The 144,179-nt window shown below is 39.0% G+C and overlaps 11 non-coding genes and 1 pseudogene across 11 annotated transcripts; 4 read left to right on the forward strand and 8 right to left on the reverse strand.

The window, feature by feature from the left end:
• Positions 1–1,912: 1,912 nt before the first annotated feature.
• On the reverse strand, positions 1,913–1,985 carry TRNAK-UUU (transfer RNA lysine (anticodon UUU)). The gene has a single exon. It is a non-coding gene; the product is annotated as a tRNA-Lys (tRNA).
• Positions 1,986–14,462: 12,477 nt separating this feature from the next.
• TRNAA-AGC (transfer RNA alanine (anticodon AGC)) lies at positions 14,463–14,534 on the reverse strand. Its single transcript has one exon. It is a non-coding gene; the product is annotated as a tRNA-Ala (tRNA).
• A 14,691-nt stretch (positions 14,535–29,225) lies between these two features.
• TRNAT-AGU (transfer RNA threonine (anticodon AGU)) lies at positions 29,226–29,299 on the forward strand. The gene has a single exon. It is a non-coding gene; the product is annotated as a tRNA-Thr (tRNA).
• A 988-nt stretch (positions 29,300–30,287) lies between these two features.
• Positions 30,288–30,360, reverse strand: TRNAF-GAA (transfer RNA phenylalanine (anticodon GAA)). The gene has a single exon. It is a non-coding gene; the product is annotated as a tRNA-Phe (tRNA).
• A 14,335-nt stretch (positions 30,361–44,695) lies between these two features.
• On the reverse strand, positions 44,696–44,767 carry TRNAA-AGC (transfer RNA alanine (anticodon AGC)). Its single transcript has one exon. It is a non-coding gene; the product is annotated as a tRNA-Ala (tRNA).
• An 11,221-nt stretch (positions 44,768–55,988) lies between these two features.
• TRNAK-UUU (transfer RNA lysine (anticodon UUU)) lies at positions 55,989–56,061 on the forward strand. Its single transcript has one exon. It is a non-coding gene; the product is annotated as a tRNA-Lys (tRNA).
• A 12,153-nt stretch (positions 56,062–68,214) lies between these two features.
• Positions 68,215–68,286, reverse strand: TRNAA-UGC (transfer RNA alanine (anticodon UGC)). Its single transcript has one exon. It is a non-coding gene; the product is annotated as a tRNA-Ala (tRNA).
• Positions 68,287–71,739: 3,453 nt separating this feature from the next.
• On the reverse strand, positions 71,740–71,812 carry TRNAF-GAA (transfer RNA phenylalanine (anticodon GAA)). Its single transcript has one exon. It is a non-coding gene; the product is annotated as a tRNA-Phe (tRNA).
• A 14,075-nt stretch (positions 71,813–85,887) lies between these two features.
• On the reverse strand, positions 85,888–85,959 carry TRNAA-AGC (transfer RNA alanine (anticodon AGC)). Its single transcript has one exon. It is a non-coding gene; the product is annotated as a tRNA-Ala (tRNA).
• Positions 85,960–119,892: 33,933 nt separating this feature from the next.
• Positions 119,893–119,964, reverse strand: TRNAA-AGC (transfer RNA alanine (anticodon AGC)). Its single transcript has one exon. It is a non-coding gene; the product is annotated as a tRNA-Ala (tRNA).
• A 6,069-nt stretch (positions 119,965–126,033) lies between these two features.
• On the forward strand, positions 126,034–126,106 carry TRNAR-CCG (transfer RNA arginine (anticodon CCG)). Its single transcript has one exon. It is a non-coding gene; the product is annotated as a tRNA-Arg (tRNA).
• A 7,440-nt stretch (positions 126,107–133,546) lies between these two features.
• Positions 133,547–134,037, forward strand: LOC134378955 (ubiquitin/ISG15-conjugating enzyme E2 L6-like; annotated as a pseudogene).
• The last annotated feature ends 10,142 nt before the right edge of the window (positions 134,038–144,179 follow it).

Genomic DNA, 144,179 nt, shown 5'->3' on the forward strand with positions numbered 1-144,179 from the left:
ATGTCCTAAATGAAAAGGCATCATATTCCTCAGTTCCAGCCCCTTCATGATTGCTCTGTTTCTTCTGGTCATTTTCTTAAATTCCAAATTGCAGTAATAATAGGAGCTACTTGATTTAATTTCTGGAAATTGACCTATGATATGATAGCAGAAATTTGTCTAAGATGCTAAATGGAAAGCTAGAACATCATTAAACAAATAATCTTTGCATGCCTACAATAGGCCTAGACTGAAAAGACTTATGTAAAATCTATGGGAAAAAGCTAATAATATATTTATTCTCTGTAAAATTGAACTCTGTGTCTCTGGCATCTAACACAACCCCTGAAATAAAAGGGAACCATTAAATTGTGTGTGTGTGAGAGAGTATAGTACAATGTTATGAGAGAAGAACTCAAGATTTGCAATCCTATAAGCTAGGTTTGTAATTTAATGCCGTTTAAAAGTTGGTGACATAGGGCAAATTTTGGAACACATTTCATTACTCTTTCATATCTGTTAAATAGAGCCATGTAAAAGGGTTTTTATAATATCAAAAGATATCATGTATAGTATGTGCGATGACATTCCAACGCACTCAAATGGTATTCCAACATGCCTTTTCTGGGACTTCTTACAGAACAACACTCAGCTGGCTTCTATTTTCCTACAGGACATAGATAGATGGGTTACACATATGCTTCATAGTTTTGAGGGTTTTCTGGATACTGTACATTGGGCATGGTTATGTTCTGTCTTCTGAGTGAAATGTGTTCCTCAGAAAATTCTGTAATTTAAGAGTTAATCCTACAGCCTTCCATTGAATAGATGTTTCAATAATGCTGTGCAAGAAAGACTGAAGCTTGCCACAAAAATTCATGAAATAATTTCTGAGGTATAACTGGAGGCAAACAGGAAAACAAAAAATCCTCCATATTAGGAATACGTGTCCCCTTGCACTCCAGTCACAATGCAGAATAATGATTTACCAGGGCCACTGGACATCATTCTAGTTGTGCTTTACACTAAGACACAGAGCCAAGTTAAAACCAGCCCTGTCCCTTCACCTCACACATAGATGCCTGCACACCGTTGGGTGTGACACCACTTTAATTCTCTCCCTCCGTGAGAACAGTCACTACTCTGTTTTCAATTCTCACATTCCAGCAGTCTGATGAGCCTCTCAGACCAACTAAGGGACAAGTTTTGCCAGGTAAATGGGGTCCTCCCAAGTTCAAAAACTACTTCATGGAATTTCTGTGTACATGAAAAAGTGACTCATATAGGCAGAGGAGGGCAAACCTCACCTAGATTTCAAAGCATTTCCTTGGACTCTTAAGGAAGTTTCAGAAATGCTGTCCAGAATAAATCCAGAGCCAAGATCACTCTAGCTTATCAAAAGGTTTTCCAGGAATACCATTAATGAGTTCTCAATCTTCAAATCATAATGAACCATTTTCAGTTCTCACTTTACCTACTGTCTCTTTTCTCTGTAGCTACATAATTAACAAGAATCCCAGTAAGAGATTCCCGCAGAATTGTAGTCTCAGAGCTATGAGACAGTGTTTGCCAAATACCTTCACAAGACTGCATCTTAAATTTGTAGGCGTTTAAAATTAATCACGTCCAAACCCAAGCTTCTCCTCACTCTGGCCCCATCTAACACCCACGAAGCAAAAGGAAAACAACCTACCAGCAAGCAGAAGAGCATTCTTTTCCTGTAGCTTGGTAACAAATACTACCATCTACACCAGCGAAGAAACAGAACTTCTTTTTATATACCTCCAAAGTAATGAATCAAACATTCCCAGTTTATCCTTCAGTGACTACTTTTCAGCTTATCACCTTAACCTCAAATGCTCCGAAAGAAGAAAGCTGAATTTAAAGCCCTTTTGGGCCTGTAAAAGTAACCGAGGGAAAAAGCTGATTTTTACGCCCGAACAGGGACTTGAACCCTGGACCCTCAGATTAAAAGTCTGATGCTCTACCGACTGAGCTATCCGGGCTCCTGAGGACAAAGTGCCCTGATAGCCTAGTAAAGGCAAATACATTCGGTTATTCTGAACCTTGTTTTTCATTCATTCCCAGGCAACGTGTTAAAAATCAATCGCTTGCACACGTACCTCACATACTCAAGCCAAAAAGCAGTCGGTGGATCCCACTTGTACACTCACCAACCTCCTCCTCCCACCACAACCATTTGGATTCACTGTGGCTCTTTCAAAAGCCACCAATACTGCACCTCAAACAAAAGCCCAATCACACGGTGCGCTCTGGAGAGCTCACCTAGGGGAACAGCCCAAAGACACTCTCAAAACGGTTAAAAGGAGTGGAATCTTCCTACAGGCCACGGTTTTCGACTCACTTCCTTTAAAACACACAGGACTCCAATATCTGCTCCTACCTAGAGGACGCAGAGGCAAAGACACGCGGAGCTTCGACGCGTCCTACTTACTCATCCATCCAAATCCCGTACGTGCTTGAAGATCCACTGTCACGCCCCGCTCTCTCCGCGTTGCCAGCCCCGCGCTTGCTTCAGCGCTCTCCCCCGTCGCCCGTCTCCTCTCCCTTCAGCCCCGGCCCGCTCTGCCTCCGGGAACTCCGTTCATCCGTCCAGGTTCCGGGTTCTTGACTTTCTAGGCCAGGGGTTCCCAGACCTGCCAGATTTTGAATCTGAGGAGCTTTTTAAACGATATAGATTACTTACTGTCCGGTCGAGCTTAGACTGTGCTGTGGGGTCTTCGTCCAAAACTCATATCTGGGTTGACTATCACGCAAAATGGTGGCAGAAATCGGAAAGCGCCAGCCCTTTGCGCCTCGTCGTCGGGTAAGGTCTGAGACTCCAGCACTGCAAAGTGTCAGTCATTTCCTAGATCGTGCCCGTCGCACACGTCTTCTCCCTTGCTCTCTCCTCGGTCCGCGAGAATTCCGTCTGAAAGAGGCTGTGCACCCGACAGAAGCATTCTCCTTTCTCCTTACCCCGCCTACTGTCTTTCAAATCAGACCTTCGACGACGCAAAAAGCAGCTGCGGGGTCCGGTCCTGTTGCTACCATAGGTTTGCTCGACACACACTGTCGCTGTGCGTTTCGTGCCAGGTTTGGGGAATCCTTTCCGCTTCTGTCTTATCTCCTTCTCAAGGGTCTGAATCTCCCCAGGCAGCATTTAACTTGTCTTCTTTGAATCTTTCTGCTTTACCCGTGTCGTCTTTTAGGGAGCTTTGCAGGCAGAGGAGGAAGTTAGGAGAAAGGGGGCATGTGAAGACGTAAGAATATGCCCGCTTCCCGGACTATTCCTGGTGATGGGATGGACGTTCCCGCCAGAGAGTCTGCTGTAGAGCAGACCTTGGAGAGGGCTGACAGGAGTAGGGAGGTCCCGAAGCAGGAACAATGAATCCCAGAGTCCAAAATCAGACTCAGGACAAGCCGTTCTTTTTTGCTTTCCAGAAATACATATTAATGATTCCTAGTTCCCCAATTTTAATGAATCCTTTTCAGTCTTCATGCTACTCTCACTTCAGGGGCTTCTCCCCCGTAGTCACAGGAAAATCCAAATCTCCAGATGCAATATCTCTGCAGAATTCCAGACCTAGGCAGACAGTGCTTAGCAGACATCTTTATGAAGTTGTTTCGTAGACCTTTCAAATCCATCGCGTTCAAACTGTGCCAAAACAGTGAAATCCATCGCGTTCAAACTGTGCCAAAACAGTGATTGTGGCAGACACTTGCTGCTTTTCCTTTAGTAGCCGAAGGTTTTCTGTCTTCTCTTTCTATCTAGACCTAAATTTCCAAAGTCAACTTTTCAGGGTCTCTTCTTTGTACCCCCCTTCCAGCCTCCCGCCCCCAAAGCATTTTCTGTTCCGGGGATTAGGCGCAGTAGAGTTGCAGAGTACCAGCTGTGACGATGTGGGAAACCCGTGGTACCACGGAGACTGACCAGAGAAGGAGTGACAAACCCAAAGGTCCAAGCTGAAGCCACTTGAGGCATGATGGCCATACCAGGACTAGGGGTGGGGCTTGCAGGCCCCAGGTATTAGCTATTTCATTTCCCTGGGATGTGTCCAGAATTTCCAGGATGTGGGTTCTTTCAGGGATGACAGAGGCCAGAATCCCATTGCTCTTTGGAGACTTTTTATCTCTCATAAATCAAGGCACTGTTCACTGCCTTGATTTACCTGAGGCCATATGGGGGCTCCATGTTTCATCCAGTAAAGTTATGAGGTGTAAGAGGGAAAAGAAGCATCAGTGCTTGTGGAATAGAAAACACCAAGCGCAAATTTTTGTTTTCTGCAGGTTCTACAGGAGTCAAGGAAATGAAAATCAAAGAGGAGGACAACTAATTCCTCAAAAAGGAATTTGAAAGCAGTCTTAAGTTGGCATCTGCCCTGAAACTCACACTGCTTTGTAAAAGCGTGTCTCACCTGGGAGATTCCAAAAGTAACACCCACGGACAGTCTGATGCTTTAGGTGGTTATAGTCCTTCCTGGATAAACAGAGCATCCTGGGCTCTGGTGTCTGTGGAGTCACCTTTTTCATTTTCCTCTGTGAGTGGCTGACTCCTATCCTCTCCAGCTCTCCAAGCCTTTGAGAGACTAAACAGAGATCCTATTGTTTATTTCTACACACAAAACAAGCTTTACTCTCTTTTGTAAAATGCAGTTTTTACAGCTTTTCTACACCTTTGAAACACAAAATAGCATCCAAAAGGGAACAAAAATGAAACCGATTTTGTTACATCCATCTAATGTAGGACGATGCTTAGAAACAAAGCAGTTCTATAAATTTTACTAGCTCCTTGTTTATACCGCCAGGGTTTGTTTTAGGAAACACAAGAAACTTAGGGATCTATCTTTTCTTACGTTTCCTTCCTCATCCTCCCCCCCCCCACACACACTGACCCTTTGACTGCATCTATCTCGGGGATGTTTGGTATGCTGTCAACTCATGTATGTATTCCACTTTATAGTCTTACAGTTCTAAAAACAAGAAACTTGTTTTCCATTGGGCAAATGTAAAAATGTAAAAGGGAAGGAACTTTAATTCATTGCTCTAATACTCTTGTGGTTTTATTTCATCTTAGGTGTGTATGTGTGCAGGGTTTGGTGTTTCCTATCACATGGCGTGGGAAAATTTGCAATGAAAGTCAATTTACTATTAACCAAAATAACTGCGCTGCCAAAACCTGACATCCGGAAAAAACCTTTAAGACTTTAACTTAACCCCCTTCCAAATTGAACTATTCCTGCCAGCTGGTAACATTCGGCCCTCAAACTTCCAATTTTGTTTTCAGTGTTCACGTTGACAGTTTCTCCTTTTTTAGGCCCTGAGGTTTGTATTATCCAGTGATCTCCCAACCGCTCACCCCAAAAGATCTGGGATCTGCTTCTTCCACGTCAGTCTCTTGGGTTCAGTGTTCGATCGTGCTGGATGAACCGGCAGAGGGGGATGAGAAGGTAGGGGCAAGGTAGTCAGTAGAAGATTTTCTCTTGCCTGTTAAATGACTCAGATCTGACTGAGCAGATCTGACTTCTCAGAAAACAGCACAGGAAAAGAAAATTTCCACTGGCTGTTTCCTTTTCCTTTCATTCTTTGTCCATTCTTTCCTGTCCTGCTCTGGCCTGACAGGGATCTCAACGATCTAGGTGTTATAACATCGTGCTCTAACCAGCTGAACTAATTTGAACCCCAGGCCTAATTTGATCGGACCAACTATGGTTGCAGACTTCTTGCTTCAGAAGTAGGAGATCCAAGTGGAGATGATTCCTTTTCTTCTCTTCCTTTTGCTAAGTCCTATGGAATAGAAGTGGGAGAACACTAAAGGCAATCCATTGGACTTCCTTTTCCTGTGAAAAAACACAGGGAAAACACGAGGAAGGGTAGGTATGAAGAGAGCGTTGGCAAGGGTTTTAGCGGAGGAGCGGGGGATTGAACCAGGGACCTCGTGCATGCAAAGCACAATCTTGACCACTGAGCTACACCACCAACTGGTGTATGTCTTTTCCCTTGCACTCACTGAATTCTTTCTCAGCTTAGTGTATAGGGCCAATGATCTGCATATTGATGTCAAAGCCTTAGGCGGCTTCTTTATCCAAGAACTTCCATATAATATTCACAAAAGTATTTCAGGCAGGTTCTCATTTAAAGACTTAAAATACTGAACAAGAGTGTTTGGAGCATTTCAGATTCTTAGATTTTCAGATCAGAATGCTCAACCTATTCTATTCTCCTTAATGACTGTACCAATTTGTGTTCTCAGTAACAATGTAGAAAACAATGTAGAAAAGTGTTCCCTTTTCTCCACATCTTCGCCAACACTTATCTTTTGTCTTTTTGATAATAGCCATTCTAATAGGTGTGAGGCGATACCTCATTGTGGTTTTGTTTGCATTTTCCTTTTCCTTAGAGATGTTGGACATTTTTTCATACATCTGCGGGCCATTTGAATGTCTTTTTTTGAGAAATGTCTATCAGGTCCTTTGCTCACTTTTTAACTAGGCTATTTGTTTTCTTGCTATTGAGTTGAGTTCTTTATATATTTTGGGTATTAACCCCTTATCAGATGTATGATTTGCAAATACTTTCCCCCATTCCATAGGTTGCCTTTTTACTCTTTTGATCATTTCTTCACTGTGCAGAACTTTTGTAGTTTGATGTTATCCCATTTATCTATTTTTGTTTTTATTGCCTGTGCTTTTGAGGTCATATCCAAAAAAAATCATTGCCAAATCCAATGTCACAGAGCTTTTCCCCATGTTTTCTTCAAGTAGGCTTACAATGTCAAGTCTTGCATTTAAGTCCCTAATTCATTTTGAATTGATTTTTATATATGATGTGAGAAAAGGGTCTAATTTCATTCTTCTGCATGTGAATATCCAGTTATTCCAACACCTTTTATTGAAGAGACCATCCTCTCTTGGTATCTCTTTCAAAAATCAATAGACTGTAAATGAGTGGATTTCTTTCTAAGCTCTCTATTTTATTCTGTTCTCTATTCTGTCAATGTGTCTCTTTTTATGACAATACCATGCTTCAGCTTTGTTCTTTTTCTCAAGATTGCTGTGGCTATTCAGTGTCTCTTGTGGTTTCACACAGATTTCTATGAAAAATGTCTCATTGGAATTTTTTTTTCTTTTTTCCTGACCAGTAAGGGGATTGCGACTCTTGGCTCGGTGTGGTCTGCACCATGCTCAGCCAGTTAGCACACTGGCCATCCCTATACAGGATCCGAAGACGCGGCCTTGGTGCTAACAGTGCCACACTCTCCCAAGTGAGCCACGGGGCCGGCCCCATTGGAACTTTGATAGAGATTACATTGAATCTGTAGATCATTTTGGATAGCATGGACATTTTAATAATATGAATGCTTCCAATTCATGAACATAGGATTTTTTTTTCATTTGTGTCTTTTTCAATTTCTTTCATCAATGTTTTATAGTTTTCAGTTTACAGATATTTCCTGTTTGATTAAATTTATTCCTAAATATTTGTTGTTGTTGTTGTTGCTATTTTAAATTGCATATTTTTCTTGGATTCTTTTTTGAATAGTTTGTTGTTTGTACATAAAAATGCTGCTGATTTTTGTATGTTGATTTGGTATCCTGCAGCTTTATTGAATTTGTTTACTAGTCCTAACAGTTTTTTGATGGAGAGTTTGGGGTTTTCTCTATATAAGATCAGGTCATCTGCAAATGGGAACAATCTAACTTCTTTCTTTCCTATTTGGATGCCTTTTATTTCTTTCTCTTGCCTAATTGCTCTGTCTAGGACTTCCAGTAATATGTTGAATAGAAGTGGTAAGAGTGGGCATTCTTGTCTTGTTCCTGACCTTAAAGGAAAATTATTCAACTTTTCACCACTAAGTATAATGTTTGCCATAGGGTTGTCACATATGGCTTTTATTGTGTTGAGATATATTCCTTCTGTGCTTACTTTTTCGTTACCATGAGAAGATGTCAAATTTTGCCAAATGCTTTTTCTGCATCTTTTAATCATACAGTTCTTGTCCTCCATTCTGTTAATATGGTATACCATATCCATTGATTTGCATATGTTTGAACCATCCTTGCATCCAGGGGTAAATCCTACTTGATCACGGTGAACAATCCTTTTAATGTGCTGTTCCATTAGTTTGCTAATATTTTGCTGAGGATCTTTGAATCTATTTTTATTAGGGATACTGGCATGTAATTTTTTTCTTGTAGGGTCCTTGTCTGGCTTTTGTATCAGGTTAATGCTGGCCTCATAAAATGACTTTGGAAGTATTCCCTTCTTTTTAATTTTTGGAAGAGTTTGAATAGGATTGCCATTAGTTCTTTTTTAAATGTTTGGTAGAATTCAGCAGTAAAGCCATCAGGTCTTGGGCTTTTCTTTGGTGGGAGACTTTTTATTGCTGATATAATCTTCTCTTATTAATTATTGATTTGTTCAGATTTGCTGTTTCTTCATGATTCAGCCCTGGTAAGTTGTATATGTCTAGAAATTTATCCATTTCTTCTAGATCATCCAATTTGTTGGTGTATAATTTTTCATACTAGTCTCATGATACTTTGCATTTCTGTGGTATCAGTTGAAATATCTCCTATTTCATTTCTGATTGTTTTTATCTGAGTCTCCTCTATCTTTTCTTAGTTCGTGTATCTAAAGGTTAGTCAATTTTGTTTATCTTTTCAAAAAATAAACTCAGTTTTTATCTTTTCTGTTGCTACCAGTTTCTATTTCATTTATTTCTGCTCTGATCTTTATTTCTTTCCTTCTACTAACCTTATTATTTCCTTCCTTTTACTAACTTCCTTCTACTAGCTTAGTTTTTTCTTCTGATTCTGGTTCCTTCAGGTGTAACATTAAGTTAAGACTTATTTGTGACCTAGCTTATGCTCTAACCTGGGGAATGTTTTATATGCACTTGAGAAAAATGTGTATTCTACTGTTGTGGGCTGTATTGAAGTCTCCAACAAATATTGTAAAACTGCCTACATCTCCCTTTAGATCTATCAATTTATGCCTCATTTATTTTGATGGTCTGTTATTAGGTGATGCAATGTTCTGCATAGGTCTCTTAGGTCCATATGGTCTAAGGTGTAGTTTAAGTCTCATGGTTTCTTATTGATTTTCTGTCTGGATGATCTGTTCATTGCCCATAGCAAGGTATTGAAGTCCCCTACTATTATTGTATTGCAGTTTATCTCTCTCTTCAGATCTATTAATATTTGGTTTATATATTTAGGTGCTCCAATGTTGGGTGCACATATATTTATAACTGTTTTATTCTCTCAATGAATTAACTCCTTTATCATTATATGATGTTCTTTTTTTGTCTTTTGTGACAGTTTTTGACTTAAAGTCAATTTTATCTGATATAAGTATAGCTACCCCTGCTCTCTTTTGGTTTCCATTTGTGTGGAAAATCTCTTTTCATCTGTCCACTTTCATTCTGTGTGTGTCCTTTAAAGTGAAATAACCCAAAACTATGTATGATCAATTATGATTCAATAAAAGAAAGAAAGAAAGAAAGTTAAATGAGTTTCTTGTAGGCAGCATATACTCATATCTTTTCTTTTTATTGTTCATTCAGCCACTCTGGTTTTTCATTTATTTATTTATATTTTTGTTTATTTCTTTATTTACTTTTGTGGCTGACTGGTCCTTGATCTGAACCCATGACATGGTGTTACAGGGTTGTGCTCTATCCAGCTAAGATAACCAGCCAGCCCTACTCTATGTTATTTGATTGGAAAATTTAATCCGTTTACATTCAAGGTAATTATTGACAGATAAGCACTTACTATGCTATTTTGTTGCTATTTTGTTTGTAGATCTTCTGTTCTTTTATTCCTCTCCTGCTGTCTTTGTGATTAGACAATTTTCTGTAATGGTATACTTTGATTTCTTACTTTTTGTCTTTTGTGTATCTACTACAGGTAGAACATTATATATTAACAAAAGGTACAGTATAGCAAGAAAAGACAATTATAAACATTTATACACCTAATAAAAGACCATCAAAGTATATAAAGCAAAAATTGACAGAATTAAAGGGAAAAATAGACAGCTCTACAATAGTAGTTGGATACCTTAATACCCCATTCTCAATAATAAATAGAACAACTAGACAGGAAATACATAAGGAAGTATAAATGTGAATAGCACAATAAACCAACCAATCAAACAGACATATACAGAGCACTCTATACAACAGAGCAAACATTCTTTTCAAGTACACATGGAACATTTTTCAGGATAGACCATGAGTTAGGCCACAAATTAAGTCTCAATAGATTTATAAAGATAGATTTCACACAAATTATCTTCTCTGACTACAACAGGAATGACATCTAAAATCAATAACAGAAGAAAAACTAGAATTTTCACAAATTTGTGGGATTAAACAATGCACTCAAACAATAATGCATCTAAGAAGAAATCACAATGAGAAAATACTTGAAAATAAATTTAAACTGCAATGCCAAAATTTATGGGATGTAGCAAAGCAGTTTTAAGAGGAAAATGTATAGCTATAAATGTTTGCATGAAAAAGAAAAGGATTCCAAATCAACAACCTAACTTTATACCTTAAGGAACTAGAAAAAGAAAAACAAACTAAACCCAAATATAGCAGAATGGAAGAAACAATAAACATTAGAACAGAGATAAATGAAATAGAGAATAGAAAAATAATAGAGAAAATCAATGAAACCAAAAGTTGATTCTTGGAAAAGATCAACAAAATTAACAAACCTTTAGCTAGATGGGCAAAGAAAAAAAAAGGAAAAAGAAAAAAAGAGAGAAAAGACTCAAGTTAGAATGAAATGGGGATGTGATTATTGATTCTACAGAAGTAAAAAAGATTAAAAGGGAGTACTGTCAGCAATTGCATTCTAACAAATTAAAAAACCTAGATGAAATGGGCAAATTTCTAAAAACACAAACCAATCAATACTAAACTGTGAAGAAATAGAAAATCTGAATAGACCTATAACTAAATCATAAGGAGATTGAATCAGTAATAAAATGTCTCCCATCAAAGAAAACCCGTAAACCAGATAGCTTCATCAATGAATTCTAACAAACTTTTAAAGAAAAACTAACACCAATCCTTCTCAAACGTTTCCAAAAATTTGAAGAAGATGGTACATGCCCTAACTCCTTCTACAAGGCCAGCATTAACCTCATATCAAAGCCAGACAAAAGAATATCGATGCCAAAATTCTCAATTAAATAATAACAAACCAAATTCAGCAGTATATTAGAAGGATTATAGACCATGATCAAGTGAAATTTATTCTTGGAATGCAGAGATGATTCAGCATATTAAAATTGATCAATGTAATATATCACATTAACAGAATTAAGGAAAAAATGCACATGATCATTTCAATTGGTGCATAAAAAGCATTTGGCTAAATTCAACACCCTTATAGATAAAAACTCTCAACAAATTAGATATGGAAAGAATGTACCTCAACACAGTAAAAGCCTTGGATGACAAGTCCACAGCTAACATCACACTCAATGGTGAAAAGTGTAAAGATTTTTCTCTAAAATCAGGAACACGAATGCTCACTCTCACCACTTCTATTCAACATAGTAACTGGAAGTCCTAGTCATAGCAATTAGGCAAGAAAAAGAAAAAGAAGAAAAGGTGTCCAAATTGGAAAGGAAGAAATAAAATTATCTTTTTGCAGATGATATGATTTTATATGTAGAAAACCTTAAAAGTTCTACCAAAAAAAAAAAAAAAAAAAACCTGTTAAAGCTGATAAACAAATTCAGCAAAATAGCAGGATACAAAGTCAACACACAAAACTCTGTTGCATTTTTATAAACTAACAGTGATCAATCGAAAAGGAAATTAAGAAAACAATTCCATCTATAATAGCATCAAAAAGGATAAAATACTTAGGTATGAACCAAAGAAGTGAAAGCTTTATTAAATGAAAATTATAAAACATTTCTGAAAGAAATTAATGAAGATATAAATAAACAGAAAGACATTGCATATTCATGGAATGGAAGACTTAATACTGTTGAGATATCAGTACTACCCAAGGCAACCTATAGATTTAATGCAATCCCTATCAAAATCTCAATGTCATTTTTTGAAGAAATGGAAAAACCTGTTCTAAAGTTCATATGGAATCTCAAGAGACCCTGAATACCCAAAACAATCCTTAAAAAGAAGAAAGAAGTTAGAGGACTCACACTTCCTGATTTCAAAACTTACTACAAAAATACAGTACTGAAAATAGTGTGATACTGGCATTAAGACAGGCATATAGACCAATGGAATAGAATATAGAGAGTGCTCAAAGAAACCTTCCACACGTACAGTCAAATGATTTCCAACAAGAGTGCCAAGACCATTCAATCGAAAATACAGTCTTTTCAACAAATTGTTCTGGTAAAACTGGATATATCCACATGCAGAAGAATAAAGTTGGACCCTTACCTAACACCACACAACAAAATAAATAACTAAAAAGATATCTATGATCTAAATGTAAAGCCTAAAACTATAAAACCTTTAGAAGAAAGCATAAAGCAAAAGTTTCACAACATTGAATTTGGCAATGATTTTTTTGGATATTTCACCAAAGGTACTGGCAATAAAAGAAAAAATAGACAAATTGAATTTCATAAAAAATTTTAAACTTTGTGCATCAAAAGATATCAAGAGTAACAGGGCAACCCACAAAATGGGAGGAAATATTTGCAAATCTTATATCTGATAAGGGATTAATATCCAGGATATATAAAGAACTCCTAAAACCAACAACAATTTTTAAAAAGCAATTCAAAAATAGGCAAAGGATTTGAACAGACATTCTTCAAAAAAGAAATACAAATATCCAATAAGCAAGCCCTTGAAAAGATGTTCAACATCACTAATCATAAGGAAAATGTAAATCATAACTACAGTTAGGTACCACCTCACAACCTTTATGATGGCTATTATAAAAAAATAGCAAATAATAAGTGTTGGTAAGGATGTGGAGATTGGAACCCTTGTACACTGTTGTTAAGAATGTAAAATGGTGCAGTCACTGTGGAAACAGTATGGATGTTTCTCAAAAAATTAGTAATAAAATTACTATATGATACAGCAATTCCATTTCTGGGTATATGTACAAAAGAATTTAAAGCAAGGTCCTGAAGACATATCCGTACACCCATGTACCACAGCAGCATTATTCACAACAGCTAAAATGTGGAAGCAACACAAATGTCCATTGATGGATAAATGGATAAGCAAAGCGTGATATATACATACAAAGGAACATTATTCGGCCTTTAAAAGCAAGGAAATTCTGCAATATGCTACAACATGGATGAACCTTGAAGACATTATTCTAAGTGAAATAAGACAAAAAGAAAAATATTGTATGATTGTACTTATATGAAGTACTTAGAGTAGTCAAGTTACAGAGACAGAAAGTAGAACAGTGGTTGCCAGTGGCAGCGGGAGGAGAGAATGGGAAATTATTGTTTAATGGATGTAGAGTTTCAGTTTTGCAAGATAAAGAGTTTTGGAGATGAACGGTGGTGATGTTTGCACAACAATATGAATGTACTTAATGCCACCAAACTGTACACTTAAAAATGGTTAAGATAGTCAATTTTATGATATGTGTATTTTACCACAATTTCAAAAATTGTGTGTGTGGGGGGGTAGGAATAATTAAATGTATGTTGTGGGGAAGCCAGGAATAACCGAGGGTATTGCATTCTGTCTCTCTCTGCATCAGTGCTTAGATTAGTGCCTTTGGGAAGTGGATGCAAGGTGTTTGTGTACTTCTGCAAATGACCTGCAAGCCAATTATTCATTCTGACAAAAATAGATGACCTTTTATAGGGAAAACTGGAAACTGAACGGAGACCTTTAGTTTGTCCACCAAAAACTCTCCCAACTGAGCTTCCTGAGCACACCAGAGCATTTCTACAAGTAATTTTCTCAACTGTCCAGTTTGGATGCTTCAAGGATGCTTGAGAGAAGTTGTTCCCCATGTTGTGCCCACCCACTCCCTCATCTAGAAAGAGCTGGGATCACAGCTTTCCATGACTGGACTGGTGACTGAAATGACCTTTTTCATGTCAAGAGTAAGTGAATGGATGTGGAAGGATAGAGAAGAGCAGGGGGAAAGAAGGAGGAGGAGGAGAGGGAGTAGGAGAGGAATTCTTTGTCCTTCTCGGCCTGTTCTGTGTATTGACATCGGCATAACTTGGGGGGGGCGATTCTAAAGGAGATTGAGGGCTTGCTTTCTTTCTCCCCCACCCACTTCCCGTTGGTCTTTTTCCTTTATTTTCACAGCTGAATATTTAGCACTAATTCATTTCAATTGCACGGATCTTAATTCCTCTCAACCTGGATGCTTCGACACCGTAGTAATACTTAGAGAAAGGAGAGAACAGCCTATTCGCTTTGTCGTGCTGAAGCAGCCAAATTGGAAGGAGTCAAACCCAGAGAATTTAAAAGCAACGCTGAAGAAACGTGGAGGTGCCGGGGATTGAACCCGGGGCCTCGTGCATGCTAAGCACGCGCTCTACCACTGAGCTACACCCCCTTCCATGCAAAGCTCAAACACCCTGTATAATTGGTTACCACCATTGTCTGCAGGCGTTCCAAGCTTTAAGCTAAATGTTACAGTCTATCCCGTTTAATTTTGCGTTTCTGAAACCCTCAAGTTGCCTTCTGAAATGAATGAGTTCATTAACGTTACCAGGATCGGACCCTCCAAGGACCGCTGCTGACGAACTTCCCGAGCCCCAGGTGCTGTCCGCCGCCGAGGGGAGTCTCAGGATGGAATACTCTCTGAAGCGTCACCCTCGTTCCTTTCTGTCTGCAGTGCTCCCGGAAAAAGATAAAAGGTAGTGCCGAGGAAAACAAAAACCAGCACCAGGAGAGCTGCTCAGGATATCTAGTTCCAGGTGGAGAGAGAAGACCAAAGTGGAATTAACTCACAGTATCAGCGTGAAATGAAGAGCCAAGAGTGCGTCAGTCACAGCTTCGTCAACCGCCATGCCCGGCATCCTGGTCAGGACACGGGGACGCGGCGTTGTGAGGACGCCAGGGACTCAGGCCGGGAAACAGGACTAGGAAAGGCGCTTCCGTCGACAGAGCGCCTCTTTGGTACAGAATCCGTTCCACAGTGAAGCGAACACAGAGGAAGCAAAAGAAACGAATTCACCTTTAAAAGACTTTCTTTACAAGACTTCCCTACGCCCGGGCAGGTCCTCAAACCCTGTCTGTTCCTGGGGCACAGAAACCAGACGATTCTCACCTTTATTGAACACGTGTGCCAAGTCAACCCAGGCACGTGCTTTGGAAACAATGTGGCGAGGGGGCAGGGATGCATATAATCTTAAAACTTCCCAGATGATTCTGCAAATCAGCAAGGTCCGGTTACTACTAGACTAACGTAGACAGATGAAGACGAGGAAAGCAGCAGAGAGCATCACGACGCGAGAGCGGGAGAGGAAGCAGCGAAGAGAGAGCAAGAGAACGAGGAGGTGACAACAAGAGGGTTTGGGCATGGGACTTTACACACCGAAAGGATTGGGGTAGGGAAGTACTTGAATAAGGACGTACCCCAGCTCCCCATCTTCCCTGCGTGTTCACCAGGTAGAAGTCTCCATTCTTCTAAGCGAAGTAGGCTGAAACGTAGGTCCCACAAACGTAGGTCCCAATTCGTCTTTTTCGTGCCAGGTTACCGTCGTTTGAGAGCTCCTCGTTGCTCTTTTTCTCGCTGGAGAAACAGTCTGAGCCTTTTGCTGGGTGTTCGTAAGGTTGAAATTTTGTTTTCAGTGCAATAGCTGCTTGAATCCGCAGTTTTACAAAGTCCAGCAGGAAAGCCACGTCCGGACACTTTCTTTACTGCTTGTCTCAACGAGAGTCTGAAGAGCAAGAATTTAAACAGAAAAAGTTTGGTTTGCAACAGCACTGCAGAACCGCACTATGTAATTAAACTGTACGAGTCCTAGTCTCATACAGATTAGTTAACGGGATGAGGGGACAGACGGCATTGAGAGAACAATGCAGCTGACACATAATTTAGATTTCAGGGTTTGGGAGAATGAAAGAGGAAAGGATGCTTTTTAGATTTCCCAGTCTTTTTCTTGTGTAGATGAGATGGTTTTCACCAAGCTACAGAAAGAGGAGCAGACTTTTTTGCTTGTGGTTCATAGGCTGTTATATTTTTCCTTTTGGAGGATTGGATGAGAACATAAGAAAGAGAATGCATTTGGGTTTGAACTTGGTAAATTTATGATGCCTGCAAATTTCAGATGCAACTTTGAGATGATGTCTAATAAACATGGTGATCCAAGAGATGACAGATTGAAGAAAATATTTATCTGAAGATTTAGCCAATTGTGTGGTTATGGCAGAGAGGGCCCCTGGACAGTAGGCGGAGAGAGAACTGGAAAGGGTCCATTGTGACTTGAAGAGAAGGAACTCATCAATGGTATTTTTTAAAAAACAAAGGGATAAGCTTTTCCACCTAAAGTAGAAAACTCTGAGATTCATACTTGTGGTGACTTAAAAAGAAACTGAGGCCAAATACATATAGCAAGGATTTATTGAGCCAATATTATGATTGCAATTGGAGAGACTCATAGTTCAGGTCACCCTGCGAAATGCACTTTGAAGAGGGCCAGCAGGGCTTAGCATTTTAGAATCACAAGAAGGGGAAAGGATCAAAGAAGACAGAGAGGACAGCCCTGCCTAATTACACTATCAGGTTTTCTATTGGTTATACATAACATATAGATTTGGGATTGTTATTACTTTACATCCTACGTGGGACCTAGGGTAAAGGAGACAAGAAATATTCTAGGTTATTTTATGGCTTTCTGGTGCTGTTAAGTCTGCTTCAAAGTAAAAATGGTCTTATGATAAAATTTTCTAAGACAGGTTGAACATGACTACTGACTTATCCCAGTTCTCACAAGGCATTATAATTTAGCTGACCTCATCAGAGCACTTTTGTTTTGTCCTGTTTTGTTTGTTATCACTTGTTAACATTAAGTTACAAGAACTTCCTTGGAAGACCCAAGTAAAACCAATTTCAAGTTACCAGCTTCCAGATGAGGTGATTTTTATCTATTCTGTGTTCCCTCTGCCCTTTTAGAGGCTTTTCCTCATTCGCAGAAATCCCATGGAGTCATTATTGAAGTAGAACTTTGTACTTTAAGGCCTGGCATTAACTTCTTTCACACCTGGCCTAGAAAAAGTCTTATCAGCCAGATTAGAAAGTGAGGATAAGGAAGAGGAAAGCAATAGGTCTCAAGGAAAGCATTAGACAAATGTCACACTCAACGGTGTATGTCAGGGATCAGCAAATTTATGCTGTAAAGAGCCAGAGAGTAAATATCTTAACTTTGATTGCCATAGGTCTCTCTTTCAATACTTGGTTCTCTTGTTGTAGCAGGAAAGCCACCACAGACAGTACAAAAGTGCAAGAGTGTAACTGTGTTTATGGACACTGAAATTTGAATATCATATAGTTTTTACATGTCATGAGATTTTATTCTTCTTTCAATTTTTTCCGTCAACTGTTTAAAAATGAAAAAAATTATCTTCAGTTGGTAGACCTGCAAAAAATAGGCAGCAAATGAGATTTGGTCTGCAAGCCATAGTTTACTGACCCCTGCTTTAAAGAATCTTTTAAAATCTGACTTAAAATGAAGACAAATTTTATAAGAAAATTCTGATTTTATTATTCATTTATTCATTTATTCATTCATTCATTCATTTATTTATGGGTTTTAAACAGAGTTGCATTTTAATCACCAAGCTAAAGAGATAGCAAGAAAACAGTGACATTATCACTTGAAGTTTGTCTCAGTCTACTGTTCCCCACCTAATCCGACACCCTTAAATCAATTCCAGCAGAAAGTCAAAGATATTCATGGATCAACCTCCAAAGCACACCAAGGAAAGTGCTAACACCGGACAGAGAGAACCACAATGGCATTGCTGTGCTTTTTAGTGGAAGTAGAATATTTTATTTAAACTTTTGAGATAACAAAACTGTACAGAACTGGGAAACCTTGTAAAATTTTTGTTTTGGTAACATGATTCACTCTATAAACTTTATACGTGTGGCACACTGTAAGGTTTAAAGAATAAAATAAGCAAGAGAACTCCATAATGCACTTTAAATAAGAAACACTGCATTATAACTTTTACAAGCACAAGGTTCCTTAAGTTTTAAGCAAGTTTAGTTAACTCTCATCACTCATGAAGTCTTCAAGTAGGCCAGCTTATAAACAAACAAGCAGCACAGTACAAGTGACTCTTACTTAATACATGGTTCTTAGGATAAATATGTTTATACTTTGACTGAACAGTCACATGGATATTATAAAGATGGTGATTATATAACACTACTTGGTGAAATTTCTTGCCTTCCTTTATGATTTCTTCAGTCTTTTTCTTAGTAAACAAAAGATTTTCTAAAAGGTCTGAATCTTCTAAGTATAGCTCATCTCCTGGTAAAAGCTCGACCGTCCCATCAGCAGTTAATAATGTGCACATTGATTAAAGTCCTAAGTTAAACCTTCTAAACTTGTCATAAGGGTTCTAGAGGTCACGTGTTAGTTCGTGCCTTCAGGAGGTGCCAGGTAGTGGAAAAGGGAAAAAGCCAGAGGAGAGGGGACTTTGATGTAGATCAGACTCCTTTGAAGAGGAGAACGAAAGAAAGGGGGTTGGATGTGCAGAATCTGGTTGCTAGGCCAGTGGTGAGTCCTATAGCCAAAGGCACCGGTTGGAACAGTCTAGCAAGAATGGATCTGCCTTTAGTATCCTTTTGCTGAGAGCAGCTTGTGAAAAGCGTAGCTCAGTGCCAAAATGGTGACAGATTCAGAGGGCAGGAACTGGGAGCATTTGCCAATTAAGCTCCCTGCAGTGGGAGATATGAGTGGCGCATTTCTATGGCCGCCACAGGTCAGATACATTTTTGTTTTCTCTCCACAAAAAAATATTTAGGTCGTTTAGTTCCGTTTAACTAAATTACACTATAATGGCAGATATGTTTTAAAAGGTTCTCCATCCTCTTTTATATTCCAGGCTAAACTGCAAATTATTTTTGCTTCTGTTACAGTTCTTTCTTTTCTGTTGTCTGAATAAAAAAATTTAATTGTCACCTCTGTGACCTTTAACATCAGAAGTGATGCTATTGCTCTGTAATGTATCAGATTGAATATAATTACCAATATCTATAATTGACTTAAAGGTCTTGAACTGATATTAAACATGGCTACATTTGTTACTGAGAAAATTTCAGAATAGAACAAACTTCATAAAGATTAATAAATATATAAATACATATTTAAACACATATATGAAGTTTCTTAAGATGTCCAACTGATAAGCTTATGAATAATAAAAAGAAAAAACTAATAGTTTAGTAAAAATTGATTGCTAAATAGTCTGCTTTTAACAAAAAGGAAAAGAATATTCTTTGTCTTCTGTAAAGAACAGAACCTCCTCATCTCACAGATTTAATTCTTTGAGAGGTTATTCCTGCTTTAACCTTTTTTCTTGATTTATTTTGAAGAGAATTTCTCATTAAATTTTTTTAAAACTATATTTCCTAATAATTACTTCCTGCTGTATCTAATTTAAATATTATTACTCCAATTGTTTTATAGATGATTTTAATATTTTTATTTTAGATACCTTTTGGGGGGGATTAATTTTCAATTAGGATATAAAAGTGTTCAGCAACAATCATGTTCCTCAGTGAATGGTGCCAGGACAAAGAAACATACAGTTGGAAATGCAGGGCACTTCCTCTACTTCTCTCTTTATAGCTATTCATGTTTGAGTTTCTTGTAAAATGTCTGTTGCTGAAAAACATGTAAGTTGCCAGCAGCATAGAAACCCCATGCTCCCTTTCTCCACATTGCCATACTTGTTGCTGGAACACTGATGGTAAGCTCTTTGAAATGCCCCCAAAACAAAATCCCACATCTGTGTATGACTTGGCAGCTTCCCTCTTTTGAAACCCATGAGCTTCTTCTTCACTGGTATGACTAATGCCAACTTGGAGTCCTGAGGATCTGCTGTCTTCTTCTAATCTTAACATCTTATGTGACCACAGTATGATTATCAAACCTAGGAAAGCATCAATGGGTATACGAGGAGGCAGAGGAACAGAGCATTTTCTGACTGATTTTTCTACTGGTCTCTTCCCTCCACCTCAATCCTCACACTAACTGCATTGTTTTCATCCAACAATGCAGACTGATGGCAGTCGGTACCAACCCTTTCTAGGTGACTGGGTGGGTGGACATTGAACAAAAGAACAACGGCTTTCAATGAACTATCATTCTGTCAAAAATGATAGATGAAAAAACTAAGGCAAGTCTGTTTTAAATGAATTAGATAGGCTACACATGCTGAAATATTTTATACTATCCAATTTTCTGTATTTCCTCACTCATCCCATTTTACTTCTTTTTAAATATATCAGTGAAATCTTTTCTGCAAATATCAGTTATCATCAAACAGAGGACACCTTATGGAGAAGCAAATTTGTCCCAATAATATCCTTTATTGCATTTTTTCCAAATCCAGGACCACTTCATGGTGACACAAGTAATTGTCTTACCTCTTCAGTCTCCTTGAATTTGGAACAGTTTCTCAGCCTTTCTTTGTCTCTCAGGACATTAACATTTTTTGAAGAGTGTATGATGGTTAATTTGCATAATGTGTTTCAATTTTCATTTGACTGATGTTTCCTCCTGATTAGATTCAGATGATGCATTTGGGGCCAGAATGCTACAGAAGAGATGCTGCGCCCTCATCGAGAGGAGCATGATGTCAATATTTGCAGTATGATAATGTTAATTTGATCATTTTGGGTAAGATATTTCCTGCTGCTCTTCATGGTCAAGTTAACAGCTTCATAAGAAATCTGTGGGGAAACACTTTGAGACTACAAAAATGTTTTGTTCCTCATTAAATTTTCACCCATAGCTTTGGCATTGATTGATGAATACTGCCTGAATCAATCATTACATGATAGTGGAAAACGATGACTCTGTCATTCTTTCCACTCTTATGAGTTGGCATACTGCTGTAAGGAGAACTTTATTTTCTTTCTCTTTTCCTTTTTTCTTCTTTCTTTCATTTTTCTTTTTTATCAGTATGGACTCAAATATTCTTATTTTACTCAATAGATTATATTCATTTATTGTTCAATATTCCTTTTAATGATCAGTGTTTCCAAGATCTGCCTGGTACGTCTTGTGTTCTTTTGAGCATGCCATCATCTTTGGAGCACTTTCTTACATTCTGGCACAGAAAGATGCTCTAGGCTCCTCTTGTACTTTCCCTGCCTGGCCAGTCTTTCTCAGGACAGCAAATTCACCCAGTAGGCTTGATTCCTTTTAGTAGGGATCCATATTAAGAAACCAAGATACAGGGCTAGTTCTGCTCATTACTGCAAGGTTGTCATTGTTTCTGGGCTCTTTTGGCAGAGAGAGCTTAGTCAGGACTATTCTTTGCTTCCTCTATTAAAGTTTTGTGTAGCCCTTCTCTCTTAGTGGGCAACTGGATTCTAGCTGCAACATATTTACACATTTGCTTAATCCTTAAAATACACACAAAAAAAGTCATACTTGCTGCACTCAGCACTACAAAAGTAGCACAATAAGTAGAATTCAAGATTCGTTTGCAGTTCTTTTGTGTCTAGAATGTAGATATAAGGTCAAAGTACTGTGTAAAACGTTTCCTTGGGCTAATTCTCTTTTTTCTATTCAGTGTTATATTATTCATTTGAAATAATTTTATTTTTTTATTTGTATTTAAGTTTAGAGTACTTTTCCTCTATTTTTGTTAATTTGATTTTTAAATTTGACTATATAAAGCATTAACATGATTCCAAGGGACAGAACTATACAGAGGTGTCACTCGAGAGAAAATTTCAAGTTGCAGGATATTATTATATCTTGGTAAGCTCAGGTGGAGAAATGGAAGCACCTTTCAGGCACCTTCTCAGGAGCCATCTTTGGGATTGGTTGACAAAAGTGGATAGATCCTAGGAACAGTGCCCTTCTGTCTAGCGTTAAGTTATGCTTCTCTTTATGTAGCTCTGAGATAGAATGCAATCTAGGGATTTCAGGAATAACAGAGTAGTGTGTAAGGGGTTTTTGTATACTAAATTTCAGGTCCTCAAAACACACAGGTAGATAAAAAGATGCCATTAAAATGTTCACAAAGGAGAGGGGTGTAATTCAGTGGTAGAGCCTGTGTTTAGCATGCATGAAGCCCCAGGTTCGATACCCATCACCTCCAGCTAGAAAGCTCTCCTTCATAAAATTCAGTTGGATGAGGAATTCGGGCTCCCCTGAGGGGAGAGGCTAAATGTCAAAAATACTTTGTTGGTTCCCCACTAAATGTCAGCAGTGTTTTCCTATCAAATTTCTTAATTATGTTGGGATTCAAGGAGATAATCAATACATGTTTTCTCAGTTGTTACTTTTCATGTGCTATAGTCTTTAATATTTTATTTTATTTAAATTGACAACATTGTATGTATATGTCATGAACAATATAAAATTGTGAAATATGTGTACAATGTAGAATGGCAAAATAGAGCTAATTAGCATATGCATTACCTTACATAATTACCATTTTTGTGGTAACAACACAAAATCTACTCTAGCTTTTTTCAAGGATACAGCACACTGCTTTTAACTATAGTCATCATATTGTACAATAGATCTCTTGAATTTATTCCTTCTATCTAAGTGAAATTTTGTATTGTTTGGCCAACATCCTGATGCCCACCAACCCTTCTCAAAGTTATTTGTTGACATTTTTGTTATCTACCCACTCTTCCAGCCACTCTGAGAAATCACTGTTGTGTTGGCTAAAAGTCTTGTATTCCACAAAACTAAGTAGTGGGAAAAACTAGAGCTCTGAGAGCAGGAAAATCAACTTGACTTGTTGGTTGTTTTAGACAATCTTCACTTCATCTTTTCTACAACTCAAACAAGCATCAAGAATTAGTTCAAAAGGATTTGTTCCTAGATTTGGGTTAAAGTTTAAAATTAGGAGGCTGGAGCAGTTGAAAAAGTCAACCTGATCTACTACTTGGAAAAATGCAGTGTTCCTCCTGTAGGATGAAGAACAGAGGATTGATCAGTAAAAAAGGACTGGCTACATAATTTGTCCTGCCGAGGGCCCTGGGAACTGTTAGTCACAGACCCATGAAGTTGGCCCTGATGACAGGTACAGGAGAGGTCATCCCCACCAAAAAAGCAAGCCACTTTCTGGTTTCCTTGCCTGCTCCTAAAAGATAGAGTAGATATTCAACAATGCCAGTTTTAAGCTGAGGAAGCAGAAGATGCTTATTTATCACAAAGACTTGCTGCTCTGTCCTGTGCTGTTTGGATTCTGAAATGAAAGAAGTAACAAGGATGCAGGAAAACATCCTCCTACTTGTCCTGACTCAGACTCTGGGTATGGTTGGGAGAACTCCACCTCTTGAAAAGGCTGAAAAAGAAAAGAAAAAGAAAGAAAGAAAAACAAAAAATAAATGGAGCAGGAGTCCTAAGCATTTATGGAACCACCAAAGGAGGGCACAGACATAGCTAACGAATGAGCCAAACAGAAACTTACTTGGTTGCAGCTTCATTTTTATTTTAAAAACATTTTTTCGCAAAGAAATTCTGTTGTGATGAGAAATGTCATTTTTAATTTTCTATTCTTTTTTCTGACAGCTGCTTTCATGTAAATTGGGAATATTGTGACGAGTGCTCAGTTCCGTTAATGTTCACGTACGTTGAATTCTTTTAGCAAAATTATGGCGTCATTGGGTTCCATTTCTCAGCGTCTTTGGAGATTATGAAAGACGAAAGAATTTTACAAGAAGAGAAAACTAAGAAACCCCATGAAATTTTTTCTTTCGTTTTCTTAATTTTCTGAGCTGAGTCTGGGCAGGATGTGAAAGAGCAGAAAGGGTTTTCATTGAATGAATCCCTGTCACCTCTCTTCTGTCTCTCTCCTCCGTCTATCCACCACCAGAAACTGGATGCAACAGCATAGGTGGAACACAACAGATTCCAAGTCTTTCTGAGTAGGTAAGTACATGGGACATTTAGCAATACTTAAGAAATTGGAAACCTAAAAACGAAAGTCGAAAACAGAGGAAATATTGTAAGAGAAACGGAAGAGCAATATGATCTCGTTTGGCCGAAATAGCTCAGTCAGGAGAGCGATAGACTGAAGATCAAATGGTCACTGGTTCGAGCCTGGGTTTCTGCACGGCGAGTCCTTCGGTCGACCTTAAAAGCGAGGTGCTGCCCTGTGAACCGGGAATACTGTGATGACTGTTTCGTCTGGCCAAGTCCATGCACGTTTCACCTAGTGTTAGCGTATGTTGTATCCACCTTAGCAGAAATAATAGCTTCACTGCATAATAAATCTGTAATTCAATAACAACTTATTAGTAATAAAACACACTTGTTTTGAAATGCACTGATGATTAAAAAATGTTATGGTACAAAGATGGGCGTGACACCGAAAAGCTGGTGGAACTGCGATTTGTAGTGTGCACAGCAGGAGTGCGGAGGGAATAAAGCACCACATACCATCTCTACCTCATGCACACTGTCGTTGTAACCCTAAAGCAGCCACAGATAAATGAGTGAGCTGTGTTCGAATAAAACTTTACATACGGACATTGAAATTTGAATTTATGAATTTCACGTGTCACGAAATACTATCCATCTTTCAATCTTTTAAAATGTAAAAACCTGTGCTTCAGCATGGCGCATACTAAATTAGGAATGATACAGAGATTTGCCTAACACCTATGCAAGGATGACACAAATTCATGAAGCCTTCCACTTAAATACTAAAACAACCATTTTTAGCCCTTGCTTGTAAGCAATAGTAAAACCAACTAGGATACCGGATACCGTCGCAAATATCAGAATTTTAAGGGTAATCAGGGTTTTCAGTAGCCCTCCACGCCTGCCTGAACAGGGACTCGAACCTTTGTTCCATTGATTTATAGCTTGAACGCTTACCAACTGAGCTACGCGGACTTACTGGTTCAGTAACCGCACATATATTCCACTAATTCGTTTGTAGCTCTTGTTGTAGTCTGTAAATCCCCTTTGAAATTTCAATGCAAAGAAAATCCCATTAAAAGAGATGTATGTAATCGCTAACTGTCAAGAATGCTCTGTTTTCCTCCCTCCTCTCTTTTCTTCCATCTGTTTAGGCGTCCAGAATGAAGGCTGTAATGTCCCGTAAACAAAACAGAACAAAACGAAAGTCACTGAGGGTATTAGTTCCTTATTCATCACTCATTTCCCTGCCTTTTCAAAATTGTGCAAGTCTAGGAACTACTTGAATCACTCCCAGTGATGGTCTCCTAAGGGTGAAAGAAGAGCTGGTGGCACTTGCTTTCTGTAACAGATCCACGATCTAAACATTAAGTCAACTGCCTTAGAAAACCTGAAGTATTTGTACTGCTAATATCTGAAAGCAAGCCAGTGTGTCAACTAATTATAGTCAAACTAGATTTACTTACATTGCAATGAACCCTTGAGAAACTGAACTTCTAAAGCAAAAAGCCTGTATACCACTACCACTCTTCTGATAACTGCTCTGCATAGAAAATTAGGACACTCTGACATTGTGAATTTCTGCAGCTTAAAGGATAAGATATCCAGTTATGAATCCAAAGGTTAAAAGTTCAAGTCCCTTTAGCAGATTTCCCTTTTGACTACTATTTTAAATTTGGCCAAGTGATAGGAGCTGCAATGACTATATTGAAGGGACATGGTAAAGATCAAAGGAGATCATGCATGGAAATGCACTACCAAAACTCCAGACCATGGTATAAAAATCTGTTTTCCAGTAATCCAAACTCCAAATAAGAAAGACACGACTGTTACCTCAACTGTAAACTGGTAGAGAGGAATAGAAATTCTATAAATATTCCAAGGAAGTATCAGAGTCATAATGGCAACTGCAAGAATCTCAGGATTCAAGAGTTACAGGCTCACTCACTTGTTTACCAAAAATACACATTAGTGAGCTCTTAGTCTCTCAATCCTTACTGCCCTCTTCAGTCCTCACTATACCAATACTCCAGGGGTCCTCTTCTTTAGCCATATGAAACATCACCAGTTCCAGAATCAGGTATCAGATGGCTTAGCATACATTTTAACTATACTGTCCCTTAGGCATCTTTATCATACTCAAAGCCAGTTCATCTCCCTTTTCTAGCCCTAGCAAAAATTCCCAGTGTGCACATCACCAGGCCAAAAATCCCACTCCTTCCTCTTGTGCTTTACAGGTACCTTGGAAGTTGGCACTGCCATGTACAGAAGCCAAGTTACCATTACCTGGTGGCCTTCCTATGTGCATTGCTCCCTCTTCCTCCACTTCAAACTAATAAGTTTCCAATTCTATCTCCATAAATTTTCTGACTTTCCAGTCAGTCTCCTCCTCTTCATCTTTAAAACTACTCTTGGGTTTATTCTCAGGGCCATTGTAAGGACCTCCTTAGGTTAGGGGTCTCCCATGTGTGGCTTCCTCTCTTATGCTAGGACATACTAGGCTACATAATTAGTTGTGATTAATTTTATGATAGCTTTGGCTTCCCCCACTCACAGTTCTGCACTTTAGACTCTATTGAGCCAAGAGTAGAATTACACAGAGTAGAAAACCCCACTGCAATTGCCCAGAAGAGTTCATTCCAGAGAACATTGGCTTTTAATAGGCTTCTGTCTATAAGTTGAAAATGTGATGGTGGATGGGAGGTATTCTGAGCCCAGAACAGATTTGAAAGTTGAACGCTCAAATTCAAAATCTGATCCTCTATGCCCTGAGATAAACAGACACAGGGATCCAGCATCTCCCAAGGATCTACTCAAGGAAAATAGTCTTTACTGTCTGCCTTTCTCATCCTTTGCTTTGCTTTCCACCCACAAGTCCATAAAAATCAGCAGCTCCCACCTATAGTAGCAATAGTCAGACTGAGAGCTGCTGGCTGATCTTGCTTTTTTTTTTTTTTTTTTACATGCAACACTGTTTCTACCACAAATGCAGGAGGAGGCTTTCCTGCAGCTCTTTCGAAGCCACCAAGACCAATGACAAACATTGCAAAACAAACAAAGCAAAAAACCCCCAAAAAACACCTAAATCACAGGAGGACCCTTCAAAGTGCTCAGCCAGTCTATTCACAATGGAATGATCAGAAAGACACTTCCAACTCCAGGAAAGTGTTGGGAGAAACAGCCAGATTTTGCATGTGGTGGAGGGAGGAAGAGGGGAGAGAAAGGCTTTCAGTCAACTTCCTGTTGGAGTGAAAGGGTCTTCTTACCACTTCCTTAAAGGAACTGCAGGAGAAATGGGGAGCTTGGACATTCAAATGCTACATGTTTTCAAAGTCACAGGCCCAAGCTGTCTTTCCTCCTGCTCCTTCTCCTCCACAGCAGCCACCTCTGTCCCTCAGCCCCTGCTGCATACCTTTCCTCAAGACCCCAGGCATCATTCTGCTCACCCCTCTCCCCCCGTGCCAACGTCCCTTCCAGGTGAGGTTCGCCAGCACATTATCTTGCTCATTTCCACTCAATTTCACTCTACTTTCTGGACTGGTGTTTCCCTAACCTGGCCGACCATCAGAATCACCTGGGGAGGACTTTAAATTTTAAAGCTTCTTGCCCTTCCCTCCGTACTTGAACTTATTCCGGAATTGTGTGGTAGACCCAGGAATCTCTATGTTTATAAAGTTCTCAAGCCATTCCCCAGGTTTAAGCACTTCTGACATTTGCCTACAACATTTATGTGCCTTTTTCTCTCTACCTGGGGAGGTTTCTTGTGGCTGAATTTGCTACTCACCGTAACACCTTGTTAATATATTTTTAAATTTATTTAAAATAAATAAGTATAGTTTAATATATTGATATACTTTAATATGTATTTTTTCAGTGGCATCCCCAGCACCAGCTGTGTCCTCATGGGCTGGGAGGAGGCTGACCTGTGCTGCAGAGGGACTGGGGACCCGGTATGAGTTATTTCTGTCTGCAGGAACATAGGGACCTCGCACCGGCAAGAGAGGTCTGAATGAAACCTTAGGGTAAGGCAGAAGATAAAATGACTTAGAATTACCTTAAAAGGTAATAAATAAATAAATTTAACCCGGGACCGAGTTTCCTGACAGGCCAAAATTTGGGTAAAGGCAAAACGCGTCTACTTTGAGCCTCAGCGGTGGGTAGGATTGGGGAAACCGTCCAGTTGTACGAAGGGCCTGACAGAAGGTTGATTGGGTTCTCAGATAGTGGCCCGACCCACGTGTCATGCTGCTGCTGCTCTCGTCCCGCAGAAGCCTCCTTAAACAGTCACAGTGGGAGTCCCAGGGGAGGGCCTCCTCTTGTCTCCGTTCTTACTCTTGGTCGTTTTCAGCACCACGTCTCAGAATTCCCGCTGCCAGTTTCGCGCCCGCCTTGTTGGGACCAAAGGTTTTGAGCAGTGATAGCCCTGCCGCTCTTCGTCCGGCTCCTGGCGGTTTCGTGTTCCCTCTCCATCCGGATCGACGCGAGTATTTCCAGAGACAGCTCTTGAGGTCGTCCCTCCCTTTGAAGCTCCGCGCGGCATTTCCCGCCGCGCCTGTGACGACCGGGAGCAGTGAGGACAGGGATCCCGTGGAACCGCGTGGGAAGCGCCCGCCGCGCGGGCCTCTCGCGGGGAAGGAGCGACCGACCCAGACGCCGCCGTGAAGCCCGTGGGCTCTCGCCGCCCAGCGTCAGGCGCCGGCACCGAGACGTGGAGGTAAATCCGGCCACCAGTGGACGAGCTGGCGAGTTTGAGGCCCCCACGGTTTGGCGAGGCCCCTGGAGAAAACGGTCCACTCAGAGTATTGCTTCTCCCTTGCAGACTGCCGTGGCCAATGTCCCAATGCTCTCGAAGGGAATCCGCTCATAGCCCCTTCCCCCTCTATCTTCTTCGAAGTTTTCCGTCCGCTGGAGTTTTCCGGAGGCGCTCGAGGGGCTCCAAACTAAGTACGGAGGGGTCACGAAGAGCAAGAGAAAAGGCTGACGTGTCGGCGCTTGGGTCAAAGCTGCTATTCACCATCGGGGGCTTCTGAGCCCAGTCAAAACCCGGGGCAACGAAGTCCAAGAAAGGAATAACTTTGATTTGTTTTTTAATTAAAAAGGAAATTCTGAAATACACCAGAAATACAAAAGTATTCTCAGATAACGGGATATCAGAAGGTCTGTGCGTGGGCTCCGTGGCTTAGTTGGCTAAAGCGCCTGTCTAGTAAACAGGAGATCCTGGGTTCGAATCCCAGCGGGGCCTTAACCGAGGGTCCTTCTCTTGCTCTTAAAATACGATTTTTGCCCGTTTTTTCTACCATCGGCCCCCCTCCATCTTGTACTTTTGGACATAACGTCCAGGATTTGAATTTTCTTTGGAAACAAAACGGAACTGTTTTTGGTTCATCTACCCAACGCAGAGAAAGAGCAGAACTGTGATTACAGTATACGTGTGTGTGTGTGTGTGTGTGTGTGTATGAGGGTGTGTGTGTGTATGTGCGTGTGTGTGTCTGTGTGTGTCTTTGTGTTTGAAATACAAACCGCATCTTCCATTCGGATTTTCCGTTCAGTATTATATCAGATATTCCAATCCTGATTTCATTTAAAGAGTAAAGAACAACTAATTGAAGTTCAAGGAGGAAATATAGACGGTGGGTGTGGCTTTTAATACGATACTCGTCAGTGCTCTTGAGATTACTCAACTTTAGGTATGTGGGGTCTTGGATGTCTTCCATCCAAGAAATTGGTGAAAGCATATTATAAATGTAGATTTAATATTGATCAAGGCCGGCTACATAACGTACGGGTCCAGTGCAAAATGAATATACGGGGTCCCTTATTCACAAGCAGGGGAAGGGTACCATCAAAGATACTAAAATATAAAGGTTTTTTCCTTTCTTTCTTGATCTCTCTCTCTCTATGCCTGTCATGGTATTTTTTATTTGCTATTTTCATTCTAATTTAGAAAAATTTAAATTGTAAATTATCGGCATGAATGTTATAGTTCATCTTTATTTTGCACAACATCAAAATTCACGAGCCATCGTGATCGCTGTATGTATACGAAGCAAGGAAAGCCAGACACGCACACTTGCATTGCGTTTATATCCCTTGCTCATGTGCCATGCTCCGTTGTTCCATCAAATATCAATCACAAAACACAAATTTAAATATTAAGACTGTAATGCAATTTCGTAAATGGCGGGATTGCCGGGGTCGCTAACTCTTAAAGTTGACTAAAGAACTTGCTCTGCCGAAACCCGGGGTTGAACCAGGGACCTTTAGATCTTCAGTCTAACGCTCTCCCAACTGAGCTATTTCGGCCACGTAAAATGGGCTATCACTTCCACGTTTTCAACTTCCGGTTTTAAAAGGTTTCAGATTTCTAAAACAAATCTTAATTATAGGTTTCCGATTTCTTAAATGTTGCTAAATGTCCAATGTGCTTACTCTCCCAGAAAGGCTTGACCTCACTGCGCCCGCGTATGCTGGTTGCATCCAATTCCTGGCACTGTGGGATGAACAGGCGGACGTGGCAGACAGAAGAGAGATGACAGAGATTCACTGGAGAAGCTTGCTGCTCCTCCACGTCCTGACGGTTGACTAAGAACCAGCTCAGAAAGTGAAGAAAACTAAAGGAAAAATTTCATGGGGTTCCTTATTTTTCTCTTCTTTTAGTTCTTTTGTATTTCATAATATTTAAAGACTGTGAACTGAACCTCAAGGTTAATTTCTGCCAGTGTGGTCAGGTTTCTGTCTCCTGGTGATGATTTTGAGTGAGCTGTTTCCTTTTTTTCTTTCTGGCTGTGATACAGAGATCGAACACTGGACCTTAGTGTCATCAGCACTACGTTTGTTTCCTTTCTTTTATCCTCTGTCATCTACTCTTTTGCCATAGTTGCCGTAGTCTTTTGCCCTGGGTGGTGCAGAAGTGGATGGAGTACAAATGCGGTAGAACTAAAGGGAGTCCGTTATATCATTTATGCAAGTAGGCAAAGTGTGAGAAAAGGAGGAGTGGCTGTTGGTGAGTAGCTGAAGAACAGGTTCCAGAAAGTGAAACCGCACGTGTTTTAAGTATGCATTCTACCACTGACATCACTCTCCTGACAGCCAAGCTCTCTTGAATATACCTCCTGAAATGTTCGTGTTAGTATCTCTAGTTTTCAAAACCTAATAGTTGGTAGGAGAAAGTCTACTGAGATAAATCCCACTATTTTTGAAATCACTAAACTGGATCCTGTCTCATCGCTATACTAAGAGAAGGGTTACTGAATTGTGTAACAAATAACAATGTATCTGCTCCTAGGACATTCCCAATCCAACCTGCAAAGTGTACACAATTGCTGAAATACATTTATATTATACCTTTTTACTTGTACATAATAAATCTAGGGTGAATAATTTTCTCTCTTTTGAATTGACAGGGTTTTGTTTTCTTTTGTTTCCCACATTGTGGAATTTGTTATGGAACATTGTCACAATTGCTTTTGAGCTAATTAAAATGTGGAGCATAAAATTACAGCTAATTATTTGCAGTATCCGCTTTTTATTAAGAGCTGAAACAAATCTTAATTGTGGATCAGAAGCTGATTGGGAAATCCAAAGATCATTTTGGGGGTTTTGTTTTTGTTTACTTAAATAGAGGAAATTTATTGTCTCACAGTTCTGGAGGCTAGAAGTCTGAAATCAAGGTGTCCGCAGTTTTGGTTTCTTATAAGGCCCCTCTCCTTGGCTAGCAAATGGCCACTTTCTCCCTGTGTTTTCACATGGGCTTCCCTCTATGTGTGTCTGTGTCCTAATCTCCTCATTTTATAAGAAACCCAGTCTTACTGGTTTAGGGCCTCATTTAATTAAACTTGATTTTAAGTTGATTACCTCTGTAAAGACCCTATCTCCAAATAAGGTCACATTTTAAGGTACATGGGGTTAGGACTCCAACATATCTTTTGGAGGGGAAGGTGGGCACATTTCAACCCATAGCAGGTTCACTAATAAAAATTAAAGCAAAGAAAAATTAGTCTTGTTTTGATGGTATATAAGAAATGAAATACATACACAGTGAACTTGGAATTAAAAAAAAATTCAGTGCTGTTAATTTTTTGTATGTTAATTTTACTTCAATAAAGGTTAAAATAAAGGTTAGAGTTAAAAGGTAAGGAGAAATAGATCATTTTAATGTAAGAAATATCCTTTAAAAATTTTTAATTCAGAGTTAGGTCCTGAATTTGGGAAAGACAGAATCAAAAGGTACTGCCAAAGTACACTTTTTATTACATTGGTACATCAGTATATTAAATGTTGTGTTAGTCCTTTTTTTTTTTTTTCTTTTTCTTTTTTGGTGGCTGGTTGACACAGGGATCTGAACCCTTGACCTTACTATTTTAACACTGCGGCCTAACCAACTGAGCTAAACTGGTCAGCCATAGTCCATTTTCTGTTGTTTATAAGAGAATATCTGAAACTGTGTAATTTATAAGAAAACAATCCATTTCTAACAATTTCAGAGGCTGGGAAGTATGTGGTCCAGGGGGCACATCTGGTGAACATCTGGTGAGAGCCTTTTTCTGGGTGGAAACTCTCTACAGGGTCCTGTGGCAACGCAGATGATCACTTGGTGAAGATGGCAAGAACTCTTTCATGTGCCCTCCATATAAAGCCACCAGTCCATGTCCATGACAACTATCCATGAGGGCACAGTCCTCAAGATCCAATCACCTCTTAAAGGCCCCACCCTTCATATACCATTATCAGATTTTCCACCCTCTTTAACACTGTTACAATGGGGATCAAGTTTCCAACACATGAGCTTTGGGGAGACCTTTAACCCACAGTAGATGTCTAAAGTAAGAAAAACTAAGCTATAAAATTATTGGGAATATAGAAATAGCACACTAAAGTCTGAGAAGTTCAGTTCCCTTTTTCTTCAGAAAATTCTTATGTTTTCTTATTTTTATTTTTATGTAGTTCTTTATAGTCCCTGTAGCCAAATCAGTAAAGGAATTCTATTGACTATAAAATACTTTATAGCCTAATTTATTAATTTCTTTTCTAGTGATAAGAAAAGTTCAGGAAATGTGTTTCCTTGGAAAATATTTCACATTCATACAACTCAAGATTTTTTAAAAAATTTTCTGAGTAAGTTAAGAAACTCAGAAGTTTTCATCTCCCTCCTTCCACCTTGATATTACATTTGTCTATATAAGACAGATAACCCCTGCACATGTCCCAATAACCAATAAATAAACATATGCTCCTTTCAATCTCCAATTTTTTCCAAGAGGAATAGAGAAAAGGGAAGGAAAAAAATATGAAAAGAAGGTAAATAAAGATAAATACAGAAAGAGTTAAGGCCATTTTAAAAGGTTAACTAGCTTCCCTGTGCTAGGGGTAGAAAAGACTTTTTTCCCTCAATTTACCACAACTTGGTGGAAACAATGCAAGTAAGGAGACAATAGAGGAACATCTTTAAACTACTGAAGGAAACAATTCAGCCTATTGAAATCCACACAAAGAAATGTGGATCTACACAAACAAATGAAGAGCACTGGAACTAGTAATGATGTAGAAAATATAAGGCATTTTTTATTGTTGTTATTTTGTTTTGTTTTGCTATTATTTAAGTCTGTTTAAAAGATAATTGCTTAAAGTACAAATAATAATAATGTATTGTGGGGTTATAACATATGGAGAAGCAAAATGTTTGCAACAGTAGCACAAGCACTGGGAGAGGAAAAATGGAGGTATAGTGTTGTAAAGTCCTCATACTATACATGAAGTAATATAATATCACTCGAAGCTAGAGTGTGATCATTTTTAAAAATGTGTACTACAAAACCTAAAGCATCTACTAAAACAGGATCATAGACCTAAATGTAAAACATAAAACTATAAAACTTCTAGAAGAAAACATAAGAGAAAATCTTTGTGACCCTGAGTTAGGCTAAGATTTTGTAGATATGACAATGAAAGCATAAAATAAGAAAACATGGACCTCATCAAATTTTTTAAAAATTTTGCTCTGTGCAGAACATGGTTAAGAGAATAAATAGATAAGGCACAGACTGGGAGACAATTTTTACAAAGCATATAACTGATAAAGGATTTGCATCTAGAATATATAAAGAACCCTCAAAAGTCAACAATAAGAAAACCTAATTTAAAAATAGGCAAAATATTTGAGCAGACACTTCACCAAAGACGTAAGAATGGCAAAAAATCACATAAAAGATGTTCAGCATTGTGAGTCATTAAGGAAATACAAATTAAGACCATAATAATACAACACTGCGCAGCATTTAGAGTGGCTAATGTTTCAAAAGACTAACCATACCACGTGTTGGCAAAAATGCAGAGGAAATGGAACCTTCATACCCCGCTGCTGGTGGTAATGCAAAACAATACAACTTTTTTTTTTTTTTTTTGAAAACAGTTTGGTATTTTCTTAAAATGTTAAATATATACAACTATAGGATCCAATCATTCAACACCTAAGTGTTTAACCAGGGAAAAAGGAACAATATGTCCGTAAAAAGATTTATTTTTTTTTGAAAACAGTTTGGTATTTTCTTAAAATGTTAAATATATACAACTATAGGATCCAATCATTCAACACCTAAGTGTTTAACCAGGGAAAAAGGAACAATATGTCCATAAAAAGATTTACACAAAAATGTTCATATCACTTTCTTTGTAATAGCCAATAACTGACAACAGCCCAAATGTCTATCAACAGGTGAATGGATAAACACATTGTGGTATATCCATACCATGGAATATAATTTAGCATAAAATGGAATGAACAATTGATGCAGGCAACATGGGTGAATCTCAAAATAATTATGATGAATAAAAGAAGCAAGACAAAAAGAATAAATACTATATGATTCCATTTATACAGAACTCTAGAAAATGGAAACTAATCTACCTATAGTGACAGGAAGTAGAGATAACTGGCTGCTTCAGGATGGAGAGGCAGGGAGGAGTGGGAAGGGAGTTGAACCCAGTGATACTCCCTCCCTCCCTTTCTCCCCCCCCTTCATCTTTCTCTTTTTTCTGGACATGCCATCTGTAGGATGAAGACATTTCTCAAGATATGGAATTGAGGGAAACAATTTTGAAAATAAGACAATGATTTTCATTTTGTACATAAGCTATCAAGGTTCTTCCTTGATTTTCAGGGAAAGGTACTCTGTACTTTTTGCTGGTGAGAACAGCAATTTGGTCTACAATTCAGTTACCCTCAGAGCGTAGCTGCCAAAAAAGAAAGAAAAAAAAAGAAAAAAAAGAAAAGAAATTTCCAGTTCAGAAATTGTAGAAATAGAGAGGTTAATAGAAAGAACTTTCTACTGAAGGAAGGAAGGAAGGAAGGAAGGAAGGAAGGAAGGAAGGAAGGAAGGAAGGAAGGAAAAAGAAAGAAAAAAGAAAAATAGCTTTCCACATAATACAGAAAATGGATGTCATATTTTCTAATATATCACAAAAACAAAGCTATTGCTTGGGGTGTAGCTCAGGGGTAGAGCTCATGCTTTATATGTATGAGGTCCTTAATTAGATATCCTGCACCTCCATGGGTGTTTTACTTTTCTGATTCCCCAACATGTTTTACATGACTCATACTTTCAGTAACAAGAAATCGGCTTCCCTACTTTTCCACCTTTAGTTACTTTTCTTTTCCTGCTCACATGGAAAGTAAACACAATTGCTGTGATAGCAGAAGAAAGATATGAGAGAAGAAATGGAAAAAAACAACAATAACAACAACAAACATCATGAATGCCATTAAATAAACCAGCTTTTTCACCTGGACTACTTACAATCCTATAATACTGTTTAAGAGACTGAAAGGAAGAGAAAAAAATAAGAAACCCATATACAATTTCTTTAGTCATAATAGTTAATCCTAAAGACACTAGCAATGGGAAAAATTAGGATGCCATGAGCAGCATTGCAACCATCCCTGGAAAAACAATTTGGACTACAAATTGAATGCTTTGTCAGCACCACGCCCAGCCAGTGAGCGAACCGGCCATCCCTATATGGAATCCGAACCCGGGGCCTTGGTATTATCAGCACCACACTCTCCCGAGTATGTGATAGCACGGGCCGGCCCCAAATTGAATGCTTTGGACACAACTATTCATGAACCTTTATCACCTACCTGAAAAATAACATGAATTCAAACAAGGGCCTGAATAAGGAAAGCCCCATTCACCAACCTGCTTTAATTTTGGAGACAAAGTGATCTTCATCCCCTGTAAAGGAGAACACTTGACCTTCAGATAAATTCAAGTGATGAAGAGGTCTTGGTTTCTAAGAAGTCAACCACCTTCTTGTTTTATTCCTTCTCTTGCATGGTATCTGAAAAAGTGGGGAAGCAGTTGCTACCAGGTGTGGGCTGTGGAGGCAGGAGATCTTTCTTTTTAGTAAATCAGCCACCTAGGATGGCAATAATCAGTGTAATTGCTTTGCTTCAGGGGGTTATTGTGCCTCATCTCTTCTATCTCAACAATATTTTTGGTAGAATTGAGGACAACCACCCTTGGTTGTTCTGTGGATAAAATCACAAGCATTCTAGAAGGTGCAGTGTTCCAGCTAAAACACCTAAAACAAACACCTCACAAGATATGTCAGTATACTGGGCACTCAATTTTAACTTCAAACATGGAAATAATTACACTCTATGCTAGGCAGTGGGAACTCTCATATTATACCATACCCACCCTGACATACACTGGATGATTCAGCCTTCTGGTTGAAAACGAAAGCATTAAAACCTGTATAAATGGTAACAAAAGACTTTTTAGGAACCAAGCCAAGATTGTACTCTAAAAGGAAACTTACCTTTTTGAAAATAAATAGTTCCTCTCCCTTCTTGGGGCACAAATCCATCATTCCTTGAAGATTCACAGCATTCAATTATATCATCCTCTCCTGCTTTTCCTCTCCCTCTTTACTTGCATTTTCTGTTGACATCTACCCAAACTTCATTGCTGAATTTAGCTCCTGGCTCAGTAATCTCCACACCAAGTCCAGTTATTATTATCAGTAATCTAGATGAAAGTCACAGTGCAGATCCAAGTCACTTCTTTTCATTTCAGTTCTTTACTTCTAAGTAGTAGAGATTTCAGAGGCTTTTTATTTCTTTTTGAATATTGTTGAAACTTGCTCCAATTTTTATATGGCTCTTGAATAAGTAGTATCTTCAAAGCAAGAAACAGAAAGTTTCTGACTCTATTATACGGTTTTCATCATTGTATTGTCAGCAAGAGCATTAGGCATGAATTAGTCACATGGTCTAATGGATAAGTCTCCTGATTGTCAACCCAAAACATTAAAGACTTAATTAAAGTTCCTTAGTGGTCACTCCTTTTTTTTTTTTTTGGTTTGTTTCTTGTACCTTTCTAACCCAGGTTGTGAAAATAGTAGAAGCGGTTATCCTTTGAGGGCCGATGGAATTGATGCTATTTCCTTTCATATATGGCCTAAGAGATCTTGGAGTTTCTGCTTTTGCTTCTCTTGGCACACCCCTCCTGGAAGCTTCCATGTAATAAGTCCAACTACTATGTGATCATCATGCTATGAAAAAACCCAGGTTGGATTGTGAAGAGAGAAAAGACAAGAGAAAGCCACATAGAGTAGCACTGATGCACTAAACACAGGAGTGAAGCCTTCTTGGGTCTTTTAGCCCAACCCAGCTACCAGCTAAACCCAGAACAGTGAACCATCCCAACTGACATCTGGGGAGCACAAGAAATGCCCAGTCAGGCCATGCCCAAATTTTTGACCCAAGGAATTTTGAGCACATGAAATGAATGTGTTTTTTTAAATCACTTGATTTTGGGTAGTTTGATATATGGCAGTGGATAACTAGATCAGTCATAGATTGGCAAAGGGAGGGCAAAGAAGAGATAATAACCTCACCAGGAAGCTGATGGTAGGAAATGGGACTTTCATAGGTCTTCTAAGGCACTTTTAGAATCATAACAATAAAAAGCATAAATCTAAAAAGAAAAAGAGTAAGATCAGACTAGGAGCAATCTCATGTCTTTGTTTTCCACAAATACCAATAATAAATTCCTTGTATTTTAGTCTTAATGGATAGTTATAAGTCCTCACTCTGTTCTTTGGAGGCCCTCTCCTCCTAGCCACATGAATGTCTAAAATTCAGGTTCAGAGATGTCTACAGAATTTCAAACTCAAGTTATAATGTGCTTAGGCTATCTTGTAGGCATTTAAAATATGTCATATTTAAACACAAACTCAACTTTTTCCCTTTATTTCTTCACCTTATGCTCCCAAAGCAAAAATAAACAAATAACAAAAAATAAATTAACAAACTAGTAACAAAAAATAAATAAAAAAATTTCCACTTATCCTCATGTATTCACTAGTTTTGTGAAAGGCAGCACCATCTGCATACCTGCAGACCTTTCTAAGGCAAACAGGAGCCCAAATCCTGTGTCATTCTACCTTGTTCCATCAAGTTTTTCCCTTGCCTTTCATCGTTAAATTCACTGTTTTATACATCTAGCTGATTCTTGAAAGAGCCTCCAAATTTGCCTTTCTGCCTAGAGTGGGATAGAGTAAAAAATCACTGACTTGTCTGCATTTATGTCCTTCTCATTCTATCGTAAGCCTAGATTTGCCTCTTCAGTGTCCTGCTTTTCAGAAGCCAGTTGAGCCAACAGCAGTATGAGAGAAGTGGAGGCACACACTAAATGCTTTGAAGACCTAGAAGATAAAGTCAGGTTCCAATTGGCTTCTGGATAGAAGTTGGAAATACGTAGGCGGACAGGAAAAATGATCCTTCAACAGGACTTGAAATTTAACTCTTAAATCTCAAATTAAAAGATTGAACTTCCACCAACTGAGCTACGGGTGTTTCCTAAAATCTAGTCACGCTGAATGAATATATTTGGTTTCTCTAACTCAGCACTGTCCAATAGAAATAGAATGCGGGCCACATACACAATTTAAAATTTTCTGGTGGCCACATTTTAGAAATCAAAAAAAGTAGAGGTGAAATTAATTTTAATAACACATTTTGTTTAAACCAATATACCTAAAATATCATATCAACATGTTATTTCACAAGTAATAGACTTTAAACTGGGAGGCTTTTCAGAACCATCAGAAAATAAAACTAAAAGCAAAAGTGATAGTTTATATAAGATCCTAACCTGCTTTCACGGTTGGGGGTGTAGCTCAGTGGTAAAGCGCCTGCTTCGCATGTACGAAGTCGCGGTTCGACCCCTGGCTCCTCTACCTACTTGTGTGGCTTCCTTCCGTGTCTTTATTTGCACATTCTGGCACGTTTCTCCCAGGCTTAATTAAGGAAGCCAGAGCCCAACGAGTTACCTTTAACACCATGCCATTTCACTTTGTGACCGTTAGTGCCCGCCAAGACACGGTTGATCACAGAAAGAAGAAAGAGAGAAAACGAACCCACGCATCAGGATCGCCTCGCCTGGAGGCACGAAGTCTGCGACCACATCAAGGGACGCGTTCACCTTGGGTTCCATTTGGCAATGTCACCGAAGAGCAAGGCAGAAAAAGAACGGAAGTAAGAAAAGACAAGCAGCTCCTGAAAAATTTTCTTGTATCTCCTTAGTTTTTTGCGCAGTGGGTGGTCTAAGTGGGAGGAGCAGAAACCCTCCCACTGGTTTTCTTACGCCTCTGTCCTTGTGGCTCCCGCCCCCGCCGCCTATAACTGGATGTAAGCGACGAAGCAGCTGAGCATAATGTCCCGAGGTTTTCTGGGTGAGTGAGTGTGTGGACGTTGGCCAAGTATAAGGTGGCACTTAGCGAAGCCTTTGCCACGCGAACGTTTAGAACACAGCTTGGAAGACGCCCGTTCGCCGGAATGGCTCCCAGCTTATCGCGAGAGACCTGCCAACGGATTTTAACGCTTAGATCTTGGGTTTGGGCAGCAGTTATTTTCAGTCCTTATTAAATCGACTTTCACAGGAAAGGTACGCAAAATGTGCAATATAAGACACGCACCAACTCCCCACTATCCTCCAAACCAAAAAATCTAGCTGAAATAAGGTGGCAAACAGTAGATTTAAATTCCTTAGTTTCTACATTTCCTCGCTGAACTTCAGTCTTTTGTTCTTAAATCTTTAAATGAATAAATAATGCTTCACATATCACCGCACTGAAGGTCCCAAAGGCGGGTGTGGACAAAGGTGTTTGGGTGGGGAATAAGAATAGATATTAGTTGCTTGTATTCCTAGAAAAGCAAAAACACTTGTTCATGAGTCAGTAATAACTACGATATACCATTGCTCTGCACTTCGTTTTCTGCACAAGTCGTGTGTTGGGTGAATGTACCAAAATCAGTTCCATTTTTCATTGACAAGGTCTTCACATGCCACCTTTTGTATTAGGAAGGGGTGTTTTAAAATGTGAAGTAGAAATTTAAAAGGTGGAGTTAAATATCCATCGTTTGGAGAAGCTAAAAGCATAGTCCTCCTAGTTCCTCAAGAGAAAACAGGGATCAGTCACAAAATTAGCTTCCTCTGGGACTCAAACCCAGGACAGACGCTTTAACCAGCCTTAGCACGAAGCCCCCGACCGGGGCCATCTCTGGGCTACCCACCCCGACAGGTATATTGTGGCTGCGCTGCTGTTTAAATTATTTCTGGGTAAAGACTAAGTGAATAAACTTTCTTTTTGACTCTCACTCCCTTGACTCCTGATTGGGACACAGAGTGGCCAAAGCACTAAAAACAGTTTGGACCGTCTATCATTCTGCCAAACACGGATTCTCAGGGTATCCTTTTCCTCTTTTTTGTTTTTGGTGACTGCGCTCAGCCAGTGAGCAAACCGGCCACCCCTCTATAGGATCCGAACCCGCGGCGGGAGCGCTGCTGTGCTCCCAGCCCCGCACTCTCCCGAGTGAGCCGCGGGTCGACCCTCCTCTTGCTCTTTATAACCGCAGTGAGGCCTGATACCTCCTCCGGGAATCTCTGCGGCGGCTATCAGAAGCCAAGAGAAGGAGCTGGCTGGTTGCGCGGTAGGTGAGAGTGCAGACCTATAACACTTAAGGCTCAGGGTTCAGATCCCAGGGCCAGAGCAACGGGGAACACAGAAGCAACGGAACACTGGCCACTGTACCCCGCGAGGGATTCCACATTTTGTCCACCCTTTTTCAGGAAAGGGAATAGCTAAACCCTCGGACATGCACGACCAACATGAACTCAAATGATTTCTGGTTGGAACTTCGGAAGTGTTTCTCTTCCTGCCGTTAGTTTCCGCAATATCGCAGATTTCCCACACTATACACTCGGATCCTCTGCGTTTGGCTGTCAGCCTAATGAGAAATGCTAGGAGGAGGGTGCAAAGAAGCAGAACCCGAAAATTTAGATCCAAATGGAAGGAGAAAACAGGTCCCAAATGAAAAACATAAATGTATGCTGTTAAAGACAGGCACTGCTCTAGCAAACTCTCCGTCCAGCATCATGGGAAACCCGGCAGTGACTTTGTCTCGGGTGCTCTGCAGAGTTCCCGATGCCCACACAAAAACACGAAGGAGGCATTTCGGAGGCTAAGCAAAAACTGCAGAGCGAATTAGATTTGCGTAACAACCTCCTGATTCCTGCCCCCATACTCCTGAACAGCTTCTCAAACATTAGCCAAAGAGGTGAAAATAGACACTGCCCTCCTGTTGCTAAAATTTGGATTGTCTATATATGTTCAAATACCAGTTTTAAGGGGTAATCCTAAATCATTGTGTCTTCTTTTCAAATTTTCGTTCTAATGTTTTTCTTATCAGTGTGAAATCTGTATGTTCCTGAATATCGGAATAAATTATATATCAACTCCTCGGTTCTTCCCCAGCTCTAGTCGTCGCCCATTCTCACCCTCGAATAACTGAGTGAAACTGACTTGGCGCTGGAAAGTCGCTAAGATGGGCGCTTGGAGGCGAGATGACTGGAGGGGGGGGTTCTTTTTTTATTGAAACATAATTGATTATACATATTTGTAGGGTACAGAGTTGAATATCAATACCTGTGCACAGTGTGTAATGATCAAATCGGGATAATATCATATTTATCATTACAAAAAGTAATTATTCTTCGTGTCCATTAACCAATTTCTCGCTAACCTCCTCCTCCTCCCCCTTTCCCACCTCTAGGAACAGCACTTCTGTTCTCTCCTTCTGGAATTTCAACGTATTGTGATTATTCTTTCTTTTCTTTTCTCTTTTCTTCTTTCTTTCTTCATTCATTCATTCATTCATTCATTTTTCAGCTCCCACCTATGAGTGAAAATATGCAGTATTTCTCTTTCTGTGCCTGGCTTATTTCACTCAACATAATTCTCTCCATGCTCATCCATGCTACTGCGAATAGCAGAATTTTTCTTTTTTTCTTTTTAATGGCTGACTAGTATTACATTGTGTATATATACCACATTTTCCTTAACCAGTCATCAATTGATGGATGTTTACATTGGTTCCATATCTTCACTATTGCAAACAGAGCTGTGGGAATGCAGGTATCCCTTCCACGTGATGATTTATATTCCTTTGGGTATATACCAAGTAGTAGGATTGCTGGGTCATATAGTAGTTCTATCCATAAGTTGTTCGAGAAACCTCCGTACTGTTTTTTTATTTTTTCCATAATGGTTGTACTAATTTACAGTCCCACCATAAGTGTATAAGAGTTCCTCTTTCTCCACATCCTCGTGTTTGTTATTCTCTGTCTTTTTGATAATAGCTAGTTTAACTGGGATGAGATGATATCTCAATGTAGTTTGGATTTGCATTTCCTTGATGATTAATTAGTGATGATGAGCATTTTTTCATACACCTGTTGGCCATTTGTATGTCTTCTTTTGAGAAACATCTATTCAGGTCTTTTGCCCGTTTTTTTAATCAGTTTTTTTTGTTTGTTTGTTTGTTTTTTGCTGTTAAGTTGTTTGAGTGTCTTGTATTTTCTCGATTTTAATCCCGTGTAATGCATAGTTCGTAAATATTTTCTCCCATTCTGCAGGTTGTCTTTTCACTCAGTTGATTGTTTCCTTTACCGTGCAGAAGCTTTTTACTGTGATATAATCCCATTTCTTTATTTTTTCTTCATTGCCTGTGCTTTTGAGGTCTTAGTCATAAAGTCATTGTCCACTTCTACATTCTGAAGTGCATCCCCTATGTTTTCTTCTAGGACTTTTATCTTTTCAGGTCTTATATTTAAGTCTTTAATCCATTTTGAGTTGATTTTGGTATATGGCGAGAGGTACAGGACTAGTTTCATTCTTCTACACATGGATATCCAGATCCCCCAGCACCATTTGTTGAAGAGACTGTCCTTTCACGTATGTTTCTGGTGCCTTTGGAGATGACATTTAAAAGTAACGTTGTGCATAACATAGTCAGGCAGAAGTGACCCTCCAATATAGAGTTAAGAAATTTTAGACTGGTTACACTGCAGAAATTGGCACACACACACACACACAAAAGGACAAAATAATTCAAAAGGTTTTAGATTGCAGTAGTTCCGGAATCTGGAGAACAGCCTGCAAACTTTGTATGTGGGACTATACCCATTCCCACCTTACAACTCCTGAGTGAACCGAGAATCACCGGATGGGGGGAAGGATGGGGATCTATATTATCAAAAGCCTCCCCCAGATGACTTTCTTTGTGATCCAGGTTAGAGAACGCTAACCTAGAAAGTGGAGCGGCAGGAACTGGAGGGAGCTGAGCTGCTGGAGAAAAATTAGCCAGAAGGAAGAGATGGGATGGGATGAAGCGGGGTAGGGGAGGGTGAAGGTGCAGGTGATACAATAGGTGGTGAAGAAAAAGAAGCAGGAGATAGAGGGGGGCAGGTGATTGCCGGGGAGCAACTAGAAGAGGAGAGAGCGAAAGAAAGCTTGGAGCTAAGTCTTTACCGATGCGCAGTTTGGATGGGCCCGAGGGTGCGTGCGTTGCTTATGCTCTTCTTTGGACGAAGGAAACCAGAAGGCCTCTTTTTCCTAAGGGAAGTGGACTAAGGAGACAATAACCCTTTTTGCCCAAGACTGACACGGCTTTGAGAGCGACTACCTGCTCTTTCCATCTCTGGAAATAATTTTCTGAACTGTGCATGTGGAAGCTTCCGAGTTCCTTAAGAAACGTCTTGCCCTTAAACAGCATACGAAACACTCCCTCACCGAGAGGAAGCCGGGGTCACACTGCTCCACGACTGGCGACTGGACCTACCTTTTGTCGCCCGACCAAGATTCTGTGTGGTGGAAGCGGATGGGGACGGGGAGCGTGGGGGAGGAGAAGGTCTAAAGGAATTTTTCAAAGGACTTTTTTTCTCTTCTCTTTCTGTCGTTTTCTTTCCTGCTTTTTAATAATAATCAGAAATGGCAGCAAAGGAAAACGGGTCTTCTATGGCTGGCATGCTCGTTGTTACTGTCAGGAGATCCTGAGCAAGCAGCTTTTTTGATTTTAGTAAAGGACTCTATCGTGCTGAAGTAGTAAGTTGAGAGGCCCAAAGAGTGTCAAGACCCATAGTTCAAATGAATAAGTACCAAATGGGTTGCCTTCTCAGTGAGTAGGAAAAACACAAGTTTGGGTATGCACAAAGAAAAAGATGAGAAAAGTCTGAAACAAAATGGTCGATATTTAACTGTAGGGGAAGGGGGAGCCTCGTGAGCAAAGCAAGAGTGGAGGTGCTGGGGATTGAACCCAGGACCTCGTACATGCTAAGCACGCGCTCTACCACTGAGCTACACCCCCGCTGCTGGCTGGGGTCCCAAACTCGCCCATACACTACTACTTTACTGTCTAAAGTCGTTTGGAGCTCTAACTAATGGCAGGTTATAAGTCCAAATGCTCAATATCTGTTTGCAAAACCTCTAAAGCGGATCTTGTCTTGAAGCTGTGCCAGGAGGAGGAATGCATTCTGGACGGAAAGGCCCTTGGATCCTCCCACAGTCGTCGTCTTTTTCAAGGACTGCTCTTAGCCCTCTCACTGTCTTTGTGTCAGTTCTTGCCCATCTAGAGAAAGGGTCCTAGGATTGAGTTGTCTGGTATGTCTTCAGATTCTGCCTCCTTAAAAATGCTTTCTCTGCCTACGAAGCTGGAAACAACAACAACATAAAAAGTAGTGCGGAATACAAAGACGAGTCCTGTGAGTGTTGCAGAGAAAATGTAGATCCAGTTGCGGGGATAAGACAAGAGATTAATACACAAAAATTAACTAAAAATTGATTGAAGACAAATTTTAGACCCGAAACGGTAAAACTTCTGGAAGAAAATGTAGGGGGAAAGCTTCTTGACATTGGTCTAGGTGATGATTGCTTGGGTATGACTCCAAAGCACAGGCAACAAAAGCGAAAATAGATAAGTGGGACTACATCAAACCAAAAAGCTGATGCGTGGAAAAGGCAATCAACGGAATGGGAGAAAATATTTGCAAACCATTTATCTGATAAGAGGTTAACATCCAAAATATGTAAGAAACAGCTACAACTCAATAGCCAAAACCCCAAATAACCCAATTTAAAAATGGGCAAAAGAATTGAATAGACATTTCTCCAAAAAAGGCATACAAATAGCCACCATGTATGTGAAAAGGTGCTCAACATCACTAATCATCAGAGAAGTGCAAATAAAAACCACAGTGAGACATCACTTCTCTCACGCCTATCAGGATGGTTATTATATTTTAGAAAGAGATAACTGTTAGTGAGAATGTAGAGAAACCCTTGTACACCGTCGGTGAGAAAGTAAAATGATGCAACCACTAATGGAAAACAGAATGGAGGTTCCTCAAAAAATAAAAGACAGAACTACCATATTGTATTAGTCCATTTCTGTTGCTTATGACAAAATACCTGAAACTAGATGATTTTCAAAGAAAACAAAATTTATTGCTTACAGTTTCTGAGGCTGGGAAGTCCAAAGTCCATCTGGTGGAGAGGCCAGTGACCCAGGAGTCTCACATTGCCAGATGGTGGAAGCAGAGAAAGCAGAAAGACAGAATTTCCTCTCTCCTCTTTTGAAGACTTCAGAACCACACCCCTGAACATCAATTTTAATCCATTCAGTACAGCATGGTCCTACAATCTAATCACCTCTTTAAGGCTCCACCTTTCAATTACCATAATAGGATTTCCCACCCTCTCAAAAGTCACAGTGGGGACCAAGTTTCTAATACATAAAACTTGGGGGACACAATTCAAGCTGCAGTGAGTTTTGGTGGGACACAATTCAATCCATTATAGATATGGTCCAGCAGTCCTACTTCTAAGTATTTATCCAAAAAGAAATTGAAATTAGGAACTCAAAGAGATACCCACACTCCCATGTTCAGTGCAATGTTATTCACAATAACCAAGATATGGAAACAACCTAAATGTCCACCGTTATTTGAATGGACAAAGAAAATGTGATATATACATACAATGAAATATTATGCAGCCTTTAAAAAGAAGGAAATCCTATCATTTGCAGCAACCTGGACAAACCTGGAAGACATTACGCTAAGTAAAATAAGCCAATCACGGAAGGACAATAGTGCATGATTCCTAAATATATAAGATATCTGAAATGGTCAAACTTACAGGAGCAGAGAATAGAATGGTGGTTGCCTAGGTCTGGGGTGGGGGAATAGGAAGTTGCTGTTAAATGGGTATAAAGTTTCAGTTAGGCCAAATGAATAAGTTCTAGAGATCTGCTGTACAACATATCACCTATAGTTAATAATTGGTAATGTGCATGAACAGATTTATTGAAAGGATAGATTTCATGTTGAAATGTTCTTAATACACACACATAAGAGAGACACAAAAAACCTTTTGGAGCTGATGAATGTGTTTATTACCTTGATTGTGATGATAGTGTCATACATGTATGCTTATGTCCAAACTCATCAAATTGTGTACATTTAACATGTGCAGGGTTTTTATTGTATATCTATTACACTTCAACGAAGTCGTTAAAAATTGCTGAAAACCAACTGACTAAACGAAAACAAGAGATTAATCAATTCACAATACTTCACCATAAAAAGCGACAAGTGTCTCGGGCAGTTTTGCACCCTCTTGCAAGCTCTTACGTCCAACAGCTGCATTGGGAAATGTGGCAGCAGCTTTGTCTCGGCGACGCTGTAGCTCTGGTTTCGAACACAATACAAACGAAACGAGGCGGAAGACAGACGACAGAAAAGAAAGGTGGACGTTCCTGTTGTATAGCTTCTCTTTCAGAGCAGATTATTTGCACAACAAGGAAAGCACAAGACAAGCTGGGCACAACCTGAGAAACAAATTCTGTCTTTGTAAACCATCCCTACTCCTGGACAAGTCTGCAAATTTCATCAGTCCTCGAGGAGCAGAAAGTAGACACTTCCCACCTTTAGCCAGAATCTGATGTGACTGTTAAACCAGATACAAATTTGGGAGAAAATCTTAAATCTTCTGGTGGGGTTGGGGTGGGGTCGGAGGAGATTTTTATTCCTATGCCAGAAAGGCAAGTGGCTGGTAACGACTGAGCTGAGGAGGGACGCAAGTCAGGGGTTGGAGAACGAAGAATGGCCCAGATCTGGGCGGGGAGAGAGGTGGAGCTGAGTGGAGGAGAGAAGAGCAGCGGAAGAGGTGAAGGACAGAAGAGGAATAGCGTTTGGAGATGGGTCTCTAAGGACAGACAGGATACAGACAGGCGCGAAGGAAGGACGTGACAAGCGCCGCACCTCCACCACGCTTTCCGCAGGCCCTCGGGAGGACAGCGGCTCCCTCTTCGTCGGTAAGTGGTTTCAGAGCGTATGTCCCACAGCAGGGTCAGGCTGGTATTGCCCAAGGTCTTGTGGCTCTGAAAGGCTCGCTGCGCTTTCTGTCGCAGGAAACAGGCTGAGCGTTTTCAGGGGCGTGTGGTTGAGTATTTGTGGAGCAGTAGCCGGTGGTGTTGGGGGGTTGGGAAAGGCGAGGTGGTACGGATTCCCATGTGGAAGCAGCGTTGAGCTTAGAAGCAGAATTCGCCTGAGGCTTTGTGCTTAGATATTTCAGATACTGACAGCAACTGATTTTTTTTTTTTTTTAAGCGTGTTTGGGCTTAAAATACAAGAGAAAGAATGAGGAAGAAAGGTTAAGCAGTGACTGAAGGTTTTTGGTTTGCATAGATACCCACGAAAACCATCCTACTCCTAGACAGCTCAATTGGAAGTGCGTCAGGCCCTTAGTCTGGAGATCTCAGATTCACAGTCCTGTTCTGGTGTAGATACTTTCCGTTTTCCCATACTTTTTGATTTATACGCGAAAGGCTACTGACCCAGCTTTCTCCTGGAGCAGTCCGCGAAATATTCGCAGTACGTTTTGCTACTTACACGTTCTCTTGTTCCAGTGACGTGCAACCACCACCACTACCTAGTTCCAAAACATTTTCATCACTCCAAAATAAAACCCTGTACCCGTTAAGTAGTTACTTCCCAATCCCCTCTCCCTTACTGTCCCTGGCAACCATCAATCTGCATTCTCTATACAGGGATTTATGTATTCTGGATATGTCATATAGAAAGAATGATAAAATATGAGGCTCTTATAGGTTCATTGTGTCCTCCCAAAATTTAAGTGTTTAAGTCCTAATCTCCAGGACCTTAGAATGTAACCTCATTTGGAAATACGGTAATTGCAGGTATAATTAGTTAAGACGTGGTCATTAGAGTGGATCTAACCCAGCACGATAGGTCTTTATAAAAAGGGGAAACATGGACAACGAGACACACATACAAGGAGAACACTATGCAAACATGAAGATGGCCATCTGAGCCAAGGAGAAAGAGCAGGAACAAATCTTTTCCAGAAGGAACAAACACTGCTAACACCTGGATTTGAGACTTCTGGCTTCCAGAACTGTGAGACAATAAATTTCTGTTTGAGCCATCCAGGTATTGGTACTTTATGGCAGTCTTAACAAACTAATAACAGTGACCCTTGTGAGTGACCATGTTCCATTTAGTATAATATTTTCAAGGTTCATCCATATTGTAGCATGTATCAGTAATTCATTCTTTCTTATGGCTGCATAATATTTCATTGTATGTATATTCCACAATTTGTTTATCTGTTCATTTATTGATGTACATTTGGGTTGTTTCTACCTTTTGGCTGTTGCAAGGAGAGCTGCTACCAATATTTGCATACAAGGATCTGTATCAGTACCTGTTTTCAATTCTTTGGGGTATACATCCAGGAGTAAACTGCTAAGTCATGTAGTAATTCTGTGCTTAGCTATTTGAGGAACTGCTGAACTGTTTTCCACATGGCTGAACCATTTAACATTCCCATCAGCAATAGACAAGAATTCCAATTTCTCCACATCCTCACCAACACTTGTTATTTTCTTTTTGTTTGTAATATCCATCTTAATGGGTGTGAAATGGTATTTCATTGTGATTTTGACTTTCACTTCACTAATTAATGATGTTGGGCATCTTTTCATGGGCTGGTTGGCCAATCATATATCTTCTTTGGAGAAATGGCTATTCAAGAAATTTGGTCATTTTAAAAATTGAGTTGTTTTGAGATTTTTGTTGTTTGTTGAGTTGTGAGAGTTCTTTTATATGTTCTGGATACTAGATCTTTACCAGATATATGTTTGCACATATTTTCTCTCATTGTTGTGTTGTCTTTTCATCTTTAATGCACAAAAGTTTTTAATTTTAATGAGATCCAATTTTTTAATTTTTTTTTTTGTTTATGCTTTTGGTGTCATATTTTAGAATTCATTGCCAAATCCAAGGTCATGAAAATTAATCCCTATGTTATCTTCTTAGAGTTTTTTAATTATAGCTCTTATATTGGGGTCATTGATGCATTCTAGGATAATTTTTGTGTGTGGTGTGAGAGAGGAGTCGAATTTTATTTTATTGTCTTGTTTTTTAAATTTATTATTTTTATTTTTATTTTTTTAACATTCTAAGATGTTGTGGTGTGGTTGGGGGAGGGGGAGAGGAAAAGGAGAAGAAGATAGGGTTGGAGGAGGAGGAAGGAGGATGGGTGCATGGTGATGCCAGTGGCACCCTCCCCCCACCGATTCCAGCAGGGGATCCTGGGGTGCTTCCAGCAGCAGCGTGGTGGTTGTAGCTGGGCTGGATGCAAACGTGGTGGGGGGTGGGGCAATTTTATTCTTTTGCATGTGGGTGTCCAGTTGTCCCAGCACCACTTGTTGAAGAGACTAATCTTTCCCCACTGGAAGATCTTGGTACTTTTTTCAAAAATCAATTGGCCATAAATGTAAGGGTTTACTTCTGTACTCTCAGTTCTGTTCCACTGATTTCCATGTTTGTCCTTATTCCAGTACAACAGAGTCTTCCTTATTGTAGCTTTGCAGTAAGTTTTTTTCTACTCCATTGGTCTAGATGTCTGTCTTTATGCCAGAACCACACCGTTTTGGTTACTGTGTCTTTATAAGTTTTGAAATCTGGAAGTTGGAGACCTTGAACTTTGTTTTTCTTGAAAAAGAAAAACAAATAGCTTGGTTGTTCAGAGCCCCTTGAAATTCCATATAAATTTGGGAGTCAGCTTTTCCATTTCTGAAAATAAAAAGCCATTAGAATTTTGATAGGGATTGCTTTGAATTTGCAGATTTCTTTGGGTAGTGTTACCATTTTAACAATATTAAGTCTCTCAATCTATGAATATGGAATGTATTTCTATTATTTGTGTCTTCTTTACTTTCTTTCAGCAATGTTTTGTAGTTTTCAGTGTACAAGCATTTCACTCCCTTGGTTAAATTTTTCATGGGTATATTCTAAATGGAATCTTTTTTTTAAACTTTTTTTTTTTTATTGTTCATTGCTGGTATATAGAAAAACAACTGATTTTTTTGTGTTTATCCTGTACCCTGCAACTTAGCTGAATTCATTTATTATCTCTGGTGGGGGTTTTTTGTGGGATTATTTGGGATTATCTAGATCTATGATCATATTATCTGTAAGTAGAAATAGTGTGACTTCTTCCTTTCCATTGTGGATGCCTTTTTTTCTTGCCTAATTGCTCTGGCTAGAATTTCTACTACAATATTGAATAGTGGTGGTAAAGCAGGCATCCCTGTCTTGATTGTGGTCTTAGAAGAAAACTTTTCAGTCTTTCATCACTGAGTATGATGCTAGCTGTAGATTTTTCATAAATGTCCTTTATCATGTTAAAAAAAAGTTTTCTTCTATTCCTACTTTTCTGAGTGTTTTATCATGAAAGAATGTTGAATTTTGTCAAATCCTTTTCTGCATCAATTTAGCTAATCATTTTTCCTTTTCATTGTATTAATATGATGTATGATTGATTTTCTTGTATGAGAGCACCATTTGCATTCCTGAAATAAATCCCACCTGGTCATAGTGGATGATTTCTTAATTCAGTTTGCTAGTATATTGTTGAAATTTTTTGCACTGATATTCATAAATGACATTGGGCTATAGTTATCTTTTCTTGTGATATCTTTGTCTGGCTTTGGGTATAAAGTTAATGATGGCCCTATAGAATGAATTAGGAAGTGTTCCTTCCTCTTCTGTTTTTTAGAAAGAGTTTAAGATTGTTAATTTTTCTTTAGTGTTTTGTAGAATTCACTAGTAAAACCATCCTGGTCTTTTCCTTGTTGGGAGGTTTTTTATTACTTATTCAGTCTCTCTACTTGTTATAGGTTTGTTTAGTTCTTCTAGTAATGTTAAATATGGAAGGGGGAAACTACCAGCAGCTTTGGCCTGAGCTTTTCAAATATTGGTGCCCTTAGCTCATAATACAAGGCAAATAATAGAACAGTTAGAAAACAACCAACTTGTTAGCCCTGAATAAATTCCCAGAGAAAGTTGGATCCCACAGCCCAGATAGTTTAGTTAATAAGCATCAAACTGTCATTGTGAGGGTCTAGACCTCAAGTGTCTGTTCAAGTATATTTCTAACTAACAGAAACTGGTTGAAACCAAACTTTCTCCAGAGAAATCCTTTAGGTCATTTGCAGTGGGCTTTTCTACATTTTACATCCTTTTTTGGCCACCACATACCAATTCTGGAGCAAGACTGTGAGACAGAAGAAACAAGGTTACTAACAACTATTTATGCATTAGTATTTTAGTACTGTTACTTAGTGATTAGATGTCAACGACAAAGTGCAAGTTTCCTGTCCGGTAGAAGCCAAAATTTGAAGAATTCCTAACTCAACTGTTCGTAACAAGGAACGAGCGACCACGAGAGGACTCGAACCTTCAATTTTCTGATCCGGAATCAGACGCTTTACCCATTAGGACACGCAGCCAGACGGGAGAGCTTCCTCAAACATGAAAGCTGATGTGTAGAGGGAAACAGAGGCTTCTGTTTTCAAACTTTTACATTCGCAATTTGAGGAAGATTCGACAAAGGTTAAAAAAAAAAAAAAAGGAATAAAACTCCATCTGAAATTTCTTTCTTTCCTTTTTTTTTTTTTTTTTTTTCTTTTGCGGTTTTAGAACTTTGACAATAAGCAGTTAGTTCTCACCCACACTGACTGCAAATTTTTGAGAGTGGTAACAGTACGTGGGTAACCAAAGTATAGAACTTGTCTGGTGACTCTTCACCGTCCTTATGTTTTCTGGACAATCGCACACGGATACAGCATGGGGCAGGCCTTATTCCTTCGGCCCAGACAGCTTTGTGGAGCCTGGTATCAATGAGCACATCTGGAGTCCCCATGTCCTTCATGGCAAATTTCCGGATCTCTCTGAGCGCCCGAGGGGCACGTTTCCTGACGCCCACTCCCCGGATTCCCTGTGAACGCCGGTGGTGTGTTCTCCGGTCATCACCTCGTTCACGGCCGAATGGCTCTTCTCGCCACCTTCTTTGCAGGAGCCAGCCTGCTGGGCCCAAGTTGGGACACGACAGCTTACGGAGAGGAAGCATCAGACTTTTCTGATTCGATATCCTCCGTCTCAAAGATACAATGGCGCTTCCTCCAGGGAGAAAGTCTGTAGGCCCCAACAAGAGCTCCTCCTTGTCGAAAATGCCACACGTGTTTTGCCTCCAGGTCGTTTGCTCTTAAGTTCGCCTTCGGATTGATCCACAAAATGTTTTTTTGTGACCCACCTTCCGCGCAACTGTTCCCCATATATTGGTAAAGTAGGAAAGATGACAAGTCTACAAATTTCTAACGTAAACCAATTGCAAATTCTCTCAGTTTTTCGCATCCTCTTGGTTTCTTGGAAGTGTCGAATTACTTTAGAAGAAACAAACAATATTTCTCTTTTTCCCATGCCCAGTGGCGTCTTCCTTCCCCAGAGAAATTAGTCTTTCCCTCACCATCACATCTCTCCGTTTGTTCCCGGATACCCTGTACAGTATTTTCTCCAGGTTTAAGTAAAATCTCAAGAACTGTTTTAGGTCATATTCTGAATGGTATATCCCACGATAGGCTAATTCATCAAGATAATTATCCCTTTTTAAGATCACTGGAGGCTAGTGCTGGGGCCTGGGCTAAATGTGTCTGGTTAGACCAAGGAAATGACTTCTGGTGTTTCCCATAAAACTGATTTAGTTAAATCCCTTTCTTTCTCAAAAAGGGTTCTATGAAAAGCATTAGATTGAATAGTGGCCCCTGGTTTGATCACGTTTGGGGAAGCTATAGGCTCTAGGCAGTGCAAATTGCACACCATGTCGGGCATGATGCCCTGCCAGGACGCATGTTCCAACAGACTCTCAAGCTCATTCATGTCTTTTCAGATTGTTCTTAGTTCCGATTCCACACCTCCTCACTAGTGGATTTTATGCCCCCCAAATATCAGACCAAGACCCCAAAAGCTATCAAGTTTAAATAAACGATTTTTTGTTGTTGTTCATTCTATGGGAGGAAAAGTTTACTGGCAGACATAGGTGGCAGTTAGTAAGGTTGGCAGACTGAGAAAAACCATCAAAATGTTTTTCTTTCTGAGAATGGTATGACACGACAGGAAGGATTAGCACAGAAATTTGAAAGAATAATAACAAATAGCTATTAAATAGCACATAAACTTTTTTTATACTGATAATTCCATTGCCCTCAAAGCTGTTCAATGCTTTCTCTGGTGCCTCCTTTTTGATTTTTATCTGATGTGCTCCAGACAGGATTTCTATTCTTTTTGGGGGGCGGGGGCAGGCAGGGGAGGGTGTCTAGCTGGTAAGGGGATCCAAACCCGTGACTTTGTGTCATAAGGCTTCCCTCTAACCAGCTGAAATAACCGGCCAACCGCCCAGAGGTAAGATTTGATGTAAATGTTTAAATATTTTGAGGAAAATATTTTCTGAGGAATCCAAGGAATATTTGAAAGCATGACATTCCTATTCTACCTATATCAGTCTGTTTAGATGTTTCCCTTGAGGAAATGGATGGAAGATGCTGTCTGTAGTCAGAGGTTTCTGTAATTGAGCTTTGAAATCATAATACTTATTTATTTATGTATTTACTTACTTTTGCTAAGCCAGACAACCTAGAAAGCTCTGGATCAAACTGGGGGATATTTTAGACCTCCAGACAAAGAATCTTCCAATTTAGCTATTTCAGCCACTCTACAAAAATCCATAATGCATGACCCTAATAATTTTCTAAAGTTTGGAATTTGGAAAGCACAGCATTTCCTGTGAGGTGTGATCTGGTGTGTGATGAGCATTCACACAGAAAGAACTCAGATCTTCAGCCCTCTTGCCTGGACTTGTTGGAGGGGGTATGCGGGGGCTACAGTGGTAGACAGAGGTAAAGAAAAATCAGGGGGACAGATTTTCTACTCAACCTGTCACCTATTTGCTCTCTGATATAAGCATAGCTGAGAAAGTAGGGATAGGAAATTATTTGTGGTCCTCTTTTTTGTTGTTGTATCTTTTTCTTTCTTCTTCTTCTTTTTTTCTTTTTGTCCTTTTTCTTTCTTGCTCTTCAGTAACACTGTATTAGAACCAAAGGAGCATGTGCTGGTTTACATGAGTGGGTGTATCTGTTGCCTCCAGTTGGAGAGGTCCTCGGTAAAGTATATCTTTGTTATTTCACTGAATCTAATATTCCCTGTGCTAGCATGGTCACCTTAGGGTACCAAGGCCCATGGAATCAAAATGGTTGATTACTAAAAGCAACACTTTTTCTTTAGATGTGAGCAGCAAACGGATCATAAAGACATGAAGGAAGAAGGGAAGAAAAGGAAAAGAAGGTGAATGAGGAGGGAGAGGAGGAGGAGAAGGAGAAAGAAAATGAAAGGAATGGGCATGATCAAGCATGAAGATGCAGAAAATTAAACCCAGGCCCCTTTGCTGCCCATCGCCCCGGACACTCAGCTATTAAGAAAACGTCCGTGATTAAGTATCGCCTTTGTCTTTGGGTGTTTGGAGAACAAATAGTTGGCAGAATAGAGTTTGCTGTGTTTAATATCACTATTTCTAAAACCTTTAGACTGAGACAACACAGGAAAAGTGGCACCGAGTGGGAGACCGACAGACCGTTCCGCATGGCTTTCTCCCTCCGGTCAGCCAGCTCTGAGGTCCGCTTGCGGAGGGAACGCCTGGGCGGCAGCTCAATCCACCCACAGAGAGGGGCCCACAGCGAAGGTTCTCTTGCTTCTTCAAACGCTACTTCGTTCAACTCTCTTCTCCTCTGCCTACAAAGGCTGCAAGAAAGGCGTCGTACAGGATAATACAGAGGGATACGAACAAAAGCGTGAGTGTTGCCTCGAGAAGTTCAGGTGCAGGTACTTGGCAAAAATAAAACCCTCTGTGTCCAGCAATGTGGTCTGAAACCCAGTAGTGCGGTCCGAAAACCGGCCGTGTTTCGTCTAGGAGGCGCTGCATCTCTGGTTCTGAAAACCACAGAGGAAGACCAAGAGAGAAGGAAAGCAAATATTTCTGGCAATGATCTCTCTCAGACAGAATCCTCTTTGCAACGAGAATTCAAAGGATGTGATCTGCAAACTAAAACATGAAACATAAAACGAATTGGCCAAATGTAAGAACCTTGATTAGTGGAGTTATTTGGTACGAGAGCCTGGATAGCTCAGTCGGCAGAGCATCAGACTTTTAATCTGAGGGTCCAGGGTTCAAGTCCCTGTTCAGGCGGACGTATTGCTTTATCTTACCCTCAATAATTTTCACTGATAAAATGTACAAGAGGCTTCAGAGAGTTGTTTATATGTACAGTAATGGATGGAAACTTCCTTTACTTTATGCGTTGCAGGCCTGGAATGATCTACATGATGAACTTGCCGACCCTAGGGGATAACCTTGTGACGTTTTTCAAACAGCAGTTTGGAACTCTGTAGAGACTGCTGACCTGAAGATTTACATTTTTATGTGGTTTTTAGAGGAGCATCTCCTTCATCAGCGGTCTGAAAATAAAATTAATTAAAACTTCTAAGCTCTAAAAACAAAGAAACAAATCTTGAAAGCAGCAAGAGAGATACACACCTTACCTATACAGAAAAATAATCTGAATGGCGGTGGATATCTCATTAGAATCCGCAGAACTCAGAAAGAGTGGCACAACATTTTCCAAGTGCGGCAAGAAAAAAATTGTCAATCCAGTGTACTGTATCCAGAGTAAAATGTCCTTCAGAATTGAAGGAGAAATCAAGACACTCTCAGAATAAAGAAAACTAAGAGAATTTACTGCAAGCAAAACTACCGTAAAATGAACAGCTCAAGTTCTCTAGACAGAAAGGAAATGATAAAAGAAGGAATCTTGGACATTAGGAAGGAAGAAAGAACATGGTAAGCAAAAAATATGGGCAAAGACAATAAACTTTTCTTCTCCTCTTGAACTTTCTAGATTACATTTGACAGTTGAAGCAAAGTGTAAAACACTGATGTGTTTCTAAATATATGTAGGAGAAATATTAAAGACAATTGTATTACAAATGAGAGAAGGTAAAATGACAAAAATGGCAGTAAGATTGATACACTTCACTTAAACTAGTATGTGGTGACACCAGTACACTATGATAACTTAAATATATATAATTAATACCTAGATGAACCACTAAAAGGTCTATACAAAGAGATCATCTACAAAAAATACTATATAGATAAATAACAATGGAATCTTAAAAATGTACAAATAGTCCTAAAAAGGCAAGAAAAAGAAAACAGAAAAAATGGCAATAACACAGAACAAATAGAAAACAAAAAATTAAATGCCAGACTTAAGCCCTAGCATAATAATTACGTTAAATGTAAATGATCTCAATATACCAATTAAAACACAGAGATTATGTGTGGATTAGAAAATATAACCCAACTATACACTGTCTACAAGAAAGTCTTCAAATATAACTATATAGACAGGTAGAAATTTAGAGAATAAAAAATACATACTAAGTAAACATTAATCAAAAGAAAGCAGGATGACTGTATGAATACTGTATAAAGTAAACTTGAGAACAAAGAAAATTAACAGAAAGTCTACCAAAAAGGTATAGCAATCTTAAATGTGTGAACCAAACAACAGAGCTACAAAACATGTGAAGAAAAAAGTGATAGAATTGAAAAGAGAAATAGACACAATAATAATCCACAATTTCTTTTTTTTTTTCTTTTCTGACCGGTAAGGGAGGATCGCAACCCTTGGGTAGGGTGTGGTCTACACCACGCTCTACCAGAGAGCACACCAGCCATCCCTATGTAGGATCTGAACCCATGGCCTCAGTGCTCCCAGTGCCACACTCTCCCCAGTGAGCCACGGAGCCAGCCCATGATCCACAATTATAGTTGGAAACTTCAACTCCTCTCTTATAATAATTGATAGAACTAAAGAGAAAATCAGCAAGATGTAGAGGAACTAAAAAACATCATTAGCCAACAGAATCCAATCAGCATTTATAGAGTAGTCCACCCAAAGAAGAGAGTATACACATTTATTTCAAGTCCACACAGAACATAGACCAAGATAGAACATATCGTGGGTCATAAAACAAACCTCAACAAATTTAAAAGAATTGGCTCATATGGGTATGATCTCTCATCACAATATAATCAAACTGAAAATTAGTCACATAAAAATAAAAGGAAATGTCCAAACACTTGTAAACTAAACAACACGTGAGACAAACAGAAAGCCTTAATGGATATCAAAAAATAAATTCACTTTAATAAAAATGAAAGTATAATATAGCAAAATTTCTGAGACACACTAAAACAGCACGGAAAGGGAAATTTATAGTGCTAAGTGCATAAATTAGAAAAGAAAAAAATCTCAAATCAGTCTTCCAATCTCTCATTTAAAGAACGTAGGAGGGAAAAAAGCAAAATAAACCCAAAGCAAATAGAAGAAAATAAAGAATAAAAATAAGAGCAGAAACCAATGAAAATGAATACAAAAAATAGAGCGGAAAAAAGCTAGTTCTTTTTTAAAAATCAGTAAAATAAGAACTCTAGCAAGACTGACCAAAAAAGAGAGAGATGATGTAAATTACCAATATCAGGAATGAAAAGAAGATATCACTATAGACTCTGCAGACATCAAAAGGATAGTAAGAAAATACTATGAATTGCTCTACACACATAAATTTGACAACTTAGATGAGATGAACTAATTCCTTGAAAAACACAAACTGATACAACTTACCCAACATGAAATATATTTTTATAGCCCTGTGACTATTAAGAGAATTGAATTTGTAATTTTAAAACTCAATAAAAAGAAAAGAAAAGAAAAAGAAAGAAAAACCTCCAGGTCCAGGGAAGTTTCACTGGAGAATTCTAAGACATGTTTAAAAAATTAACACCAACTCATCAACTTTACACAATCTGTTTCAGAAAATAAAAGAGGAGGGAACACATCTCAATTTATTTATGAAGCTTGTATTATTTTGATAGCAAAGCCAAAGAAAGACAGTACAAAAAAAAAAAAAAAAAAAAAGAATGTAGATGCAAAAATACTGAACAAAATATTATCAAATGGAATACCACAGTATATAAAAAGAATTATAAAACATGACCAAGTGGGGTTAATTCCAGGGGTATAAGCTTGGGTAAATATTTTAAGGTCAATCACTGTAATGCACCATATTAATAGGCTAAAGAATAAAATCACATGATTATATCAAAGTAGAAAAAGCATTTGTCAAAATTCAACTCCTATTTAGTATAAAAACTCTCAGAAACATAGGAATAGAGAGGAACAGCTAACATTATACTTCATGGTGCAAGACAGTGGTTTCCACCTAAGACAGGGAACAAGAACAGGTTATGCACTCTCACTGCTCTTATCGAGCCTAGTCCTGAAAGTTCTACCCAGTGCAATGAAGCAAGAAAAGGAAATAAAAACATACGGATAGGAAAGGAAAAAATAAAACTTCTCTATTTGCTAATGATATAATCAACTACATTAGCATGGAAAACTGATGAAATCTACCAGGGTGAGGGGACCCCTAAAACTAAAAATTTAGTTCAGCGAGGTCCCAGGATAAAAGAAAAATGTACAAAAATAAAGTATATTTCTGTATACTGGCAATAAACATGCTGACGGTGAAATTTAAAATACAATATCATATATAACCTCTGACAAAAAAGAAATACTTAGATATAAATATAACAAAGCATGTACAATACATGTATGCTGAAAACTACACAATGTACACAATGCTGATGAAAGAAGTCAAAGAAAACATAAATAAATGGAGAAATATACTGTGTTTGCAATTTGCAAGACTGAACATGGTAAAGGTGTCAATTCTTCCCACAATGCTGTATAGGTTTAATAAAATTCTTATCAAAATCCCAGCAAGATTTTTTGTAAATACAGACAAGATTATTCTAAAACTTATATAGAACGTCAAAAAAATTGGAATAGCTAAAACAATCATTAAGAATAAGAATATAGGACCAACGTCAAGAGTTCAGATCCCCTTACCAGACAGCAGCCAAAAAAAAAAAAAAAAAAAAAAAGAATATATGGGGAGGAATCCATTTACCTGATTTCAAGACTACTAAATAAGTACAGTAAATGAGACCATGTGGTATTGGCAGAGAAGTAGGCACATAAATTAATAGAGCAGAATACAGAAATAAACCTACACAAATATTCCCACTTGTTTTGACAAAATTGCGAAAGTAATTCCATGGAGAAAAATAAATTTTTCACCAAATTGTGCTTGAGCAATTGGATATCTGTAGGCAAAGATAAATAAATAAATAAAAAGAATCTCAAGCTAAGTCTGACACCTTACACAAAAATTAACTCAAAATGGACCGTGGATATAAATGTAAAACCATCAAACTTTTAGAAAAAAAAATGGAAGAAATCTTTGGGATGCAGGGTTACACAAAGAGTTTTTAGAATTGTCACCAAGGGCTGGCTGGTTAGCCCAGTTGGTTTAAAGGGTGGTGCTGATAACCCTGAGGTCCAGGGTTTGATCTCTCTACCAGCCAGCCACCAGGAAAAAAAAAAAAAAAAAAGGAGCAGAAGAAAGAAAGAAGAATTGACACTGAGACATGATCCAGAGAGCCTGTGGAACCTGATTCTCCTCCTTTTTCTCTCTCCTGCTGCCTCAGTTGCCTTGGGTGATAGTGACCAAATAGAAATAAGATAGCACTAAAGGCAACTCATTGGGACATGTTTTTACTTTCCTATGTGATCAAGAAATGAGGAAGAAAGAAAGAAAAACAGGAAGGAAGGAAACTGTGGAAGAGCTGAGCCAGAGTTCCTTGAGAAGTAGGTTTGAGCAGTGAACCAGAGAAAAGTAAAAACTAAAGGCATGGAGAGCTGAACCTAGGGCCTCAAACGTGCAAAACACGAAATCTACCACTGTCAAATAAAAACAAATCCAGACAAATAAGGAAAGACAGTATTCAAAAGAAAGACTATTGCAATAGGGAGAATACCCCAATTTCAGAAATCTGAAAGTATCTCAAAATCAAATAGGAAAGTCTTTTCTTCTGGGTTGGGAGGACTAGGCAGAACTTTAGCAAACTTTAACATTTACAGGAAAAGTTGGGCAAGCAAAGGGAAATGACTAGCAGGGTCTGACAGCAAAAGCGTCTCCTTGTGGTCAGCCAGTTCTCAGGATAAGCTGATAAGAGGAATGTTCTGCTTTTCAGTGCTTGCTCAGGCTTGGGGACAGCCAAGTTCCAGAACATGTAGGGAGAAGAACAGAAGGAAAGAAGTTTGGGGCCCTGACTAAAGTTTGGTCCAGACAAAACAGAGGATTAGAAATATGTGATTGTAGGGCTGACTGGTTAGCTCTCTTAGCAGAGCATGGTTCTGGTAACACCAAGTTCAGGGGTTCAGGTCCCCTTACCCACCAAAAAAAGGGGGGGCAATTGTAAACACTTGGTCACCCCTAATCTATGCCCCCTCATTACTTATCACCTATTTCTTTTCCTCTGTTGTGACACCATCATTCTAATGATTGATTGAAGCAAAATTCATCAATCAATTCTAAAACTATGGGTAAAATTTGATGAGTGTAATACATTGAATTATGTCTCCCCAAAACTCAATGCAGCTTGAATTCTGTCCCCCAAGTTCTATGTATTAGAAACTTGGTCCCCACTGTGACTGTTAAGAGGGTGGAAAATACTATTATGGTAATTAAAGGTGGAGCCTTGAAGAGGTGATTGGATTGCAGGACTGTACAGTAGTCAATGGATTAAAATTGGTCGTCAGGGGTATGGTTGTGAGGGCTTTAAAAGAAAAGGAGAGTCTTTCTCTCTCTCTGCTTTTTCTGCTTCCACCCTGTTACAATGTGAGACTCCTGGGTTGCTGTTGCCACCACCAGATGGACTTTGAACTTCCCAGCCTCAGAAACTGTATAAGCAATAAATTTCGTTTTCTTTATAAATCACCTAGTTATTTTTTTTTTTTTTTAAGAAATGGACTAATACAGACAATTGGTACCAGAGAAGTTGGGTGTTGCTTGTAACAAATACTTGATAATGTGGAAGCAGCTTTGGAACTGGGTGTTAGGCAAAGCTTGGAGGAATTTGGAAGACTCAGAAGAAGATAAAAAGATGAGAGAAAGTTTGGAATGTCTTAGAGATTGGCTACGTGGTGGCGAGTAGAATTCTGATGGAAACATGGACTGTAAAGACCATTCTAAGGAGGTCTCAGATGAAAATAAGGAGTTTATTCGAAAATGGGGCAATGATCACCCTTGCTCTGAACTGGCTAGGAATTTGGCTGCATTCTGTCCATGCCCTAGGACTTTGTGGAAGCTGGAATTTGGGAGTTGTGAACCAGAGTATTTGGCGGAAGAAATTTCTAAGCAGCAAAGCATTCAGGAAGATGCATGGCTACTTGTAATAGCCTATGCTGAGATATGGTGGCAAAGGCACAACATAAAGCCAGAATTTAAAAGGGAAGTGGAGTGCAAACATTTGGAAAATTTGCAGCCTGACCATGTGGTAGAAAAGCAGAGAGCATTTTCAGAAGAAAAATTCAGTGGCACTAAGATTAACACAAAAGAATGGGATTATCAAGAGAAGGGGGAAAAGGTCCTGAAGGCATTGCAGAAACCTCTGGGTCCAACCTTTCCATTTCAGACCCAAAGACCTAGGGAGACAGAGTGGTCTTGGGGAACAGGCCTAAAGTACCCTCCACAGGCTGGCTGCCCAGGTCCACCTCAGGAAGCTGCTTCCAGCACCAGCATGCCAGCTGCTTTGGCTGCTCCAGCTATAACTAAATTGGTCCCAGGTGTGGCTGGACCTGCAGCTTTGGAAGATACAAGCCAGAAGCCTTGGCAGTGTCCATGTGGTGTTAAGTCTACAGGCTCACAGAATTCCAGAGCTGTAGAGGCTTGAGAGCCTCCACCCCAATTTCAAAGGATGTATGGAAAAACCTGGAGGCCCAGGAAGAGATCTGTCACAGGGATGGAATCACTGCAGACAACCTTCACTAGAGCAATGCTGAGCGGAAATGTGGGGCCAGAGTTGTAGCAGAGAAACCCCATCAGCACCAGGTCTAGTGGAGCCATGAGAGTGGGACCTCCATGGAGACCCCAGACTTGTGGAGCTACCAGAGTGGAACACCAGCCTGAAAGAGATAAAGTGTGTCCTGAGACCAGGAAAGGTGTAGGGCTAGAGCTGCCTGAGGACTTAGGGACCCAGCCTCCACAATAGCATGCAGAAGAGGTTGAACATAGACGGAGTCAAAGTACCTGATACACCAGTTTTCAGATTTAATGCCTGCCATCCTGGGTTTTGGACTTGTTTGGGACCTGTTACCCCTTTCTTCTGGCCTATTTCTTCCTTTTGGAATGGGAATATGTACCCTATGTTTGTCCCACCATTGTATCTTGGGAGTAGATAACTTGTATTGATTTCACAGATGGGACTTTGAACTTTGCACTTTTGAGTTGAACCAAGTCAAGACTTCGGGGATAAAATGAAAGTATTTGCATGTGAAAAGGACATGAGTTTTGGGGGCCAGGGGTGGAATGTAGTGGATTGAATTATGTCCCCCCAGAATTCCCTGAAACTTGAATTGTGTCCCCCAAGATTTATGTATTAGAAACTTTGTCTCCACTGTGACTGTTAAGAGGGTGGGAAATCCTATTATGGTAGTTGAAAGGTGGAGCCTTGAAGAGATGATTGGATTGTAGGACTGTGCAGAAGTGAATTGATTAAATATGATGGTCAGGGGCATGGTTCTGAGGGCTTTAATAGAAGAGGAGAGTCTGTCTTTCTCTCTCTGCTCTTTCCACTTCCACCATCTAGCAATGTGAGACCTGGATCACTGTCACCACCACCAGATGGACTTTGGACTTCCCAGCCTCAGAAACTGTAAGCAATAAATTTTGTTTTCTTTATAAATCACCCAGTGTCAAGTATTTTGTTACAAGCAACAGAAACAGACTTATACAATGAGGAACGGGATACTTGCATGGCCTCAAATATTTCACCACAGAATACATACTAATTAAATGGGGAGAAATTATAACTTTACATTTAACTAACACTCCCAATAAATGGGGGGGAAAAAACCTGTATGTGATGCATTAAAAATGTAACATCACTTATGTTATATTCTTGCCAAAAGTGTATAACCTGAATCTAATCATGAGGAAACATCGGATAAACTCAAACTGATGGGCATTCTATCAAACAACTGCCTTGAATTCTTCAAAATCTGTCAATGTCATAAAAGACAATAGAAAAGTTGGGAAACACTTTCAGATTAAAGAACACTAAAGAAACAAGAAAGTCAAATGCAACTTATGATCATGTACTGGATTCTGGATTAGGGAAAATTTGTTCTAAAGGACATTTTGGGGGCTATTGGTGAATTTTGAATATAGATTGTATGTTAGATAATGGTATTGTATTCATATTAAACTTTCTGAGTTTGAAAATTGTGCTGTGGTTTATAAGTAGATGTTCTTAAAAAAACACACACTGAGTTACTGGTGGTAAAAAGACATGATGTATACAGGTTGTTCTGAAGTTGGCTGGGAAAAATAATTTGTGATTATTTATACCTGTAGAGAGAGATAAAGAGACAGAGTAAATAAATGGGGTAAAATATTTGAAATCAGTAAGCCTGTATAATGTGTACTGTAGTTCCTTGAACTATTTTTGCAACTTTTCTGTAGGTCTGAAATAATTTAAAAATATTTTTTAAATTATTAACTTTTTTATTATTAACAATTTTTGCAACCTTTCTGTAGGTTTGAAATAATTCTCCCTTCTTACAACTTCTTTTCCTTCTCCATTCAAAGTCAGGACCACATAATGTACGTGGATAGAGAAACAGAAGCACCATGTTCATCATAGCACTATTCACAATAGCCAAGACATGGAATCAACCTAAATATCCATTAATGGATGAATGGATTAAAAAAAAAAAAACTGTTATATATACACACAATGGAATACTAATCAGCTATTTTTTAAAATTGTGTTTTAGTCCGTTTTGTGTTGTTATAACAGAAATACCTGAGACTGGGTAATTTATAAAGGAAAGCAGTTTATTTGGCTTATGATTCTGGGACAGCTGCATCTGGTGCAGGCCTCAGGCCACTTCTACTCATGGCAGAAAGCAGCAGGCAGCTGGCAGGTACAAGCAGATCACATGGCAAGAGGAAGCAAGAGAGAGAGAGGAAGTGCCAGGATCCTTTAAACAACAAGCTCTCGCGGGAACTAAGAGAGTGAGAACTCACTCATTACTCCCTCCTCCCCCAGGGAGAGCACTAATCCATTCATGAGGGATCCGCCCCCATGACTCAATCAGTTTCCAACACTGCCACATTGGAGATCAAATTTCCACATGAGTTTTGGAGGGGACAATACATCCAAACTGCATCAAATTGATATCCCGTCATTTACAGCAACATGGATGGAACTGGAAACCATCGTGTTAAGTGAATTAAGTCAGGCACATAAAGAAAAATATCACAGGATATCACTAATATGTGGAATTTAAAAAAAAGTTCTGATAGAAGTAGAGAGTAGAATAATGGTTACTATAGGTGGGGTGAGGAGGTGGAGGGGAGGAGAAGTGGTGGACTAATGGGTACAAAACTATGCTATCTACCCTAAGTGCATCATTGTGCAGTATATGCATGCACTGAAACAACTCACTGTACCCACAAATGTGTACAAATAAATGCTTGTTTGCATTAAAATCTGTTATAAATTTTTTTATTTCTTAAAACATAATTGATTGTACATATTTGTGGGGTACAGCGTTGAATATCAATACCTGTGTGCAACTTGTGATGCTTAAATCAGGATAATTAGTATATTCAACATTACATACTGTGATCACACACAAAAAAATTAAAACAAACAAAAAAAAGAAGCCTTAGTGCTGCCTCCAGGGATTTAGGTCCAGGTCTAGGTGAAGAGATAAGAAAGAAGTGGAAATCACAATACTTTGAAAGAAAGATAAGATAAGGCAGTAACAGAATATTTTAAATGAAATGGCTTTCAGAAGTACTGCTACTTTGTTTCTAAGTAATTCACTCTGTAGGGTGACAGGATTTCAACCTACAGGTCTAAACGTCTGAACCTCTGTGTGAGTCTATCTTAGGCTTTCTGACACATAAGCAAGCCTCTGAAATTCAATTTTCTTTCTAGAGAATCTCACTGGCACTTTTGCATTAAGAGAGGGGAAAGCCAAGATTTTTCTTTTGCGATAGAAGACCCTTAGAAGAGTTAAGTGGAAATAAAGCAATGGCTTAGATGTGGAGAGGAAAATAAAAATGTGAAAACAGTAGAAGGCAGATAGACACAGTATTTCTTCCAAGCAAAGAGAACAGTCTGTTAACTTCAAAGTCTCTTTCAGTAGCACAAGCCTGGCTTATCGCTAGGGATATATTTTAATTACAATTCACACATAGAGTGAGTTTTAGCAACTTGATCTTAGCCCAGAAGATTGGACAAATTGGTAAGGGCTGGGGAAGCTGTCTAGATCAGAGTCCCAACTGTGAGGGTGGAGAGAATGATTGCCATACAGTCTGTATTACAGGGCTTGGAAGCTTCCAAGTCTGGTTTCATATTGAGATGCCCAATAGCTTGACTGGAACCCAGGTATTTTAGGGTTCCTTCACAAAAAAATCAAGGTCCCTTTAGTATGATCTCTAATGTCATCTAAAATATTGAGGATCTCAGAAGAGAAGAGAAACCCACCTCCACCCCTGATGTAAGGCAAATATAGGCCTCACTCACTTTCCTTGGTGATTTGAGTCCTTGATTGAGAATGGGCAGGGAGCAATCCTTCCTCCTCAGCACACTTGGCACTGAGCATCACCTTCTCAAACGTTCAAAGCAGTGATTTTCAAACTTTAGCATTGGCATTCCTTGAGGGCTTACTAAAACAGGTTACTGGGCCCCACCCTCAGAGTTTCTGATTCAACAGATCTGGCGTTGGGACTGGAATTTAGCATTCTGTTTGCAGCATCCCAATCCCCCCACCTTTTGGTCTCCTGTGCAGTGTCCAATCTAGCTATCATGCCACTGTTTCAAGTGCCTGGAGAGAACGAATGGATAACAGAAAAAAATAGAAAATACATCGAATGTCTGCATTACCTCCCTTTAAAAAATGCATCCTAAATCAAATTAATAATTGGCCTCAGGACACATAGGCAATCCGCAGCCAAGCAGGTTTCACCAGGTAGTGTCCTTCCTGAATGCCTGCTGTGGATATTTTCATTGAAGAAGGGAATCAAGAAGTAAGGACATCCCAGCCTGATAAAGAGTGTTAGACTGGTGGACTGGGAACAAATACAGTATTCCCTCCCAAAGACACTTTGATTCACAAGAAATATGTGCACAGATAACAGCAGTTTTGAAACCATAAAGCATTGGAAATCCTTAAAAGCTGCCATCAGTGGACCTGAAATTCCTAGGACTTCCCCTGGTTTTACAAAGCAAATGTGATCGGATTGAGTGAGAAATAACAGAGGTTTTGTTTTATTTGGTTTGGTTTGGTTTGGTTTTGGTTTTGGTTTTTTCCAACTGGCACAAGAGCCCAACACACCTGTGATCCACTCACCGTTTACTTCGCATCTGTTTTCCATCGTGACAGAAAACCCTTTCCCTGCTTCTTCATATGGGGGCTTCTGTTTGCTGTTAACAGAGGTTTCCAGGCAATGTCTTATTTTAAGACTTGAAACTACAAGGAAAATGGAGTGACTGAGGAAATACAGGAAAATAAGTCTTGTGGAACATCAGTTGGGAATGTACTGATCCGACAGTCTTGGTTCCGTTGTCCAGAGTCCTGCCACTCGGTCATCTAAAAAAGACCCACAGCAGTCCATGTCTCATTATTGGACTGAACTTTTGGCTGCGCTCTCTGCGCAGGTCCATAGGGAGAGAATGAAAGGTCTAGAAATCAATGGACATACGCTTTCACTCTGTTCTGTGGCCCAGAAAACAAAAATAACTAAAGAAAAATGTCTGGGCACTTTTCCTCTTCTTTGCCCTTCCGTCTCTTTAATAATAGCACAAAATGGGAGCCAAAGTGAACTGCCTGTGAATGTGCACGCTTTTATTTGGGTTCGAGAGACCCTACTGGGATCCTATTTTTCCCCTCTCCCAGACTCTTACCTTTTTGTCTTCCTTCTGCAGCCGCAGTCGCCTCAGGCTCACAGCATGGAGATGGGAGAGAGTTCAATGCAATCCATTGGGTTATATTTTTACTTTCTATAGACGTGTGGAAATAGAACAGGAAAAAGTTAGGAGAGCTAAATCCATATTTCTTAAGAAATGGGTTTGAATGGCGTCGGTTCAGAGGGTAAAAAAACAAAACAAAACGAAACCCCCAAAACCGGTGGTTGGAGGTGCCGGGGATCGAACCCGGGGCCTCATGCATGCAAAGCATGCGCTCTACCACTGAGCTACACCCCCTCCTCCGCAAACCCCCCTTGACACTTGTGTACAGGTAAGTTTTATTTTCCGACGCTCTTGGTCGGTGGTTTTGTGGTTAAAGTAGTCAGTATTAAGGAACATCGGCGGCCACTTTGGGCAAAAGATGCTCGGTTCCAGCGAAGATACAGATTCTTTGAGGTGTAGATGGAACTTGAAATGGAAGATAAAAGATCGGAAACGTGTCAGATAATAACCAGGTGAAATTTCCAGTGTGCCTTTAAAACGCTGAGTTGTCAGGGTCTCCTTCTGTTATACTTAGCAAGGAATCAAGTCCCGTTTTCGATTCTTTTGATTTCTTCCAGGTAAGCCTTAACCTGAGACACAGGACTGTTGAAATTCAGCTATTACCTGCCTAAAACGCTTCATACTTGTTGCTTGCTGCATCGGAACATTACGGGCTGGTTTGATGGAGGAAAGACACAGGAGAAAACCTGAGAGCGAAGCGTTGGGCATTTCGTTATAACGGTCTTTTCTAACCTAGGCACCCAGCCTAAGTTATATGATTCAGGAGGCCCTGCCAATAGCCCTAAAGAGAAATTCATAAGGTATGAGGGAAACAACAGCTTCAGAAATGGAGAGAAGGATCGAATTATGAGAGCTAAATCGAAGACAGATGGATACAGGATTTAAGGGATGGGGGGAGGGGTGTTGAAGCATTTATTTAGAAAAACGAGCATGCCATTACCAAACAGAAGGGAGTGAAGAAAAGGAGACGTTTTAACAACTCTTTTGGGAACGGGAGGAAGATTGGAAGATGGAAGAACCAAGCTAGCTTTGCTCATATGAAATCAAAGATGTCAGTGGGGCACACTTCTGAGGATATTACACAGCAAACTCAGGCAATTACCCCGGTCTCCAGCCTTGGATTTGTGAGTAACCAGTTGGCACAAATACGTGGAGGGTGGATAAAGACTGAAAAGTGTGCCTTGAGATTTGAGGATTACAAATTTATTAGTGATATTTGTATGAAACAAATAAATTTGCTCCTGTGCAGTTCTTGAACCCCGGGAATTATCATGATTAGGACTGTGTCCTTTGAAGTACAGAAGAAGATTAAAAGAAAACTTTTCCTGGCACCAGATTTCTAGTCGCTATTAACTATTTCTCATTCTGGTTCGTCCATATATGAGCCTTTGCCAATGTTCATAAAATAAAATTGATCTCTTTTGAAATTGGCAGAATACGTGTTGTCCGGCATACTTGTCTTTTCAATTGACTCATGGAATTTGTAGAATAAAAGCAGGAAACAATGAGCATTCACTGAAGAAGACTAGAGAAGTCACACAGAAAACTGATGGGTGTGTGTGTGTTTGCATGCACACGTAAATGCTGGGAAGAATTATCTTGGCTGCTTGATACCATAAAAGCAATATTAGGAAAGTTTGCAGAAACATTGCTTCATCATTATGTTGTGTTGCACCTGGAGAAGACTGGATGTCTATCTGATTCTCAGGAATTCATAATAAGAAGGTAGGCTTTCTTTGTTTGCTTCAGAAACTAAACAGGCTTTTTTTTTTTTTTAATTAAATATTTGTAGCCATCCTCAGACTATCTACCAACAACACTGTTGGAGCATCTTTTTTTGCAGAAGCTGTAGAATGAGTTCATTTAACATAAAATTCTCCTAAGGAATTAAACATTTAATTTTGGAGACAAAACACACTCAAGACATATAAACTCAATTCAGAAAACCTGAAAATATCAAAAATATGTGTTTAAACCTGCGCTGTCCAATATGGTGTAGCCATTAGCCACATTTGCCACTGAACGCTTCAAAGTGCCTCGTCTAAATTGAGATGTGCTGTAAGTGTAAAATACATACTAGATTTCAAAGGCTTAATATGATTTTTAAAATTTAAAATATCTCACTAATAATTTGAAGATTGATTGCTTGTTGAAATAATATTTCAGGTATACAAGGTGATTTACATATATTGTTAAACTTAATATCACTGTTTATTTTTTAATGTGACTACTAGAACATGTAAAATTACAAAAGTGATTCTAATTTATGACTGATACTATATTTCTATTGGACAGAACTGTCTGAAGAAGACATTTATCTATTTAGGTATTGCTCTGGGAGAATCCCAGAGCAGAGGGCATGGAGCATAATCTGTCAGAAATTAAGTTTCATGCCATGAGTGAATTTGACAGAATGCATGATCTCCTTTGATCTTTACAGCATCCCTTTTACATAGTCGTCATTGGTTTCATTTTTTAGATATTAAATGGGAGAATAATTATGTTTGGGAATTACTCTAGACATCCCATCTCAACAGAATGTAAAGAAATATTTGCTGTGAGGTAATAAAACACTCAATGATACTGTTTATCTAATCAAATATTTCTTAATGAAATAAAACACAAGCTTCTGAGTTGAGGAAGGGTAGGGGACCTAATGGATAAATTGTCTGATTCCCAGTCACTATACAGTCAATGTCCCTCCCCTGATGTTGCTTCTCATTTTGAACCAATTTTCTTTTTGTAACTTGATGCAGTTTTGATTTTATGGCTTTATAGATTATTGTCTTCTCACACAGTGTCCAGGAGTTGTCAGAGGAAAATAAACACTGTGAAACTGAAAGAGTGATTTGAAAGAAGAAAGAAAAGTTCAAAATGACCTCCCCTCCCTCCACCAAAATGACCTGTTATTTCCAAAACAATTTCAAGAGAGAAGTTACCATTAAAGGGGGAAAATAGGGTATAAGTACCTGAGTCTGATGACTTTACTGTCCATTTGCTTTCAGCTTTTAGTCTTCTAGGTTCCCTCATAAATGTTTGACAGGGTAATTCATATAGGAATGCTTACTTTTGTTTTTTCCTGGATACTAACACAGAAACAACTTAAGATTTGAAAATTCTAGACAGGGGTGCAAGGCTGAAGAAATGTTTGCCAACAAGAAAACTCGGGATGTTTTTGTAATTGTTTAAAAGCTCAATGATATTCAAGAATTTTTCCTGCTCCATCAGTTTAACAATGGAGTTTACTCAATACACAAACTCATATTTTTCTGATCACAAAATTTTCCTTGCATATATCATACCCACACAGTAGTTCTTTTTCTACAGATTTTTCCCCTTCACTTTTCTTGTGATTAAAAATATCCCCCACCCCAACACACACACATCCCTAACATGAAAGCAGAAATAAATGGTAAGTGTAATAGCATACAGCATATTGGAATTTATTAGGTTTTAAAACTAATAATTTACTAGGATTTAAAACTTCAAGTAAAATGTGCACAACATCAGTTAACACTTGATGAAAGACCTCAGCGGAATATGCAACCAAAGGAGAGAGTGATATATAGTCTGTGTACACTACCTTGATTGGATTTACAAATAATATAAAAATTGTAGTTATATATACATTTGGGGGATTTAAGTGAAAGTGCTGCATGAGGGGGTGATAATTTTCCAAAATAATGCTGCCGAAGCCCGGGATCGAACCAGGGACCTTTAGATCTTCAGTCTAACGCTCTCCCAACTGAGCTATTTCGGCTTCCTGAAATAGGTCCTTTTAGCCATTCTTTCAAGATATTAAAACTTTCATTTGTATGGCTAGTGCATTCTTCAATGTCTAATCTTATTCTGCTCAATATACCCACCACTCATTCACCCTGCAAAATGTGGGCTCCGCTGCAATCTATGCCTGAAAATAAGATTCGGTTTTGGAGACGGTGGATGGTTTGGTATACGAGGGGGGCGCAAGGGGGCGGCATAAGTAAAAACAGTAAGAAACTTGATTCTGATCGTCTCCGGCTGTTCCACGACCCAAACACTGCTCAGAAAACTCGGAGAATTCAAAATGAAATTATCTAGCCTCTCCCTTTTCTCTTCGTTCGGTTCTTCTTTTTCTGTCGTGCTCTTGGATGACACAGCAAAAAAGGACAGGATTATGTGGCACGTTAAGCGGCCGCCGGCTTCCAGCGTCCGACTGAGGAAATTCGGAGCGAACCAATTCTTTTTCGCTCTTCCCTTCCTTTTACCTGCCTTCCTCGTGCCGACACATCCACCCTGGGCGATGGGCAGACCCGGGGAATGGAAATAGAATGTATACTGTGCTTATTTCCATGTAACCCCGTAAAACTTGTTTTTAAAAGAAGAAAAAAATACAGGATGGTTGGCGATTGTGAAAAGCAGATGAGTGTGTGTGGTTTCGAACCCTCTTGCAAGGGAAGGACACAACTACCACTGAGACACAGCTCTCTCACGACAGAAACGTCATGAACGTCCTCCTTGAAATATGAGTCGTATGTCTGAGGGTCTTCGAAGATACGAGAGTTGGCCGGATAGTAAACCCACTGTCTCAAATCCCACTATTTCTTTCACCTCTAAACTATATCCTCTTAAGCTGCTTCACTAGGGAATACGTAAAAGAATCGAAGACCGAGTAACACCCCTTCTGCTTCTATAACATTTTACCCTGTTAGTCTGTCCCAAAGTTCCCTCCCTAGCAAACTACTTGGGGGCATTTTTTCCACAACCGCTAAGAAAGATCTTGGGAACCTTTGCTGGGATCTCCAACCTCTTTCTCTTTCCATCGTTTCCCTTCCTTTTGCTTAGAAAGTTTTTCAAGAACCTCCCTCGTTAACAAGAGATGACAAGCCACAGTCTGGGAGAAGATACATCAATACCTTATATTTTACACAGGATGCTTATCTGGAATATGTAAAGAACTCCTGCAAAACACTAACAAAAGGACGAAAAACTCCACAAGAAAGAGCACATTAGCATGCATTCCACAAAACAGGGTACCCAATATGGCTATTAAGCAATATAAAAGGTGCTCAACATCATTTGCTATTAGGAAAATGCAAATTAAAAACAAAACAAAATACTACTCTTCACTAGAATCACTTAACCTAAAAGAGCTGACAATATGAAGTGTTGCTGAATATGTGGAGCATCTGGAACACTCATGTTGCCAAGGAGACTATAAACTGACACATTTACACTGGGAAGCTATTTGAAAATATAGACTAAAATTAAATATACATATAGCCTATGACTCTAAAACTTCACAGCTACATTTATACTCAAGAGAAATGCATGAGTGTTTCCCTTGAAAGATATGTACAGGAATGTTTATAGCAGCATTAGACATGTCGGCAAAAAACTAGCAGCCCTCCAAATGTACATCAACAGTAAAATGAATTAATAAATTGTGATGTACAGTATTCATACATTAGATTGCTCCAGAACAATGGAAAAGTACTGCTGCTACTAGCAACCATATAAATGTATCTAATTTTTTAAATAGTTGAGTGAAAGAACCCATACTCAAATACGTACATATCTTCTCCGGTGTGATATGTCCCCTCCAAAATTCAGGTGCTGCCAATGCCAATGTGGGGCCTTTAAGAGGTGATTAAGACATAAGGTCTCCTTCCTCATGAATGAGATTAGGTGCCCTTATAAAAGGGCTCAACATAGGTCACTTTTTTTTTCTTTGCCCTTTGGCCTCCCACCATGTGAGGATGTGGCAAGAAGGCCCTCACCAGAAACCACATACCAGTCCCTCGATCCCGGACTTCCCAGACTTCAAGACTGTGAGAAAATAAATTTCTGTGTTTTACAAATTACACAGTCTCAGGTATTTTGTTATAGCAGCATTAATGGACAAAAACAATATTGTATGATTCCATTTATATTATTTAAAATATAAGAAAAAACAATCTATGGTGAGAGAGGTCAGAGAGTGGGATTGATTGAGGTGAGGCACAAGGGAGGTGTGGGGAGCTGAAACATTTTGTATCTTGCTCTGAGTGTTGGTTACATATAATAACCCATAAGCTGAATATCAGGTTTTATGGATTTTACTTTATGTAAATGAAGCTTCTATTTAAATAAGAAGAAAAGATAGAAGGCTCTACTTGGTACCTCCTGGCCTCCAGGACATGCTATTTCTTCATCAGTGTTTTTAAATTGTGGTCTGCAGACTGATGCCTGTCTAGAAACTGCTTTTTGTCCATCTGTGAGCATTAGAAATTCTTATATCAATTTGAAAGTGCCAGGACACTGGATTCCTCTTATTAAATAATATAAATCAATTTCAAGGGTTTTCAGAATTTCAGAAACAATCCTCTCTAATGAGAAAATCTCTGCGGCAGAGGATGACATGCAAAACGAATTTTGATAAAAACTCTCCATATGTCTGGACACTTTTCAAGCCCAGTCTCCAATTTGCAGAGAGTCGAGGCTTTCTGCTTTTAGCCAAAATTTGATATGAGAGTCAATTGGATATTTTCCAGATGATTTCCTCCAAAAATATTTTAGATTCTCATACAATTTTTTTCTCACCCTTTCGGAGGTCCCAGCCGTCTCAGAGAAAGGAAACAACATTCATCTACTCTTGGTTTATTCCCAGCCACTCATTTCTCCCCAACAGGGCCCAACCTCAACCTATGCTGCTGAAAATACTGAGTTGAGCATATAGGGAAGAAAAAAACAAATCAGAAAGGGATGTGGAAATGAAAATAGCAGCTACACGTGAATCTCAGTGCAGAGCTTAAAATGGGTGTAAAAAGGAATGCGCTGAACTACTGTGGAAACTTCATTTAGGGGTCAACGGGAGGGAAGATGATGCGGGACAGGAACGTCAGCTGGCCCGAAGAGAGGAGAGGCGGTGTGGGATGAAGTGGAGGAAGAGAACGAGGAAAAGGAGGGAGAGAGAAAGACGGCAAGCATTCTCGAGATCATTAGGATTTGGATGAGCAGGGCGGTAGGGTGAGTCTAAGAGCTGCATCTCTCCGTCACTTCCTCCAGATATGAGGGACGAGAGAATCCCTTTTGTCGCTGTGGAGGCAGGCTTGTCCCAGAGAGGATCTGGCTCGACTTGCCCAGGATGTCAGGGCTTCGAAAGCAGCACCTCGCTGCTCTTTCCGTTGCAGGCTGAGCACTTTGGGAGACGCACGTAAGGTTGCACTTTCGTTTGCGGTTCAGGAATAGCCGATATTGGTAGCTTCTGTGGGAGCTGCAGGGATTCCCCGATTTCTTGCGTGCCTGTGTTGAGAGTAGAAGCGGATTTGCGGACAGCTTTGAGAATGAGCACGGTGGAGACGTGGGAAACGTCTAATTGGATTAGGTTTTGCTTCAAATGCAAAAGATGATAAAATTCCCGTTTGTTGCCTCTATATATTTCTAAACTCTTAGCAGCTTGTTGAAACCCAATTTTCTCCCGAAGAAATTCTTCGTGGCGTTTGCAACCAGCTCCTCACTTTTCGCTCAAAAGCAGTCAGAAAGGTAGGACTGTGGCTGCGCAAAGGCAGAGTCGCCGTGCAACCGGTATTAACGACATGTGCGGCCACTTTTTCCTGAGTCCTAGTCCAGGTGCAGAGGCAATGTAGTTGAAGCCCACACAAGTCAGGCCGCTTGACCTCAAAATTGACTTTACCGGTGGCTTGTGGACATATGGTAGACGGTGGACGGATACAGCTTTTGGAGAGTGAGAAAAAGAGAGAATACACTATAGAAGACCCCAGATTGCTTGACTTCTACAGATGAAGAAAAAGGCTATTCTGCTTTCTTAATGTTCAGCACCTTGATTTTCCCCCTTTGTTGGCATGAAATAGGGCTAAGGTTAAGAGTAGATTTTTTTTTTTTTCTAACACAATGGTCTTAAGATGCTTGCAGAGTTGATACTTGTGTGAATTTTTGCTTAGCGCTGTGATACCAGAATCTGAAACTGCGAGGAGCTCCGATCTAGAGATACCAGTTGTTCAGCAGTTTAGAAGGAGAGTAAGTAGAGTGAGGTGAAAAGGATCCATTGAGATCGGGGAAATAAAAGTTCACTGTATTTAGGAAAACAAAGAAATGAGCATTCCCCTAGGCTGATCTTGGACCGCGGAGTTCAGAGAACACCATTTCCGACCGGAAACTTCTTAGAAGACCCTAACAAGTGATATTTCCCTGTACTAAATTTCAGCTGAGGTTGCTGCTATCTTTTCCTCATTTGTCATATGCTTGTAGTTAAATGGAGTTTATGTTAAGAGTCTGAGAATCTTCCACAGCAAAATGACAACCCCACCACCACATCACGACGTCAATCACTGTCAGTGAAATCGAATGCAATCTTTCAGTGGAGGCTTCCAGGGCTTCAGCAACCTGGATCAGAAAGAAGCTAGAACAACAGTAAGAAGCACAGAAGGACTTGAGCCTTTAACCTTCTGATCCGGGATCAGATACCTCGTCCATTAGGTTACACAGTTCCATGGTTTCTGATATTTTAAATTCCATACAACTAGAAATCGGCTGGGTGACAGGGAAAACTACTTGCTTCCATAGGCTGACTATTGACGGCAGCCAACGTGCTAGTGATTTCTGGGAGTGCTTGGAGAGAATAGGCGGGTAATAGAATTAACAGATATCTTCGAGTGAACGAATGAACACGAATTACCTCCGTTTGCCCCACAGCTGTTAAGAAATGGAGGCCAACTTGACAAGGAAGGATATTTTGACAGCGAGGGAGGATTCTACCATAGGATTTTTAGAGAGCCTTTGCAAGTGTGGTGAATTATAGATAAATAATGGACGGAGGTCATGGGGATTGAACCCAAAACCTTGTATATGCTAAGCATGCCCCCTACCACTGAGCTATGCCCCCTTGTTTCCCCTCTTTTCCAGGAAACTTTTTGACTGGTGACAGCCATTGTCTGAGTCTGAGGACTACGTTATCAAGACAAAGTCGTCTTATGTTTTCAATTCCGCTGTTTCTAAACTCCCTACACTATGCTCTCTCATGCACGTCCGCTGTTTCTAAACTCCCTACACTATGCTCTCTCATGCACGACTGCACTAGGAGAAAGGTACCTTTAATGGTAGAGAAAAAGACACTTCCCGATTTGTGGTCAGCCCGTGATCAACCTGCGCCAATGTCTACTCCCCTGTATTTTTTTGACTTTTGGAAATATGTTAATGTTTCACAAAGTAAAAAAAGGAAACTAACTCAAGGGCGTATGAAAACCCAAAATTGAATCAAATAGATCAATTTCTATTAGATCAGTTCTATTAGTTTTTTTTTTTTTTCTTAGATCAGTTCTTTCAACATAACCACATTGAGGAGAAAAAGAAAGAATTGATCTAAGAAAATGTTTTACATAGTACTTTGTTCTAATTGTAAAGACAAAAAGAACAGCAAACAAATCTTAAATTCTATGTATCAGGGTTATTTTTTGTAGTGCTAAAGGTGTAGCAATTCTGATATTTTGTGTGAATTTTAGGATTGGAAAAATGAGCATGTATATATGAGTTTAATATCAAAAGAGTAATACTCATATGTTAAATACTCATATATAAAATTAAGAAAATGAGTACTATGTGTGTGAATGCATGTGTATTGTTGGAACCAGGGCTCTCACTGTGGAGAAGGAAGGTGAGGAACAGTTCTGTTGATGCTGCATGGGAATTAGAGGCAACACTAAGAAATTATATATATGTAATTGTAAATTTCCCCCCAGATGTGTCTGCTAACAGACCTAGAAGAAATGATACGTCAGAAGCAATGAGCAAAGCCAGCTCTATATCTTGATTTTTAAATACCATTCCCCACTAAAAGGAAGGAGAGCTACTTATAGAAAGAAGCTACTAGTGTCAGCTACACTTACTCCAGGACTGGGCCAGGGAAAGTACAAGATGAACCTAAGATATCTTGCTGTATCAGAATGTAAGTGCTCAGAAAATGGGGATGATTCAAAAGGACACAGGAGCCAGCTTTAAGAGAATCTCACTGGCCAATTCTGGAACATGTTGAGCATCAGTGGTGACAATAAATAAATAAATACTTAAGTAAATAAATATGGAAGACGGTAAAGCTTTCCTTATAGTGGTATGCCAACTAATAAAGGTAGAAGTAGGGGTAAAATTAGAAATCCCCATTTGGTCACCATCAGAACGATGACAGATGAAGGCAAAATTTATAAGTAAATGCTAAAGAGGTATGGGTAAAATTTTGATGAAGATCAGGATATTTATACATTCTTAGAGTATTTCCCTATAGATCACTTATTAATTGCAAAGGAGAAAATGATAATTTTACAGGGAAGAAACTTAGTAGTTACAACCTTAACCAAGTAACATCACTAATAATGGGGAAAACTGAAATCACAAAAGCCTCCTGGTGTGATAGAAGGAAACAGCATCATTTCTGTGATATTCGTCCCACATTTCCATAACTCGAATCTATTTTCATGACTAACACAAATTGAAAAACATTTTACAAAACCATTGGCATGTGCTCATTAAAAGCATGTCAATGTCATGAAAGACAAGAAGCTTGAGAAACTGTTCCAAATTAAAGCAGACAAAAGAGACAAAACAACTAAATTCATATGTAATCTTGGCGTGGGTCCTAGTCTGTGAAAGAAATTTCTATAAAAATTTTATTGGTACAATTAGTTAAATTTTAATATGGGCTGCATATTAAATAATACTATTTTATCAGTGTTAAATTTACTGAGTTTGGTAATTGTGCTGTGATAAGGAAATGTCCTTGCTCTTCAAAAATACACACTAATGTGTTTAGGATAAGAAGATATAATGTCTGTAAATTATTATTCAATTATTTAGAAGAAGAAGAATCTTTGACATAGACACACATATATATATTCCACTATTATTACTCATTGGTTATTGAGGGAGAGGCAACATGGTATTGGGAAATGATTCCAGGAGTTGAAAAATATGTGCTTCTCATTTAAAATGTTGCTAAGTAGAGACAAAGATACAAATTTCCCAATTTATATTAGAATTTAGCAGCCAGCAACAGAAAAACAGTTAGCAGGTGTCTTATTCCATTTCCCTTTCGCACTCCTTGCTTGTGAGTTAATCAATTAAAGACACCTGAGAGAGACTGAATTTTTTTCTCAGAGCTGCGAGGTGATGAGGGCCTGCCCTGGTAGGGAAAGAAATAATGAAGTTGGCAGATAGAACCCCTTCCCTCTTTAGTATTCATCAGGAAAGATGGGCACAGGTAATGATGGGTTTGAAACTATTACAGCCCTGGAAATCCTTTAATAAGGTGATCAGTGGACCAGAAATTCTGAGCAGTGCCAGGAAAATACAAAGTAGAAGTGATTGGATAGACAGGAAACAGCAGAAGAAATGCCTGTTCTTTCACTACAGTGAAGATGTCTTAGACATCTGTGAACTATTTGTCTTCTTTTTTGACAGCTAATAATTTCTATTTTGACACATATTCCAAAAAAATTTTTTTGCCACTTTACTATAGTAATATGTATGATATTAACTGACATTTCTAGGCACAATTTTATTTAGAGATTTTAAATGAAGGAAACATTGGATGAGTGAAAAAATAAAAAGAAGTTGGATACTATGAAACAATTTGACAAATGTAAGCTATCTAATTCACTTAAAGAAGTTTTGTTTGTTTGCTTTTAATCTTCATGTTTGGCAGGACACTAGCTCCTTAACAGCCACTGTGTGGCAGCATCTGCCCACTTGTTTACCTTCTGTTCACCATCCTTTCTGACTTATTGTTGGACCAAACTTTTGGTAATGGAGAGAGAAGAGTAGAGAAATCAGTGGGAGGACCTTCAATCCCTCCTAAGAACTTACGGTAAACAAATAAAACTAAAGCAGTTTTTCCTCAGGCGGCTTCTTCTTCTTCTTCTTCTTCTTCTTCTTCTTCTTCTTCTTCTTCTTCTTCTTCTTCTTCTTCTTCTTCTTCTTCTTTTTTTTTTTTTCCCCTTTTTTTCTTTTTCTGTTTTTCCTGCTCTCAATAGTAGTGGAAAATAGAAGCCAAAATGATGAACTGTTATTACAGTGACACACAGTTGTTTTGAGTTTAGGGGGTTCTATGTGTGGAATATACTAAAAAGCATATGTACTGCAAAGGGCCTCGTTTTCCAAAGCCTTGCAGTTTCAAATACTAACCTTGCTGAGGACTGGAAATTTCCCTCAGGCTCTAAGTCTCTGTTACAAGATAAGGATTGTGACACAGCAGGTTGCTGGCTCAAAGACAGACTAGTTACTGATTGTTATGTAAAGATACTAAGAAATTGCTGTAGGAAGGAATGTTTGCTAAGAACAAACTGTTGTTGATAAGATCACTTAATTGTCTACTGGAATGTCATCTGGCTTGTTTCACTGAAAGTTACCAGCCTATACTGTTAAATTATAACCCCACCTATGTCTCTTCCTGTAACTTCCTGGTCTGGAAAATAAATGCAGGAAGAGAACCCCAATTCAGTGTTAATTTCCCAAATGGAAGGGTTGGCTCTCACTTGAGCATTCCTGGGGAGATTAACCACTTCGGGGCCTCTCACTGCTCGGAAGAGATGGGCTTTGAGTAATCCTTTGCATCTCGGTCACCCAGGGTAAGTGGGGTGACAAATCTGTGGGGGGCGAAGCAACGCAAAGCAACACTATGTATAGTAGACTGAATAATGGCTCACTAAGATATCAAGCCCCAATCCCTGGAATCTGTAAATGTTACCTTATATAGAAAAATTGTCTTTGCAAATGTGAGTACATTAAGGATCTTGAGATGGGGAGATTACACTGTATTATAAGTGGGCCCAGTACAACAGAAAGGCAGAGGGAGATTTCACACACAGAGAAGGCAATATGACCAGAGGCAGAGACCAGCGTGATGCAGCCACAAGTCAAGGAATGCGGGTAGCCCCCAGAAGCTGAAAGAGGTGACGAATTCTCCTCTAGAGCCTTCAGAGGGAGGACAGCCCAGCCGAAACCTTGATTTCGTCCTAGTGATACTCATTTCAAAATACTGGGCCGACCCCCGTGGCGCACTCGGGAGAGTGCGGTGCTGGGAGCACAGCAGCACTCCCGCGGCAGGTTCGGATCCTATATAGGGATGGCCGGTGCGCTCACTGGCTGAGCGCGGTGCTGCTGGTCACATAAAAAAAAAAAAAAAAAAAAAAAAAGGTATACAAAATACTGACCTCCAGAATGTGAAATAATACATTTCTGTTGTTTTAAGCCACCTCATTAGTGGTAATTTGATACACCTTTGCTGATAGGAAACTAACCAACTACATAAGCTACTTCTACTCTGCCAGCCACCTTGATTGGTTGTGAGGCTCATAAAGTCTCAATAGTGTAGTATTAAAATGAACGTCTTGGATCATGTGTTTACTGATGCAGGCAATGAAAAAAGAAAAAGAAAACAGAAGAGTTAAAACATGCATTCCTTTAAGGAGTGGTGCTAAGGACTGAGAAATCAACAGGAATCAAACCTAAGACCTTGTATATGTGAGATATGCACTCTACCACTAAGCTACACCTGGCCCTATGCCCATATTTGTTACAGCAGTGTTGGCTGTAGAAGCAGGATTTGTGACTGCTTTAAGAGGAACCCCAGAGAGCTGTGGGGTATGTTGATTCTTTAGCAATTAAAACTTGAAACGGATCACAAAATACTGGAAACTTGTGACAAAAAATTGACCATCTTTTCCAGGATAAAACATGTTTTGCTATTTGCTGTTTGCTTCACAGGACTGTTAAGAGCAAAACCTTGATGGGAAAACCCTAGGTGAGAATAAAAACCACATGCAATTTGTTATTCATTACCAAGGGTATCTTCATTTTAATACAGCATGAGGGAAGCGAAGGAAGTTCATGAAATAGTCCAGAATAATGCTCAAGGCATGAACTAAATAGATTCAGAGATGGACAAAAGTGTGGAATTTTGAAAGCAAGTTAATATGTAGCTAGACACAGGATTGAGAGACCTATTGGATTTATTGAGCAAACTAAAAAGTTGGGGAGACATAAAAGAGAGTGTGGTCATGCAAAAATAAATAAATAAATAACAAGAGGAAGAGTAGAAAAGAGAGGTTGTTGTTCTTTGGAGGAATGGAAGAGAGATCAGAAGGAGAAGATAACTTTGGTTTTGGACACGTTGAACTAGCATATTTTTCTGTAGGATCCTGGCATTTGATGTAGCTCTGTGAACTCAGCCCAGTGCTCTGACCTGAATACTTGAAGGTGGGAGTGATTAGAGGTCATCTATATAGAGTGAGTAGATGAGAACTGAAAGTGTCCTTTGGGATTTGGAGATCAGGAACTTGTTTATTGACAGTTTGCAAAAAGCAAAAAAATGAACTTCTTCCTAGATTTACCATGAACTCTGGAATTCATACTAGTTATCACTAGTATGAATATATCACTAGTATTTTGAATATATTTATTTTTTCTCCTTGAAACTTCCATGGAAGACACAAAAATTGTCATTTCCTGATACCAGACTTCCAGTAGGTATTATCTCTTCCTTGTTTATCTTTCTTTCTCTGTGTGCTTTTGACTATATTAGTAAGTATGTTACTGAGCCTCTTTTGAAATTGGAAGCATCTTATTGGTTTGGCAGAATTTCTTTCTCAGTTGGCAGATGGGGCTAGTAGAATAAGTAAGAGGAAACAGAAATGGCAGATTCACTGAAAATGAGTGCTAGAGAAGTGTCACCCACAAAAAACTCTACAAGCTCTGGTGTGTGTGTGTGCGTGCGCATGTGTGTGTGTGAGAGAGAGAGTGCTGGGAAATTGAGAAGGAAATTATCTAGGCTGTTTGATGGTGTGAAAGTTTCATCAAGTGATTATCTAAATCAAACCTATAGAAACCTAGATACCAGGTTAATTACCAGAAGTTCCTCACAGAGATTTTGTTTTTCTGTTTGCCCCAAGGTTCACTGAACATCATGAGAACTGTTCTGGGACAACATTCAGACTCTGTCTATAGCACTATTGAAATGTCTATCCATGGGAAGTTGTAGGATGAGTTCCAAATATACAATTCTTCGGAAGACTAACAATTTGCCTCAGGAAACTGAACTCATTCACACCCAATTACTCTATTTAGAAAACCTGCAGACATATGAAGTACATTTCTAATGCATCTACGACCAGAAACAAGATTGTAACTGGGTGAGTGCCATTTTTTTAAAGTTGACAGATCAGAAGGGTGGAGCCAAGGTTTTCACGTAAGGAATTCTCATGGTATGCTCTGGAATTTAAAGTCACACTCAAGGGCTGGCCCGTGGCTCACTCGGGAGAGTGCGGTGCTGATAACACCAAGGCCACGGGTTCGGATCCTATGTAGGGATGGCGGGTTCACTCACTGGCTGAGCGTGGTGCTGACAACACCAAGCCAAGGGTTAAGATCCCCTTATTGGTCATCTTTAAAAAAAAAAAAGAGAGAGAGATAAATTCACACTTAAGATTTTCTTTGGTGTTTACATCTCAGTTTGTTGATGTGGTCGGGGAGGTTTGGTTATATTGCCCTACGTCTACTACCTTGATTGCATATGAAAGAACAGTTCCTGAACTAGACAGTAAAGGATTAAATAATATTTTTCTCCAATAAATATGTCTATAAAAAAATAAAGGACGACCTTTTGAGTCAGACTGGCTCAATAGACAACTGTGCAGCCAATGGTTCTGCCCAAATGCCACATCCCACACATTCACACAAGATCTCACTCCCAAATGGCCACATCCCCTTTCCTCTCAGAACTCTTTAATCTTTAATTCCTCCCTGAAGAAAACTAAACAAAAGATGATCTTGTTGAAGTATAGAACCCAACATAAAATGTAATTGAATTTCTAGTCTTCATCTACATTATATCTTAAAATGAGTCACTATTGTCCTGGGCCAAAATTAGACTCTGCTGGCTCTCAAAGAAATACTTCAGTCTGTCATATGTTATTTGTTTTTATTGCATAGAATTTTTTGAAATCTTCACCCTATACTTTCTATGGCTTTCTCATATTAAATGCTTGGCTTTTGCCTACGATCCATTTTTCCCTTAAATTACAGAGGTAGACTTTCTTAGAGACGTCTATTGTTAGAAGGGGAAAAATATTTCCAGTTTTGCCTCATCCCTAACATAACACAGAAAAACAATGGTAATAATTCATGGTGTTCTTTCTCATGTTTTGAATATATTTATTTTGCAAATTGATGAAATCCCATGGTCAGAGTCTGTGAACAATTTTCTCCTGATTCAGAGGGTGTAAGTGGCAACAGGCATTGTGGAACTGTACTTTTTAAACAAGAAAGGAGAGAGAAAATATGTCAACAGAACAGAAAGTGACCTATTTCCCCCGTCAGAGAAAGTCTGGCTCCTGAGTACTAGCTCTGAATCTTTCTTTGAAGAAGTAAATCCCAAAGCCAAAATATCTTAATCTGAGAAATAATGCCCTTTGAAACTTATTTTCTCCTTGGAAAATTCCCTAATCACTTCACAGGGAAAGAGATAGTCTGACATTATCTGTAGTGGGAACCAGGGATTTCCTAATTCTTGCCACGCATACTTCAGTCCACACTTTTAATGCTTGCTAAGGATTTTGGAGTTTTCAAATCTATCACAGGGTTTAGAACATGGGGGTGTTGATACAAAAGTTCCTGCAGATTTTGTGATAGCTGGTGAAGAGGAAGCAGCTCTCAGTACTAGAATGTTTAGGAGATCTTATCCTGTTTAAAATGGGGCAGAGCACAGACAAAGATACAAACTTCCCAGTTCACATTAGAAATTAGCATAGTCTTTATTGCAAAGCTTGCAAATTTTTTATTAAAAAGAATATAAAAACTTTACATTATATCCAATCATGTATAGTGATTCAAAATATATTGATAAATACCATATTACCATGGAGGGGAGGAAGAGGATCAATGATTAGAACACAAAATTGGTTCAGCAATGGAAATACATTTTTGCAATTATTTTTTCTATATTAAAATAGGAAGTTGAAAAAATGCATCCATATATTTATAATATGTCACTTCTTAATCTACGTCGTAACACTCAAACTAAAACTTGAATGTGCAAAGGAATCACTTGGGGATCCTGTTAAAATGCTGGTTCTAGTTCAGTGGGTCTTGGGTGAAGCTGAGAGTCTGCAGTTCAAACAAGTCCTCAGATGGCAACAGCTCTTGTGGTCCAAAGGATAACGCTGACCAAGGGTCTGGAAATTCCCTTCCGATAGAGGGCGCAGCTGTTTTAGGTAAAATTACTGTTTGTCATTTAGGAAACTCAAATTCTTCTCGGGTAAAAGTGAATCCAGAACAAAACTGAAAATCAATCCGTGAACTTCGAGATCTTCAGCCAAACGTTCTTCCCAATGGAGCTATTTAGGCAGCAGTGTGACGACAGTGCATTTTTTCATGAAAATACTCAGTTTTCCAGTTTGGAAGGCTCGGCGTTTCCTCATGCTCAGCCGGAGGCATGATCAAGGCCAACCACCGCACAGAATACAAAAGAAACGAAAGGAAAGCTTGTGTTTTTCTTTTGTTACATCTTTCTATCCTTATCTTTTCTTTCTTGCTTTTTAAATAATATTGCAAAATGGAACCAAAGGTGAATGGCTTGTCAATTTGGTGACGCGCTTGTTTCGGAAATGCGAGTCGCTGAGTCGGCTCTTTGTCTTCTTGCTCCATCTTTTCCTCCTCCTGTTTACTCAGCCCCCACCTTGAGTAGTGCCAAGCCCGAAGTGAAGAAAATGAGGCAAGCACTAATACTAATGAAAAATGGTTGTGAAATAGCTTTATTTTCTGTATGAGCTAGGAAAAAGAGAGGGGAAAAAACCAAAGCCGGCCATAAGGAAGTGGAGGTGCCGGGGATTGAACCCGGGGCCTCGTGCATGCTAAGCACGCGCTCTACCACTGAGCTACACCCCCTTGCTGTTATTGTGCCCTCGGGAATATATTCAACGGAGCACAATGATTTTGCTAGGTTTTAGCAGAGAGAGCGGCAGTCAGCCAGGGTCCATTCTACCTGGTTTCGCTGTTTCCAAAATCCTAATTCTAAGTCTTGTGTCCCGCTTAATCGGGAGACGAGTAAACTGCATTCTAGACCAAAGCCTCTGTCGGTGGTCCTGGAATTTTCTCGCTCCTGTTAGTCTGGAGTCACTTCCCTGCCGCCGCTGGAAGAGCCCGGGACGAAACATTTTCTCTCGTGTCTTCACATTCTCTCTCTCTTTCCCCGCTGCTTTAAGGGGCTGCCACAAAGTATAATGCGGGGATTACAAAACTGGGGACCAAACTACATCCGGGTGCAGAGAGAAGACAGGAGGACAAGCGCAGAGCGGTTCTTGTCGGTCGCAGCCACCGCTCTCTCGGACCCGGACCCGGGCGCCGGCCTTGCGGCCCGGGTGTGAAGCCCAGCGAGGCGCGGGCCGGGAACACGGGGCAGAGGAGGACACGACGGCTACGATCGCGCCTTTGGGCAGAATCCTCTCCCGGGACAGGAGAATTCGGAGAAGATGACGTAAGGGCGAGGGCTACGCTCACCCTACGAATGAACGGTTCGTGAAGCCCCCGCACAGCTGGTCAAGTTCCCAACCTCGTCGTCTGATGCTGCGCCTCTGCTAACACTGGCGGAATCGATTATATGGGCAGAAAGACGCGGTAAGGTGATGCGGCCAATAACAGGTTTCTCCAATCTTATTCTCCAATCGGAGATGAAAAGGGTGCCAATCATACTTGAATAAATTCTTTAAAACATCTTGCAAAGGGTCACATAAAAGAAAAATAAATTGGGATTGTCACAAAAATATGGACCCCAGAACTCCACCGGAAATGATCAGTGGTGTGGGGAGAGGGCCGTGAGGGTGCTGGGCCGGGCGTGCCTCTTTTCCCGCCTACATCCTGTTGTAGCACCTTGGAACATCCGTGAAAATGGATCACATCTTAAGCTACTAAAAAAGTCTCGATAAATTCCAAAGAATAGAAATAATACAAGCAGCATTCTCTGTCTGTCATGCACTAAAACTAGAAATTAAAAACAATAAAAAATAAACGTCCCTTTCACCTGAAAAATTTAAAACATGCTCTAAAGTAACCCTTGGGTCTGTAAGATCCGTGCACCATGCACAAACCCCACACGCTGGGATAGCTCACCTCACAAAGACCACGAGACAGAGTCCGATGCAATCAAGCAAGAGGAGTTTATTTCCAGCATGCTGGGGTCACTCAGCATTCAAGACATAAGCGACCCCGAATTTATAATACAAGCAGCTTTTATACAGTTTTTCTGAACAGATCTTGTGACAGGATGAGTTGTTGGTTATCTGTGGCGCCTTTAGGTTTACAGGTGGGCTTTAGCAGGCTGGCACCCCGATAGTGCATTTCTCAATCGTTTATCTTCCTCGGGGCCTGGCCAGGTGGCCTTTAGATAAGGAACCAGTCATTTCCTGGAACCAGGTGGGGGCTATTAAAGTTTAGTGTGCTCGGGCCTGACCCTTGTATGGCCCCTTAGAAGCTGCTTTGCTTAAGCATTTGTTACAAGACTGCGTACGTTAAGGTTATATTTTTCTGCAATTCTACTACAATTTTCTATGCCCCCCTACAGGTCAAAAGGGAAATACAAATTTTAATTGCATGATTACTTAAAAAAGACAAGAATGTAAACGTAACATATCAGAATCTGAGAAAAAAATTAAAGCGTTTATCAGAAGAAAAATTATTCCCTTAAATATTTATATTAATGAATGACAATAAAAAATAATGTAAACAAATCAAACACTCAATTCAAGACCATAGAGAATGAACAAAATAAAATAAAAGAATGTGGAAGGAAAGATTAATAAAGACAAACTTAGAAATGAATTAGAAAAAAGGAGAACTAGTAAATCAACAAAAAAGATGGACAATTGAAAAGTCAACAAAATAGACAAACCTCTAGCCAACCTAGTCAAGAAAAGAGAAAATAAGCACAAATACACAAAATGAGAACTGGAGGAAATTACCATCAAAACAGAAGAACTTTTTAAAAAGTAAGAGAACATAACTCAGCAAATGATTGAAAAACAGATAAAGTAGATTTTGTAGATAAATATAACATACCCAAAATAACTCTTGTAGGGACAGAAAGTCTCAACAGACCAATTACTTTAGAAAAGTAGTTGAATAGGCACACACACACACAAAAGTCAACAAGCTCAAATGCTTTTTACAAGGAAATTCTACCCAATTCTCAGAAAATCATGATGCTACTTAAATTATTTAAAGCATAGAAAAAGGAAACCTTCTAATCCATTTCATAAAGTTAGTATTGATAACACTGATAACAAATTTTTTCAGTTTACACCAAAAATGAAAACTGTAGGCCAATTTCTCATATGAAATATATTGTCAGGTTGGATCTCAGATCCTTCTGCCTTTTCCTGTGCAGGTTATGAGACGGGTAATTGAAAGAAGATTCTGGCAGCTTTGTGCAAGATAGACATATTTTATTCTTCAGATATGAGCTTCACAGACATGCTTTATTTTCAGACATGAGCTCTGCTCTACTCCACTGACCCTCTGTGCTCTGCCGACCAGCAGTTCAGAGCAGTTGCTTTTATACTCTCTGTACATAATAGTGGCCACAAGCCAAGTGCATAATGTAACTACAACAAACATGCTGAATCAGTAAATGGTGTGAGAAATAATCTAAGTGATTCATTTTCAGAAATAATTCAGGCCCAGCCCAAAAGCTGTCTGACTGGTCCAGCCCATTCCTCGGGGTTGCTGAATAGACAGTTCTCCTTGAGCTGATAATGAGTTAGCAGCCCTTAACTGTTTACTTCAAATGGATAAAGTTCTCCTTGATATGGTAATGAGTTAATAGCCCTTTATTGTTCTCTTCATTTTCTGATGTTTCTCCTTTCACAGGGTTTTGGGTGGGCCTTTTTCGTGGGCTTGTACTTAGCCCTCAAACAAAGAAATTTTCTACAAGGGGGTAGTAAATTGGGGTATTCTTAGACATCATCCAGGAAGATTGTGCACCCCAACCAATAAGGAGGCGGGGGCAGGGACTTGCACACTAGGAAATAAATTGTTTGCTACAGCCCTTTTCCCGTGTGCCTGCCCATCAGACACCCGAAACTTGCAAGGCCGTAATTAAAGTCTCACTTTGCTGTACCTCGTGTTTTCCTGTCCATCCTTTGGCCTTGGACAGGTGGGGGCATTTCTCCAGCACACATGCGCAATTACTCTTATAAAACTTGTTTCTGATGAATATGCTGAATCTTGCCCATTTGTAACATATGTGAGGTGAGTGAGCCTGACTAAGCTGTTCTTTATTTTACACTGGTTTTACTTTCCTTACATATATGAAATCAAATGCCAAATCCTAAATAAAATTAATAGTAAACAGAACACAATAACATGTTAAAAATAATAATACAGGTGTCCAAGTGGGGTTTATTTCAGGAATGCAAAGCTCACTCATTATTAGGAAAGACATTAATATAATCCATCATATTGATAAATGTAAGAATAATCATACATAATTATCTCCACAGATACAGAAAAGGCATTTGACAAATCCCAAAATATATGTAATATTGTAGTGAGTTGAATAGGTCTTCAAAAATTAATGTGTATGGGGCTGGCCTGTGGCTCACTCAGAAGAGTGTAGTGCTGATAACACCAAGGCCATGGGTTCGGATCCTATATGGGGATGGCCAGTTTGCTCACTGGCTGAGCGTGGTGCTCACAACACCAAGTCAAGGGTTAAGATCCCCTCACCGGTCATCTTTAAAAAAAAAAAAATTAATGTGTACCTATTAGGTCGTATGAGAACCCTTTTTCGGCCATGCCCCATCATGGCGCTGGCTACCCTTCTCTTCCACCTTTTTCCTTCCCGCTGGCACCACAATACCTTCCCGCCGGCGCGAATCGCGCACCAATCAGCGCAGGCTCCCTGCTCCTGGCCCCTTAGCAACATAATCCATTGAATCCCCAAATGCCCCTTGTCCCCTGTAAACCTATCAACTCTCTTCTAACCCTATAAAACAGATGTACTGGCTAAATAAAATCGGAACTTCTCTGGCGAGCTGCCTTGCGTTTGTGCCTCATCCTTTCAGTACCCATAACCTCAGAATATGATCTTATTTGTTTATTTATTATTTTTTTTTACCAGTTCTACATTTTTATTTCATCTGGTTCCTTTTTTGTTTTGTTTTGTTTTTATTGAGACATAATTGATTGTACATATATGTGGGGTACCACATTGAAGATCAACACCTGTGTGCAATATGTGATGCTCAAATCGGGATAATTAGTAAGAACATGATCTTATTGTAAGACTCTTTGTAGTTGAAGTTAATTAAAATGAGGTTGTACTAGATTAGGGTGAGTCGTAAAAAAGGCCATGTGATGATGGAGGAACAGATTGGAGTGATACAGCTACAAGCCAAGGATTGCTGGGAGCCACCAGAAACTAAGATGAGGCAAACAAAGATTCTTCTTTGAGACTTCACAAGAAGCATGACCATGTTGACACCTTGATTTTGTACTATCGGCCTCCAGAACTGTGAAATAAATTCCTGTTGTTCTGAGCCACCCAGTTTGTGGTTATATGTTACAACAGCCCTAAGAAATTAGTACAAATATAATAAAATCACTCAATAAAATATGAATTGATGGACACTCTTTAACATGATAAAATACATACTTAACACCAAAAACTAGCATTTTACTTCATTAGGAAGCACTAGGGACTTTTTGCTACTAATGGCAGGAGCAAAGTAAAGGTGCTCATTATTTCTACTGCTATTCACCATCAGATTGCAGACAGCGTTACCAACAGGCCAGGAGTGGCTTCCCTCTCACATTAAACAAATGACCTGAAAGTCCAAGTTGGTGCAAGGATTGGAAGGTTTATTCAGATTACTGGTACTCAACTAAATGTCTAACCAAGCAAACAAAGAGAAAAGAGGAGCAGTGGTGTCCAGTTTATTTTAGTCCCAATCGGTGGGGCCAATCTATTACACTGACAGTAATTGATAAAAGCAGTTCTCCCCACTGTTTTCAGCATAAAGAAGAAAAGTATCTAGATTTAAATCAGAGAAACAAAGCATAGCTAGGAGCCCTCCAGGGTGCACCTATACAGAACAGAAGAGAGCTTGGAAAATGAGAAACAAAGCATAGCCAGGAGCCCTCCTGGGTGCACCTATATAGTAGCGGATACAATCCAAACATACAGCAGAAGAGGGCTCAGAAAATCAGAGAAAGGTAAAGAGAATAAAGCATTGCCTTGTCAGAATTTAGGCCAGGGACTCCAGGAGAGATCTACCAGCAGCAGAGACATGGGAGCAAAATAGTCCCAGTGGCCACTTGCCTCTTGCAGCTAGAGTCTTCTCTGGTGCCCAGAGCTTTCCAATTTTTTGCCAGTGATTAAATTAGTCTCTTGTATTCCAAAGTCATAGAAATGAACGATGTACCCAACAGTAAAGCAAGCAATGTTTTATTAAAAGAGGAGATAGACTTATACATAAGGGTGGTAGCAACAGTAAAGCTAGCCCCCCAGGGGAGCTGTTCAGGGTCTTTTATAGGGAAACCAGTTAAGGGTTTCCTTATAGGCCAGCATCACTGGAGTTTCTGTTCTTCCAGGTTGCGTCATGGGTGCATGCTTAGTAGGTCCAAAATGGCAGTGGTGTTCATCATTATTACCCCAGGAGGGTCACTGTAGCAGTCACCTTGATGCTTTGTGCACAGGTGGGAATTCCTAAAGGGATCTTAAGGTTAATCTGTAACTTCTACAATTATGGTAATTGTAATCCCTTGGGGAGGGATTTTGCAACTCAGTAAATATCTGTTTCCTCTCTTATTTCAGTCTTTTTTGTCATAGGGTAATCATTTGCCCTGGGGTCTCATGACTGAGGAGTGGAAAAGTAACAAAAGTGTCCTCTGCAGGGAAAATAGAGTCAGTTTGGTTCACAGGCTTAGCCTTACTCTGTTTCAACAGTTATCAAAGTAATTAACAAGAAAATGAAATTAAAGACATAAGAACTGAAAAGAAGCAGGGAAATCTATGGTATGATTCAGCATTATGATTATATATCTGAAAAATCCAAAAGAATGAATGAAAAAGCTAGAAAACAACACAGATTTTAGTAAAGTGGCAATTTATAATAATACACACAAAAATCAACACCCTTCATATATACAAAAAAAGTTAAAATATATAATGCAGTAGAGGAAGCCATTAATAATAGCAGAGAGAAAGAGAGAAGCAAGGAGGGAGGGGTGGGAAGAAAAGGAAAAAGTAAAGAAAAATTTTTAAAGAAAGAGAAAAAAAATTCCTGGGTGTAAACTTAACAAGAAATTTCCAAAATCTATACAAGAAAAACTATAATATACTCCTGGAAGTCACAAATATGTACTTGAAAATTGTAAAAACATACCATACTCTTGTAGAGAAAGACTCACATATTATAAATAATTTCTAAGACAATGTATGGATTTAATGCAATCCAATAAAAATGCCATCACTTTTTTCTGAAACAAAGCAATTTTTATAATTTTTAAAGAGCAAGCAATCAAAAACAGCCGGGACAACTCTTAAAAAATAAGAGCAAAGTGAGGGCAGGGAGCTAGCCCAACAGACAGTAAAACATATCATAAAACCTCTATAATTGAAATTGTTACTGACACAGAGAATAAAAAATCCTATAACAAGTCCAGCTGTAAATTAAATTAGTTCACAATAAAGACAGAACCTCATATCAATGAAAAAAGATTGACTTAATTTGTGATTTTGAGATAAATTGGACAGCTACATGGAAAAAGGTAAAATTGGATCTATTTCTTATCTAGCACACCAGGATAAGCTCCAAATGTATTAAAATTTTCAATGTTTAAAAAAATGAAATCATACAAGTACAATAAGAAAATATGGATAAACGACTATATAATCTAGGAATAGGCTCAAAATCTAAAAGCAATATTATAAATATTTATAAATTTGATTACATAAGCATTAAAGAAAAAAGTTTGCATTGCAAAAAACACCATATCAAAGAAAAAAGATAAATAATATACAGTACTGGGTGAAAGAAAGTGAGCTGAGATGCCGGATACCAGTCAAGCTTTATTAGGGAAAAGAATCTGCTGGGCTGTGCTCAAAGTGGAGGGCAGCACCAGGTGTGGGGGTGGCAGAGCTTATATGGACTGTAGGGCACCAAGGGCTGGCTGATACAATCAAGGAGGTCATTATGCTAATGTGGAAGCTATGCAACCAGGGTGGAGCACTGCAAGTTGTGGAAGCAAAAGGGTTTCTGTTTCTGAGAAATGAGGTTTCTTAAAAAGAGAAGGGGGTGTGGGGACATTTTGTGCTTGTCCTTGCCTAAAATGGCGCTGGTTATGTACAAGATCCATCACTGGGAAAGACTTATTTGCAATTTATATCATGATAAATGTTTACTATTCCTTATATTTAAATAAAAAATTTAAATAGATTGGAAAAAGCCAACAAGCATATAGGAAAAAATAGTTTAGAGATATGAATAAGTAGTTAGCAGAAAGAGAAATGCAAATGTCTCTTAACCACATGAAGAGATGCTCAACTTCATTCGTAATAAGGGAAATATGCACTAAATTTACACTGTGATGCTATTTCTACCTATCATATTGACAAAAATCCACAAATTGGATAGCATAGTTGGTTGTCAAGGTTTCAGAGAAATTAGTCCTTTCATGGAATGCTGGTAGGAATGGGAAATGGGACAATTCTAAGGGAAGGAAATATGCAATATTTAGAAAAATTACATATTTAGTCACCCTTTCACCCATAAATTCCACTTCTAAGAAGCTAACCCAAAAATACGCTAGCAAAAATTTTTTTTAAAAAGAAAAATAGGTGTATGATTACTCATCACAACACTACTTGTAAAGCAAAAGATGGAAATAATCCAAATGTCCATCACAAGGGACAATTTGAGAAAACTGTGGTACATCAATATAATGTTACTGTAAAATAGAACATAGAACCTGTAATTTGTCCCCTGCCCCCAAAAAAGTTACTTATAGGGCTAGAAAGGAACTACCTTAAGGCCAAAATTTCTTCTCCTTCAGTCACCTACTTGGGAGCTCACCTCACCAATACCAGAGAAATGACAGTGGATAACAAGAGTCTAGTTTCTGAACTCCCTACTCCTACCACAAAGAGTGAAATTCTCTCTTTCCTGGGGCTTGCAGGATATCTCCACGTGTGGATCCCCAATTTTGGCATGCTAGCAAAACCACTTTATGAGGCAGCCAAAGGAGATCTTGCCATTCCCTTAGATCCCACAAAGCCCATTCATTCTCCCTTCCAGCGATTAAAAGCCACTCTCCTCGCAGCCCCAGCACTATCCCTCCCAAACCTATCTCATCGTTTTATCCTATACGTCACTGAAATCAAAGGATTGGTGGTTGGGGTTTTGGGACAAGAGGCAGGAGATTTTTCCTCCCCGGTTGCATACCTCTCTAAACAACTAGACACCACAGCCCGGGGAGGGGCTCCCTGTTCATGGGCCTTGGCGGCAGCCACCCTTTCAGCACAAGAAAGCTCTAAACTAATTTTTGGACAACAAACAGTCGTTTGTTCCCCCCATCTTCTTCAAGACCTTCTCAGCCATAAGGCCAGGTCAATTATCTCCCTTCCCTGCCTTCAGCTTATCCACCTTACTTTCATTGAAAATTTGCAGTTCTCCTTTAAACCTCTCTCTCCCTTAAAATCCAGCTACTCTCATCCCAAAACACTCATGACCCTTGGAATATAATTGCATGGAGGCTTTAGACCTCTTTCTCAATCCCTTTCCACACATCTCCCCACATCCCATTACACGGTTCATAGACGGGAGCGCCACCTCCACACCCGCCCCCCAGGCAGGTTATGCCATAACAAATCTAACACAAGCTATTGAGGCTGCACAACTCCCAAAGGAGGTTGGGATTATACACTGCAGAGGACACCAAACCTCCAATGACCCCATAACGCAGGGAAACAAACTGGTGGATCTAACCACAAAACAGGCTGCTCAATCACCAGGCTCCCACTCTTCCTCTCCTGCTCAGGTCCTTCTCATGGCCACTATGCCCTTACCCCAATACATACTCCAAGAAATACAACACCTCCAACAGTTGGGGGCACAGAAAAAGGACAACTAGTATATTCTCTCTGGTCGTTATGTCCTCTCTACTACACAAGCTGAGCAAATCCTTTTAGATTTCCATAATTCAGTTCATATAGGCTATGAACCCCTACTACGCCTTCTTCAGCTCTTATATTACTCTCCCCACATGGCCAAGTTACTAAAACAAATCACTCAAAACTGTCCTTTGTGTACTCGTTGCTCCAAACCTTTCCCACCCACCAGACCAGAGGGTACACTCCTGGCCAGGATTGGCAAATTGACTTTATTCACATGCCTCCCCACAAAAGGAGATGCTATCTTCTAACATTAGTAGATACCTTTTCAGGTTGGTTTGAGGCTTTTCGCTGCACTTCAGAGGATGCTACAGCAGTAACGCATGTTCTCACCTCAGAAATCATCCCTCGTTTGGGCCTCCCCACCAGTCACTCACTCGCCTATGGGCTGCCCCCCGCAAGCCCACAGGCCTCAGCCCCTTTGAACTAATACCCTTCACTCTCACACCTCTCCCTTCCAGCTCATCGCCTTTAGGCCAGTATCTCCCTACTCTTTCACTCATTACGGATCTTAGGGAACAGGGCAACCTTCTATTACCTCATCTTTTCCCCACCACCCCCTCAGACTTTAAACTGAGCCCAGGACAGCAAGTGTATATTAAAACCCGAATCCCAAAGCCTCTCTCGCCACTTTGGGAAGGGCCTTATACAGTACTTCTCACCACCCCCATGACAGTAAAGGTACTAGGAAAGGCCCATTGGTATCACTTACCCTTGGTAAAACTAGCACCTGAGACTTTACCCAAAAATCTGTTAACATCAAGCCAGAGGGGTCCCTCTGCTCAACCCCCAACCCAACATCTCCTTACACGTTGTCCATTTTAGGACCCACAAAACTGAAAATCTCCAGGACCTTCTCTCTTCCCCCAATCCCAGAAGAATTATCCTCTCACTCCTGCAGGCCGGCTCCACGTCCTTCACACAAGAGCTGCTCCAAGACTGGTCCCGGCCTGCTATCGTGGGTTTGCCATCATGGGACATGGTAAGTATATACCACCCCATGTCCCTAACCTTTACTTGCTACAGGGTTGGCAGCAGCTGTCCCAAAAGATTGTAACATTATAGGAAGATTTCTACCGGCACTCCTTTACCTCCTATCAGTAGGATGCTTCTTAGCAATTTCATTGTGGCAAATGTCCCCTTTAAATTCTTTTGGCTCCGAAACCCTTTGCATCCTTCCCATGTTTTTCCTCCTATCTCAATGCTCCCCCTTACCTGGAACATGGAGGTTCCAGGTCTGCAGGGATGATACAGTCCTCAGCGAATCAGACTGGTCCCCAAGCAAGTCATCTGTCTCCCACTTCTCGAGAAACCTTTTGTGGTCACCCCCCTCCCTGTCGATGCAGCCCACAACGTTTCCACAAAGGTCTCTTCACTTTCCTCTAATCTCACCTCAGTGGGGGCTGTCAGCATTATGTGGGGCCTGCCCACACTCTGCCTCACTAACACCAAATGCTACCACTCACTTACCCCCTCCTCAACCATGCCCTAAAACCGGAATATATTTCCTTTGTAAAACTACATTATCCTGTTGCCTGCCCCCCAATGTGATTTCTTGCATATTCTTTTGGCTCGTCCCTGACATCACCGTCCAGACAGATGGATGGATGGAGACGGGACTGGGACTAATTTTGGGCCCCCCCTCTCGGGAAGTGCCCCTGCTCCCGTAGGGCACTAATTGTGCCTTCTAATTGGGGCAGGGATCCTTCCTGCAACTGGGACTGGCATAGCGGGCCCTGCCACTGCCTCTCAATTCTATCAAAAACTCTCAGAAGAACTAAGTATAGATAGTATCTCCTCCCTCCAGCAACAGGTCACCTCACTGGTGATAGTCACTTTACAGAACTGTTGGGCCCTTGACTTCCTTACAGCTGAGAAGGAAGACACCTGCCTCTTCTTGGGGGAGGAATGCTGTTATTACGTAAATGAGTCTGGGGTGATCCAAAACAACTTAAACTATTTTAAGGCAAGCATTGATCCCTGATGCAAAGGATTACAAAACACAAACACACCTGTGGGGTGGCCCCAGTCACTAAATCCTTGGATACCCTGGCTTATGCCCCTACTAGGACCCCTGTCTCTTTTGGTGTTTCTCTCATTTCTTGCAGGAACGTACACAGGCTTTCACCAACCAAAAGGTCACCGAATTGTTCCTGCAAAGAGGATATCAGCCCCCTCAGAATCAGCAACCCTTCCCCGGGGGAATACAGCCTCCGCACATGAAACCAATACCCCGGCCACCTAATTGTTTTACCCATCAACATAAATCTTTTATTTTTTCCATATCTTTGCCTATCTCCAGCAGGAAGTAGCTTCAGAAGAATGAGACCTCTGCCCTTTTCCCCTTTTTCCTATACTTAAAAGGCAGGAATGATGGATTTGGGATGTGACTGGTGCCATCGTGCACACAATAAGCACCAGCATGAAATAGCCCCTGGCCTCGTCTTCCACTCCAGCACCAAGCCCCTCCCCCCTTCCCTTTACAAGAAGCCTCCTGACTTACACAGAAACAACTTTCCGGCTTCCACATTGGCACAGTTCTCCGCCCAGTTATATCAACCTAAAGATCCCTCTCCCCAGTACATTTCCCACCCAACAGCTAATATAAACTCTCACAATCCCATTGTTGCTGCTGTCCCCCATTTTCAGGGCAGCCCCAAGCTGTTCCCCGCTTTGAGCGCAGCCCGGCAGATCCTTTTCCTTTAATAAAACCTGAACGGTACCCAGCATCTCGACTCACTTTCTTTCAGCCTGTAGGGCAGTGGTTCCAAAACAGAAGAGGCAAGCCAATGGGACTTCAGCCTATTGCATCTTGTCCGCTACATGCTCAGCATCTAGAGCAGGGGTGTCCCTCGAAGAGAAGTATGGCATTGTTCCCAGCCCCAGCTCAGAGATTTTTCTCAGGGAGATAAGCAAGCAATAAAGCAAATGGATCCAACTTCTTTCTCAAAAGAAATGATTTCATTTGTTACAGAGCATAAGGAAGTCTAAATCCAAGAGCACTATCAAGTACAGTGGAGGTTTTGGTGAAAGACAATTAAGAAGTTTGTGAATCTAATAAACATCTTAAACTATAGCCTGGCTAGTATGCAGTTGAGAATCAGGACAAAAGACAGTTGGGAGGGGAGCCCTTCTAGGGCAAGGACAAATATCAAACACTGGCCTCAGAAATTATTCCATCTAAAGAGCCACATTTTGCTTGTATTTGTTTGTAGAGAAATTTATGTCACAGATCATTGTTGAAAACAATAGAATAATTTGTCATAAATTATTGCAATATAACAACTGGGTATAATCACAAAAAGAGTTGAAGAGAACCCTGCCAGCACCAATGTCATCCTGGAGTGACTGTGAGCATACATCAAGCTGCATCATCCTGGGCAGTAATAATACAGGATTAACACTCCTGGGGTGGAAACAGTCTTCACTGAAATAAGCCAGCCAGTCACTAAACAAACAAACAAGAAAGTGACAATAGTATGCTCAAAAGTGGGGGAGATTAGTACCCAGAGTAGCTACAATATATTGTTTAAAATGTCCAATTTCTAACAGAATATTTCAAGGCACACAAAGAAACAGAAAAATATAAACCATACACTAAATAAAGTAGGCAACAGAAACTTCCAATGAGAATAACCAGCTGTCAGATTTACCAGAAAAAATATTTTAAAGTAGCCATTATAAATATGTTCACAGAACTCAAGGAAAACAAGATTAAATAAGTAAAGAAAAGAATGATGACAATGTCAAATCAAATAAAAAATATCAATAGAAAGATAGAAATTATAAAAGGAACCAAATGGAAATTCTAGAGTTTAAAAGTACAGTAACCAAAATGAAAATGTACTACAGGGGCTTATATTAGTCGGTGTTCTCCAGAGAAACAGAACAAATAGGAGGTGTACATATATGGAAAGAGATGTGTTACAAGAAATTGTCTCATGTTATTTTACAGGCTGGAAATTCCAAAATCAGCAGTGTGGGCCAGCAGTCTGGAGACCCACAAAATGCAGGGGCACAGATGAAGTCCAAAAGGAGTCTGCAAGAGAATTTCCTCTTGCATGGGGAGCCTGGTCTTTTTGTTTTATTCTATTCAAGCCTCATTAAATCAGGGCCACCCACATTATGGAAGGCAATCTGCTTTACCCAAAGTTCACCTATTTAAATGTTCAACTTATCCAAAAACAGTCTCCAAGTTGACAAATAAAATTAATCATCACAAGGCTCAACAGTAGATTTGAACTTGCTAAAAATATAATTCGTGAACTAGATGATAGGTAGAGATTATGAAATCCATGAACATAGACAAAAAAGAAATAAGAAATATTCAACAGTACCTCAGAGAAATGTGAAACACCATTAAGTGCAATAAATATGCATAACTGGATTTCCAGAAGAAGACAAAGATTTTTTAAAATTATTCAAAGAAATAGTGGCTTAAAATATCCCAAATTTACTGAAAAACAATAACCTAAACATCAAAAAGCTTGACAAACTCAAGTAGGATAAATGCAAAGAAACCAATAAAGACACACATCATAGTAAAAATGCTTAAAACCAAGATGAAGTGAAAATCCTGAAAGCAGCAAGAGAAAAATAATAGTCAGTCACAAGGAAAATAACCCCCATAAGATTAACAGCTGATTTCTCAGCAGAAAAAAAGGAACAAAGAGGGCAGAGGAAAACATGTTTAAAGGGCTCAAAGAAGTGACTTAATCACTTCCCCAAAGCTCACCTCTAAATATCATTATCTTGGGGTTTAAGTTCCAACATATGCATTTGTGAAAGACTCATACTTTCAAGACAAAGCAGGATGGGCATGTGGGGCAGCCCAAGGGACTGGTCTTACCTAAATCCACTGATAGGATTCAGAAGCCAGGTTGGAAACCTCTGAAAACTAAGGACACCAGAGTATGCAGTACCAAAAATAGACACTAGGTGGAGGTTCAGAACTGCCAGCCAGGCAGCATATAGCGTGTATACACCCGGAACTCCTGTGTAGAAACTGGCAAACCTCTCTAAATAGGAGATTACACACACAAACCTACAGAGAACACATCTGCTGGAAATGCTTGAGAGGTCTCCAGAATCTCGAGTCTAGCAGAGTGAAGGAAGTCTTCCATGTAAGCAACCAGACCACAAAGACTGGGAGAGATGGCTGATTTTTCAAATGCCATAGTCCCAACAAGATAATAAGACACACAAAGAAAAAGGTAAACAGAGCCCGATTACAGGAGCAAATTAAATCTCTAGCAAATGAACTTTACGGAAACAGATATATATGACTTACCAGACAAAGATTTCAAAATAGTGGTAATAAGGCTGCTCAGTGAGTTAAAAGAGAGCACAGAGGGAAAACTAAAATGAAATCAGTAAATGCATGAACAAAATGAGATTACCAACAAAGAGACAGAAACTATGAAGAAGAGCCAAATAAAAATATTGAAGCTCCTCTGGCAAGTGAATCAGCTTAAAACATGACAGCAGCCAAAAAGGAAGGTTTTTGGTTTGGGGGAAAGGATGATATGTTTGACTCCAAAGCAACCTCTGTGCTGTTGAGACCATATCTTTGGCTGGAGGGACATTGGTTTCCACATTCCTGAGCATGTCAATAAGAGAGATTACAATAGGAATAAAATACTAATTTCTTAAAAAAGAAAGAAAGAAAATTTGAATCAGAAGAATACAATAATTCTTCAGCAGCAGACTTGTCCAGGCAGAAGAAAGAATCAGCTAACTTAAATACAATACAGGACATTCAAAATTACCAAGGCAGAGAAGCAAAAAGGAAAAAGAAAGAATAAAAATGAAGAGAGCCTAAGGGACTTATAGAATGCCGTCAAGTAAAACAGTATACACATTCTAGGAGTTTAAGAAGAAGGAAAAAGTGAGAAAGGAGGAGAGAGCCTATCTGAAGAAATAATGACCCTAAAAGTCTCAAATCTAAGAAAAGAAATGGATGAAAATTTCAAAGAATTCAACTATGATAAATCTAAAGAAGCTTACACTGAGACACAATCAAACTGTCAAAAGTCAGAAACAAAGAGAGAATCTTGAAAACAACAATGGAAAAGCAACTCATCATGTATAAGAGAGATCAAATCGTATTATCAGTAGAAAACTTTTATGCCAAAAGAAAGTGAGATGGCATATTCAAAGTACTGGGAGAAAAAACTGTGAACCAAGAGTAATATATCCAGCAAAACTGTCCTTCAAAAACAAAGGAGAAATTAAGACTTTCCCACATAAACAAAAGCTGAGGCAGTTCATCACCACTAGACCTGCCCTGCAAGAAATGCTGAAAAGAATCCTTCAAGTTGAGGCAAAAGGATAATAAACAGCAACACAAAACTATATGAACACATAAAACTCCCTGGTAAAGATAAATATATAGACAAATATAGAATCCTATAGTATTATAATAAGGGGACGTAAATATTTTAAAATTTGGTATGGAATTTAAAAACAAAAGTATAAAAAGTAATATAAATCTGTTAATTAATATGCAATATAAAAAGAGGTAATTTGTGTCATCAATAACAAAGTGCAGGAGGAGGCAGAGATGTAAAATAGTAGAGCTGTTACATACAATTGAAATTAAGTTGTTATCAGTTTAGATTGTTACAACTTTAAGATGTTTTCTGTAATTGCAATGGCAATCACAAAGAAAATATCTACAGAATATACATGAAGGAAAACAAAAAGGGAAGCAAAACGTGTAACTGCAACAAATGAATTAAACACAGAAGAAGGCAGCAAGGGAAAAAAAGAAGGGCCAAAAAAGCTCTCAGATATACTGAAAATAATAAATAAAATGGCAATGGTAAGTCCTTTTTTGTAAGAAATTACCTTAAATGTAAATGGATTAAACACACCAATTAAAAGACAAAGAGTGGCTGAACGGATTTTTAAAAAAATAGGATCCAACTATATCCTGTCTACGAGACTCATTTTACATCTCATTTTACATATACATGGGCTAAAAGTGTAAAGATGGAAAAAGATATTTCATGCAAACAGGAACCTAAAAAGACCGGGGGTGGCCATATTTATATCTGACAAAACAGACATTAAGACAAAAGCTGTCACAGAGACAAAGGAGAAAATTATGAAATGAAAAAAAGGCCAATTTACCATGAAGATATAAAAATTAGAAATATATACATTTATATATATAAATTTAGAGTTTCCACATATATGAAATGAACATTGAAAAATTTAAGAAATAGAGAGTCATACAATAGTAGTGGGAGATTCCAATACCCTATTTGCAATTATGAATGAACAACCAGACAGAATATCAATAAGGAAATAGAGGAGTTGAACAACACTGTGGATCAAATGGACCTAATAAACATGTACAGGACACCACCCACCAGCAGCAGAATACACATATATTTTCCTCAAGTGTACATGAAACATTCTTCAAAATAGACCACATGTTGGGCCGACCCGTGACGCACTCGGGAGAGTGCGGCGCTGGGAGCGCAGCGACACTCCCGCCGCGGGTTCGGATGCTATATAGGAATGGCCGGTGCACTCACTGGCTGAGTGCCGGTCACAAAAAAGGAAAAAAAAAAAAAAAAAAAAAAAAATAGAACACATGTTAGGCCTCAAAAAAGTCTTAATGAATTTGAGAACATTAAAATCATACAAAGTATCTTTTTTGATCACAATGGGATGAAACTGAAAATCAATAGCAGCACGAAAATAGAAAAACATGTTAAGCAATTTCCTTAAATAATCAATAGGTTAAAAAAATCACAAGAGAATTTAGAAAACATTTGGAGACAAATAAAAATGAAAACACAATATACCAAAACTCAAGGATGCAGCAGAAATAACACTAAGAGGGAAGTTTACAGTGGTTATTACCACTATAAGAAAGATCTTACACTGGCCATCCACCGAAAAGAAAAAAAGAAGAAAAAAGATCTCACATCAATAACCTAACTTTACACCTCAAGGAAATAGAAGAAGAAAAATAAACAAAAAGATAGCAAAAGGAACAAAATAATAAAAATTAGAGAAGAGATAAACAAGATAGAAAAGAGAAAAACAACAGAAAAAAATCAATCATACTAAGGTTGGTTTTTTGAAAAGATCAACAAAATTGACAAACCCTTAGCTAGACTAGCTAAGGGAAAAGAGAGATGACTCAAATAACAAAAATTAGAAATAAAAAAGGGGACATTACAATTGATGTCACAAAGATAAAAAGGATTATATGAGACAACTATGAATAATTATATGCCAACCAATTAGATAACCTAGAAGAAACAGATAAATTCTGGAAACCTACTACCTTCCAAGACTGAATCATGAAGAAATAAAATACCTGAATACACCTATAAATAGTGAGGACACTGGAGCAGTAATCAAAAGCCTCCTGACAAAGCAAAGCCCAGGACCAGATGGCTTCGTGGGTGAATTCTAACTAGCATTTATGGAAGAATCAACATCTATCCTCAAACTCTTCCAAAAAACTGGAGAGGAGGGAAGACCTGCAAGCACAATTACAAGGCCCACATTACCCTGATACCAAAGCCAGACAAGAACCCTGCAAGAAAAAACATTACAGACTGATATCTCTGAAGAATATCAATGCAAAAATCCTCAGCAACATACTAGTAAATTGACTTGAACACCATATTAAAAGGATTATACACCATGACCAAGTGGGAATTATACCTGGAATGCAAAGATTGTTTCACATACAAAATAAAGCAATGTAATACACCACATTAACAGAATGAAGGGCTATAGCCACATGATAATTTCAATTGATGCAGAAAAAGGATTTGACAAAATTCAACACCCTTTTATGGTAAAACACTCAACAAACTAGGAATAGAAGGAAAGTACTTCAATATAATAAAAGCCATATATGAAAATTCCATAGCTGACAACACATTGAATGGCATAAGACTAAAAGCTTTTCTTCCAAGATCAGGAACAAGGCAAGGATATGCACTCACACCACTATTGTTCAGCATGGCACTAGAAGTTCTAGCCAGAGCAATTAGACAAGAAAAAGGTGGGGGAGGGGAGCATCTGAATTGGAAACAAAGAAGTAAAATTATCTCTTTTCACAAATGACATGATCTTATGTATGGAAAACCCTAAGAATGTCACACAAACAAAACAAAACAAACAAAAAAACAACCTGTTATAACTAACAAAAAACTTTAGCATAGTAGCAGGATAAAATGCCAACACACAAAGATCAGTCATATCTCTGTACACTGACAATGACCAACCTGAAAATGAAATTAAGAAAACAATCCCATTCACTATAGCATCAAAAAGGATAAAATACTTAGGAATAAACTGAGCCAATGAGGTAAAAGACTTGTGCACTGAAAACTACAAAACATTGCTAAAAGAAATCAAAGAAGATACAAATAAATGGAAAGACATCCTGTGCCTGTGGATTGGAAGACTTAATATTGTTAAAGTGTCCATACTACCTAAAATGATCTACAGACTCAATGTAATCAAAATTCCAATGGCATCTTTTGCAAAAATAGAAAAAAGAAAATCCTAAAATTCATACAGAATCTTTAGGGAACCTGAATAGCCAAAACAATTTTGAAAAAGAATGAAGTTGAAGGTCTCACACTTCCTGATTTCAAAACATACTGCAAACAATAGTAATTAAGATAATGTAGTACTAGCATAAAGACAGGTATACAGAGCCCAGAAATAAATCATCATCAAGAGCCCAGAAATAAATCCTTGCATGTACAGATAAGTGATTTCAACAAGAGTGCCAAGAACTACACAATGAGGAAAGGACAGACTCTTCAACAAAGTTTTGGGGAAAGTGGATATTCACATGCAAAAGAATGATGAAGTGGGCCTTACCTTACGCCACACACAAAAATTAACTCAACATAGATTAAAGGCCTGAACATAAGACTTAAAACCATAAAACTCCTAGAAGAAAACATAGGGGGAAAGCTTCAGGGCATTAAATTTGGCAATGATTTTTTGGATATGACACCAAAAACACAAGCAACTAAAGCAAGTTAGACAAATAAGGTTTTGTCAAAGTTAAAAAAACTTTTGCATATTAAAGGAAACAATCAACAGAGTGAAAAGATGACTTTAAAGAATGGAGAAAATATTTACAAATCATATTTCTGATAAGGGGTTAATATCCAGAATATATAAGGAACTTCTACAACTCAACAACAAAACCAAATAACCTGAGTTTTAAATGTGCAAAGGACTCCAATGAACATTTCTTGAAAGAAGATATATGAATAAGCAATAAGCATATAAAAAGATGCTTAACATCACTAATCATTAGAGAAATGCAAATCAAAACCACAATGAAATATCACCTCATACCCATTAGGCTGGCAACTATCAAAAGGACAGAGAATAACAAGTGCTGGTAAGGATATAGAGAAATTGGAGCCCTGTGCACTGTTGGTGGGAATGTAAAATGGTGCAGTCATTATGAAAAACAGTTCAAAAAATTAAAATTAAGACTATCATATTATTCAGCAATCCCACTTCTAGGTGGGACTGAAAAGAATTCAAAGCAGGATCTAAAGAGATATCTGGGGCAACAAAAATCAGCCACAATGTATATCGACAAAATAAAATTTTAAAAAAAAATTTATGTAGAAAGTTGATAAATGTTTTAAAACATTTTATATCAGATGTTTTTTAAATTAAATGTATAAAAACATTTATAATCAGAAGAACAGTTAAGTGTTCATTCTGTGTCCTTCAATAAAGATATTTGACTCCAAAAAATAAATAAATAAAATAAAATAAAGAGATATCTGCACACTCATGTTTATTGTAGCATTATTTACAATAGTCAAAAGGTGGGAGCAACCCAAATGTTCATTGACAGATGAATAAATAAACAAAATGTGGTATATACATACAGTGGGATATTATGCAGCCTTAAAAATTTAAATTCTATCACATGCTACAACATGGACAAACCTTGAGGGTGTTATGCTAAGTGAAATAAGCCAGTCATGAAAGGACAAATACTGTATGATTCCATTCACATTAAGCATGTGAAGTAGTAAAATCATAGAATCATAAAGTAGAAAAATTGTTGCCAAGGCTGGTTGGAATGGAAAGGGAGAATTAGAGATTATTATGTATAGAGTTTCAGTGTTGAAAAATGAAAATGTTCCAGAGATCTGTCACATAACAATGTGAATATACTTAACACTATGGGACTGTAAACTTAAAATGGTTAAGATGGTAAATTTAATGTTATGTGTCTTTTACTTCAATTAAAAAATTTTTAATACTTTGAGATAAATAAAAATGAACATGCAACATACCAAAGCATGAGGGATGCAGCTAAAACAGTGCTAAAAGGCAGATTCATAGCTATAAATACCTGTTTCAAGAAAGACAAATTATCTCAAATTGATAACCCTTACATTTTAACACACTAGAAAAAGAAGCAATCTAAATCTAAAGCAAGCAGAGGAAAGAAATAATATAGATTAGAGTAGAAATTAATGAAGTTTAAAAACAATAGAGAAATCAATAAAATCAAAAGTTGGTTCTTTTTTTTCTTTTACATGAGACTTCATTCTGACAAAAGTTGGTTCTTTGAAAAGATAAACAAAAATGATAATCCTTTAGGTAGATTGACCAAGAAAAGTGAAAGAAAACTCAAGTCACTAAAATCAGAAATAAAATAGGGACATTACTGAAAAAAAAATATGAAGAAATTCTATGAACAATTGTATGCCAATATATGAGATAACTTAGATAAAATGAACAAATTCCTGAAAAACACAAATTACTGAAATTAACTCAAGAAGATATAGAGAACCTGAATAAACCTATACCAAGTGCAGAGATTGAATTAGTAATCAAAATCTAAACACACACAAAATTAGGCCCATATGGCTTTATTGGTGAATTCTACCAAACATTCAAAGAATTAATATTAATTCTCTACAAACTCTTCCAAAAAATATAAGAGGAGGGAACACATTTCAGGTTGTTTTATGGAGCCAATATTATCCTAATGCCGAAACTAAAGACATTACTAGAAAAGAAAACTATTGACCCATATTTCTTGTGAATTTTGACATCACAAAAATCCTCAGTAAAATACTAGCAAACGGGATCCAGCAAAATATAAAAAGAATTATGCAACATGACTAAGCGGGATTTATCCCAGACATAATAGATTAGTTTAACATCTAAAAATCAATTAATGTAATACATCATATGAACAAATAAAAAACAAAACTAGATGATTATCTCAATAGATGCAGAAAAAGCATTTGACAAAAATCAAACACCCATTCATGATAAAAAAAAAAAAAAAACCCTCAACAATCCAGGAATAAAAGGGAACTTCCTCAACCTGGTAAAGGACATCTACAAAAAGCCCACAGCTAATATGATACCTAATGGTCTAAGACTATATCATTTCTTCATAAGATCAGGAACAAGGCAAGGATGTCTACTGTCATCTCTTCTACTGGAGGTTCTAGCCAGGCAATTAGAGAATACTATCAAATAAAAAGCATCCAGAAATGAAGAAATAAAACTACCTCTATTCACAGATGACATAATCTTCTATGTATATGTATTAGTCCATTTCTGTTGCTTATAATAAAATACCTGAAACTGGGTAATTTATAAAGAAAGGAAATTTATTTCTTATAGTTTTGGAGGCTGGGAAGTCCATAGTCCAGGGGGTGCATCTGGTGAGGGCCTTCTTCGGGGTGGGAACTGGGTTCCATGGTGGCCAGGGTGTCTGTCACATGGCAAGAAGGGTCTGAGCAAGAGAGAGCTAACCTTCTCACTTGCTCTGTTTATAAAGCCACCAGAACTATGCCCATAACCACTAATTAAACCATCAGCCTATTACTACATGAATGTATCAATCCATTCATTAGCACTTGGTCCTTGCAATCCAATCACCTCTTGACGGCCCCACTTTTCAAATACTGTAGTTGGATTTCCCACCTTCTTAACACTGTTATAAAGGAGATCTAGATTCCAATTCATGAACTTTTGGGAGACAAATTTGACCCATAGCAATAGAAAATGACAAGGAATCTAGTAAAATTATTAGAACTAATAAATGAAATCAACAATGTTGCAGTGTGTTATTTCTACACATTTGCAGTCAACAATCCAAAAATGAAATTCATGAAAGAAAACAATTCCATTCACAATAGCATCAAAATGAATAAAATACACATGGATAAATTTAACAAGAGACATTTAAGACTTGTACACCAAAAGTTATAAAACATCATTGAAAGAAACTAAAGAAGATCTAAATGATTGGAATGAAATCCCATGTTCATGGATTGGAAGAAAATATTGTTAAGATGACAATACCTCCCAAAGTAACCTATAAATGTCACACAATCTCTATCAAAATTCCTCCTGGTTTCCTTGTACAAATTGATAAGCCAATACTAAAATGCATATGAAATTGTAAGGGACTCACAGTAGCCAAAACAATCTAGAAAAAGAAGAATAAAGTTGGAGAACTCACACTTCCCAAATTCAAAACTTACTACAAAGCAACTGTAATCAAGCAAATGTGGTACTAGCATAAATATACAAAGATTAATGGAATAGAATTGAAAATTCAGAAATAAATCCATGTATCTATGGTCAATTGATTTTCAACAAGAGTACTGTGAAAGTTAATTCTAGGTGTCAACTTGATTAGATTAAGGAATGCCAAGAAACTGGTAAAGGTATCTTTTTAGGTATGTCTATCCATGAGGGTGTTCCCAGAAGAGATGAGCATGAGATCCTGAGTGGACTGGATGGGAGAAATCTGCCCTCAGTATGAGTGGGAACCATCCAATCTGCTCATATTGAGAGAATAAAAAATGGAGAAAAAAGCTGAATATCTCTTTCTATCTACTGGAGCTAAGACACACTCTTCTCTCCTCTCTGTGGACATGAGAACTTGAGACTCTTCAGCTTTTGGGTTTAGGATTCACACCAAGGACACCATCAGCTTCCCTGGTTTTGAGGCCTTCAGACTTGGACGGAGCCATGCTACCAGCATCCAGTTTGCAGATGGCCTATTGTGGGACTTCTCTTCACAATTATGTGAGCTAATTCCCCTAATAAATCTCCTCTCATATTTATACCATATCCTATTAATTCTGTCTCTCTGGAGAACACTGTTCCAAGTACCAAGACCATTCAATAGGAGAAGAATATTTCCTCTAAATGGTATAGGGACGACTAGATATTCACATGAAAAAAGAATAAAATTGTACCCCTACCTCACACCAATTACGAAAAATTAGCCCCAAATGGATTAAGGACCTAAATGTAAGAGATAAAATTCTTAACAGAAAATATAGGTGAAATATATAGTGAAATTATTCACTGTGGTTTTGAATTAGGCAATATGTTCTTAGATATGACACCAAAAACTCAAGTAACACAAATAAATAGATAAATTGGACTTCATCAAAATTTAAATTTTTTGTGTTTCAAAGGACACTCTCCAGAAAGTGAAAAGACATCCCACAAAATAGGAGAAAATATTTGCAAATAAGTAGTAGTTGAAGCCAAGTGATGAAATGGGTATGTTGGGTTCATAATACAATTTCCTCCACATATATTTATGTTTAACAACTTTAATAAGAAGAAATTTTTAACAAAATAAAAATTTTGCAATTATGAAAGGTTCCTTTACACCCTTCATGGTAGACACTATGCCCCTTGATCTCTTGGTTCCTTGTTTAAACTCTCCTTCTTCCCAATCCCTCAGACCCTCAGTGCTCAGCAGCCTCCCACCCTCCCTTGAGTCTTTTCTTCTCTCTCTCTTTTTTTTTTTTTTTTTTGCTTCTTTTGAAAGACAGGAAAAGATGAAAGAAAACCCAGCAGAAAAACACCTCTTGATTTGTGCCTACAGTTCTGCAGACTCAAGATTTGAAATGGATTCATTTTATTTGATTATGAAGGTACCCTAATCTCTACTTCTTTTTTTCCTGTGACCTTTGCAGATACAGCAAGATCACAGAAAGTCTGGTACATTTGAAAAAAAATGCTAAGCTTAATGACTTGACTACTCTCAATTGCCTACATATTGGCAGAATTTGTACTAGAGACAAAGATAAGCAGCACAAACGTTCTGTTTTGTTTTGTTTTGTTTGTGGCTGGCCATTAAAGGGATCCAAATCCTTGACTTTGGTGTTGCAACACCACACTAACGAACCAGCTCTGACAAATATTTTTTATAAGATCTTGGAACCCACTGAGGATCAAATCCCATGGGTGAACATAATTGCTCAGGCAGATACTATAAATCAATTCCTGTTTTCCTAAACCAGAGTTCTACACTCCTTGCTTACAAAGAAGCAGCCTTAGTAAGTGATGTTTTAGTTACTTGATTTTGCTTGTTGGTTAACTGATTGATTCAAAATCTTTTTCCAGCATTTCCTACAGCATTTTAAAACTGAGTTTTAGGATATGTATTCCATATCCTCCTGAATTATAAAATTGTTCTCCTTCAAAAGAAGCCTTCTGTTGGAAGAGAACCAAAGATTTCTCACCTTAGACCTCATTTTTTGACAATTTTCCTTTCGTATCATGAAATTCTTCCATGGCCTAGTACTGTGAATGATACTGTCAAACTGGAGAAGTGAGTTAAACTGAGATGCAGGTCTGCCAAACTCTGAGCCAATACCGTAGGGAGCTCTGAAGTATATATGGCCTATCACAGAAGTCTTGTGGTGAGCCAAAGGGCAGGCCCTTATCCCTCCACTGCAATCAAATTTTGGAGATGGGTCAGCCCAGGAAGGTTGTGCTTTGGGAAGAAACAGCTCTCTGCAGCTGAGATAAACTTTGGAGGGTTGACAGCATTCCCAGCAACTTATGCAATCAAGTCTTCCTTTGAGAGGGTATCTCACCTTTCTTCGAGATGTGGCAGTTCTGCATGTCCTCCATATCTCAGTTATTATTCCCTCAAATATTACCTCTTCTTTATTTTCTCATATCCACTACAGACTCTAATTAAACATATAGATCTTCTTACCCTCTATTCTATTAATACCATTCATGTTGTATCTCCATGCTTTCTTCTGGGTAATTTCTTTTGAATTATTTTCCAGTTCACTAATACATTCTCCACTTCTTAATTTGTCCTTTGAGTTTTTAATTTTGGTTACTGTTTTTTTTTTTTTTTAATTTCAAGTATGCTTTGTCAGTTTTTATACTTTTCAATTCTTTCTTTAAAATTTTAAACTTGGCTTTTATTTCTTTGAACATATTAAACAGTGCTGTTACACCTTTGTGTGAAAATTCCAACATCTGAAATCCTGTTGGTCCTATTTCTGTTGTCTGTTATATCTGCTGATTCTTATTCATGGAGACTTGTCTCTTCTGTGTGTACATGTTTGTTTATATGTTGTACATTCTATTTGAAAAAAAAATTATTTCTAGAAATAATGTGAAGTCTGGGTGAATGTTTAATTTCTTTGGAGAGAGGATTTTCCTTTGCATCTTCATGTACCTAGGAGTGCTGAAATCCAGACCACCTTAAACCATTGTCAAGGTTTAGGTTTTATGGGCTGCACAGATGACAGTAAGTCAATCTGCAGTTTGTGGATGAGCCAGTTTACTTAGAGTTCCTACTTACTCCTAGTAAGCAGCCCAAAGGGGAAGGGGTGATCACCAATGTTCTCACTTTTGGCAGCCTTGAGTTCCCATTTTTATTCCTCTATCCCTATAAGGCTGTCAAGAACATAGCTCAGTCTCTTAGCCTCTGCTTTCAGATAACAAATGTCTCTGGAGCAAAAGTGGTTCCATGTGCCAAATTCACCATTCTGAGTTTGTTTCTTTTAGTGGATCTCAGCAGGTAATTCATCCTAGTTTATTCATGTCATAATGCCTTTAAAGATTATTTTAAAATATCATCAAACATTTTTTTTGTCTTCACCAGGGGGTTTCTTCTGAGTTACCTAGACATTCATGATCAGGAGCAGAGTTCTACCTCTCTTCACTTTTCAAAGTTGAAAACTAAAGTCAGCATCCCTAAATACCATCTGAGCCCACTGTACCATAATCTATGTAATATTCCCATATTCTGAAGGTGTGAGTGCGCCTATACCAATGCACAAGGTTAGGTTCTAATCTAGCTGTTTAATTCCAAAATGTTAACCACAATAGTAAGTAGCATCCAAGGTTAAAAACAAAAACAAAAAACAAAAAACTGGGACATTCCTACCCAAACCTGTGTTTTAATAAAACGGAGCATTAGAGATGAAATCCAGTACCCCATATCTGTGCTACACCCTCATACTGCAGACTTTATATGAGTACACAGTGTTCTACTCTTCTTCCAAACCTGAGAAAAGTGTTTCCATTCTCATCTCAAAAATTTCCAGCACTATGTTGGGGGGTAAGAAAGCAATGTTATTTCACTTAAATCTTTAAAAAGCACTTATTGGAGTAGTAAAGTTTTGGCCTTGTGTGCAAGTCAGAGGATGACAGCGCAAACTCAGAAGGGACCATCTAGTTGTCTCCCTCCTTCCTTTTTTGTCTCACATGCTTAGTTATGTATCAATTTAATTATACATATTTTAAAATAAGAAATTTTAGGGGAAAAAGTCTTATCATATGCTATCGCCATAACTTCATAAAAACTTGAACTTTCAAAAAAGTAGACTGTTTTTAGAGCTGTTTTAGGTTTACAGCAAAATTAAGTAAATAGTAGAAAGAGTCCCCATACACCCACCTGCCACACACAACCTCCCCTACATGCCAACCTACATGTCCATCAACAGATGACTTGATAAGGAAAATGTAGTATACATACACAATGGAATACTACTCAGCCATAAAAATGAATGAAATTCTGCCATTCGCAGCAACGTGGATGAGCTTGGAGAATATTATGTTAAATGAAATAAGCCAGGCACAGAAAGAGAAATACCGCATGTCCTCACTCATAAATGGGAGCTAAGAAAGAAAGAAAGTCCACCATTAAATGTTGAACTTTCAGAAGCAGAGAACAGACCTATAGTTAATACAGGTGGGAAAGAGAGAGGGGGAGTGTTGTGAGGTTGTCGCCCAGGAAAGAAACCAAACAATTAAGAATTTTAACAGAGTCTTTATTAGCCGGCTGGCAACTGCCTCCCCTAGGTATTTTGGGAGAACAGCAGCTAGCTTTAGTCTGCTGGAGTTTATAAAGGCAAAAGCCACATCCTGTTGGCACACGTGTTTGTCCAGGTGCGCAAAGCAAGCTAGGTCACAGAAGCCAAAAGTGAGCAGTTAAAGCAATCAGGCATAAAATTTTCATTGTGTATTGTTTCTGTTTCTATGCAACAGTTTCTGTTTTCAATGGATTCTCATGTGGCGGGGAGGAGGGTTAGTCTGTTATAGTTCCCGTTTCTGTGAGGAGGTCAACAGTTTCTCACGCAGATGGGTTTAGCCTGTGTCTACCTTAGTATCGTTCAGGGCCCTCTGTTACAGGAGTGTGGTTAGGGAGTAAGTGTGTAAGAGACACAAAGAATAATCATGATTTGTAATGATGAACATGCTAACAATATAGATTTGATCATCACATACTATACAAAAATGCTGATAGTCAACTCTGTGTCCCATAGAAATGTATAATCAAAAATAAATAAAATTAAAATAAAATAAAAATAAATGGTGACCAAAAAAAGTCCTATTTTTTGTATCAGAATATGAACCTATTTCCTCTTTAACAAAAAGCAAGCAAAAAACCCCTCTCATTTTACTTTCATTGAATTTGTTGGCTGCCTGGTGACTCTGTGCAGTTATGAGAAACAAAATAATGATACGGAACAGATGAAGGACTTTGATAGAATGGGGACCAGAAATTCAAGAGTCTGTTTTTCTGGGTCTGAGCCTCCATATCTCTGGGCCTCTACTGAAAAATAGGAATGAGTCAGAGTAGAAGGTGCAACTTTGCATGAGGAAGAATAAATTCATTTATTCCATCTACTGTACTTGGTGCTATGCACCTGGTCTAAACAAAAAAATGAAAGAAAAAAAGTGTTCTGAGATGGAAGAGTTTTGTTTCCTTTTTGGCTTTCTGATGAAAAGACTATAAAGAGATTCTGAATAAAATCCCAGCTGGTCCTTTTTGGCTTTTGCCCTGAAGCATGATTTCAAGTAGGTAGAGAACTGCTTTAATATGCAAGGTCCCTCTCACTTCACTTCCTAGAAACCACAGCAATCATATTCACTTGAAAGTAATTGTTCCTGTCACATTGGTGCATCTGTTAGTCTCAGAAGTTGTCCCTTAGTGCTGTAGATAGCATCTGATTCTCTTTCATGGCAAGGGTGGTACACTGATCTCTCTAGGAAAATTTAGTAGTTAAGCATGGTCCAAAGGAGATGATTAGGGAAACAGTGAGGCAGAGAAAAAAAGCTTCTCCTGATTCATTGCTTTCCATAAGCTTCCTCAGCAACCAGGTCTGACAAACCCAATATGGCTGAGATCAATAAATTTGACAACTTGAAATTGAAGAAGACAGAAACTCGAGAGAAAAATCCACTGCCTTCCAAAGAATGATTGACCAGGAGAAGCAAGCTGGTGAATCGTAATGAAGACTGCTGTACATTCAACAGTGAGTTCCTCATTCACAGGCCCCAATATTTGTAAGTGACCTTGAAAACTTGGCCACAGGAGAAGAAAATATGAATGGCTAATATACACTGTACATTCCTCAAACATTAACTTATTTTACTTCCTTTAGCTGTTTACCTTTGTGAGAAGCAAAAAGGTTGGACCAAGTTTAAATGACTGCACTGCCCTTTCACATCAAAGAATCAAGAAATACTGACAACAAAGGCCACGCCTTCCTCTCCCATCTGCTTGCCCGGCTGGCGGAGAAGGAAAAGAACGTGCGTGTTGGTGAAAGAAGAAGCTGGGTTGGACAACAGTGAAACCTAGACGAAAAATAAAGCTGGTCCCAGGTGTCCTGCAGGCTATAAATAGGTAGTTTAATCAAAGTGCCTTTTTTGTGTTCAAATTATTTTAATTACTGAAATTCATATTTTAAGTATGCAAATTAAACAAACAAACAAACAAACAAAACAAGAACATACCATACAAAAAGATATTGAACATCTCAAAACTCTCATACATGGCAAAGGACTTTGGTGTTCCCAAGACAGCCATTTAGTGGTGCCTAAGTCATTCTCCAGAACTTTGATGTTTATATTACCTGAAAGCACCTGCAAGAACAAATTTGCCTTCTGACAGTGTCCTTTCCTGGTTCATGTTGCCTTCCTGGCACAAGCGGAAAGGAAGCCTCAGCTCCAGTGTGGGGCTCCATCCCTCTCTCGAGATTAAGAGACCCCTGACTGTGAAGATGGAGGGCATCCAAACCAAAACCTGAAAAATATCTAGTAAATCCAAAAAGTGCAAAACAGTGAACGACAAGCTGGAGAGCTTCCTCAAGAGCAGCTTGTTTAACCCGGCCTCCCTCTCCAGACACATGTCCTCTCTGAGCCACATCTCACTGTGCAAACACGGGGGCCTGTTTAGAATAGGGAGTGCACAAAGGGCAAAAGCCTTAAGTGCACAGAATCAGAACATTGCGTGCTGAAAACAGCACATGCTGGAAACAGTGAAGATGTTCTGATTCATTAGTAGTGAACACTGAGATCATCTTCTGTCCTGTTCACACACTCCTTTCTATGCTTCTTTTGATACTATACTTAGTTTGTTACATAGTCAAGGTCTTGACATTACAATAAAAGACGAGACAAGCCTGAGCTCAGAGCTGCACCTACTCTCTCCTTTCTTATGGAAGTTAGCTTGGTGTAGTCCCTCTGGGCCTCTCATTGCTTTCAAGTATTTGGGCTCTGAGTAATCCTTGCATCTCTGTTGCTGAGAGGGTAGTGACAAATGGTGCCCCGTGTGAGGCAACTGTACTCCATGGAACACAGACTGGCTTTCCGAAGGGACAAAAGATGCATCCAACATACATTCCAGTAAGGAAACATAGACAACCATGGGTTGTCTATGGACATATATGGCAAGGTCTAATTTAGGTCTTTTCACCCAGAGGTTTTTCTTTTTTTCTCTTTTACTTTCCTTTCATGGGTACTTCACTGTCAACAGAGGAAGTGCAACATACGTTACAGCTTCAAGGTCTCTTGAAAGCAGCTGGATATAAAGTAACTGAATGTCAGCTTGTAAAACTATTACTGGTAATTAGACAACAATGCCCTTGCTATCCATGAGAGGGGAGTCTTGATTTAGAGGATTGGGAACATATTGGTAGATGGTTAAAAAATGCTCTTGGTCCTGCAAAGGCTTCTCATCCTACAACATGGAATTTATGTAGAATTGCCTCGTGACCAATACAAAGTCCTAAAACCATAGCTAAACTGGAAAAACAGGATGCTCCTGCTGCTCCTGTCAGGGCCCCTGCAGCCGCTGCCGCCTCATGCTGACCATTCTCACAATGATGCACTCACCTTCCAGACTCTCCTTTGGACCTCACCATCCTTGCAGTTGGTCACCGCCATTGGGTAGAACCTCATTCGACAGGTACAGGGCTCTGCACATGAGTCCTTCCAACCCCTTCTACTTGCATTTTTTGCAGGAGCAGTATTGTGAAGCCTAAAAGCAATGGATATAGGTTTTTAAAAGCACAAAGCAAAATGATGTTTGCCACTTTTGCAAAGGAACTCACTGTGCTGTCTGTGTTCCAGTCACTGAATCTGTATTCCACTTGTGAATAAGCCATTCGGACTCATATTTCCTATCTAACAGGTTCTTTAGTGCTATGAGGGGGGAAAAAACCAAAGAACTGAACATTGCATGTAACTTACATTGCAAGAAATACTGTACATTTGAGGAGACTTTATTGCATCTGAGTATCTGTAAGAAAGGCATGAAAAACGCCAAGAATTATAAAGAATGTGGGGTTAATGAAGTGTGGAAATTAAGAAACTAGGCCTGGTATCCAAATGGACAAATTGCCAGTTTTGTTTCCTTTCACTGGCCACAGTTGTGTGATGCATTAAAAGTTAAAAAAAAAAAAAAAAAAAAAAAGGAAGGAAGGAAGGAAAGAAAGAAAGAAAGAAAAGAAAAAAAAGTTGTAGGCAAATCATTTGTTTAAAGCTGTGGGCCTCTGCAAAGGAAATATCAGTTCCAGGCAATCAGTGTCTTTTTTGTTTTGTTTTGTTTTTGTATTTTTAAAAAGATGACCGGTAAGGGGATCTTAACCCTTGGCTTGGTGTTGTCTGCACCACGCTCAGCAAGTGAGCATACTGGCCATCCCTGTATAGGATCTGAACCTGTGGCTTTGGTGTTATCAGCACCGCACTCTCCCGAGTGAACGACGGGGCCGGACCACAATCAGCGTTAATGCTTGCAAATTGCCATCGAGGACAGACTTTTTTCTAAGCCTACATGCTTCGTGAACAAGTCCCTGTAATTGTTTGCGTGTATGATTCGAAGCACCAAAATAAGAAAAGATGTAGATTTATTTCATCATATTATACAGCCTGAATTGTTGTACAAATTTACTTACTGCTAGTGTTAAGAAGATTTTTTTGTTTTATTTTAACATTTTCCTTTTCAATTTTTGGTTGAACAAGATTGCATTCAGTTGACCTACAAAAAAAAAATAGGATAAATTAGTTCAAATTTTTCAAAATTATTGTTAAGAAAATTTTGCTCAAGAAGCTTTATGAGTGGCTGAATTTTTTAAATCTGTATTTATTATAATAGCCCCCCTAAAGAACTAAAGCTATGAGAAGGCTTTAATTTTCCGCCTCAAGGACCATTTGGACATTCACAAATGGATTTCATTTAATTGCTCAGTTTTTTTTTAAATTGAACATATTTCAATAATATTTTTAAATGTAAAATTGCATAATTTTAGTTGGATTGAAGCTTTCTCTTCCAAAAAACTAATATTTTAACTTAGCGTTGTCTAATAGAACTTTTAATGGTGATGGAAATGTTCTATAACTGTGCTGTCCAATTGGTAGCTATTAAATGCCACCTGTGGTTATTGAGCATTTGAAATGTGACTAGTGCAACAGCTCTGTTACTCAAAAAACAAACAAACAATATATATATATATATATATATATATATATATATATATATATATATATACATATTTTAAAAGCTCACAGATTTTATTTTTTCACTTAGGAAATGCCTTCAGCACTCTTAATGGACAGAGAAATCCACTTTAGTGGTGAAATTCTTAAGATTGTCCCATTAAAACATATATTTCATGGTCTATTATTCTCAAAACTCTGAGAAAGTAATACAAGTTCATGGGTTTTTTTAAATCAACAATTTCAAATTTTCAGAATAGCTTTCTTTAGCCTAAAATTCTACTGTCAGTTCTAAGATCATAATCTATGTCACAAAAATCCCCATAAACCCTTACCATATAACATTGTTAGAGAAATCTGTAAAGTTTTGGTTCTTTCTCTGACAGATTCTACCTTGTACATTTTAATTGTGCAGATGTTGTCAAAACCTAACGTCAGGCATACAGTACCATGTCTAGCAGGTACAAGTAACATTTTCAAGAGACACATGCCTGGGTCAGGAAACTGGGTATTTTGGAAAAGACAGGATGGAAGGTTAACCTTAGAACTATGTTAGAAAGAACCATTTCGGGTATTGTTAAACACAAATATGCCCTTACAGTCTGGGACATACACCCAGCATCACGTTTAATCTTGGGCCCTCTTCCTGGTCATGCATCTCCCTATGGGCGTGGAGTCCACACTGTACTAGTATTTGCCTGGGTTCCCAGAATTCCCTGCCAAAACTGCCCTGATCCTCCTTCCAGGGCCTGCACAAGCCTCTTTCCTGATCATTCTTCTGAGGGCAGAACATACCATTAGTGTTTGTGCCCCTCTTTGTCAGGGGTGTGTATGAAGCTTAAAATTATGTGTTGAAGCCCTTCAAAATGTGAGATGAAGTCAGGAAATGGGAAGAGAAAGGGGTAGGGGTGTGTATTGTACAGTATCTTTATTTTCTGATTCCCCTCCTTAACTTATCTTTTAAAACTAGCGAGCCAAATGCTGCTCCAAATCAGATAAGAAGGCTTGAATTTACTTAACACAATAAAGAACTTCTATCTGGATCCAAAACTTATATTATACCTAACAAGTTACTCTAATTAAAGCGAGGAACAGCAACAACGAGTCAAAGAAATACATATAAAGTATTAAAACCAGGGGGAGAAGACGGGAAACCGGACGGGGGAAAAGGCGGGGGGTGGGGGCAGGTTGCGATGGGAAGATAGTGATGGAGAAACCCGTGATAGTTTGCCTGTCGTGTGGTCTGTCCCTTGACCCAGGAATAGCTCAGAAAACAAAGGAATCCAAGAAAATTGCCTGTGGGTTTCGCTTTGGTTTTGGTTTTTTCGTATCTGTGTTTCTTGTTCTTCGATACTACCGAGGAATGTAACCGATGTGATTTGGCTTAATTTAGCACCTTGATTATTTTTCGGGCTCTGGAATCCTGAGCGAGTCGGTGTGACCTGGCGCCTTTCACCTGTTGACGAAGCCACCCAGTGTGGTGCTAAAGCCCTAGAGCAGGAATGCGTAGATGTTAAAAGCAAAACAAGGGGAACCGTGGACGTGTTTTTGTAAAGGACAGCGCGGCCGGGAGGGGAGGAAGAAGAGAGAAAGGGAGCTGGAGGTGCCGGGGATTGAACCCGGGGCCTCGTGCATGCTAAGCACGCGCTCTACCACTGAGCTACACCCCCTCGCCCGAGTTAGTTACCGAAATATTTTCATGACCTGTTACTAACATTTTTGGTAATGAGATATTTCGTTTGGTTAAACTCAGTTTTTGCACCCGTGGATACTGTCTTGCCCCTACGTTGGAAGAAGGAAAACTTTATATCCACGTTCTGGTTCTAGGATCTCACTGCCCGTCACCCTCCCGGACGCTCGCTCAACAGCCACCTGCCGGTGGGATAAGGGAATAGTTCTGCCTGGTCACCCCCAGCGAGAGGTCTGGGACGGTGATGTCTGTTTCTAAAAGGCTGCCAGAAAACCGCCGAGTATAATGCAGAAAGATAAAAAGACAGCCCTGATCGCTGCCGTGGGGATTTAGGTCCAGGTGGCAGAGGAGACAGAAGGGGAATTGCAAATTGGCTCGCGCCGGTCGCAGTCACGCTCCTGCAGCTCAGGAGCCCAGTCTCCGGGTGGAGAACCTGAGCAGGGAGCGTCTCGCCGGCTCTGAGGCTCGGGTCGCCTGAACCACCGAGACGTTCACTTGGAAACAGCGGAGCGAGGACACAGCGGTGTTTATGGCGCCCCCTTCCGGGCGAAATCCTCCACTGAATAAAAAACATACATTTGGAAGGCGTTTTAAGGGTTAGGCTTCATCAGCAAAACTAATTAATTGTATAAATCCTTCGTATTTCTGGAGTTCCTAGACCCCTCCGCTCCGTGACGCAACCAGCAGGCGCTTCCCGCTGTTCGCCAAACATCGGTTCGACAATCAACCCAGAAATGAGTTTTTGCATCAAATCCAAAATTCCTTTCTTCTGATTCTCTCTCACTACTACGCGACCCGGGTCTTTTTGGAGACCTGAAAACATCATGTCCTGTTTGGTTGCTCCCCAGCTCCGCCCCTGGCCCTCCCGAACAGTCTGTCCCGGCTGAGACCTGGTTGGCTTGCGTGCTTGAAAGCAAGCAGACGCTGGGAAACGGCACATGCAGTGCATGGGTCACAGGCGACACTTGGACCCAGAGATTAAAGGGACATAAACGTCCTTTGACTGAGTTCAGGAGAACTACTCCAAATATGGCACCTTGGCATTTGAAAAAAACAAGCAGGAAAGTGTCCTGACCTTCTCTGGCCTTTTCTCCCCTGAAGCAAGTCATAAAACATAGCCGATCTTCCCCTGTAGAGTAGGTCATAAAATCCTCATTCCAGAGGGGGTTTTCCCTATACCTGGAGAAAAGGAATGAGGACACAGAGATGCCAAGAAGAATGTGGACAAATAAGCCTTGCTAAATTCCCCCTAGTTTATCATTAGATCATACCCCTTTTTGTCCAGTTATATTTCCACAGAACTATCCACTTCATCAAACCTAAGCATAAAAATACACAGATTTCCCTTTCTTTGGTTCTTCATTTCGAAAGTTTCCTGTGTCGTGTAAAATTCATGTTAAATAGATTTGTACCCTTTTCTCTCTTGTTAATCTGTCTTTTGTTATGATGTCTCAGTTATGAACTGTACCCCTTCCTATAAGTGCTTTCTAGAAAACACCGCAGGATTCCCCAAAGGTAAAAAATTACTTGGGAGAGCTTAATAAAAACACAGATTCCCAAGCTCCACCCCGGAGATGCTGAGTGCTTTCAGAATCTCCAGAAAGGGACCTAGGAATCTTGTGTTATTTAAACCTTTCCCAGTTGAATTTGATAATCAGGCAGGTTTGGGAATCACTGGAACTGAAAATCTAGCGACAGAAACGGAAACGAACTAGGACCTGCGGAAAGTTGACACAAGGGGAGGGGTAACTCCCTCATGCAAAGCTCCTTGCAAAAGCCTGAGGAGAAAAACAGAAGGCAAAATGATTCCTATCCTATCTGTTCTTCCACTGCTCCAGCTCCATGTCAAAAGAAGAGAGAAGGGAATTCTTGGAAATACCTATCCAGATAACTAGGTATTTTTATTCCTGACGTGATTTCTTTTGACACTTTTTCTGCATTTGTAAATGTAATCTGCAAACATTGAAGGTATTGAGGCAATCCAAACTATCCTGGAATTCTCCCAAGTAACCTATTATTTCCTTCCTCTTACATAAACGCCAGAGAAGCAATAATTATACAGCAGTAGCATATGGAGAACTTAATCTCCAGTTCCTACAAGCTTTCATTCCCACTTCACTTTCTAAGGTCTTTCAATTCCTATTTGTCAAGCTTCAGCACTCTTTTTTTATTACTATTTAAAAATTTTATTTATTATTAGCATATTCATTTTTACAAATCGTGATATCTCTTTATGCCCTTTGCCTGACCTGTCACTTCCCAAACCCCCTCCCTCCCTCCCTGCTTCTGTAGCATCCTGAGGTTTGTTCTCCTTCAGCTTCAGTAAACATAAAGATTTATTTTTGCAAGGGGTGTGGGAACTGACCTACAGAAGATAATTTCAATTAAATCCAAGCTGTAACCACGGAACCTTAAACCTTCAATCTAACGCTCTGCCAACTGAACTATTCCGACTATTAAGGACATTTTATGAGTTCTTTGCCTAAGGGGATCTTTTAGTGGATGGGCTTCCCAAACTGCTAGTTCTGATGAGAAAAAACCACTGGAGGCCTAGGTAGGGCTGATTTAATGGAGAAGAATGAACGTTTCCTATGTTTTGGGGGACTTAGATAATGGTTGAGCCCACTTGCTCCAAAGAAGAGAATCTTCACACATTCTCACTAAATCGTTAGACCCTACTTCTCTCTCTCTCTCTCTCTCTCTCTCTCACTCTCTGCCCCCATCCACCCCTGCTTTGACTGCTTAACAATCTTCCTTTTCCAATCTATATTTAGAAATCAACACATTTTCATTGTCTCAAAAGTAACTTTAAGATTCAAAATCTCGGAATTTACACAAGTGAAAAGGAAAACACTACATAATAATAATTACATCTCTCTGTCTAATCCTAATTTGATAAATCACATGGCTGCTAAAGTTTCTGTGTCAACAATCGCTTAGAATGACCATGGTGTGCCCCTTAGTTCATAGATAGGTAGGGGAATATTGCTTTCCACAGAAACAGAGACCTATGGTATCAGATTTGGGAGCTTTTCTTCAGTTCTTTGGGGGCAAGGAAGTTTAGGCTAACCTAGCTCCACAACCTACAAACCTATGGCTTCCAATTCAGTCATGGCTCAAATGCAGAAATGAAACCATTCTGATACATAATTTTAAGACAAAGAATCTGCTAGAGTTTGAAATTTGGGCAACTAGTGAAAATACCGATGGAAGGAATCTTAATATCCTTTGGCAAAAAACTTAGAAACTTGAAGTTAAGCTATGGATCCCAGCTAGAATGAGTTTTGCATGACAATTAAATAGCAACAGTCCAGAGGAGATAACATTGAACATTTTTTTTTCAGGTGGGGAGAGTGGCTGGCCAGTATGGAGATCCAAATGTGTGACCTTAGTGTTGAAAGGATACACTACTAACAAACTGAACCAGTCCTAAACTTTTTAAGTCTAAACTCTTTAGTGGATTCTCTTGGATTTCATCTTGACATTCATACAATTTGCAAATAAAAATTAGTCTCCCCAACCCAATTCTGAAATTTTATCTTACTTTCCTTCATTGTTTTTGTACCTGATTAGACTAGACTGACTACAAGTTTATTCCTTACATATGATGTTGGCTTTGGATTCATATTGATGGGGTTCAGAATATACCATGCCAAATTATGACTGTAGGAGACTAGACTATGTCACCCCAAAATATGCCTCTTTGGCATAAGGATTATTTTGAGAAACTGCAGACACAGGAAAAGTTCTGAAGAGATAATCTTTCATAAGAGAAATTTACAACTACAAAGGAAATCTCCATTTGTGAGGGTATCCCCTCTCTGCAGCAAGAAGAGAGGGATGACTAAATCACTAGAGACTCTTAATTGATGAAGAAAGCATCACCTTAAATCTTCATAACAAATTTTACCCTAGTTTAATGGAGCTTTTCCTGGTCATCTCATTTTAACTGGGCCTTTCCACACTTCTTTTTTGTTTGTTTGGGGTCTGGCAGGTACAGGGATGAACCCTGGACCTTGCTTTTATCAGCACCACACTCTAACCAACAGAGTTAATTGGCCAGCCTCCTCACATCTGCCTTTCTTTGTTTCAGAGAAAGATTAGGTATTCAAGCCTGAAGTCAAAGCAGCTTCTTTGAGATTTACTTTGGAGATTTTACTTATTAAGATTTCCCTGAATATCTCCCATGTATAGGGGACATATACATGTTATTAAACTTCTGTTTGTTTTCCTCTTGTCAATCTCTTTCATTATAGGAAAACACAGCTAAGAACTTTGAAGGGTAGAGAGAAAATTATTTTTCCTTCCCTGCAATATAGGAGATCTTGACTTTATTAACAAAGCATTTACGTTTTAGTTTAAGGATATAGTAGAAGCATTCTTCTCAAACCTAACTGGGATAGTTTTTGATTGGTTTTCTAAGAATAAGTAAAAGTGGACATCCAAAAATAATAATAATATAGAACTGGCTGGTTAGCTCAGTTGATTAGAGTATGGTGTTGTAACACCAAGGTCAAAGGTTTGGATCCCTGTACTGGCCAGCTGCAAAATATATAATAATATAACTCTAAAAACTTTGCTATAATTCAAAGAGTTTATCAAACTTTGAAAAGGAGGAGGGGAGTTTCACTAATTGGAGTTCCTTGTATATTTATTGCATTAAGCACACACTTAGAATGTATTTTGTACAGATTCCAGTTTCCATTTATTTAATGGAAGTGAGAACTTTAAAACATTTTGAATCTAAGTGGGAGTATCCTCTTCAGTTTTTACATTTTTTCCTTATTTGTTCATGATGATACATGTTTTATTAATAATTGCTGCATCTTTATGCAATCTTTGCAGCTTTTAGAGTCAAAGTTAAGCTACCTTCCTAAAATAAACTGGAGCATTTTTGTCCCTTTTTGTGCTCCCCAAAAGTTTAATATGATCCTGTGTTGGAATGATAGGGAAGCACACGTTATTATTACAAAACTTATGTTCATTCTGGGACACCTCCCCCCACCCCCCTCTGTGGTCTCTCCCTTACCAATAGCCCTGTGTTCCAGCCCCAAGCTAGATATTAAAGCCCGAAATAGACATTGTAAAAATGTTAACTGAATAATTTGGCGATAATTTGAGCTTGGTTTTAAGTCCAAGAGAAGATACTATAGATAAAAACACTGGGAAAAACAGAAGTTGGTCGGAAACTCACTTTGTGGAAAAGACTGTAGGATGCAGAAGGGGAGAAATTTTGCTTTGTTTTTATTTTTGTTTAAAATAATTGGTCATTTTTAAGGAAACAAAACCATGGCGTAAATAGATAGACTGGTGCTATTACTTTACTTCTAGGGTTGGATTTCAAATCTTTCCTATCCGCCGACACTTTCAGTGACAATGGGATTCCCAAAAAACGCTATTGCTCTGTGGAGTAATCCGCAAGTGGGCTAGCAGACACCTTTTGGTCAAAACCAAGTCAACTTGGTAAGTCTCTAAGGCAAACATGGAAATCACCAAGCTCCATGAAAACACCGCCCTGGGCCCGCGTCCATTCACTTAATTCTTTTTAAATCAATAGTATATGTGAACTGAATAACCTACTTTTTCCGGCCTTAAGCCAACCTTGAACTTCCAGCAGATTCTTCTTCGAGGCTTCCAGGCCACCGCTGCCCATTCTCCTGCACAGCCATCATTCCCTCCAGACGTGCACTCTCCGGACGTACCATCTGTGCACGACCTCGCCCTCCTGTTCGTATTTTCCTTACCGGTTGCAGCATCAGCTTCACGCGGAAAATCTTCCTCCCTACCCCATCTCTCCAAGTCATTGATCAAAGACTTTGATAGGGTTCACGTAACCATCTGTCTGCCCTCTCACTGTTCCTGACATCTAGGTATTCATATTTATAAAGGTTAGAGGGTGCTGTAAATCGTTTTTAATTGTTAGTGAATCCTAATTTTAAACAAGAATTGTTTATTTAGCTGGATCTTCGAAATCAGCGTTAGAAAAGTCCCCTCCCCCATTTCCCTACATTCCTTCGATACCTTACGTGATAAGCCCTCGCACGCAGCTGGCCGCGTGGCCTAATGGATAAGGCGTCTGATTCCGGATCAGAAGATTGAGGGTTCGAGTCCCTTCGTGGTCGTCGTTTTCCTCCGCCACTCTGATCGTCAGCGCATTTGGTTGGAAGATTCATAAAGCCTGATTTGCAGCATTTTCCTTCTTGCTGCTGTCGTCTGGCTGCCGGTTCATATGTAAAGTTGAAACTCTTATTTAACAAGTATGTATGGGGTGCCTACTGTGTGACAAGTGCTTTACAAATAAACAAGGCAGAAATAGCACGTGTCCTCAAGGAACGTACTTTCTACTGGACAAGGCAGATGAAATCAAATAAACGCTATTTCTAAAAAATGACTAAAATTTGTTCCGAGTCCTGTGAAAAATAAGCAAGAGGCTGAGATCAAGAATAAAAGATGGGGGCTTCGGTAGGAAGCGTCTTACTGGAGGTCTTGGAGAGGTACTTTTTAAACTGAAGGATGAGCATATTCCAGGCAGAAGGAATAGCGTGTGCTAATTCACAGAGAATCTGAAAGCAATAAGTCTCAAAATTCAGATTCCTGAACAGGGGAGGAAGGGAGGAGATGCTACCAAAAAAAAAAAAAAAAATCTACTGAAAGAAGTAAAGCTGAGTTAAATTTCTAGGAACAGAATATCTCTGAGAAGGATTCTCTATGACTGAGGCCCTGAGCATGATTTGAAATCGGTGTTGTCCAAATCTTCACTAGCTATCACAAAAATAACTGTCACTACTTCCCAAATAGTGATCTCAGAAAGAAGTCTAAAGGGAGAAATCACCAGAGGTTTTTATTCCAAACTGAACTGTACTCTGGTGCAACTTCCATTAGGGTAGTCATGATAACACCAGTTTTAGCAAGAGGGCAATTGCCATAAATGGATCTCAGCATTAATTACAGAGAAAGAGCAGTGAGAGATGGATAAAGCAAAAGTCCTAATCATCTTCCTCAAAAAGCTCAGTCGCTTCTTGAGGAATAAGAAGCTAAACTTAAATCTTTTCTTTTCTTTTGGTGGCTGGCCAGTACGAGGATCTGAACCCTTGACCTAAAATTAATTCTTAAGAACCGTTGTTTCTTAAGAATTCTGAGAATTCTTCTGATAATAAATGGTAATTGAATAACATTTCTTTAAAACGAAACAATGCCATAAAATTTGCCGTTTTAACCATTTTTAAGTGTAAAATTTAGTAGCATTAATTACCTTCACGAGGTTGTACAACCATCACCACAATCTATTTCCAGAACATTTTCATCATCCCAAACAGAAACCCTATAACCATGAAGCAATAACTCCTAATTTCCTCCTTCCCCCAGCCCCTGGCCTTCTCTAATCCACTTTCTGTCTCTAAGAAATTGCCTTTTCTAGATATTTTATATAAGTGGAATTACACAATGTTTGTCCTTTTGTGTCTGGCCTATTTCACTTAGAAAAATGTTTTCAAGATTCATCCATGCTGTAACATGTCTCAGAATCCATTCCTTTTTATGGCTGAATACTATTCCATTATATAGATATTCTACCTTTTGTTTATCCATTCATTTGCTAATAGCTGGATTCCACCTTTTGGCTACTGTGAATAATTCTGCAATGAACATTGGAGTACAAGTTATTTGTCTGTGTCCCTACTTTAAATTCTTTTGGGCATATGCCTAGGAGTAAAAATGCTGGGTCATATAGTAACTCTAAGGTTAACTTTTTGAGAAACCACCAAACTGGTTTCCACGGTGGCTGCACCATTTTACATTCCCACCAGCAATGAATGAGGCTTTGAATTTCTCCACATCCTTGACAACACTTTATTTGCTATTTTCTTGATTATAGCCATCATAGTAGGATGAAATGGTACTTCATTTTGGGTTTGATTTGCATTTTTCTAATGAATAATGATGTTGAGCATCTTTTTATGTGCATATTGACCTTTGGTATATCTTCTTTGGAGAGATGTCTATTCAAGTCTTGTGTCCATTTTTCAATTGGGTTGTCTTTTTGTTTTTAAGTTGTATGTGTTTGTTTGTTTGTTTGTTTTGGTATATTCTGGATATTAACTCTTACCACATATGTGATTTGTAAATATTTTCTACAATTTTATTAGTTGTCTTTTCACTTTCTGGATAATGTCTCTTGATGTGCAAAATTTTGGTTTTGAAAAAGTCCAATTTTTTTTTTTTGTCGTTGTTGCCTGTGCTTTTGGTGTCATATCTAAAAATCTAGTGCCAAATCCAAGGTCATGAAGATTTATCCCTATGTTTCTTCTAAGAGTTGTCTTCTAATGGTTGTGGCTCTTATATTTAGGTCATTTATGTATTTCAATTAGCTTTTGTATATGGTGTGAGGTAGGAACATAACTTTATTTTTCAGCATGTGCATATCTAGTTGTTCCAGCACCATCTGTTGCATAGACTATTATTTCACCATTCAACAGACTTGACACCCTTGTCAAAAATCAGTTGACCAAAGGACTCTGAATAGTCAAAATAATCTTGAAAAAGAAGAACAAAGTTGGAGGTCTCACACTTCCTGATATCAAAATATATTACAAAGCTACAATAATCAAAATGGTGTAGTACTGGCATAAAGACAGACATATAGACTAATGGGATAGAACAGAGAACCCAGAAATAAACCCTCATGTATATAGTTAAATGGTCTTCAACAAGGGTGCCAAGTCTACTGAATGGGGAAAAGAAAGTCTCTTCAAACAAATAGTTTTGGAAAAACTGGATATCAATGTGCAAAATAATAAAGTTGGACCTTTCATTTACCCTATATACAACATTTACCCAAAGGTATACAAACGGCCAAGAAATGTATGAAAATATGGTCAACATCACTAGTAATTAGAGAAATGCAAATCAAACCACACGGAGATATCACCTCACATCCATTAGGATGGCCACTGCTAAAAAAACCCCAGAAAATAACAAGTGTTGTTGAAGAAAATGTCAAGAAATCAGAACCCTTGTGCACTCATGGTGGGATTGCAAAATGGTGTAACAGCTATAGAAAACAGTACAGAGGTTCCTCAGATTAAGAATAGAAGTACAACTTGATCCAGCAGTTGGACCTCTGGATATACATCTAAAATTAAAAACAGTCTCAAAGACATATTTACACACCCATGTTTATAGCAGCATCATTAACAATAGCCAAGAGATGGAAGCAACCCAAATGTCCATCAATGGATGAATGAATAAACAAATGTGGTATATACACACAGTGGAATATTAATCAGTCCTCAAAAGGAAGGAAATCCTGTCGCAAGCTACAACATGAATGAACCTTGAGGACATTAGGCTAAATTAAATGAGCCAGTCACAAAAGGACAAACACTGTATGATTCTACTCATATAAAGTATCTAAAAGTAGTCAGAATCATAATATACTGAAAGTAGAAAGGTGGTTGCCAAAAGCTGGGAGGAGATAGGAGGAGTTAGTGTTTAGTGGGTATAGATTTTCAGTGTTGAAAGATGAACTAGTTCTAGAGATCTGTTGCACAACAATGTAAATACACCTAACACTACTAAACTGTACCCTTAAAAATGGTTAAGACAGCAAATTTAATGTTATGTGTTTTTTACTTTAATAAAACAATGTTTTAATACTTTGAGATTAAATAAAAGTGAACACACAATGTACCAAAATGCAAAGAATGCAGTTAAAACAGTGCTTAGAGGCAAATTTATAGCTGTAAATGCCTATGTTAAGAAACATGAAAAGTCTCAAATCAAATCTTATACCTTAAAACACTGAAAAAAAGAAGAGCAAACTAAACCTAAAGCAAGCAGAAAGAAGGAAACAATAAAGATTAGAGTGGAAACTTATAAAATACAAAATAAAAATACAATAGAGCCTTCTGCTGGTGGACCACACTTATCTAATTTATATACATTCATCAATGGTGATATCAGGCTTTTGTTGTAATGGTTGTAGTTTGGTCACACATCTTCTGAACCTACTTTCTATGCTTGCCATTTTATTCACACTTTAAAAGCCAAATAGGTCAGGGACTCACTTTCTATCACCCTCTGAACAGTTTTAGCTAGTACACATTGTGTGACCATGGCTAAGTCTATCAGATTCACTTACAAACAAGTTGCTATAAACCAGGGAAAGGTATGGAACCCATTTTCTCAGAATTAAACACTGGTAATAAAGTACTAACCTCCAGAGAACTGTGGCTATTTATTTCACAATGTATGGGTTGTCGTAATGCTTATCTGCTTTCTTTACAAATTCTTGCTTTGCCAAGAGTTCTATTTCTCCCACAAGATGAGAAGGAAGTGAGACAGAGGGAAGAGTGAAAAGCTCTATCAGCAGGTAACCACTGTTTCCTAAATGCAGATACCTAAAATACATGAGATGATGTTTTCACTTATTTGTAACAAAAGGAAAAAAATGTAAATCATGTAATGAGTTTTTCACAAAATTAGATATATTTCTCACCGTTCTAGTATTTAAAAAAAATTTTTCTTTTGTTTAGCTATTGCAGAGCTTAATGATTAATAATAAGACTTGTAGTCTTAAAAATAAAATTAAAAAAAAAGAAAGAAAGAAACTATGAAGAAGAAAAAAAAAAAGACTTGTAGTCTTAGACCAAAGCCTTTAGATTTCATTTTGGGGGAGGGACAGCCAACTGATAAAGGGATCAAACCCTGGACGTTGGTGTTAGCACCACACTATAACCCCCAGAGCTAACCAGCTAGCCTCCTAGATGTCACTAAAACATATGAAATCCCAGTCAAAATAACTGATTGCAAAATAGGTTCATATCAAATTATACAGAACAAAAAGCACTCAGAACAAGGGTCATTGCAGGGAAAGTAAGGACTCAGCTTGCTGCCTTTTGTGGGCTTCTTCCCAAGTGGGAAAGATGCTGTCTGGTACTCCAATATTCGGCTATCCAATGTCAATACACAGTATTTTAAATAAAATATGTAACTGTATTTTGCTGCTTACAAACCTTTGGGCCTACAAATATGTTGTGAGCTTCTTTTGAGTGAGAAATTTTACTTGTAATCAGTTTGTACTGTACAATATTGTAATTAAGCTGGGTAGGAGTTAGATTTTAAATAAGCATGTTGGAATAAATTTCCAAAGATTTAGGACAAATAGAAAGTTGCTAAGGAGGTGACATCCTCACAATGTGCTACCTTTCTGGAAGTGAGGTGGGGAACAATGAGCAGGAGTTGAGAGAAGTTGACATCATAAACAAAATCTAAATGAGGATATATGACTCTAATGTAATTCCAGAAAGCACGAGATACAAGGGGTGGAGAAGGAATGAGACAGAATTCAAAAAACCAAAAGAGGAGCAGAACTTCATGACTACAAAATTAGATGCAGTTTTCATATTCATCAAACCAACATTTATTGGTACTATTTTCCAGGTAGTATGCTTGGCACTGATAATTTGAAGATGAATAAAAAATACAATTCCTCCTTCAAGATTAGCCTAGGACTAGCCAGTTAGCTCGGTTTGTTAGAGCACGATGTTATAACACGATGGTCAAGGGTTCAGATCCCCATACCAACCATCCCCCTCCAACACCCTCCCCCCCAAAAAAGGTTAGCTTAGAGAAGAAGAAAGCCAAATAAACAACAGCACAATGCAGAACAACTAAAATTATGACAGCAGCATCAACAGGGTAGAAATGGGGGCACACAAGAGAAGGGTCTGAAACAGACTTGAGGATCAGTTTTATACATATGTATAAGTTTGTGTATTTGTTACATATGTGTGTGTGTGTATCTGTAAAACTAACTAAAACAGCAACATTTTACACAAATACACACATGCATGCGTGTTGCATGTGTAAAATGTTGCTGTTTTAGTTAACAATACTAAACAGAAAGTGAAGGAAAGAAAGCAACAAAGTCTCAGGACACAATTGCCAGCATTCTCTTCCTCCTAGCCTTGCTCACCAAGATTTTCTTGAATGAGGTGGGGGAGAGCAGTAAGAGGAAAGTAGTTTTACAATTGTCCTCACAGAGAACTTTCAAATGATTACAAGCTAGCAGGACAAGGGTGGGGGAAAAGTTACTCTCTCTCCCATTTGCTGGTGCTTCAGTCTGCCTGTGACCAAGGAATGAGTACAGCATGGGTCCTTGAGCAGTAAGGGAGACCAGGCAAGTGTCAGAGAGATGATCGGATGATAAATTATAAACTAAATTTTGCTTTGTATGTAAGTTTTGAATCAATCCAAGGCATTTTTACTTTTACCACTGCAGAGAGGAGTCACACAACTGATGTGTCTAACACAACATCATTATTTCTTTACACTATGTGGCATTAAAATAAAGAAATATGTCACTTTTGATAAAGAAGAGAATACAGTTTACTTTTACTTTTAACTTTAGCTTAATTTAATTAATAAACAGTCTTTGTTTAACTCTCTGGGTTGTAAATATTCCATATCCTTTAGTTCAATGTTTTCCAAAAATGGATTTTACTGGCATTTTGTTAAACTTGCCAAACTCAATTCTTCCTTTATTATCTACTATAATATATTTTCTTCTATTTTGTATGATATATAGCACAATATAGCATATTACAATATACTATAATTTCTGCCTATACTGTATACTATAATATTTACTATATAATAGACTATAATATTTATAATGTCTGGACCTCATCCACAAAATGAAAGTGGCATACCCCCGTCATTGTGACAACCAGAAATGTTCCCAAACATAATAAATTTCCAAATGTGTACCAGAAGGTCCCCTGGCTAGAGAATCACTGCATATTAGTACAGATAAATAATAGCACTGATAAAGTTTATTTAGTGCCTAAATAATTTTAACGTTCAAATGATTTACTGCATAGTTTCCTTTTAATTAAAAGCTGATTCCCTTTTTTGAAGGGAGATTCATATTTCTTATTATAGAGTTTCCTTTTAAAAGAAGAAGCATATATTAGTTTGTTTCCACAGTAAGTGAAGAAAGGCCATTTCACAAATAAGCTCAGAACAGTACATCAACTGTATGTCATAGACAAAGGAAACTTTGACTCTTTTAACACTGTATCATAGTTTTATAACGAACAGAATGATTACGTTAACAAGTACCTGTACTTACAGAATTGATATCACTTACGCCCCCCCACCCCCATTTAAGAGCATAATAAAAGTAGTGCGACCTGGTCAGGGTCATCGCAGCACAGTACTGTTTGATTCTGAAACTGTAGGAGGCAACAATGTCCTCCTAGACATCAACTCCTGATTTACGCACCATACAAGAATATACCTTCGAAAGATCAGAGGTCCCCGGGATCCCAGCCCACCGCACCGGGGACCGCGCCGGGGCCCAGCTGGTCCTGCCCTCGGCGGCCTGCTAGTAGCAGCTGAGCGGGTGGAGGACAGGTCTACACAGCTTCACGTCTTCGCGGTTGGAGTGGAGCGTGGGCGGGGCTCCCAGAGGTGGGTCCCCGGGACGGGGTGCACGATGTCCGCTGGGACAAGGTCCTGCTGGAGCCGGCTGGTGCCCCCAACTCGGCCCGAGATGACTGATGACCGCAAGCAAGCGAGCTGCGCAAGAGCTGGAGGATCTTCAGAAGAAGCCTCCCCCGTACCTGCGGAACCTGTTCGGCGACGATGTCGACATCCTGGTGTGGCATACACCCCTCCTGCCACGCCAACCTCCCTACCACCTCAAGGCCTCCAAGCTGCGCATCAACTTCCCTGAGGAGTATCTGTTCAAGTCCCGCTCCCCCGCCCCCACCCCGCCCCAGTGAAATTCACAACCAAGATCTACGACGAGCCCAACGTGGAAAGGAACTGTCAGGTTTGCCTGCTCATTATCAGCAACAAGAATTGGAAGCCTTGCACCAAGACCCGCCAAGTCTTGGAGGCCCTCAACTTGCTGGTGAATAGACTGAATCTGGGGCAGCCCCTGCGGGTGGAACTCGCTGGCCTGCTGACTCAGAACCTGGAGCTATTCAAAAGGAATGCCGAAAAGTTCACCCTCCGATTTGGAGCGGACCGGCCCTCCGAACTCTAGTTCTGACTCCTTTCCGCTCTGGATCCTCTGCATAGTGGACGGACACACCTCGTGGACTGAGGCCACAGTCCCTGTATGGCCCATTCCCTGCTCATTTTTTCCTTCTTAGGTTGTTAGTAATTAGTTTGTGTGTGTGTGTGTGTGTGTGTGTGTGTGTGTGTGTGTGTGTGGTGGGGAGAAGGGGGCAGGTATGTGTGTGGAGGGTGGATTCACTCCCTGAGTCACTTGGCTACAGGTGTGCTCTTCCCACTCCTTTGCTTCCCCCAGAGCCAGGGAGTTTAGATTTGCAGAGTTACAGGCCAGTTCCCCAGCTCTCCATCTTAGAGAGACAGGTCACATTCTGGGGCAGCTTGCAGGAAATGAGCCCAGCTGTCAACCAGAATCCCCCAGGGCCCAGACGCGGAGGAGGCCAGAGGGAGTGGGGAATAAAGGGGTGTGGGCAGAGCATATGGAGTGTATCTTATTCACGACTGAGTGATTCAAATCGGCCAAACTACTGATAGACACGTACAGATTTAGGTGCTAAACCTTTTAATTTCCCACTGATGGATCACAAAATGAAGAATCTAACCTCCAAAAAAAAAAAAAAAAAAGAAAAAGAAAAAGAAAAATCAGAGATTCCTAATTTAATCATCCCATCAATATTTCTAAATAGGTTTAAAATATTTTTATTTTCACTTTATGCCACTTCTTAAGAGTGAATTTCAGTAAGTAAACTGTATGACTCTGGGATTTCTCAATTCCATTTATTTAATTTAATTCATTTTAGTAAACATTTACTCAAGTGCCAGGCACTATGCCAGGTGCAAGCATACAACGATGAAGAGGAACAGCCTGGTTGGCTTTCTCTCCATCTACTCCAACATCACTAGATCTTTGTGGCAGTTTGGGAATAGAACTACACATAGTAGTCCAGATTTTGAACAAGGATAAGGAAACATTTTATTTCTCAATAACTTTCAACCCAGTATTTTTAAAGATGTTTTGGATGTGATGAACATCTTTTCCTGAAACAGAGAACAGGGAATCACAAATATTACAAAGCTCTATTTTCACAAAGGAAGTCTCAGAAGTGAATGAATACTTCCAATATTTCACCTACCTTCTGAGTTTCAAAGTTTTCAAATATCTACAAACTCAGACAAAAAACTTCATTTCCCACCTAAGAGTCAGAAACTTAAAACTGGTCAGTGAACAGGACTGGCCCCTTCCAGAAGCAGTATATGATGGAAAACGTATCTTTTTCTCTGCTAAACCAAGTTCTAGCCAACCCATTCCTGGTCACACCCCTGATGAATTTGCTAATGTTAAGCGAGGCAAAAAGCTGCCCTTGAAACATTTCACAATTGTTATATTCACAATATTTCCCTTCAATATCTACTCTCTAAAGGTCAATCACAAGAGAAATATAAAGTTATAAGCACATTCATCAGAGTAATGTCTTTTTCTCTATCTGATGTGGGTTTTTAAAAAATATCTAAAAAGATTTGAACTAATACGGAAGGCTTTTGCACATTCATTACGTTTACAGGGTCTCTCTTTGGTGTGGCTTTTCTGATGTGAGATATGACCTTCATTCCAAATAAAGCATTTCTAACCCTCAGCACATTGATGAAGTCTTTCCCCAGTATGAATTCTGAGATATTTAATAGGTTGTGGGCTCTCAGTGAAGGCTTTCCTAAACTCTTTACCTCTATAAAGTCTCTTACGTACAGTCTCACATATGACGTCAGACCTGCACTCTGACTAAAGATTTTTCCACATTCTTTATATTGTAGGGATTCTCTCAGTGTGTACTCTGTGATGCTTAAAAAGGAGTGGGCTCTGACTGAAAGCTTTCCCACACATAAGACATTTGTACAGTTTTTCTTCAGTATGTATTCTCTGGTGTTTGAGGTCAGAACTTTGACTGAAGGCCTTATTGTACACATTACATTCAGGAGGGTTCTCTCCAGTATGAAGCCTCTGATTCTTACTCAGATCTGATCTCCAGCTAAAGGAATTGCTGCATTGGTCACATCCATTGTGTCTGTGCGCAGTATGAACTCTATAATGCAGGATCAGACTGGAGCTCACAGTGAAGGCTCTCCTACACCCATCACATTTATAAGTTTTCTCCCCAGTGTGGATCCTCTGATGGAGACAGAAGTTGCTGCTCTTGAGACAGGAGGTGCTCAGTTTCCCTGGGCTCTGGTTACAGGACACGCCTCTGGGTTACAAGCCATTCTCCAAGATTTCAAGCTCCTCCTCTAAGCCCTCCCCTAGAGGAAAGTCACTGTTACTAGTAAGACCTGTTTTTGGCACCAACCAGGGGAAAATGAGACTGAAAGGGGCTGGCTTATGTAAATTCAGTGGCTGGGCATGCTGAGTTGATAAGAGTTATGTAACCCTGGTAGGTAAATGACCTTCCACCTGGGGTGCTAAAGAGCACAGAATATTATTGAATGTATTTGGTGCATGTGATAGGTTTTGACTAATGAACATGCTATGCTCCAAGAAGAGACCAACTGAGCATGTGCAAGACTATGTTACAGAACTGGGAGCCACCCCCTGAACTGAATATTCCTTAGATAGTGAAACTATAAAAGTTGAATCCTGGCAGAAGGCAGGGCTCTTGCTCACTCTCCTAGAGCCAGCCGGTGCTCTACTTATACAGTGTGTACTTCTTTCTTTTTGTATCAAACTTACTTTCAGCAAGTGGCTGCTCACTCTCTTGAGCCAGCCTGCACTGTGCACTAAACTTAAGTGTGTATTTCTTACTTTTGTATTAAACTTGGTGTGGGCCCTGCTCAGTCTCTAGAGCTATGCTGCACTCTCACTGTAAAACCTGTATCTCTTATTCATTCTATTAAACCTGTTCTCACTTTCTACTGTGACTCTGCTCTTGAATTCTTTCCTGTCGTGGAGTCAAGAACGTGGTAAGAGGATGAAGTGGGTTAAGGCCCATTCTCGGAACCCCCCGCCCCAGACCCTTCTTCCGGCATCACTCCTACTGAAGCCTTTGCCACAAACTTTACATTTATAGGTTCTCTCCCCAGTGTGAATTCTTTGCGGCTGAATAAGATTTGAGTTCTTAGTGAAGAACTTTCCATGTTCATCACACTTATGACCTCTCTTTCCCATAAGTATTTTGTATGGTACAATGTTCATAACTTCTCTGTGATCACTTTTCTGGGGTGAAGATTTTCCTTCCCTCTCCAACAAAAGATTTCTTAGTGCCTTTCATACCTGCCCTCAAGGTCACAAGTGTGTTCAGTTGTAGGCTTCTAGGGAACATCACCTTTCTCATTTCCTAGGAACAGTGAGTAAGATGCTACTTCTCAAAACCTTTCTTCTCTGAAGTCATTTTTACTTTTCTAAACCTACACTCACCTTCTAAAACAAAACAACAAAAAAGTTATTCAAATTTCACTGCTAAGGTAGAAACATGATTACCAAATAAGAGCAATAAGTTTTATTTTCTTTTCCTTCAATAGGTTTGAGAAACCAGCTGCAGATTAAGGAAATGAACACATACAAATTCACACTAAATTCTACTTTCTGGTCTTTACATCTTGTTGGCTGTGTAACCTAAGGCAAGTCACATAACTTCTCTGTGTTTCTGTTTCTTTGTCTAAAAAATGTGGACAACAATAGTTCTCACCTCACAAGGCTGTGAAAGCACACAAAACTGTGCCTAACAGTAAGCATTATGTAAGTGTTAGCTGCTATTGTTACCATTGTTGTTGTCATATCTTAGTGTCCCAAAATTTTGCTTATCTTAAATTGGAAAATATTAAGAAATACTACTCATTATTCCTAGAAATTCTCTCTTGGTTCTCAGAATGCCATGCCATATACTGCATAGTGGCTTTGTGTCAAGTCTTGTGTATAGTTCTTTGCTATAGACTTGATGTAAAGATGAATAAGTTGACCTCTTGAAGGTCACAATTTAGACATATAAGTAAATATGCAGTTTCCATGCAATGCGGTAAATACTGTAATAAAGGTGCAGCATAACAGCTCTGGAAGCACAGAGGAAGAAATATCTAACTCTGCCTCAGTGGATCACACAGAAGCTTCTCAGAGGATAGGCTGACTGAGCTATCTTAAAACATGAGTACAGATAATCAAAAAAAAGGGAAGGTAGGTAAGAACTTTCTAAATGGTCAAAGGTCAGATCCCCATACTGGCTAGCCACACCCCCTCCAAAAAAAAAAACCAGAAAACAACTTTCTAGATGGAAAGAATATATGTATAAAGTTATTGAGGCATTTTTAAAAATGGTACTTTTGAACAATTGAGAACAGTTCAGTCTAGCTGGAGCACAGATTGAGTATGAAGGTGAGAGGAGATAAGGCTGGAGAGGAGCCTATATCATAATGAATACTGTTTTTGAAGAAAGTACCCTGTAGCTAACCAAGGGTTTGGCAGAGCGATGAGCTTAACAACAACAAAAAACCTTATAATCTTATTCTTTATTCTTCCTTCTCATCATTTTAGATACTCTTACTTTGTCCTGATAATGTGATTCCTGCACATGTTGCTCTTATATGTGCAATGTGCAAGCAACTCAGGCTTCCCCTGATGTCTGCCTCATCTTCCCCATGTTACAGATACGAATATATTTTTTAGCTCTACTACATGTTCACTTTATAAATATCAAAGAGTTTCAAACTAGAAATGACCTAAAGTAAAGATTTCTAGCCTATAAGGTACAGGAAAGCTCAGTTCCATTTCCAAAGGAAAAACTGAGAAAAGAAGCTGATTCAGGAGAATGTGATAATTGGGTTTTGAACAGAGTGTGAAGGAAAAACTAATGTGATATCCAAGTGAAATTGAGCTTTAGAGCTTTGCCAAAATACAAAACTTGAACTCAAGCACCATCAGGACTAGAGATGTGTATATGTGAATATACTGACCACAAAAAAAAAAAAAAAAAAAAAAAAAAATTAAACTATAAGACCCATGAGCTAGCTGAATCAACAGAAAGAGAAACATAGTTGGAACTGTAGTGGATTAAGCTCAGAACATAGGAAGACTCAAAGGAGGACAATTTAGGGAGATACAAGGAAAGTCATTCATGTAGGTCTGAAGTATGAGAGTCATTTCAAGGGAACTTCTTCCTCTCATTTAATCCCCATAGCCAATCAATCAGCAAATTCTACCTGCCTCCTTCTTATATTTTTATGCTTGCTTCTCCTTTCCTTTCTTATCACTACTTCCTTAGTTCTCTCCTAGACTACTTATGTGGCTCCTGAACTGGTCTCCCTGCCTCCAGTCTTGTCCATTTTTCCCTCTAAGTCCATCTTCCACACTATTACCATAGTGACTTTCATAAAACCCAAAGCTAATATTACACATCTGCTTAGCATCTGCTAATGGTTCAACTCATTAGTCAATTAACAAGTCTCATTATGATATAGGCTGCCTCTCCAGCCTTATCTCCTTTCACCTTCATACTCAGTCTGTGCTCCAGCTAGACTGAACTGTTCTCAATTGCTCAAACGTACCATTTTTAAAAATGCCTCAATAACTTTGTACATATATCCTTTATATCTAGAAAGTTGTTTTTGTTTGTTTGTTTGTTTTTTGTTTTGGCAGCTGGCCAGTATGGGGATCTGACCCTTGACCATCTAGAAAGTTCTTACCTACCTTCCCTTTTTTTGACAATCTGTACTCATGTTTTAAGATAGCTCAATCAGCCTATCTTCTGTGAAGCTTCTGTGTGATCCTCTCAGGCAGAGTTAGATATTTCTTTACAGAATGAAGAAGTACCCTCTCATTCTTCCACCACCACACCTTGAGGTCACCATATTGAGCATGGCTCTTCTATAGGTGTTTCTCAGGACTTTCCTGAGTGTCTAGAAGATCAATAATACAAAACTCTCTCCCTTGATCTGGTTAGGTTTGGAAATTGGAAATCTGGCTCTTGGAGAAAAATGAAATAAAACAGATTAACAAAAAATTATCAGCCCTTAAGACTCTGGAGACAAATGAAAGATGTAAATGATGGATGTAACATTTAAGAAAGCAGTGGATGAATAATATAGTAGAAAAAATGGGCAAAAGACTTGAACAGGCATGTCACAAAAGTAGTTATCCAAAGAGCCAATAAATATGTGAAAAAGTGCTCATTCTCAGTTGTCATCAGGAAAATGCAAATTAGTACTATAAAGAGAAAGTACTAGACATTCATGGGAATAGCTAAAATTAAAAAAACTGACAAAACCAAGTGTTGATGAGGATGTAGGGAAACTGCAACTCTCATGTACTGCTGTTAGTACAAACATTTTGGAAAACTGACAATAGCTACTAAGCTGAACATACACATAACGTATGACTCAGCTCTTCCACTCCTAGGTATGTAGCCAAAAAAATGCATATATACATGCACCAAAGGAATGTTTATAGCAGCACTATTTGTAATAGCAAAACACTGGAAACGAACTAAGATCTTAGTTTCTTTGCCTACTATTTGTTGATGATTTCTGCCAATCAATTATTTTGCTGATTGATAGGCAAAATTGATAGCTAGTATCACATACCAGTCTAATCGAAAATTGGGGCTAGAGAGAAATTTTAGGTACGTAAGAGTAGGGACTCTATTATGATTACCCTCTCTCAAAGCACACAACATAATGTCTTATATATTCAACAAACTTCAACAGATATCCGTTGAACTGAACTGGGTTAAGAAAAATTTCTAGGTTGGGAGCATTTAGGACCAACAAAATGGTCTTATCACAAATATAAATAAAGAAATTGGAAAAGAGAGCTGGTTTAGATTGAAAGAGAACTACTTTCTCTGAGTCAGGATAAATGTAAGAGGTTTACTTTCAACAGTCTTCCCCTGAAGCTTGTGCTTGATTGAAAGTCACCTTGAAAAAGTGTAAAAAATAGTACTTAAGTACTGATGTCAACGAAGATGAATGAAAGAGAGTACATGATCACGCAGTCAATGAGAACATCAAATAATTAGCTGTGATAATGCAAATAATTAGCTCGATAAGGGAGTTACTTGTCCACATTCACATTGGGGATTTTTAATATACACACTAACCCATTAAAGTCTGTATTGTGTGCCTGTGGCTCTACTGGAGCAAAGAGGAAAAACAGAGCAGTGGTGAAAATGATCAGAACACTGCAACTGAAACTTATACTTTAAAAACCAAGGACACTCTTACTGCCTTCAGCTGGAACACCTTCCTCCACTTGCCTCCTAAGGAAATATTCTGCTTCTTACCTCCATTGTGTTGAGGGGCAATCATAGGCTGAGTCTCACTGGACAGGAGTTGAAGGTCTGGTGGCTCCTCAACTGCTCCTGGGAGTACTGTCTCATTAATGACATGTTTCTGCTCTTTTGTATAAGCTGGAACCTGTAAATAATGAAGTAATTGGGTTTGAAAAGGAATCCTGTGGCTAAAACTTGGACCAGAGATCACAGGGAATGAACCCTCAGAATAGTAAGCAGAAGTAGCCCAATCCAGTCTCAGGACCCAATAAGCCAAAAGTCATACAAGGAGAAATAGATAATCTGAATAGTTCTTATAATCATTAAAGAAATTGAATTAATAATTAACAACTTTCCAAAAAAGAAAGCACCAGGCCTGGATGGCTTCATTGGTGAATTCTACCAGACATTTAAGGAAGAAATGACAACAATTCTGTATAATCTCTTCCTAAAGATAGAAACAAAGGGAACACTTCCTGACTCATTGTATGAGTTACCTAATACCAGAACCCTAATGCCAAAATCAGACGAAGGCATAAGAAAAGGAAACTACAGACCAATATCTCTTATGAGCATAGATATAAATTGAGTCCAACAATGAATAAAAAGAATTACACACAATAACCAAGTGGAATTTATTACAGGTATACAAGGCTGGTTCAACATTTGAAAACGAATTAGTGTAATCCATCACATTAATAGGGAAAGAAGAAAAATTACATGATCATATCAATAAATGAAAAAACATTTGAAAAGATCCAACACACATTCATGATAAAAACTTTCAGCAAACTAAAAATAGAGGGGAACTTCCTTAATTTGTTTTTAAAAATCTACAAAAAACCTAAGGCTTTTATCATACTTAATGGCAAGAAACTAGACGCTTTCCCACTAAGATCAGACACAACGCAAGGATGTCTCCTCCCACCATTTCTATTTAACATTGTACTGGAAGCCCTAGATAATGCAATAAGACACAAAAAGGAAATAAAAGATATATAGATTGAGAAGAAAGAAATAACTGTCCTTGTTCACAGATGACATAACTGTCCATGTAGAAAATCCTAAACAATTGATTAAAAAAAACTAACCAAACAAAAAAACTCGAGAGCTAAAAGTGATTATAACAAGATTAAAGGATGCAGGTTAACATACAAAAGTCAATCATATTCCCACATACAAGCAATAAACAGTAGGAACTGAAATTAAAACAGAATGTCATTTACTTTAGCACCAAAAAAATGAAATACTTAGGTATAAACCTAACAAAATATAACATCTAACAAAATACAACATCTTACATATGAACCTAACAAAATACATCTATATAAGGAAAACTAGGAAAATGCGATGAAAGAAATTAAAGCAGACCTAAATAAATAGAAATGTATTCCATGTTCATGAATAGGAAAACTCAGTATTATTAAGAGGTCACTTCTTCCCAACTTGATCTATAGATTTAACCCAAACGCAATCAAAATCCCAAGAAGTTATTTGGTGAATATCAAAAAACTATTCTAAATTTTATATAGAAAGGCAAAAGACCCAGAACTGCCAACATTATACTGAAGAAGAACAAAGTCAGAGGACGGACGCTACTTGACTTTAAGACTTAGTATAAAGTTAAAATAATCAAGACACTGTGGTTTTGGCAAAAGAACAAATAGATTAGTGGAACAGAGAAAAGATCACAGAAATAGAATCACACAAATGTAGTCAATTAATCTTTGACAAAGGGGCAAAAACAGTTCAATGGAGAAAGAATAGTCTTTTCAACAAATGGTGCTGAAACAGCTAAACATCCACATGCAAGAAAAAAAATCAATCTAGACTCAGAACTTACACCTTGCATGAAAATTAACTCAAAATGTATTATAAACCTAACTGTAGAACATAAAACTATAAAACTTCTAGAAGATAACATAGGGAAAAATCTAAGTGACCTTGGTTTTGGTGATGACTTTTCAGATACAATGCCAACGGTTCAATCTGAGAAAGAAAAAATTGATGTTGGATTAAAATTAAAATTAAAATTTCTGCTCTGTGAAAAACACTAAGAGAATGAAAAGATAACCTTCAGATTGAGAGAAAATACTTGTAGAACACATATCTGTTAGAGAACTTGTATCCAGAGGCTGGCTAGTTAGCTCACTTGGTGGTGCTGATAACACCAAGGTCAAGGATTCAGCTGGATCCCTGTACTGGCCAAGCCCTAGAAAAAGAACCGGCATCCAAAATATACAAAGAATTCTTAAAACAATCAGAAAATTGAAAATTCTTAACAATCAGTAAACAAACAAACCAATTAAAAATCAGCAAAAGATGTAAATAGTCACTTCACCAAGGAAGATATACAGATTGCAAGTAAGTATATGTCATTAAGGAACTGCACTAATGCTAGATGTTAATAACAGGGGAGGGCTGTCTGGTTAGCTCAGCTGGTTAGAGCATGGTGTTATAACACCAGGGTCAAGGGCTTGGACCCGCATGCTGGCCAGCTGCCAATAATAATAATAATAATGATGGAGGAAACTGTACTGGAAGGAGGAGAGAGGTTTATGGGAACTATCTGCTCAATTTTTCTATAAACCTAAAACTTTTCTAAAATATAAAACTTATTAATTTTTTTTTAAAGCAGTTCATTTGAAGCTATGAGTATATGAATGGGGCTTGTTTACTGTGGCCTGTACGTAAGATCACAGTGGGATGATCTGGTTGAGCAATTTCATTGTTGTTATCTGGGTCTTTCTTCTTGGTGTGGTCAGATTCCCCAGAGAAGCCTCTTTGAATTACCTGCCTGGAAAATAAAGGCCTGGCTTCCAGCATTCTAGGAGCTGATAAGGGAAGAGGGTTGTGGGTAGCACAGAGCAGGAGTACAGCCTCAGCATTCATTGAGCATAAATTTACTTATTCCCATTTTGATGTGGTA

The sequence above is a fragment of the Cynocephalus volans genome, chromosome 5 (assembly GCF_027409185.1).
Source record: "Cynocephalus volans isolate mCynVol1 chromosome 5, mCynVol1.pri, whole genome shotgun sequence".
Taxonomy (NCBI): domain Eukaryota; kingdom Metazoa; phylum Chordata; class Mammalia; order Dermoptera; family Cynocephalidae; genus Cynocephalus; species Cynocephalus volans.